This window comes from Mytilus californianus, unplaced genomic scaffold, assembly GCF_021869535.1.
Source record: "Mytilus californianus isolate M0D057914Y unplaced genomic scaffold, xbMytCali1.0.p SCAF_46, whole genome shotgun sequence".
Lineage (NCBI taxonomy): Eukaryota > Metazoa > Mollusca > Bivalvia > Mytilida > Mytilidae > Mytilus > Mytilus californianus.
Genome location: NW_026262697.1, coordinates 671,356 through 792,246, shown reverse-complemented (window position 1 = coordinate 792,246; position 120,891 = coordinate 671,356). Strand labels below are relative to the sequence as shown.

Here is a 120,891-nt window from a genome sequence, read left to right as displayed (position 1 = left end):
TAACTGATAGATCTAGCTCACCATGACAATTATAAAGAATACTAAACTGATAGATCTAGCTCACCATGACAATTGTAAAGAATACTTAACTGATAGATCTAGCTCACCATGACAATTGTAAAGAATACTAAACTGATAGATCTAGCTCACCTCAAATTATTATTGGATAAAAAGAAAAAGTCTTCTATTTTATTCATTGGACAAATTTCTTTGTCTATTTTTATTATTTTTTATAATTTTTCCAGCATTTTTTATTTTGCTTGACCCTGATGCTCCTCAGCCGAGTGAGTAGTCACACAACATCTATGGTTGGAGACCACCATGGCTACAGGCACCAAGGCATCAATTTACATACTGTACAAAAATAGTCCACACAAATAAAACTGACTGAGTGGCCCACCTTATGATTTGACTATCACATGATCACTGTTAAGTATTTTCTGTTTTTTTGTCAACCATTTCAATGCTGACAAGCTACATACTATTTCAAGGGGAGATAATCTCAAATTTCTTTCCTGCTTCATCACAAAATGCCAAAATGACTAGACTGTGGTTTGCAAAAAATTAAACCCTGAGCACAGCTCACAAAATTAACCCCCTATTTTGAACAAAAAAGAACTTGAAGAAAAATATTTGTAAACTTGACAAAAGAACTTTAGAATTTCCTCAAAAAAATATATTAAACAAAATTATTGATAAAAAAATTTGTGTACACCAATACCTGTGCGTCCTACACAGCCTTTATATAAATGCCTATCAGATAACATGAATGAATTAGAAATCATCTCCCCATCTTAGCATCAGAATTATAGAATAGGCTCCACTGTCAAACGAAATATGGTGTTGTTAGAATCCATGGAACAATTCTGTCTGTCAACACTATCCATATGACACAGGTGGTCAATATAGGCCAATGATTCTAACCATGAGTAACGGTGGTCATTGTGAATGATTAGCCTATACTACAAACACCTGTCACTAGAGTTAGTGTTAACAGTCACATTACCATTAGCTCAAAGTATATCATTATATATTCAAGTTACTGTAACCTTAGTTTAGCTCAACATATCATATTCAAACAGATTCATTTCCAAAACATACTGTAAAATTCTTTCTATAAATTATGTTACATTTCTTAAGTATCTGAGGTAAAGGAATTAAAATCAAAGTGAAAACAATTATTTCAAGATACCTAACGGTGTGAAAACAAAGACTTTAGCACAGTTAAAATCTTAGAATAACAAATTTTACATCTCCCAAGTGTTTTTTTTTAGAGTCAGAATAGCAAAATTAAGACCAATGACAAAATTCATTTCTACACAATGAATTAAAATATTTTTTGAAATTCCTAATATTTTTTAAAAAGATTTTCATTCTAAATGAATTTTTTGATCCCGATTTAATATTGGCCAAGATGTATTTTGATATAGTAATGGTTACAGTATGATATAGATAAAGAAGAAAGCTTACATAGTTTGCTGTGTTATAACAAGGAGTCTATTGACTGTAAAAGCATGTTAATACTGAGATAATAATCGGTATTGCAAAATCAAACATTTATCTTTACTTTTTAAACAAAATTGATAACTTGTATAAACTATAATTTGACTACTAAGACAATAAAAACCAATTCATTGCACAAAAACTGTAATAACGTATATACAGAATGCTTTCAACAAACAAAATTTTCTAAAATGTTTCCAAATTAAAATATAGACCTAAGAAAAAATTTATTTAGCAAAAATGACAAAATTATGCAGCACTTGTATTTTTTTCAAAGACTAGTTAAATTTTCTAGGAATTATACAACCATTCATCTGTACTATAGCACTTATAACAGGATTTCATTGTTTCGACCAAAAATATCCACTGGAAAACATTCTGTGGCAAATTATACATTATACTTATGTGTGTTTAAGTAATAGCTTTGATTGCACATTGCATAAAATAATTATAATATAATGAAGAGTACATTTTGTCCATGGTTTTACTACTTAATGTAAGGTCAGAAGATTTAAATTTCCAAATTTCTTAACAAATTTACATGTACGAATTGGAAACTAAAATTTTCTGATTTAGGTTTTTTGTCGTTTATTTCAATAGAAAAAGATGAGACTGGAATCTCATTTTAGATTGTCATTTACGATAAAATACAAATAATGGGAAAAAATTCAACATCTTTAGGTTACTGCTTCTTTTAAAGGACTAGTCTTTCATATGATTAGTAGAGACTTATCATTCAGTAGAGCACATAGACAAACTCAGCAGACATTTCACGGTTGAGCAGAACTTTGGTTGAACATCTATTTTTTTCAACAACCATTTGCATATAAAATGAACCATGAAAATGAAACTTGACATTCATAACGACCATTCAACCATGAAAATGAGAAACATCAATGAATTACCTCTCCTGCAAACTTCATAGCATTATTGTTGTCAATTTTACATATGTAAATGAGAAGGGGAGATAATCCATCAATGTTTGTGAGATCAGAGATGTGGCCACTTCCCTGCTCTCCCATTCATCCATATCACAATAATTTTGACTGCAATGCAGTATTGTCCCTGCAAAGACTGCAGCAGGTTACCATTCAGGGTAACAAGTTACCATAGTAACAAGTCATTACTGCACACAATGTGGCTCATCAGACTCAAATGGCAGTTTAAAACAGATCCACGTTAACAATAGTTTGTTTGGACATCAGCTCATTAATTTAAATCTCGATCTTCCAGATATCGGTACTCAAAGGTGAAACCTTCTTTTTTCCGCTGGGCCCATTTTTCATAGTCAAAGTAGATATATGTGCCCTGAAAAGAAAAAGAATTCAAATTTAAAAATCACAAAGTCAACATTTTTTTATTGAAAATATAAATCTCTTGTCTGAACTTAGCCTTAAACTTGCTACAAAACTTGAATTTCTATAAACTAAGAAATAGTTTACAAGAGCTAGACTGAATGCAGAATGAAACAATCATGTTAACACAGGTGTAAAGAGGAACATTGGCTACTGTTGGAGATATTAATATGCATGACTTGCTTTGTTTTTAATATATGTGTACATTTTTGTGTCCCATAATTCCTTTTGTGCTATAAAGAAATTGAAAGAATTATACAAAATCTTGCCAATTTTAGCTGCAGATTTTAGAAGTGAAAATATTGTTTTATGTTATTCTTTTAATTTGATACTATGTTCCATTTTGTGTAAATGGCTGATAAACTGTTGTTTGGTGAAAGGTCCAAGACAAACTAAGAACAAATAGAACAATGAATCACAGTAGGTACTGAAATATGAGTTGACTGAGATGGGCAAAGAATTTTTACTGCCACAGTATGTTGATTAGGGGCAAGGATTTGGTCTTCAACCTATTCACCCATCAAGGAGTAATTGTAAGTGGTTTGCATCAAAGATCCGTACAATTTTTTGTTGAATTCTGACTGATTATATCAATTTGAGGATTGACGGTTAAACATTTTCTGACAACCTCATCAGCTCTAGTCAACTTTTCACAGTACTTGCTTGTATGGAAAGATGTTAATTATGCAGACAAAAGAAGCAGCAGTCAGTTGCAATTTGATGAGAATTTAAACTATGGGCTATCGCTATTTCAATAGATTGTCTTTTCTCCCTGTTATAGTGTTACTTTACAAGACAACAATATATTGCAACAAGCATTATGAGGGTATTGCATATGTATTACAATATGGCACTAGTGTTTGAGTGTAAGGTGTGGTGAATGTTTTATTCAAAAGGAGTTGTTGCCGATTGGAATTTTCCTAACAAGAATGTGTCCATAGTACACGGATGCCTCACTCGCACTATCATTTTCTATGTTCAGTGGACCGTGAAATTGGGGTCAAAACTCTAATTTGGCATTAAAATTAGAAAGATCATATCATAGGGAACATGTGTACTAAGTTTCAAGTTGATTGGACTTCCAACTTCATCAATAACTACCTTGACCAAAAACTTTAACCTGAAGCGGGCCAGACAGACGAACGAACGGACGCACACACCAAAAAACATAATGCCCCTAATACTATACTAGGTGGGGCATAAAAATCAAATCAATACATTCAGACATTATAGATCAAAAGTGCAGGAAACAGATAATTTTATTTTCAAACATTTTTCTATGTTCAAAGGCCACATCTTCTTCAGTGTATTAGTTGGATAATAATTAGAAATCAAATAGTAAATTCATTGCTTGATCTAAGCAAGAGTACCAAAATTATGTCTTCAATAGTTTTATTTTTCATATATTTAATTGTATGTTACATTCAATTTTTAGACCAGAATAATGAATAAACATTTTACCTGTTCAAAATCTTCAGTGATAGTCTTTGGTTCTTCGTGCCGTTGAAACCACATCATATATTTGGTATGAAATCTCCATGACTGTTTTTTCAAAGCTTTTGCTGCCAGATATTGAGCTTTTGTACCCTACAAATATATACAATAATGTTAAACATTTGAGTCCTTCCTAACACAAAATTTTAAAACATTTTAACAAATCTCTGTAAGCAAAGCTAGTTGTATCAAATTTGGTGTTCATGCAAACATATTCAGAAAATTTCTTTCGAAATCAATGATAATTTGTAAAGCATCCATACTTATCAAAAAATTTTTTTATCGTAAACATTAATCTGAACAAAAAATCATTAACCCTTTCACCGATAGCTGCCCAGACAGAGGCTAATCTGAGACGATGACTTCCCTGGCTACTATTACTCAAGTGGGAGATCTTCATAATAAATGTCAATAAAAACTTGTCTGTAGTTATTTGTGTCTTTATTTCATTCACTAATACCATGTTCACAGTTTTGTTCATGTTTTGATAATTTTTCTTCATAAAATATTCAAATTTTCAAATTTTCGGCATTATCTAGGTGAAATTCTCAAAATTCTACTTTTTTACCCAAAATCGTAATTTTTTAACCCAAAACAGCATAATTTTGAAATATTTAATGAGGCTGTACAAATTCCTTACACTGAACGATGTCCATTCCAAGTGTTTTGTACATAAAACGACATTTTATGTCAAAAAAGTATACTAGTTTGGCTTCAATTCTTCCATATTCTTTCAAAAAAAAGTTCCCTCTTTTTAAATTCTCGTAAATTTCCTCTGATTTTGACACGGTTTTCAACAAACGGAAGCGCCATGTTTACACTTTCATCAGGGTATTCAACAAAGAAAGATAACTTGTGTTTGCACTGTTTTGAGCGGGAAATATAAAAGAGGTATTCCGATCCCGGTAAAACGGGACTCATCGTCAGCTGTCTGAAGCGTGAATCACGGTAAACCGGGACTCATCAGCGAAAGGGTTAAAGTTATATATCGTCTGCCATATTTGTTTTTAGTTTATTGTTGTAGTATTAATCAAGCAGTTAAGTTTTTATGGCTCATTACATTATGGATTTTGCCATTTGAGATGATGAAGTCAGTATAAAAAAATAGAATGCCATTATTCTGTTTATTGGCAATTTTGTCTTAACAATATGTTTTTTGGTTAAAAATATTGATTAAAACGAAACAGTTAGTAAATCTATTTCTATGCGTAAAATATTGTGATAGTTGTTTGGTTGTATGAATGAAGTTGCATGCATTTTTATTGATAAATTGACGCTGATGGACATAAGCGAGAGACATTGCTGCATGGTTACGTGACAACACTGCCTAATATTTCAAGTACTGTAAATTCAGAAATTATTGTGAAGTTTTTTTTAATGCAAATAATCTGACTGGTTAAGTATCACAGTAATAAGAACTCATATTCTGATATCTAATACATGTATCGCAATAATTAATATCTCATTTTTCTCCGTTCTCCAAAAATCGCAATAATAAATGCAAGTAACAGTTTCTAAATTTACAGTATCAGGTCCTGTCCATGATATAGGAAAGTATTAGGTAGTAAAATCAATGGGAAAATGTACTAATTGCCAATAAATTAAAATATTTTCTTCTCTACCTTTTAGAAATTTGCTAGCAGTGTTATATCACTTGTAAGAAAAATAAAACACAAGGACAAAAGTAACTGAACACTCAGAATATAAACAAATGGGAATTTAATATTTGATTAACTGAAGAAACATTAATTTAATAAATTTTAATCCGTCTTTTAGATGGGTTCAGATACAAAAGGCCAATTCAATTCAAAATCTTGTTGTAGAAGTTTTGTTTTTTTTATCAAAAAACATTTTAAAGTATTAAAAGAATTTGGGGTTAATATATCTCCTTTTGAATTTATGAATCTGAAAACAACCCCCCAAAGAAACAGTACTTAAGCATCTTCAACATATATGTTACATGTTTTAAAAAAATAAGTTGAATGTCAACATGAAAACAACCATGATTTGTTCCAAGGGAGATAACCAATATAAACATAAGAATATTGCCAATGAGACAACTATCCACCAGAGAACAAATGACAGAAGTTTTAACTATAAGTCACCAGTCTTCAACAATGAACAAAACCCATACCGCAAAGCAAGCATATTATAAAAGGCCCCAAAATGACAAACATTGTTTAATAGTTGAGATATATGCTGCATATATTTGTGGGTTATAACAGTCATGTATGCATCAAAGCAGACAGCATATTTGTACTCTTAAGACCATATGAAAATTAAGAAAGAAGTATTAAATGTGCACATACAATAATACATGGAATATTTTTCCATTATTGATTAACAACTCCAAAGAAATGTACACAGAAGTAAGTTCTATGAATTTGCTGTCTTTAGATTCTAACATTATAAATGGAACTTTTTAGAAGTTGGTTACTGGTAGTTCACTTTTTTTTTCGTAAAAGTCATGATGGCATTGCTGTAAACCAAACAAATTTTTCAAGACATTCTGATTTATATAGAATATTCATAAATCGTCAAAAAATCATCAAACTAGGATCACCTCTCACATGATACCATCAACAAAGTAAGTTTTATCACCACTGCATTGGCTAAAAAGGGTTAAACTGGAAAACAGTATTTGTGAGAAAACTTTTGTTGACAGTTCAATTTTTCTTTCTGATTTCTTCGGAAAACTTAATGCATCTATCTAAACTTAATTTTTATATTTATTACACCTTGACTCACCTCCATATAATAGAAAATAAAAAATAATGTTTCTGTCGATAATCGTTGAAAGAAGTAGTCCACTGAGTCTGCATGAGGAGGTGGAAGTTGTGGGTAATATGTCGGCGTAGGGAACGGATGACGAGGAAGATAATGTCTGAAAAATAAACAATAAGTCTACATGAAAAGGTTGGAAGTCTCATATACATAAACGTAAAATAGCTAGGTCAAAATTGACAAGGAACCAACAGATAATACTCTGACAAATCAGCTTACACTATCAACAGATAATACTCTGACAAGTCAGCCTACACTATCTTATATTCCTTACCAACAAAGCTGGTCTTTGAATAACCAAAATATTTCTTCACTGGGATCAAACTACAAGGTATTTCAGAACTAATGAAACAGAAAACACAATGTCATGCAAAGTAAAACTCTCTCTTTATTAAACACTGATGACAATTCCATGCTTAGTGGGTACAGGGTCATCAAACAGGAAATAACTTCCTATCAGATCACAGTGGGTACAGGGTCATCAAACAGGAAATAACTTTCTATCAGATCACAGTGGGTACAGGGTATGATATAAAGAATCATCAAACAGGAAATAACTTCCTATCAGATCACAGTGGGTACAGGGTATGATATAAAGAATCACCAAACAGGAAATAACTTCCTATCAGATCACCTCTGAAAAAACAAATTCCTTTATTTTTCTCTATTCTTCGTTTTTTATTAACTACTTGCTTTCACTTTCAACAAGTTATCAATCGACTGTATTATTTCATTCCGTGCTCATAGAATTTTGGGAGAAAATTTATGCATATGACCCAAGTGATTATTATATAAATATTGCCAAGATTTACTTCTTCCTTCAAACTGTCATATGCACATATATTGCAGATTGAGGGCAATTCAGCTTTTATTTGTTACATGAGGTAGAAGCAAGTTCAGCTTTTATTTGTTACATGAGGTAGAAGCAAGTGTAATAAAAGTTAAGTATTTGTGGAGAAAAATGACCAAGGAACAGAATGGTGTAAGACTTGTGTCTGCTTAGTAATGGAGCTTTTGGGATTTCTAAAAGAATCTTGATGCCCAAAGTTTTGGTCTGTTTTCAATATAGAATGCACTCTGATGTCCAACAAAAATCCCCAAAAAGGCTGTCAGATAACCGAGCACTCTCAGAATAGGATGCCTTCATAAATATGTTTTAAGTAAAATATATTGACTTGACTTAACTGAATTTTCCAGAATCAGATGAATGGGGCAGATGATGATACGCAGCCTCTTAACAAAACCTGTTGACTTACCTGATCTTTCAGTCAGACGGATGGGGCAGATGATGATATGCAGCCTCTAACATTGTTACAGTAGAACCTGTTGACTTACCCGATTCTTTTAGTCAGACAGATGGGGCAGATGATGATATGCAGCCTCTAACATTGTTACAGTAAAACCGGTTGACTTACCTAATTCTTTCAGTCAGACGGATGGGGCAGATGATGATATGCAGCATTCAACATTGTTACAGTAGAACCTGTTGACTTAGCTAATTCTTTCAGTCCGATGTATGGGACAGATGATGATATGCAGCCTCTAACATTGTTACAGTAAAACCGGTTGACTTACCTAATTCTTTCAGTCAGACGGATGGGGCAGATGATATGCAGCCTCTAACATTGTTACAGTAGAAACTGTTGACTAACCTGATTCTTTCAGTCAGACGGATGAGGCAGATGATATGCAGCCTCTAACATTGTTACAGTAGAAACTGTTGACTAACCTGATTCTTTCAGTCAGACGGATGGGGCAGATGATATGCAGCCTCTAACATTGTTACAGAAAAACCTGTTGACTTACCTAATTCTTTCAGAGTCAGACGGATGGGGCAGGTGATGATATGCAGCCTCTAACATTGTTAACTGATAAAAATGTTCTCGACTTAATGGTACAGGCCCTAAAGGGGCAACACCTAGGAGAGGATTCAATCGTATTGTGGTTGTCTGTGTCGGCTGGTCAGTCGGTGACGGTGAAGTCGGTGGAGGAACTTGAGGTGCTATTGATGTTATCACTGAATTGTTAAACAGCACTGGAAAATAAAGAATATTTATGATACACATTTTCAAAATAAAAATTAGTAAAAGGTTTTGCCGAACCCTGTGTCTCGCCAGCAATTGCAGTTGTCAGTTTAAAAGTGTAATGTATACTGTAAAAAGTAAGTCAATTTATTAGTAAAATATAGAATTTCTTATTGAAACTTTTTCTTCAAATGTATTTCTTGATTTAGAAGATAAGCTGCTGTCAAAGTTTAATAACAATTAAAGATTCACAAATTGATCATGTTAAGCAGGAGATGACAGGTGACTGTGTATGTATTATAGTATTATGATAAGCAGGAGATGACAGGTGACTGTGTGTATGTATTATAGTATTATGATAAGCAGGAGTTGACAGGTGACTGTGTGTATGTATTATAGTATTATGTTAAGCAGAAGATGACAGGTGACTGTGTGTGTATGTATTATAGTATTATGATAAGCAGGAGATGACAGGTGACTGTGTGTACGTATTATAGTATTATGATAAGCAGGAGTTGACAGGTGACTGTGTGTGTATGTATTATAGTATTATGATAAGCAGGAGTTGACAGATGACTATGTGTATGTATTATAGTATTATGATAAGCAGGAGATGACAGGTGACTGTGTGTATGTATTATAGTATTATGATAAGCAGGAGATGACAGGTGACTGTGTGTATGTGTATTATAGTATTATGTTAAGCAGGAGATGACAGGTGACTGTGTGCATGTATTATAGTATTATGATAAGCAGGAGATGACAGGTGACTGTGTGCATGTATTATAGTATTATGATAAGCAGGAGATGACAGGTGACTGTGTGCACGTATTATAGTATTATGTTAAGCAGGAGTTGACAGGTGACTGTGTGCACGTATTATAGTATTATGTTAAGCAGGAGATGACAGGTGACTGTGTGCATGTATTATAGTATTATGTTAAGCAGGAGATGACAGGTGACTGTGTGCATGTATTATAGTATTATGATAAGCAGAAGATGACAGGTGACTGTGTGTATGTATTATAGTATAATGATAAGCAGGAGATGACAGGTGACTGTGTGTGTGTATAATAGTATTATGTTAAGCAGGAGATGACAGGTGACTGTGTGTATGTATTATAGTATTATGATAAGCAGGAGTTGACAGGTGACTGTGTGTTTGTATTATAGTATTATGTTAAGCAGGAGATGACAGGTGACTGTGTGCATGCATTATAGTATTATGATAAGCAGGAGATGACAGGTGACTGTGTGCATGCATTATAGTATTATGTTAAGCAGGAGATGACAGGTGACTGTGTGTTTGTATTATAGTATTATGTTAAGCAGGAGATGACAGGTGACTGTGTGTATGTATTATAGTATTATGATAAGCAGGAGTTGACAGGTGACTGTGTGTTTGTATTATAGTATTATGATAAGCAGGAGATGACAGGTGACTGTGTGTATGTATTATAGTATTATGATAAGCAGGAGTTGACAGGTGACTGTGTGTTTGTATTATAGTATTATGTTAAGCAGGAGATGACAGGTGACTGTGTGCATGCATTATAGTATTATGATAAGCAGGAGATGACAGGTGACTGTGTGCATGCATTATAGTATTATGATAAGCAGGAGATGACAGGTGACTGTGAGCATGTATTATAGTATTATGTTAAGCAGGAGTTGACAGGTGACTGTGTGCACGTATTATAGTATTATGTTAAGCAGGAGATGACAGGTGACTGTGTGTATGTATTATAGTATTATGATAAGCAGGAGATGACAGGTGACTGTGTGCATGCATTATAGTATTATGATAAGCAGGAGATGACAGGTGACTGTGTGTATGTATTATAGTATTATGATAAGCAGGAGATGACAGGTGACTGTATGTGTATGTATTATGATAAGCAGGAGATGACAGGTGACTGTGTGCATGCATTATAGTATTATGATAAGCAGGAGATGACAGGTGACTGTGTGTATGTATTATAGTATTATGATAAGCAGGAGATGACAGGTGACTGTATGTGTATGTATTATAGTATTATGATAAGCAGGAGATGACAGGTGACTGTATGTGTATGTATTATAGTATTATGATAAGCAGGAGATGACAGGTGACTGTGAGCACGTATTATAGTATTATGTTAAGCAGGAGTTGACAGGTGACTGTGTGCATGTATTATAGTATTATGATAAGCAGGAGATGACAGGTGACTGTGTGTATGTATTATAGTATTATGATAAGCAGGAGATGACAGGTGACTGTGTGCATGCATTATAGTATTATGTTAAGCAGGAGATGACAGGTGACTGTGTGTATGTATTATAGTATTATGATAAGCAGGAGATGACAGGTGACTGTGTGTGTATGTATTATAGTATTATGATAAGCAGGAGATGACAGGTGACTGTGTGTGTATGTATTATAGTATTATGATAAGCAGGAGATGACAGGTGACTGTGTGCACATATTATAGTATTATGATAAGCAGGAGATGACAGGTGACTGAGTCTGTATGTATTATAGTATTATGTTAAGCAGGAGTTGACAGGTGACTGTGTGCATGTTTTATAGTATTATGATAAGCAGGAGATGACAGGTGACTGTGTGCATGTATTATAGTATTATGATAAGCAGGAGATGACAGGTGACTGTGTGTATGTATTATAGTATTATGATAAGCAGGAGATGACAGGTGACTGTGTGTATGTATTATAGTATTATGTTAAGCAGGAGTTGACAGGTGACTGTGAGCATGTATTATAGTATTACGATAAGCAGGAGTTGACAGGTGACTGTGTGTATGTATTATCATATTACGATAAGCAGGAGTTGACAGGTGACTGTGTGTATGTATTATAGTATTACGATAAGCAGGAGTTGACTGGTGACTGTGTGTATGTATTATAGTATTACGATAAGCAGGAGTTGACTGGTGACTGTGTGTATGTATTATAGTATTACGATAAGCAGGAGTTGACAGGTGACTGTGAGCATGTATTATAGTATTACGATAAGCAGGAGTTGACAGGTGACTGTGTGTATGTATTATCATATTACGATAAGCAGGAGTTGACAGGTGACTGTGTGTATGTATTATAGTATTACGATAAGCAGGAGTTGACAGGTGACTGTGTGTATGTATTATAGTATTACGATAAGCAGGAGTTGACAGGTGACTGTGTGTATGTATTATAGTATTACGATAAGCAAGAGTTGACAGGTGACTATGTGTGTATGTTTTATAGTATTATGTTATCATTTCAGTTTCTTTGTTCCTTACTATTAGGATTGGATTAATCAACACTAAATATGATTAAAACCTTTGCAACATAATATCCATTCAAACGATATCTCTAACTTATTCCAAAATTGTGGTAAAATTACTTCCAGTAAAAGACGCTAAAGGAAATTGAATACAAAAATTACAGATCTGATTTTTTCAAAACAGAAAAAATCCAAACTGTTGAAGCATTCATTTTTTGAGAAACTATATGATCAAAGTGCTTGTAAACACTGAAGGTTGAACTAAAAATTATACATTTAATTGTTTTTTTTATAAATAGCAACGGAAGACATTTGGGCAAATTACATATTTTGAATCATTTATTTTCCTTTGTTCATAATTGTGCATTTGTATTGGAACTTATTTTTTTTTATAGCAGATAGATTCAAACACTTTGCAAAACTGAATTTGCATTACAATTGCATTACATGGGCTGGATAAGATCAAAAGAATGTTTACCGCACTGCACTATGATGTTAATACAATTCACAGGTTCAGCAGAGAAGCATCAAATACCGATTTTCAAGTCTTTGTTTGACCTGGCTAGGATTTGAACTCACAACCTCCCATACTCGAGGAAAACAAGCTATCACAAGACCAACGAAGCAGTCAAACCAGTAACATAATGGTTTTGATTGGATTTCATGAAATCTGTACCCCAAAAAAATAACTAGGTTATTGTATCATACAATACTTTTGTTTGTTTATGTTATGATATAAAATTGTAATTCGTAATTATACCCCTTGATTCTGTTGATATAGACACCGTTTCCGTTGACGATGGAGGAGGAATCTGATTTTCTAAACCCGCATTGACTACTGCTTGCTGTGCTATGGACTTTAAAGATGACATGGATTCTGAACTGGACTCTGAACAACTCTGAAAAAAGAGACTTTAGATGAATATAGTTTATATTAAAATTAAAATTATAATTACAGTAATAAATAGTCTGAACTGGACCCTGAACTCTGAAAAAGAAAGGATTTACATGAATATAGTTTACCCTGAAATTAGACTGTGAGCTCTGAAAAAGAAAGCATTTACATAAACAATTTGAATCAATTATCATTTCTGTAAAGAACTATAGATCTCGGTTGAAAACAAAAATTGGTACCATCATGCGAAAATTTAACTGAAAAATTAAGTTCCCAAGAGCAGAAAAATTACAATAAATTCTTTAATCAATTCAATGATAGCAATTGCACAACTTCAATATATGTGAAATCTACCTGTTGTGAAGTTTCAAGGATTTGATTTGAAAACTGTAGGAGGTTTGTTTACACAAACTTGGTACTGTCTTCTGTAAATTTTAATGAAAAAGTCTGGAAAAATGGGAATATATTTGTGAAACAAATTCCGTAACAGCAGGTGCACAACAGGTGAGCAATCTTTTTGTGAAGTTTCAGGATTGGGGTTGGAAACTTTAGGAGTTAATTTTACAAAACTGGTACCAACTTTTCCCTGGCCAAAAATGATAGAATCAATATCAGTCCAATATGGTCAAAAATACACGAGAACAAACAATACTGCAAGTATAAGAGCTTTCTGTCAAACTGTCCCAGAAGAGTTCACAAGGTGTCTTTGTGATTGAAAAGTTAAAAAAAATCATAAAATAATCTATGTTCAATAACTCATGATGGCAAACAATTATACCAAGTTTGGGAACTTTCTGTCAAAAGAAGCCTGAGCAGTTGGGTTAACAAGACGTCGTTCTATTTGGATGGTCCAACAAGTAAAATAGTGAGCTCACTATTAATTCTCAAGCTTTCAAAATTTGTTAAACAGGAAGTTGATGAACAATGAATTTAAAAATACATTACAGTCGATAACAAATCTTAGTCAGCTCTTAATAACGGTCGATAACAAATCTTAGTGAGCTCTTAATTACAGTCGATAACAAATCTTAGTGAGCTCTTAATTACAGTCGATAACAAATCTTAGTGAGCTCTTAATTACAGTCGATAACAAATCTAGTGAGCTCTTAATTACAGTCGATAACAAATCTTAGTGAGCTCTTAATTACAGTCAATAACAAATCTTAGTGAGCTCTTAATTACAGTCGATAACAAATCTTAGTGAGCTCTTAATTAGTCGATAACAAATCTAGTGAGCTCTTAATTACAGTCGATAACACTTATTTAGTCGATAACAAATCTAGTGAGCTCTTAATTACAGTCGATAATACTTATTTAGTCGATAACAAATCTAGTGAGCTCTTAATTACAGTTGATAACAAATCTATTCTTCTGATCAGGGGTATAAAAAATAGTCAAAAGTTTCACAACTATAAAAATGATCCATTAATATAATGGTACAATATGGTCAATTAAATAAGATGGCTAACAGTTCTATCAAGTATGAGAATTTTATGTGTTAATATAGTCCAAAACATGGTCAAAGTCTTTGTTAAGATTGTCATAATATAACTGATGGTATGGTCAAAACAATATGACAACAAAGATAACTACCAGGTATGCAGGATTTCTTTCTAATAGATTCTGAGTATTGTTGTGTTTCCGACCGACAGATCAGGACTATTACTATAACCACTGTGGCGTGAGCAGCAGAGAACAATAAGATGTTTTGGATGGAATCCTTAAAATTTGCCACACAAGTCTTTTTCTTCTGGGCAAAAAGCATTTTTACAAGAAAATAAAGCAATGTGTCTTCTTTGCAAAGAATCCAAATATATCTGTCGGGTTTTATATTCTGAGTCAAAGCTGGGACATTTTTACAAAGGATGAAGCAATGAGTTTTGAATAGGATTCGAACATTTCTGTTCAAATTCTAGGTTAAAAAGTTGGTTAATAAGCATTAAGCACAAGTCCCTTTTCCCCTAAATATTGTCAAATATATTACCAATGACTCTCTTGCTGCTTTATACCACGTTAGCTGTAACAAAGAAAGGTCAAAATATAATGCCATAGTCAGAAACCTACAAGAAATGTGGTTAAAACCACAATAGAGATCAATATATAGTGTGATGGTCAAAACCATAATGCTGACATGTCTTTTGTAACAAAGGTCAAAAGAAATATGTATTGTCAAACATTTATTCTGGCTACATTTCAGCTGTAACACAGATCAAAATTTAGTGCTATTGTCAGGACCATATTGCTGTTATCAGCTATAAAATGGTCAAATATTACTGCTTTTGTACACTGCTAATGTCAAAATATAGTGCTAGTGAGAGATCCCTTTTAAAAGTCAGCTACAGGTTAAAATAAACCATTAAGTATTGTGGGCCCAGACACTTTTAGAATAACATTTTGCTGCTGTATACCAGCTATAGATTGTCAGCTGTAGGGAAGGTCACAATATAGTGTTGTTGTAATTAGCTGTAGGGAAGGTCACAATATAGTGTTGTTGTAATTAGCTGTAGGAAGATAATAATGCTACGGATTTGTCTGATAATTTAAATAGAAACGTGAAGGAGGTACATCTTGCCATTTTGATCTCTTGTCAGATTTTTTCAATCTATTAAGGTTTTAAAGTTATTAAAACATCAAATGCATTAACCATATGGTCTATTCTTAGCCATGTTGATTGATTGGCAAGAACAAAAAACCTGGTCGTTTGAGTGCTAACAGGAGAAGTAGACAACAACATTGAACATAGTGTGGTACCAACACGATAGGCACACATTGCTATAGAAATACATGAAGAAATTCAACAAACATTTCAAGCCAGGTGAGCTTAAAAGGGAGATGGGTTTGGTAATCGTCTTTTTTCCCCTGCATTTTAATACGGTAAACATATATAAACGATGAGATCTTTACTTTATAACCTAATGTATAATATACAATAAATGAGTAACACACACTAAGGCACATCTATAAATATGTCATTTTGTAAAAAAACATATTCATTTATACACATACATTTGTACCTATATATCTTCTTGATGTCCTTATCAAATAAACTAATTAACAGTCATTAGCCAGAATTCATTGTTAATCATCAGTCAGTTTTTTTTTATATTTTATTGTGAATTTTAGCAAATTCATACAAACTGACTGTCTCTACGAGTATAAATGCTTAATAAAATATTAATCCAAATTATAAATTAGCAGTTTTCCTTGAAATTTTAGTAAATACTAATAAATCTAGGACTCTTCCTTTATAAGCTAGATATGAGTAAAAAAAATGTCAACAATTCGATTTGAACCATTCCGGTGTTTTTTCTTTAAACAAAATATCTGATGAAAATTGAAGGTTTATCTGACCTTTTCTGCATTATTCTAAAAGGTCAAACTGAAAATCAGTTTGATAAGCACTCCTATATTTTTAAACCTAGATCAAGGACTTTCAAGTTTTACAGAATTAAGCCATGCTGTATCAGGATGTGAACCTATCCAGTTTTAATTAACCTATTGTTTATTTTACTAGAAAAACTAGATTCTGGCTATTACCAAGCCTTAAATAATACTGCCCTTCCATGTCAACATCATACACTGATACCAAGCCTTACATAATACTGCCCTTCCATGTCAACATCATACACTGATACCAAGCCTTACATAATACTGCCCTTCCATGTCAACATCATACACTGATACCAAGCCTTACATAATACTGCCCTTCCATGTCAACATCATACACTGATACCAAGCCTTACATAATACTGCCCTTCAACATCAACATCATACACTGATACCAAGCCTTACATAATACTGCCCTTCCATGTCAACATCATACACTGATACCAAGCCTTAAATAATACTGCCCTTCCATGTCAACATCATACACTGATACCAAGCCTTACATAATACTGCCCTTCCATGTCAACATCATACACTGATACCAAGCCTTACATAATACTGCCCTTCCATGTCAACATCATACACTGATACCAAGCCTTACATAATACTGCCCTTCCATGTCAACATCATACACTGATACCAAGCCTTAAATAATACTGCCCTTCCATGTCAACATCATACACTGATACCAAGCCTTACATAATACTGCCCTTCCATGTCAACATCATACACTGATACCAAGCCTTAAATAATACTGCCCTTCCATGTCAACATCATACACTGATACCAAGCCTTAAATAATACTGCCCTTCCATGTCAACATCATACACTGATACCAAGCCTTACATAATACTGCCCTTCCATGTCAACATCATACACTGATACCAAGCCTTAAATAATACTGCCCTTCCATGTCAACATCATACACTGATACCAAGCCTTACATAATACTGCCCTTCCATGTCAACATCATACACTGATACCAAGCCTTACATAATACTGCCCTTCCATGTCAACATCATACACTGATACCAAGCCTTACATAATACTGCCCTTCAATGTCAACATCATACACTGATACCAAGCCTTACATAATACTGCCCTTCAACATCAACATCATACACTGATACCAAGCCTTACATAATACTGCCCTTCCATGTCAACATCATACACTGATACCAAGCCTTACATAATACTGCCCTTCAACATCAACATCATACACTGATACCAAGCCTTACATAATACTGCCCTTCCATGTCAACATCATACACTGATACCAAGCCTTACATAATACTGCCCTTCCATGTCAACATCATACACTGATACCAAGCCTTACATAATACTGCCCTTCAATGTCAACATCATACACTGATACCAAGCCTTACATAATACTGCCCTTCAACATCAACATCATACACTTACACTCTGAGGTTTCAATAATGGTCCACCAGCATTTAAAGGTCCATTCATGACCATTTTGACCTCCGGTTTAACACTACTACCATTAGTATTGGAGGTTACAAAAGTACTAGCACTACTTGATCCAATAAATGAAACACTTGGTGAAACAGAAGAAATATTATTGATAAGCAAAGACGGCGACGATGCTCTTGGTATTGTAGAGTTCAATGAGACAGAGTTCGTTAATAAGGATGAGTTTGTCGACAACATTCCTGAATGCTCTAACGAGTTTTGTAAGTTCTTTATTTCTGTAAAAGAAAAGAAAAGTATTTCAGTTAAACAGTTCTTTTTACAAAAACCAAAAATTATGTGAAGAAAATTTCATGATAATCACCTTTGATATAATCATCAGCAATGCTGTATTAATTAAATAATAATGTAATGTCCTGAAAATAGTTAATTGGTAAAAAAAACAGCTATAAGGTTATCAGCTCTATTTTCCAAAAGAGATAATTCTTTTCTTATACACATGAAGATGATAATTTATTCTTTTTAAAACACCTTTGAATAGTATGCCTATAAATATCTATGTACATACTCCTCCATTCTTACGGCTTGATGGGAATAAGGTGACGAAACAAGGTCAAGTTCCTGTGTATTTCTCATTCAAAGTATGACTACATAACATTGTAGATTTTGATCATTAAATAAAGATTTTAATAAATATAAAATGAAATGTTATCATACAAAACTGTATTTAAATAATCTTTCGAAAAAGCCATAAAAAATGAAAGAACCTTAGTGAGCGCGCTCACATACCCCACGTCCCCACATAATTTCCTGTCAATATGCACATCTACATAGTATGTCCTTATTATCTACACAGTTTCATGAAATTCTGTTGTGTGGATTGAGAGGAGTTGCGATGACAAACTGTTGCAGTAGTACATTAAAGTAAATAAGTTCAAAGGGGCGTAACTCCTAGAAAAAGAATTGAATCGTAATTTCCTGTCGATATGCACAACTACATAGTATGTCTTTATTATCTAATAAACTGCTTCGCTGAGCGCAGCTGGATACGCCCGCAGAGGTCCAACCCTGAACAGTTGGGGCAAAAATGGACACAATATTCAAGCTTGATACAGGTCTGAATTTGGATTGTAATTAAATATTTGACATATTACAGGTTTCTGAATGAATGTAGTCAAAAGAACTTGAAATTGTTTATATGAATTGAATTTACATTCAATTAAAGATTTCTTGCTGTTGTGCAATACACTGTGCTGTTGCGCAATACTTAGTAAATCTGTTGTCAGACTATAAACAAATAAAGTTCAATTAATTCTCAATGTCATATTAGAAATTTATGAAAATCAAAAGGGAGCTTACATCAATAGATATAAACAATTCACCAAAGTTTCATGAGAATTGCTGACAGCATTTTTGAGTTATTGTCCGAAAACTGGAAAATCACCCCTTTTTTAATGAATAAAACCCCATAACTCAGAAATGTAAAATGTAAAATCTATAAAATTCTAAAGGGAGCTTACTTAAATTGATATAAACAATTCACCATAGTTTCATAAGAACTGCTGAAAGCATTTTTGAGTTTTTGTCAGAAAACTGGAAAATCCCCCTTTTTTTATGAATAAAACCCTGTAACTCGGAAACGTAAAATCTAAAATTTATAAAAATCAAAAGGGAGCTCATGTCAATAGATATAAACAATTCACCACAATTTCTTGCAAGTTGGTGAAAGCATTCTTGAGTTATTGTCTGAAAACTGGAAAATCCCCCTTTTTTTAATGAATAAAACCCCATAACTCAGAAACGTAAAATTCAAAATTTATAAAAAACGAAAGGGAGCTCACGTCAATAGATATAAACAATTCACCAAAGATTTATGCAAATTGGTTGAAGCGTTTATGAGTTAATGTCCGACATGTTGACGACGGACGGACAGACGGACGGACGGACAGACGGACAACGGTATACCATAATACGTCCCGTAAACGGGCGTATAAAAAGGGTCAGTGAAATTCTATTGTGTGGTTTGAGAGGAGTTGCGATGACAAGAAACAGGACTGACGGAATGACGGACGGACAGACGGACGGACAGACAGACGGACGGGTCAAAAACATTGTACCCTCCGCAACTCGTTGCGTGGGGTATAATAAAAGAAACAGAGTTCCAATGTCCCCCACATTGCACATACTTTATCTATCCATAGCAGGTCAATAACTAAAAAAATAATTTTTGTTCTTTAAAACATTTCATAGAGATCTTCAAGAAATGTATGCTAGAAAGCACTTACAATGTAATTTCCCATTTAATAAATATTACCAAGGGGCATAACTCTTTTAAAAATAGTTGATTGGCACTGATTTTTTAATTCCAAGACATTACGGATATACATCTCTGATATAAGGTTGATAAAAATCACACAAGGATTGTACACGTGAGAGCACTTCATGATGCACGGACGGACAGACACCCAGTGTTTTTATGTCATCTGAAACATGTCGCATGGGGGACACTTAAGAATTCTTATTTCCTATTATCTGTCCTTTAATTACTTATTCCAATATGAAAAGTATTAAAAAACAGCATACCTAATATACCAAAGAAAAACATTTGTTATAGCCTGGTCCTTTTAAATTTTACTTCCCTGCACATAAGCTTACAAAAAATCCCAAAAGCTTCATAATTTAATTAGTAAAAATGTTATAATTTTCATACAAGCCCTTTTGCCCAAAAAAAGCAAAATAAAGTTTTCTCTGATTATATCCATTACCAACAGAACATGCAGACAACCACAAAACACTTAATCTATTTGAAGTCTAAAATCCACGGATAATTAAACCCCTGGCTACACTTAAGGATAATATGGTTTACAAGAATAAAACTAAATTATAAAGATACATTCAGACATGTAGGCATATATCAAATAGAATTATCCTATCACTCATAACACACAGATGAAGCCCTTGCTTGCATACAACGTTATAAAGGGAAATTACTCATGAACGGCAAAAGTGACGCTAACCAAATTCGTACTTGATCTGAGTTTTGTGGTAATAAGTATTGTGTATAAGTTTCATAACATTTGGTTGATGCAAACTTAAGTTAGAGAACGGAAACAAAAAATTCAGCTATTTTTCCATTTGTAAAGGGCATAACTCTAGAAAGGTAAAAGTGACGCCACCAAAATTCAAAACTGGTCCATTTATTGTGGTAATAAGCATTGTGTATAAGATTCATAACATTTTGTTGAGGCAAACTTTAGAGAATGGAAAAGAAAAATTCAGCAATTTTTCCATTTGTAAAGTGGCATAACTCTAGAATGGTAAAAGTGACACCACCAAAATTCAAACCTGATTTGTTTTGTGGTAATAAGCATTGTGTATAAGTTTCATAACATTTGGTTGAGGCAAACTTAAGTTAGTGAACGGAAACTTAAAATTCAGCAATGTTTCCATATGTAAAGGAGCATAACTCTAAAACAGTATATATAAGTGACACCACCAAAATTCAAACTTGATCTGTGTTTTGTGATAATAAGCATTGTGTATAAGTTTCATAACATTTGGTTGAGGCAAACTTAAGTTAAAGAACTGAAACCAATTTCGGGAAGTACATACGGACAAGGGTAAAACTTAATGCCCCCTTCGCTACGGTGGGGGCATAATAAGTGAGAAAGTCACATGACTAACTATACAATTTTTGAAACAGTTACTGAACCATGAAAATGAATTCAAATACAATGGACATATGACAGACTGAATCTTTGTAACATATGGCATCTATTTACAAGGTATGAAAAATACAGCTTTATACAAATAATTTAGCTGCCGCCAGATTAGAATCCATATGTCTCACATTCTGAGATTTTAGTAATTGGATAAAACAAACCATTCACTGATTTTGAAGAATTCTCATATTACAAAATTTCAGAAGTAACTATTCTATTACATGTTTTGAACTTAAGACCAAAACATAATATATATATGTGGTTTCTACTCCAGAACATATTTCATTTTCAATGATGAAAAACTTTGACCGGCTTGTATGAGAACTGCCTTAATGTCAATGTAACTATAACTGACTGGAAAATGTCATTCTTTACCTGCCAAGAAACAAAGTTGTCTGAAGAGGTGGACAGACAATAACAAACATTATATCTATCCACATGTAAAATCTAATGAATACTAATTCAAAATGAAATTTCTTTTCATATAGTCATGATAGTTATTTTGTTGTTACTTTAAAAGAAAAAAGATGCTTGATAACTGACAGAATTCCCATTTAAAAACCATCTTAATTTACTATGCCATTTATGAAAAGCTTGTTAACACCAAATTAACTGTAAAGAAAGTATGAAGGGGAATAAAAGAATGATTGAAAACAAGAAATTCATCTTAAATATTAAATTAACCAAATTACCAGGGAGGTTACAGATTAAGCTCATTTCATTAAAAAATATGCTGGTTCGAAATTATTTCAAGTTATTTAAAGTTATAAAAAATAATGAAAAAAGAAATGATCTACTTAGTATTTTCTATAGTACAACACATTTAACAACTGAGATACATTGCTCTTAGTACCCAATGACCATTTAATAGCAGCATAAGAAAAATGGGTAAGAAATATTGCTGTCTTACCAGATTTATAATTTAGGTCATGAAAAGGCAAAAGCTTGATGACAGCTGAGTTACGCTGCCACACAGAAGAAAGTCGTGGAAAAGAAAGACCTAAAACATACAAGTGTAGTTAAAAGAAAGATTTTATATAAAAACATACAAGGTGGATTTATTTATGTTTTGAAAGAATGAAGACATTCCCAAACAAAAGAATTCAATGAAATTTCTTTGTAAAATTTCTTACAGTTTTTCTTAAGATTTAACAAGAGGCCACTGTCTCCCATTTCTGAGCACAATTACAAAGCCAAACCCTGAGTAATCCATTAATAAATAAATAAATATCCTCATTCAGGAATTCAAGTCACTGAACTGGAAGAATGTAAATGAGTAATGAACTCTTGAAACTCAGGTTGCACTCACACTTTTCTGAACAGTAAATAACAAAGGGCCGTGCTGTTATATACCAGTAAATTGTCATTGATTATTCAATTTAAACATAATTCATAACCACAGGAGGCATACATTTTCTGATGCACCACTTATTCACCCCTACACTGCAAGGGATTTTAAAGTTGAAAGCTGAAACAACTTTTGTACATGTGCACAGGGATGGCTCAGTTGAACTTATATTTATACCATAACTTTAAATGTACGATTTACTTCCTCATACCTGACACACCTTATTCTTGTTGTGAATAATCTAGACATTATACAACTCCTAGGGGTTTAAGTGAGAGAGGAGTGTAGGTATGGACTGAAGTGACTAATTATACAACTCCTAGGGGTTTAAGTGAGAGAGGAGTGTAGGTATGGACTGAAGTGACTAATTATACAACTCCTAGGGGTTTAAGTGAAAGAGGAGGACTAAGTTAAACCAAGTTTGGCTGATTTACCTGTCATACTTGGCTGTATCGTCGTTGAGTTTGTTATTAAAGGTGGTGGAGTAACTTGGCGATGATTGCTGTTTGTACTGTCATTTAGAGAAATCCTGATCAAAATAAAACATATCACTTAATACACACACAAATGCAAACATTTTATGAAACATATAATATACACACACCTACGATACAATACTCAAGTCTTAACAATCAGTTTTGTATTAATTTTTTTAATATATTTGTACTACCAATTTCAGAATTCCTGGTTGAAATGAAACTTTATAGTGATATAAAATATTTACATTTATTGAACCATTTTTTTTCCTTTGCTTCCATTTTCCACTATGTAAATAACACTGACAATGTAATTGTCTTCTTATATTTGATAATATTTTTCATTTGTAAATAACTTTTGACTGTAGAGTCAATAGTTTTCTCTTCTTTCATAACATGCATAATGTGTGTATTCTTGGAACTCTCTGCTAGATCAAATTTTTTATACTATTTACCCTGTAAACAATTTTGAAGGCGTGGTCACTACTTTGTTATTGTTACCATGGTTACTGGATGTATTAGATGATGTGGAGTTTGTTGACGTTGGCGATGATATCAATGGAATTGATTTATTTTTCTGAAAAACAAATATAAAACAAAGTTAATTTGTATCTGAAAGTGCGACAAATGACCATGTGTAAAAAAAAAAAATTCAACCACTTCTTTAGTATCTCCTAACAAACTACATATAAATATAATTCCCATAGAAATCACTGGTGCTGATATAAAGTGAATCATCATGACAAGTTCTCCACTGCTAATGATTTGGTAACAACTCAAATTTACTACTCAGTCATTTATCCATATTGACCTAACAATACAATTATATATATTGTATAATGATACAAATTCAGAAAACTCAATCCAAAGGGAACCTATCCATACTGACCTAACAATACAATTATATATATTGTATAATGATACAAATTCAGAAAACTCAATCCAAAGGGAACCTATCCATACTGACCATTCAATACAATTATATATATTGTATAATGATACAAATTCAGAAAACTGAATCCAAAGGGAACCTATCCATATTGACCTAACAATACAATTATATATATTGTATAATGATACATATTCAGAAAACTCAATCCAAAGGGAACCTATCCATACTGACCATTCAATACAATTATATATATTGTATAATGATACAAATTCAGAAAACTCAATCCAAAGGGAACCTATCCATACTGACCTAACAATACAATTATATATATTGTATAATGATACAAATTCGGAAAACTCAATCCAAAGGGAACCTATCCATACTGACCTAACAATACAATTATATATATTGTATAATGATACAAATTCAGAAAACTCAATCCAAAGGGAACCTATCCATACTGACCATTCAATACAATTATATATATTGTATAATGATACAAATTCAGAAAACTCAATCCAAAGGGAACCTATCCATACTGACCATTCAATACAATTATATATATTGTATAATGATACAAATTCAGAAAACTGAATCCAAAGGGAACCTATTATGATGTTATATATATATACAAACAAGCATAGCCTGGTAGTGGAAAGTAATTAAGTTTTGTTGCAATTAAAAGAAAACTGCAAAATTGGTGAACAATAGCAATGTCAAATTGTCATTTCTCAATTTGCAAGGGAGAAAACTTTGGTAAATATAAACTGATGAATATCAATATTTGGCATGCATAACTACAAAAAAGGTGGAATACAAATACATAAACTTTCTCATCAATCCAATATCAGAATGGAGAATGGGCAATAAGGTCCTTATTACGTCAGAATCATAGAGCAAATTGAAAAGTTACCATACATATTTGAAAAATTTGTCCCGACTTCACTAAGATACAAGGTGTTCAGAAAATTAAAATAAAATCACATTCAACGAGTTAACATGGCAACATGCCATGACAAAATTGGTACATATTGCAAAATTTCTTGATTTTCCTTGATTTACATCAATTTTTAAGTATACCTTTGATTGGAGAAGTATGTGTGCTCCCAAGAAACAACTTTATATTTGGTGAGAATGTCAATAATTAAAATAAAACTTCTCAAATTACTTTGTTGATTCTTGGCTGTGGATAATGTTTCCACAAATGGAAATAACGATGGAAAACTGCAGTTTTCTCTATTTCATGAAAACAGTGCACAAAATGACGTAACTGTGATGACATCAAAAATCTGATGCAATTCATTGATATTTCTTCATTTTATTAATTTCCAAATAATATGTGCAAATTTGAAATAGTTCTTGAAAACTTTATTTTCTTAGTCCAAGACCAGCGACTCTTTTCACAAAAAATCTTACGATTAATATTGATCGTAAGTTATACTGAAATGTGTATGACTTACGAGTATTTTTACTCTTAAGATTTTTTGTGAAAAGAGCCGCAGGTCTTAATGCCCTACTCCTTTGTACATGTTTTTGACTGATTGATGGCTGCTTAACACCCCAGGGTGTACAACATATAACAGCAATAACTCATACATAGTCAGGATAAAATATTAATTCAATATCATATACACTTTTTGACACTGGAACACGCTTATCCAGATTTTGCTAGTTCATAACGTTACAGTCTGCAGATAGACATGTCACATTTTTTAGACTCCAAGTCTTTACTCTTACTCCTAAATGCTGCACTTCTTATTTTGTTGATGGGGAAATAGTATTCTATGAATTATATCCAGTATACTTACTTCCTAACAGAGCAATTAACTAAGTATAAAACGTGTAAGGTAACCTTATGATCTTCTCACCTCATCATTGATTGACTTTTTAATTTTCCTGTCATTTTCTTCATTGTCCTACAAAAAAGGGGGAACTTTGAATTAATATACAAGGATTATTCAAAATTAGTTTTATTTTGATCTAAATCCCTTACAAATAAGAAAATTACATGATATATATGACATACTGATTTCTCATCATAAAGACCTATAGATATGTAAGAAAACTACATTTAAGACATTAAATGAGTTTGTTGAGTAAAAATGGAGTTTATGATTTTCTGGAAATTTAAAAACTTTGTTTAACAAAGTTTTTAAATTTCCAATCTGAGGGTCTTTTAACAAAGAAATTCAAAAGTCCAATTCTTTTATAACTTTTCCCCCTCGCACTTGCATTGTGTAGATGTCGAAGTCCTTAAGAACAGTCTTGTGGATAAGGTCACTGTATACGGATAAGAGATCGGTGAATTGGAGTACGTGAAGACAATAATTCAATAGCAGTACATTTCTGAAGATTTCAATAATATAAAGGATTTGCTTTTACAAGAAAGTCCATATACACCTTTAATAGTAAAACTTAGCTGTCAAAGTATATAAAACATATCCTTTTTTTTTAAATTTGAAGTATCATATGACTTTAACTTGGAACTAAATATTTCCACTCATCTACCAATCAGTATTTTAGCTTGTTAGCTAAAAGAGGTTTCTGTGTGTGTGTGTGTGACTGGGTTTTTTTTAAAGTAATTAATGCAAACACACATTTCAACTAATTAACTGATTATAGATTAATAAGGCAACCTTCTTCTTTGAAAGTTGAAAAATTGGAAGGGCGCTTACCCTGGAATGATTAAACATCGGTAAGGTAGCTAACTATGGAATGAATAAAAATCGGTAAGGGAGCTTACCCTGGAATGATTAAACATTGGTAAGGTAGCTTACTATGGAATGATTAAAGATTAGTAAGGGGTCCTTCTTCCTTGGAATGATTATAGATTGGAAGGGAGCTTATCCTGGAATGATTAAACATCGATATGGTAGCTTACCCTGGAATGATTCAACATTGGTAAGGTAGCTTACCCTGGAATGATTAAATATCGGTAAGGAAGCTTACCCTGGAATGTTAAACATCGGTAAGGTAGCTTACCCTGGAATGATTAAACATCAATATGGTAGCTTACCATGGAATGATTAAACATTGGTAAGGTAGCTTACTATGGAATGATTAAATATCGGTAAGGAAGCTTACCCTGGAATGTTAAACATCGGTAAGGTAGCTTACTATTGAATGATAAAATATTGGTAAGGGAGCTTACTATGGAATAATTAAACATTGGTAAGGGAGCTTACCCTGGAATGATAAACATTGGTAAGGGAGATAACATTAAAGAGTATACATTTGTTTTGGAACATACCATGGAATGATTACAGATTGGAAAAGAAACTTACATTGGAATGATAATGAATTGGTCAGGGAGTTTACTTTTGAATGATGTTGATTGGTTAGAGAGTTTACCTTGGAATGATTCTAGTTTGACCAGTAGGAGGGCTTACCTTGTCATAGTTAGATTTCTAAGAGGGCTTACCTTTGAATGATTAGATTGGTTAGACAGTTGACCTTGGAATAATTTATAGATAGACTAGGACTAGGTGAAGGAAAACTTGAGTTAGTTGATGTTGATTGGTTAGAGAGTTTACCTTGGAATGATTCTAGATTGACCAGTAGGACGGCTTACCTTGTCATATTTAGATTTCTAAGAGAGCTTACCTTTGAATGATTTGATTGGCTAGAGAGTTTACCTTGGAATGATTTATAGATAGACTAGGACTAGGTGAAGGAGAACTTGAGTTTGTTGATGTTGGAGTGCCTGAAATGTTGTCCGAATAATGGTCATCATTTGGTGGCGAGGATGCTAAAACAGCTGCACCTGTAAATAAAAACATTTAACTCAATACATTTGAAAGATAGAAATTATATTTACATTAAATGAAATTCCACATTCTTTTAAAATAAAAAAGAAAGCTGTTAATTTAGTTCCCTACAGTCCAAATGGGACTGCTTCTCTCAAGATTAAGATTTGTTAACTGTTAGATAATTGACAATAATGTTGATACATTGTAAATAGATACTTTCTTTCGAGTGATTTTCTAAACACTTCCTACTCCTACTTACCCAAGTCTTCAAGATCTAACTCATCATATATGAAATCATTTTCTTCAAAATCAGGATCCTGATTACAATCAACATAATACTCAACATCATCTTTGATTTTCTTGATCTATAAATGACAATTTTCATCAAATTTAACATACTCTTTGATTTTCTTGATCTATAAATGACAATTTTCATCAAATTTAACATAATCTTTGATTTTCTTGATCTATAAATGACAATTTTCATCAAATTTAACATAATCTTTGATTTTCTTGATCTATAAATGACAATTTTCATCAAATTTAACATCATTTTGGATTTTCTTGATCAGAAAATGGAAGTTTACAATCAACATCATTGCGAATAGAGCTTTTCTACTATACAAATCCTAGAAAAACCTTCTCTAACCACGTTACTTAATTTCAATATAATAATAAAAGAGCAGGTATGAAATAAAATCTAATTGTCACAAGACATTAAGGATGTTCGCTCCATCAAGGGTAGTGAACATCATTAAACCTAAATCTGTGATGTCAAAACTTATATTGTGTGACCTATATTGTAATGAATGATCAAGATCTAAGAAGTAGACTTATGAATTCCTTGGTTTGGAGAATTTGGCAAACAGAAAATCAATTAATGAACAAGGTTTAACAACAAGAAGCCCTGAATTTTTTTCATTTAAATTAACTGATCAAGTAAATGTTAAATGCAAATAACTTCGTGAAAACTGAAAGTAAACAAACAATCGCAAATGAGAATAAGTACTCAGACATGATCTGATCAAGTCCAGCCCTTTTTAACTGATTTTTATAGTTTGTTCTTATGTTGTGCTCTTACATCACTATCCAAAGCTAGGGGAGGGTTGGGCATCCACAAATATGTTTAACCCTGCTATTATATGTAGGTCCTAAGTTAGTGGCCTGTAACCCAGTAGTCTTTTGTAACTGTATATTATATTTGTTTTTTTTGTTTGTTGTTTCAATCTTTAATCAGGCCGTGATTTTCTCACTTGAATAGTCTTACATATTGTTATGTTGGGGCCTCTACTAGCTTGCTATGCAGTATTGATTTTGCTCATTGTTGAAGGCTGTACGGTGACCTATGGTTGCTAGCATATACATAATTTTGATCTCTGTTGGATAGTTGTCTCATTGGCAATTATACCACATTTTCTTTTCTATATAATATATCAATACCTTCCATACCTGTTCAATAGGTAAAGCATCATTGTCCACCATTCTCATGATGGTTTCCAACTGTTTTATATGAAACAAATGTTTATCTTGTTGAGCTTTTAATTCTTCAAATATGTCTTGTTTCTGAATGAAAACAAGTAATAACAAATAAAAGTATAAGAATAAGGTATTATTAGGCCACTTTTTGGTCCCTTGAATTTGAAAAACAAAATGATTTTAATATAAATCTACCAAATAACATCCTTTGGATTTATTTAAGACATAACATTAGTGTGTCAGACATCAACATTATATTTCTAATTTTGTCTGAAATATTTGCATCAGGGATTCAATCTTCTTGAATTAAGTGCAAAACGGCAAAAACTGTTTATAATATTTAGATATGATTTAAGGCTTTACCCAAAAAGATATTCTGCTGCAAGATGTATTTTTTAGATATGACCCAAGGCTTTACCCAAAAAGATATTCTGCTGCAAGATGTATAAGTCTTTACCCAAAAAGATATTCTGCTGCAAGATGTACCTTTTAGATATGATCCAAGGCTTTACACAAAAAGATATTCTGTTGCAAGATGTACTTTTTAGATATGATCCAAGGCTTTACACAAAAAGATATTCTGCTGCAAGATGTACTTTTTAGATATTATCCAAGTCTTTACACAAAAAGATATTCTGCTGCAAGATGTATTTTTTAGATATGATCCAAGGCTTTACACAAAAAGATATTCTGTTGCAAGATGTATTTTTCAAAGGGGTTAATGTGTATAAAATATCCTTTTGGGTAAACCCTTGGAATATATCTATAAAAAGGTCATATATGTCAATTTCCACCATGACATCATAGTGACAGCACAGGTTACCCTTCTGCACTTAATTGTCCATACTATATTAACCTTGTCATTTATCAATAAATCCAGACATAGCAAATTTTATGCATTATATTTGTGGCTGTATAAAAAATACTCTTGCAGTATGGAGGATACATTGTTGTTTTTAAATGTTTATAAATTCTACAGAAATCTCTAACAGGGGCTGTTGATATTGCAAAATATTTCTTACGACAGTGGATCACAATTTTCCAAGTTAAGTTATTTCTGTCGAGTAGGCAAGCCTCTGTGTCCGCTCTGTTTTATTTATAGGTTAAGAAAAATAACATGGAAATTGTTGAGTTTTCCCCCTATATGATAATGTAAAACACTCCAACATAATCAGATATTTGTAAGTTTGTCTTGTGGTGTTAAGTCTTTACTTTAATACAGGTTATATATCTATTATCAACTGTCTCATTTAAAGGTCAAAATGGGTTTTTTAATTCACAATAATTGAAATTATTAATCTATTAAGATCACCAGTTTTTCTTACATCTTTGTCCATCTTCTTTTTCTTGGTGGTCAACTGTTCTATCCTGCTTTCGAACTGTTCTAACTGTAAATTCAGATTCTCTATTGTTTGCTGTAATACAGATATCATTTGGTAAGCACGGGCTATCACCCATGACAACTATTTGATATTCAAACACACATGGTATATCATCGAAATTTTATTTTGTTTACAGGAGCATTGAATGTACAAGATAAGAAAATTACATACAGATCAAATGTGTATTTTTCAAAGTCTTAAATACTTACGGATAACCAATTTGTTACATCTCCCTTTTCCTTAGAATGAGGGTCCATTTTGGCAGCTGCTCCAAGTCCTTCTTTGGAGTAAGCTTTTGTTTTGGTTTCTCGTTCTACGATTTTAAATCTCTCCATTTGCTGCAAAGATATAACAGAAGTATCAATGAAACTGGAATCTAGTTACACCAAAATACAATCAATGTACTTGTGAGCACTGAAGGGTAAAGATTGCTTTCATTTTGCAATTGGAAGATGTAGATATCAAGTCAGTACCATAGGGTTTAATTGCATTCATGCAATCTTTACCCAAAATGTATTAAACCCTAATTTTTGAAGCATAAATTTTCTAAGGTTACATTTCTTTCACCAATTATTAACAATTATCAGTTAATTAAATTCCACAGTACTTGTTTTCCAAACAGCTAACAACATTAGGCTGTTAATTCAATTTCACAGTACTTGTTGTGCAAAACAGCTTGTAACTTGAGTCAGTTGAATCAGTTTCACAGTACTTGTGCAAATAGTTTTTACATAAGAGAGTAAATTCAATTTCATAGAACTTGCATAGATGCCATTGCCAACCCCTTTTTGGTGCAATTTGAGATGTCCATAACTTGTGAATTTTTCTAGTAAGTGTCAATTCTCATTGAAAGCAGAAGATATTACATCCATGTTTTTTTTTTAAATTCAAATGTTTAAAACTTGACAGTACTATATAATACAATTTAATGCTTCATTTAAACAAATCCATGAATAAGATAGTTTTTACAATTCATATAGTTCCTTACAGTTTCTATCAACTTTCTGTTTTCCACCAAAATTCTTTTATCTTTAATGTCACTACTTGAACACCACGTCTTGATATGGTCCCGCAGACGCTGGTAAATAATAGCACAAACATGTATATATAATGGTTCTGCAGACTATGGTAAATAATAACACAAACATGTATATATAATGGTCCCACAGACCCTGGTAAACAATAACACAGATGTATATAAAACAATATTGACGTACTTCCACAATCTCTTAAAAAATATTTACAAATCAAAGTGCTTGTGAACACCGAAGGGTAAAGATTGCTTACATTTTGCAATTTTGTGTATTTTTATATAAAACATTGAATTATATTTTGCTAGGGAAGTAAAAAATTAAAGTTGGAGTTATCTTCCTTTGTTGATGATTGTCGTTGAACCTATTTTTATAACAAATTCATACCCCATGCATTACTTATGTCATTTTTTTTTATTAAAAAAATGTTTACTTGACAAGTATGGTTATTCAAGTACACATCATATTGTAACTTAAATATCAAAGTTTAATGTATCATCAATAAATTGAATGACATTGGCTTGATAGGATCTAAATAATGATCACTTTACTGCACTATTTTGTTTGAACTATCAAAGATAGTGCTAACCTGGGAAGTATCATAGGGTTTTGAAATGCAATCTTTAACCCAATAAAATTATGTCAACCAGACAAATGAGCAAAACAAAATCTTTTATTGAAGCACCTAAATGGGGAAACATTTACTGGTCTCTTTATAATCTTAATAAAATGCTCCGCTGGGGTGCAGCTTGATACGACCGCAGAGGTCGAAACCCTGAACAGTTGGGGCAAGTATGGACACAACATTCAAGCTTGATACAGCACTGAATTTGAATTGTAATTAAATATTTGACACAGCATAGGTTTCTGACACAGAATGAATGTGGTCTAAGAACTTAAAACTTTTAATTTACCTATTCAAACCATATCATTATTATTTGCTTTTATATATAAATCAGAAATAACCAATTTATACACATGGATTTTTTTAAAGAAAAGAAATAGGAAAAAAAATCCCCCCCAAATTTTAAGGACCCCCTTATGATTCATCACCCCCAAACTCCATACCAGCCTTCCCTTTTTGGTATGATACCTTGCAGTACAATTTCAGAGAGATCCATACAATTGAACACAAGTTATTGTCTGGAAACTAGAAAAATTCTTATTTTTGGCCCCTTATTCCTAAACGTTTTGGTCAGTTACCCCCAAACTCAATTCCAGCTTTCCCTTTGTGATATGGAACCTTGTAGTACAATTTCATAAAGATCCATACACTTACACACAAGTTATTGTCCTGAAACTAGAAAAATGCTTGTTTTTTTGCCCCTTTTTGGCCCCTAATTCCTAAAATTTTGAGGGAATTACCCCCCAAAATCAATCCCAGCCTTCCCTTTGTGGTATGGTACCTTGCAGTACAATTTCAGAGAGATCCATACACCTGAACACAAGTTATTGTCTGGAAACTAGAAAAATGCTTGTTTTTTGCCCCTTTTTAAGCCCCTAATTCCTAAAATTTGGAGGCAATTACCCCCAAAATCAATCACAGCATTTCCTTTGTGATATGGAACCTTGTGGTACAATGTCAGAGAGATCCATACACTAACACACAAGTTATGTTTAGAAGTTACAACTAGAATAAAATGCTTCGCTGGGGCGCAGCTTGATACGACCGCAGAGGTCGAACCCTGAACAGTTGGGGCAAGTATGGACACAAAATTCAAGCTTGATACAGCTATGACTTTGGATTGTCATTAAATATTTGACACAGCATAGGTTTCTGACACAGGATGAATGTGGTGTAAGAACTGGAAAAAATTTAATTTACCTATTATGGTGGAATATCCATAAACTAAATTGTTTGTTAATTTCAATATATCAAAGAATATGTAGAATTCAATGTTTGATGTAATGTAATAAAGTTGAAATTTGGACCGTTTTTGTTCAATGTGGACCAATTTGGTAACATGTATAAATAATCAAAAATCTAAATACATGGGAGCCCATTTAAATACATCATAAAGGTATTAAAATAGAAAGTGACATCATAGTCATGGCTAAAAATAAACAAAAATCCTTAATCAGCAACATTTAAAGTAATATCTAAAAATAAAACTCCTTTGTAACCATAAAAGCCCATTTAAATACATCATAAAGATATTAAAATAGAAAATGACATCATAGTCATGGCTAAACATAGCAAAAAACCCTTAATCAGCATCATTTAACAGCAATATCTAAAAATGGAAATTACATCATAAAGGTATTAAAATAGAAAATGACATCATAGTCATGGTTAAAAATAAACAAAATCCTTAATCAGCATCAGCAACATTTTATAGTAATATCTAAAAATAAAATTCCTTTGTAACCATAAAAGCCCATTTAAATACATCATAACAGATATTAAAATAGAAAATGACATCATAGTCATGGCTAAACATAGCAAAAACCTTAATCAGCATCATTTAACAGTAATATCTAAAAATAAAAATTTCTTTGCAACCATAAAAGTAAAATAGAAAATGACATCATAATCATAGCTAAAAATAAACAAAATTTTTTTTTATTGGCAAATTTTAAATGGAGTTTATTATACTAAAACAATAAATTTGCAACCATAACATGATAAAACCCCATTTAAACACATCATAAAAGTATTAAATAATTCAACTACATCATAAGGCTATAAAAATAGAAAATGACTTCATAGTCAAGGCTAAAGGTAAACAAAAAACCTTCATCAGCAAAATTTTATATTGGCAAATTTCCAATGAAGTTTATTACACTAAAATTGTTGGCAAATTTCCAATGCATTTATTAACAATAAAGTTATTGGCAAATTTCCAATTTACATAATTTAAAAGCAGTGTAGATGAGATATTTAAATGAGTTTGAATTACCAACCTTACACTGCTTTTAAATAATGTTCTTTACTCAATTATTTGTCTATTAAAATGGAAACCCTTGTTTTTTAACCTTTTTTCCCCTTATTCCTTAAACATTAGAGCCATAACCAACCCCCCCTTCTTTGACCCCCGCCCCCCTTATGATTCATCACCCCCACCCCCCTTTCCCCCCAAACCAAGCTCAATAACAGCCTTGCCTTTGTGGTATGGTACCTTGTAATACAATTTTAGAGAGATCCATACACTTGAACACAAGTTATTGTCTAGAAACTAAAAAATGCTAATTTTAAACCCCTTTTTAGGCCCCTTATTACTAAACGTTTTGGGCAATTACCACAACACTCAATTCCAGCTTTCCCTTTGTGAAATGGAACCTTGTAGTAAAATTTCAGAAAGATCCATACACTTACACACAAGTTATTGTCATGAAACTAGAAAAATGCTTGTTTTTTGCCCCCTTTTGGCCCCTTATTCCTAAAATTTTGAGGCAATTAACCCCAAAATCAATCCCAGCATTGACCCTTTGTGATATGGAATCTTGTGGTACAATGTCAAAGAGATCCATATGCTAACACACAAGTTATGTCTGGAAGTTACAAAAATGCTTATTTTCGGCCCCTTTTTGGCCCCTAATTCCTTAACTGTTGGTACCATAACCCCCAAAATCAATCCCCACCTTCCTATTGTGGTATTGAACCTTATGGTAAAATTTCATAGAGATCCATTCACTTAAACTAAAGTTAGAGTGCGAAAACCATTGTGTATTCGGACGACGACGCCGGACGACGACGACGCCGGACGACGACGACGACGACGACGACGATGCCAACGTCATACCAATATACGACCTCAAAATTTTTTTGCGGTCGTATAAAAATGCTTATTTTTTGGCCCCTTATTCCTCAACTTTTTGGGCAATTACCCCAAACTCAATTCCAGCTTTCCCTTTGTGATATGGAACCTTGTAGTACAATTTCATAAAGATCCATACACTTACACACAAGTTATTGTCATGAAACTAGAAAAATGCTTGTTTTTTTGGCCCCTAATTCCTAAAATTTGGAGGCAATTACACCCAAAATCAATCCCAGCATTCCTTTTGTGATATGGAACCTTGTGATACAATGTCAGAGAGATTCATACACTTACACACAAGTTATTGTCATGAAACTAGAAAAATGCTTGTTTTTTGCCCCTTTTTGGCCCCTAATTCCTAAAATTTGGAGGCAATTACCACCAAAATCAATCCCAGCATTCCCTTTGTGATATGGAACCTTGTGGTACAATGTCAGAGAGATCCATACACTTACACACAAGTTATGTCTGGAAGTTACAAAAATGCTTATTTTTGGCCCCTTTTTCCTTAACTGTTGGTACCATAACCCCCAAAATCAATCCCCACCTTCCTTTTGTGGTATTGAACCTTATGGTAAAATTTCATTGAGATCCATTCACTTAAACTTAAGTTAGAGTGCGAAAACTAATGTGTCTTCGGACGACGACGCCGCCGTCATACCAATATACGACCACAAAAATTTTTTTGCGGTTGTATAAAAATAATAAAGTTGTTTTATACCTGAAGTTTTTTAATTTCTCTTTTAAGATCAGCTTCATACTTTTCTTTTTGATTTGCATTGGCAGCACTATGAACCTACAAATAAAATAAACTAACTGGTTATCTATAGGTAGAGATTACAAATGTCATACAATTCTACCAAATAGGAGAAAATCTTAATGGGGGATTTCAAAGCCATATATCTATTTTGTTAGCCACAATATTTCTCAAATGTGCTAGCAATGGCAATTTTGCTTTTTTTTTTATTGAATGATGACACCTAACTTTTCAGTGGCAAATATTACATGCACTTTCAGGACAATATTGTGCTAATTAGATCTGAGTATACCCTGCTTTGTACTATACCAACACACTAACAGATTTAAAATGTGTTTGCTTACAATGTAAAAATAAGCTGGAATACAAAGCATCCTAGGACACATTAATCCCACCAGTTTTTATCCTAACTGGCATGTGCTTAGCAGAGATGCAGGAATATAAAAATCTTACTGAGAAAACTGATCAGATTTTTCCAGGCGAATTCTTGTCTAATAAGAATTGCTGGACCAATACCTTAAATTAATAATATGAGTCTCAGATCTATATTTATATAGGTTAACTAATAAATTTAAACATTAATATATGGAAACATTGTGTATCCATATCTAAAACCATCATTTCAATATAAAAATACCTTTTGCCAAATATCTTCAAATGACTCCACACCTTCTGTTACTTTTTTAAGACATCTATCTATTTCTCCTGAAAACAGAAAAAAAATTATTTTTCACTACACAAATGAAAGTTCCAAATTTAATAGGGATACTATTGGTCATGTTTTTTAAAGATGATTTTGCATACAAAATACAAATTGAAAAGATAATACAATTTACTCTAATTTTCCAAAATAGATAGCACATTCTTTATATAGGTGAATATTTGTATATATATTGCATGTATATATAAAATGAAAGAAAATCAACCTAAATATGTTAAGAGTAGATCTGTTTGAACCTTGCATGTATATATATACATGATATATAGAGATTTAAAAAAAAGAAAGAAAATTAAATGATTTTTTTTTTCAATTTTCAGTGCAAGTTCAAAATAGTTGTATGCATTATCTTACAATAAAAATGCTCTGATTCTTAACTAGGCTTTGGCTATACCCCTTTGGTTTGAAGCTTTTAATTTCTTTAATAAGTTTTGGATTTTCAAATATTTTGGCAAAAAAAAATAAGGTTTTTCTATTTCTAGCTTTAAAATAACACAAAGACCCCCATTTTTTTCTTTTACAATCAACTATGTACTACATATATAGCTACTTCAAGAAAGTTCTATCGAAATTGCAAGCAAAAATCAACTTTAAAATTGTTTCTTTATATATTTGTTTTAGCATGCAAAGTGTCGACAGCTTTTTAACACTAATTTTTATATGATTTCACAAATTGTTTATCATATTCTGTCTTTATTTTAGGGACTTCCATACAGGACTATAAATTAAGGAACACTTAGCCAAAAAAAGGTGAAAATATCTCTTTCCGTTGAAAGTTTTGTAATTTTTTTTTGGAAAAGTATTGCAACATGAAATTAGGTACATGCATATTTCAAAGTGAAATATCTTGAAAAGTAAGTCAAGAAGGTATATTTTTCTTTGCATATTTCAATAGTGCATAACAAAAATTTTCTTTTGAGTAATACTTCAAAATCAATGGGATATCTGTTCTGTATTGTATGCTCTTAAGGAAATTATAATAACTTCACAAAATAATTGTTTTCAGTGTATGTATAATTTGTTTTGATGTGTGCTAAATGTCTGGTGGCAAAAATTGTATGCATACAAAATGTACAGAAACTCTGGACATTCCACACCCATTACCAGGACAGATCGGCTTGTTTATAATTATTTATAGGTTTCATAACAAGTGAGAAATGAATATTGCTGGTTTTCAACTAAGAGATGTTTAAGAGTCCCTCCCAGCTGATTTTGATGAGTCTACAGTTAAGTTTTTCAAATAGTTCTGATCTGAACTGTCTTTTTTGGCTTACTGGACTTCCTAAATTGATGATCTTTTGTAACACTTGATTAGTTAGGTTTCAATACATGTAGTACATATAAATATGCAAACAACCAAATCTTTGTAAAAATAAAGTTCAAAGGGACTACATATAAAATGTTTGAATTCCACCCAAAATAAGGCAACGTTTGGAGAGGGATATGCAAAAAAGTCTGTGCATTAATCATATACGTAGCTCAATAAAGGGGGAGTTTGTGGTGGTTTTCTTCTTTTATAGACTTTCTGTTATTTCATATAGCTCCTATTAACAACAATATCAATATTAGATATCAGGGTTCTTGCTAAGGGTTTTAGTAGGCAAGTCCAGGGGCAAAGTATTGTTAAAATAATCCAAAGCTGCTAGTTATTTGTACAAGACCAATTCATCAACCATCTTTAGTCCAATACTCCACATGTCTCTCCATTTGTAATGAAGAATTAAAAAAGAAGAAACAACTGATTACAGAACATGGAAATCTTGAGTTTTAATGTGGAACTCAGAACATTACTACACAGGAAATTTTGAAGATGCTTTGGTTGTAATGTGATCACTTTTTAGAGGAAAATGAATCAATAGAAAAAAGGAAGTTTAATTGTAAATGACTAAGTGTTAGAGTAGACACAAATATTATTTTCAACTAGTGTTTCCTGCAGCTTTTGAAAAGGGCAGGGTAATTTTTTTCTCAGAGGGCACTCTTAGCGCAATTGGCTACACTTTAAGAGCACCCTTTGTGCAGAAGACTACACTCTTAGGGCAATCTTTACATAGATATAAAGGCACTGTAATAGATAAGGATTTAATGGAATATACCATTGTTTCATATTTATTGGTAAGAAATAAAGATATGTATAATAGGTTGTTAACTTAATTCCTTTTTGTAATAAAATTATCACTTCAAGACTCAGCTAATAGAATCTTGATGATGTTCTTTGTGCAACTGCCTCATTTCAATCAATAACTCCGGTTATAAACTTTAATACTGGATCACTGAGACTGAGTGTCTAAGGATGTGTTGTGAAAGTGGACTTTGAATGACCAAGAGCATATGCAATGCATTGCTTTTTAATGTACAAAAGAAGTGCAAAATACCTTTCGGATCTCGCATGTTTAAACCAATCAAAGCTACCTTGGCTCATAACTGTACAAATAGTTTTAGAATATTCAAAGATTTGTATAGCAAGACTTACTATACATATTCTTCTGCTTTTCATCTTTTTCCATCTGGTTTTTTTTTGGTGTTTTTTTCTTAAACGTTGTTGATTTTTTGCACTATTCAAAACTATATCAGCTAGATTCTTAACTTTTAATTTTATTAATATACATTTGTAACAAAAGTATGAAAGCCGTCGTAAATTCACACCCAATCTGACGTCTCGACAGACCTAATAGTATTAATAGAAAATATAAACAAACGAAATAAAAACGAAATATAAAAAATATTTTAACGAAAGAAATCTTTGTATTACTGAAAAATTATTACACCAGGGTTTTCGATATCACAAACTAATCAAAACATTTACTAAATTTTATCATCGGTACAAGGACATCATCGTAAATATAAATCAACATGCAGACATCTTATACGTTCAGGTATTTCACATCCAATCTTTTATGGTAATATTCGTTACAAAGCACAAAAATGTCGGCATTCACCTAAAAAGCTAACCAAACCTTTAAGACTTATTCAGAAGGGATATAGTTACGATACTGTTGTCAAGTCATTAAGAATGGCATATTTTGGTACTAATATTGATTCACTGATAAGGTCTTTGCATCGGAAATAAACACATTTATTCTAAAACCAGTTGTTGGCATGATATGGGTTATGTTCTTCTCATATATTTTATGATGGTATGATACTAACCCCCTTACGGGAGGGATTGTGCTTGATTTTCATATGATGAAGACATAATCTTTCGATCAGTTTAATTGAGGTCTGGAGCTGGCATTGCTAGTAGTCCTTTGTTAATTTATGTATCATTGTCATTTTCCTTAGTTTCTTTTGTTACCTATTCTGACATCGAACTCAGACTTCTTTCAAACTGTTTTTTACTGTGCGTATTGCTGTGTGTTTCTTTATTCTACATTGGCTAGAGGTATAGGGGAGGGTTGAGATCCCACAAAACATGTTTAACCCTGCCGCATTTTTGCGCCTGTCCCAAGTCAGGAGCCTCTGACCTTTGTTAGTCTTGTATGTTTTTTAATTTTAGTTCATTTATATGTTTTGGAGTTTAGTATGACGTCCATTTTCACTGAACTAGTACATACTTTTATTTAGGGGTCAGCTGAGGCCCACCTCCGGGTGCGGGATTTTTCTCGCTCCATTGAAGACCCATTGGTGCCCTTCGCCTGTTATCTGCTCTTTGGTCGGGTTGTTGTCTCTTTGACATATTCCCCATTATTATTCTCAATTTTAAACATCGATAAATTTTATTATGTTCATCCCATTCATCGTAAAATTATAACTCAAACGATCGCCTGGTTCCCTTTAAAATTGTCTACATTTTAAATTCATAGAGGTACATGTACAAATCGATATTGTCCCCATTAGATTCAGTCATTAATCATATTTTTACTCTGTTTTACATTACAAAATTCAATAAAATGTCGGCCATTAAAATTTTGATTTTCATTCCAAGGGAAACAACTCAAAATGTTAAGATGAAGAAATGGTCTTGCTAAAAGATGAATTGCAGAACCGATATTAAATTACGGCGGGGCGTTCTAAAATACGACGAAAAAGGGGCATGGCGCAAATTTTTTTTCCTAAAAAGGACAGGGCGTCAAGAAAGCATGGCAAGCGCCATACAACACCAAAACATCCTGCAGGAAATACTATCAACGTCCATAATTAATCTACTCCCAACTCGTCCTTGCATTCTGGCAATAAGTATAAAAGTGGCATTAGCTACGAGATATAAAAAAAAAATTAAATTATTATTTTTTTTTGTTCAATCATTAATAAAAGTGAAAAAGTGAAATAATAATTCCCTTTTAGCAGCCAATTTGGTTCAATTTTGTCAAAATAAGTTTGCAAGTGAATAATTCAACCTCATTAAATCTGTATTGATGTGACCTTCAATTTAACCCTTAGCTGGACATGGGTTACGCTTGTATTCAGCTTTTAAAAGAAAAAGCATGTCAACATTGAAATTGAAACAAGGATGAACCATTTGGTTGACTGATTCTATCCACAAAAAATCATTCTTATACAGGTAAAAATGATGATAAACATACTTTTTAACCTACAATATGAAATCAAAAAGACTAGGAAAAATCCAATTGCATGTGGTCACTATCTGTTTATATTTATATTTATCTTTATATTGGGTTATATGACCGTCGGCAGTCTTCAGAGGTAATCTCGATGGTTAATTAGATGGCGTCTAGACAAAAATACACACGAAATGTTGATACATATTATCTAGTCCATGCATTGTTAATTGTTTATTTCAGACTTTTTTGTAATTTGGATATACGTTTAAGTATGTTATAAATCAAATATGAGAATTTGAGTCAAATCAGTGAACATGAATTTGACAGCTAATGCCCCTTTAAATGTAACAATAATTTTTCGCTCATGTTTCGATTTGAACGTAATCATAGCTAGTACCTGTCCTGAACATGCATGGAATATTTATCTTTGGACATTAATCCATCAATCATAACCTAAATTGGATACCTAATTAGTGGTGTTCCTCCTGAATATATTTCTTGGGCACTAACTGTACTATCTTTCTTCCTCTCTGACTCATATCGCGGCCAAGCAAATAAACTGGTCACTTTTGTTTACTAGGGATACAAGATTTGAACAAGGGATGAGATTTCAAAAGTGTAACATGAACCAGATAAGTTTTTAGATTGGGCACTCAACTTTTAGAACAAAGGAAGTTTTTTTTTCTGAATATACAAAAATACATAAATTTTGGGACAATTTTTGATAATACACTCTACAGCAACAAGAATTGGTTTCTGAATGCTACAATTGTCAATGGTTATGTTTTTGATTTTATTCATGGTGTAATCAAGCAAATACGCAGCTCTGATGTATTTACTGGACTTAATTATATCAATTATTGGATACTTTTAAACTGCACTTCTGCTTATTAAATTTCATTTCAAAATGCCACAGAAACATTTTGTTATAACTTTAATCGGGGTGATTATGCATACTATTACTAAAACTTGATGTTTGTCAATCTACAAGCAATTGATGTCAGTTAAAATAGTGTCAATAGTCTAAGTACTAGTTTCCCAGATGTCAATACAAATGTATTGACTTAATATTCAAATACAACCATACAAGTAAGGGGCATGCCCTTGAGACAATTAATTAACTGATGAAACTGCGTACTCTTATACGATGTAAATTAGAAAATAGGGTCACAGACAATAACAAACAAGTACGATAATAACATTCATCATGCATGCTATCAACAATAATCTAACAGATTGAAACATGCTGATAAATATTTTCAACAGGTACCGAATGTCCATTTAAATCTTTTGCAGACATTTTTAGTGAAATGAAAGAATAGAAATATGGTGCTTTCGGGGGAATTTTTAATGACCTAAATAGTTCCGATTTCCTTACCTTGTAGCTTTCGCCTATCAGCCATAGCTATAAATATTGAATCTGAAATGACAGACGCATGCTACGAAATTACTAAGGCACCAAAATACCAAATTTTGGTAACCCTTTTTTGCTTTTATTTCGTCTTTCTATTCTTTCAAAAAATCCAAAATGGCTTCCCGAAGAACCTAACAACATACATCCATAATTTAATTCGTGCGATATAAAAAATAACAAAAAAGTTAGACTTTATTCAAAATAAAGAGTATTTGTATTTGAGTACAGTTTAGCCCTTTTTCACTTTGATTAAACTGAATTTTGGAAATTAATACATTAGAAATATTATATTTGCTTTGTTAAAAAAAAAATAACACTTTACGCCCAAGAATTTGGAACTATTTATGGAAGTTTCGGAAGAGCCTGGTTCCCTTTTATCTACGCATGTGTTGTTTACATCTTATTTCCGGCAATACACAAAAATGTGAACAGACAGAACTGCTAACTGTCACTGAGTCTTCAATTGAAATGAACGTCTCTTTGTTGATGTCTTTTTAAGAAGAGACATTTGGGTAGGTTGCTTTCATTTCTGGGAACGAGGCATGTAAATTCTTTTCAAGGTTGTATAGAAAATCTGAGAAGAGACATGGTGTTTAACGCCACTTTCAACGCTATTGGCTATTTAGTGGTTGGCAGTTTTTACTGGTGGAGGAAGCTGGAGTGTATGGAGAGAACGACAGATCTCACAATGAGGGACAACTCAGACCGACAAATAAGTCAATTGGGATAAGATAAGATAAGAAAAGTTTATTTCGATTCAGCAATTATTATGTATAGACACTACAAGCTTGTTCGAGCTTCTGACCAATATAAAAACATTGAAAGACTGCTCGGACCATCTATAAAGTCAACTTGGATAGTATAATTTAAAGTCAACTTGGATCATCTTTATGACAACTCAAACAAAGTATTAGAAGAGGATTTGAACTATATAAATTATTAAATATTATATATGATGACAATATCATTTGCATGTGAATCCCAAACTTGATGCTTATGTTACCTGACTTGAAATTTATTTCTTTGATTTAGTGTGTGTCTTTAGGTTTTATTCAAATTATATGTTTCTTATGTACATGTAAATGACATACTTGTTACTAATGCTATTTGATTTGAAATTGTTTCTTTGATGAAATAAATAGTATGTATGTATATATTAAAGTTAAAGTTTTATTTTGAAAATTGGAGTATGCTTAGACTACATGTAATAACACAATACTTAAAATAATCGAGGATGTAACATATATCAAGCCATAAAAAATAGAATCTACAAAAACATTGCAAACGTTATTTACTCATAAGCTTTTAAACAACAGAAACAAAAAATCTAGGGAGCAAATTCAATCTTCAACAATAGACGGATGCATGTCAATACAAATTGTCCGGAGTCTAAAAGTTGTGATCTTGATTTGTCTATATATAGACATCTCTTCAAAGACAGTCCGAGTTGTATTTTTCGTCATTTGCATAGTCAAATTGGGCTTCAAAACTTTTTTTTAGAGGGTATGACTTCTCTTCAGGCTTCTACTTTGTCTGGGTTGCCATTATAGACAGTCTGAGTTTGGTCCATGTTGACTTTATAGACGGTCTGAGTTGACTTCATAGACAGTCCCAATTTTCTTCATAGACGATCTTATTTGTCTTTTTTTAGACATTCTGAGTTGTCTCCAGGCTGAGTTGTCTCGGACCTAGATCTCACACCTGCCAACTTTTGAAAATCTCCATTGGAGTTTTAGTGTGCAACAAGGAATTCTTCCTCACTGAGACTAATCAGCACCAGGACAATTCAGTATCAGTGAGAGACAGTTTGGTATCAAGACAAATCAGCACCTCATAAAGCTACTATGTTTATACCGCTGTTAAGCTTTCAGACCTTATTATTTACAACTAATACTGTGGCCACAGTGGCCTGATACTGATTTAGGTTTTCTTAGATTTAATACATGTCTTCTGTTTGGAAATTTTGTGTAATTATATGGGTTAGTCTTGGACATAATATATCATGTATATTGACAGTATACTATTCACAGGGTCAGTATACATAGAAGCAAATGTTTTGTATTTTTTATCTCTCATTTTTGTGCACTCAGACTGTCATTAACATTTACATTATTATAAATATTAAAAAAATTGTCTAATGAAAATTTTTATTATTACTTCACATACGTCTGACATTGTGAAAGTATAGGAAATTCTAAAGTGTTGACAATTTTTTGATGTTCTTGGCTTTTACTCAATATGGCTTCTCAGTGCTTTAAGTTAAGGCTTGTAACTTTTAAAGTTAACATTACTCTTTGACACTGACACCAAAAATCGCTGACGAGACGCAGGGTTCAGTGGAACCTCTTACGAATTTTTTCTAAACGCCTTCATTTATTGAACTGATTTTTAGTATGTGAGTCTTCTATGATGAGTTACAGATTGAGTTTACATCTGGTTCAACTCCACTGATTTTGCCGAAATGGGCTTTGGAATTTGAAAATTTGTGGCTTAAAGCTTTTTTTTGTGAGCATGGCCATTCATGTGGTTTCTACACATCTAGTTTTCTTAACTTTTAATGATACAATGAAAAAATAGAGATAAAAAAAGAGATGTCGATTTGTCTTGGTTCCGAAATGTCTTGATGCCGAAGAGTCTTGTTACCTGCAACAATATTTTTAATGATTGCAATTTTTTGCATTGTTTTTGCATGCATGTTTTTGTACTAGAAATAGTGTAATTTCTAATTTTTTTTTAAATCTGATATACTGACGATCTGATAAGCATTTTTTTCTTTATTTGCATGATTCTTGTACTTATTTTAAAGTGCATAAAAAGACAGTACAAGTTGAAGTTCAATATTTTATTGTCAATTAAAGACGCCCATTATAGGCAGAACAATCAAGTTAAATTTGGTAGAATTGAAAACAATGATTGGGGTAACAAGGTAGAATTGAAAACAATGATTGGGGTAGCAAGGTAGAATTGAAAACAATGATTGGGTAACAATTTAATTTATAAATAAAATGAAAAGAAAAAGAAAATGACACAATAACGTATATTTATATATATATTTTAACATTGAAAAAATACAGTGATCCTTTAAATATAGAAAACTGGATTAAAATATTTTTTTGTTTTCCTGGGGCTTACATAAGCACATAATTTTAAACACAGTTGTAAATAATTAAATTATGAATATATGTATTCATACAACAAGAAAAATGTGTCTTCGTACCTGTAAAATTAATAAATTTACTTAGTTTGTTATATTTGTTTTCTAACAATTTTTAAATTATTATTTAAATTACACACTTGATTTAATGTTACTAGATTACCAGCAAAATGTTTTCTTGTGTAGAAATAACTGACTTATTTTTTTCTATTTATAAATATGGACTAGGAAGACAATTATCTGAATTTCTTTGTCAAAATTTGAGACAATACTTTTAATAATTTGTTAATTTTATAGAGAACACAATATATGAATCAGTCATTTTTGGCCATGGTGAGTCCCAACAGTGAGAAGATAGAATGTTATTGCTATAAAATTTATTATTTCAGTCTTCATGACAAAATAGAGCAAGAAAAGGACATCAAATTTAGATTATTTTTTAACTTATGATATACATGTATGTGCTCAGTTGATACAACATTTTTACAATCTTGATGCATCTCTGGACCAGTTTTGAAAATGATGAGTCCAGACAGTGAGAACCCTGTACAATGCATGTAATGTCTACATAAGTTGCTTTTTATTATGTTTATGTTAGCACTACTGTCTGCAGATCTAATTGTATCAAAGTAAGCACGCTGCATTGAATTGTACAGGTTGGGGATTATCTTCCAAATGGCTTATATAATTATGATATCACCCAAAAGGGATATGATTTTGATGTACAAAAAAAAAATTACCTCAAGGGAAATTATTTCAAAGTGCAAATGATTACATAAATGATGAAAATGACAAGCACTAGCAAATCTCTGGGTCAAGGTCACTGTTACTAAAAAATATTTTTTTTTTAAAAATGCTTGTTTCGGGATGGTATGCTACTATTACTATGAATTGTAACACATTAATAATAATGAACAATTAGCAATAATTGTACCTGTTTATTTGGCCCTCCTAGCATACTTGTATTAACCCTTTGAAATAAAAACGTTTTCTCTCGATAATGTGCAGTTGGGGAGCAGCAGTTGTCAGTGCCAGCTTTTTGCTTGTTAAGTTTTAAATTTATCTTAAAATATTTGTCATGCTGAACATTTTTTTATACTTACAGATTTGACAGTCATGACTTCAAGGAGTCAGAAGTCAGATTTAAATCTTAGCTTGACTGGGTCTCAGATATCCTCAAGTTCAAAATCACGTCATCTACATCGGCCTAGTTCAGTGACTGATGTGAGGCAATCTAAAGGGGTAAGTTGATTAAAGATGAATTTCTCTTACTTTGTTGATCTAAAGCTAGTTCCTAGACAGAATTAGGTTATTTAAAGGGGAAAGTTGACGAGAATCAGACCCTTGACAAGTTGTCATTGACCAGAATCAGATCCATGATAAGCTGTCATTGATGAGAATCAGACCATGGACAAGTTGTCATTGATGAGAATCACCCTTGACAAGTTGTCATTGATGAGAATCACCCTTGACAAGTTGTCATTGACGAGAATCAGACCCTTGACAAAGTATCATTGACAAGAATCAGACCCTTGACAAGCTGTCATTGAAGAGAATCAGTCCCTTGACAAGTTGTCATTGACGAGAATCAGATCCTTGACAAGTTGTCATTGACCAGAATCAGACCCTTGACAAGTTGTCATTGACCAGAATCAGACCCTTGACAAGCTGTCATTGACAAGAATCAGACCCTTGACAAGTTGTCATTGACCAGAATCAGACCCTTGACTAGCTGTCATAGACAAGAATCAGACCCTTGACAAGTTGACATTGACGTGAACCAGACCCTTGACAAGTTGTCATTGACCAGAATCAGACCCTTGACAAGTTGTCGTTGACCAGAATCAGACCCTTGACAAGTTCTCATTGACAAGAATCAGACCCTTGACAAGTTCTCATTGACCAGAATCAGACCCTTGACAAGTTGTCATTGACAAGAATCAGACCCTTGACAAGTTGTCATTGACAAGAATCAGATCCATGACAAGTTGTCATTGACCAAAATCAGACCCTTGACAAGTTGTCATTGACCAGAATCAGACCCTTGACAAGTTGTCATTGACAAGAATCAGACCCTTGACAAGTTGTCATTGACCAGAATCAGACCCATGACAAGTTGTCATTGACAAGAATCAGATCCATGACAAGTTGTCATTGACCAAAATCAGACCCTTGACAAGTTGTCATTGACAAGAATCAGACCCTTGACAAGTTGTCATTGACCAGAATCAGACCCTTGACAAATTGTCATTGACAAGAATCAGACCCTTGACAAGTTGTCATTGACCAGAATCAGACCCATGACAAGTTGTCATTGACAAGAATCAGATCCATGACAAGTTGTCATTGACCAAAATCAGACCCTTGACAAGTTGTCATTGACAAGAATCAGACCCTTGACAAGTTGTCATTGACCAGAATCAGACCCTTGACAAGTTGTCATTGACGTGAATCAGACCCTTGACAAGTTGTCATTGACGTGAATCAGACCCTTGACAAGTTGTCATTGACAAGAATCAGACCCTTGACAAGTTGCCATTGACCAGAGAATCAGACCCTTGACAAGTTGTCATTGACCAGAATCAGACCCTTGACAAGTTCTCATTGACAAGAATCAGACCCTTGACAAGTTCTCATTGACCAGAATCAGACCCTTGACAAGTTGTCATTGACAAGAATCCAACCCTTGACAAGTTGTCATTGACAAGAATCAGACCCTTGACAAGTTGTCATTGACCAGAATCAGTCCCTTGACAAGTTGTCATTGACAAGAATCAGACCCTTGACAAGTTGCCATTGACCAGAGAATCAGACCCTTGACAAGTTGTCATTGACGAGAATCAGACCCTTGACAAGTTGTCATTGACCAGAATCAGACCCTTGACAAGTTGTCATTGACCAGAATCAGACCCTTGACAAGTTGTCATTGACCAGAATCAGACCCTTGACAAGTTGTCATTGACAAGAATCAGACCCTTGACAAGTTGTCATTGATGAGAATCAGACCCTTGACAAGTTGTCATTGACGAGAATCAGACCCTTGACAAGTTGTCATTGATGAGAATCAGACCCATGACAAGTTGTCATTGACCAGAATCAGACCCTTGACAAGTTGTCATTGATGAGAATCAAACCATTGACAAGAATCAGTGTTAACAAAGACCTAAAATCAACATAATATTTTGTTATTGAAGAGAGTGTCAATGACAGACAAGATTCATTCATTGGAATAGCACAGGAACGTATTGTAGGGTATTATAAAAACTCAATCCGTTATCTTGATAGATTGTAGGGTATTATAAAAACTCAATCCGTTATCTTGATAGATTATACTAGGGTATTATAAAAACTCAATCCGTTATCTTGATAGATTGTAGGGTATTATAAAAACTCAATCTCTTATTTTGATAGATAGAACATCAAGCAGAGAAATCAAACCAAAAAAAGGCACTTAATTCAATAGTGGAGCATTTTAGATGATGAGTTTAGATGATGAAAACTAATCTAGAAAATATTGTTTTTATTGCCACAGAGTTGTGATATCTGTTTTATTTAACTGTTGTTTATAAGCATATGCAGTTTATATATCAAATGTACAAGGATAAAAATTAACTTTATTTTGACAGGATGTACAGAAATCACAGTCCAGTACAAAAAAGAGGAATTCTCTACATGGTAAAAATTGAAAATAGTAATAATCATTCAAATATAGACAAATATTAAAATCTACTTAAAAATATAGTGAGACTTTATCAACAAGTTAAAATGCATGTCATGTGCATGCACTAGTAAAACGTTTATGGTCATAAAGCTACACACTTTTTAAAGATTCACATTTTTTTAATAAAAACTAAAATTGATAAATAAATGTTAGGATGCTTACCAGCTCTGAGTTACTGTAAATTGCTGATCCTGATAAATCTCATGGTATTGGTTATTTTGCCAACAGTACCCATCTGTCAGTGGTGATGACATGTCGAGGTATGTTGAACCTGATAATTAGAAGAAAAAAATACCCATTCGTCAGTGGTGATGACGTATCAAGGTTTGTCTAACCTGATGATCAGTTAATAATCATACATCAGAGGTGATATGTCAAGATAAAAATAAGGAGATGAGGTATGATTGCCAATAAGACAACTATCCACCAAAGTTCAAATGAAGTGGATGTAAGCAATTATAGACAACTGTACAGCCTTCAACAATGAGAAAAACCCATACCGTATAGTCGGCTATAAAAGGCCCAGACATAAAAAAAATATGTTGAACCTGATGATTGGTAAATAATCACCCATCCGTCAGTGGTGATGACATGTCAAAGTAAGTTGAATTGTTGAACCTGATGATTGGTAAATAATCACCCATCCGTCAGTGGTGATGACATGACAAAGTAAGTTGATTTGTTGAACCTGATGATTGGTAAATAATCACCCATCCTTCCGTGGTGATGACATGTCAAAGTATGTTGCTTTGTTGAACCTGATGATCAGTAATAATCACTCTGGGTCTAGATATGAGGTCAACATGCCTATGCAGTATGTCAAGCTTTACATCATTCTGGGTCTAGATATGAAGTCAACATGCCTATGCAGTATGTCAAGCTTTACATCATTCTGGGTCTAGATATCAGGTCAACATGCCTATGCAGTATGTCAAGCTTTACATCATTCTGGGTCTAGATATCAGGTCAACATGCCTATGTAATATGTCAAACTTTACATGATTCTGGGTCTAGAAATGTTGTGCATTTTGACTCTTCATTTAACACATCTTTAAATTTGTCTTATATTTCATATTTTATATTTGAACAGGAGTTGATGGTTTGAGTCAAAGAAGTGATGCATCTTCAGCTCGTAAGAAAAATTCAAGGCAACATGGGAGATCTGCAAGGTAAGAAAAATATAATGGGAGATCTGTAAGGTAAGAAAATACAATGGGGGATCAGCAAGGTAAGAAAATACAATGGGAGATCTGCAAGGTAAGAAAATACAATGGGAGATCAGTAAGGTAAGAAAATACAATGGGAGATCTGTAAGGTAAGAAAATACAATTGGAGATGTGCAAGGTAAGAAAATACAATGGGAGATGTGTAAGGTAAGAAAATACAATGGGAGATGTGTAAGGTAAGAAAATATAATGGGAGATCTGTAAGGTAAGAAAGTACAATGGGAGATCTGCAAGGTAAGAAAATACAATGGGAGATCTGCAAGGTAAGAAAATACAATGGGAGATTTGCAAGGTAAGAAAAAACAATGGGAGATCTGTAATGTAAGAAAATACCATAGGAGATCAGTAAGGTAAGAAAATACAATGGGAGATGTGCAAGGTAAGAAAAATACAAAGGGAGATCTGCGAGGTAAGAAAATACAATGGGAGATGTGCAAGGTAAGAAAATACAATGGGAGATGTGCAAGGTAAGAAAATACATTTGGAGATCTGCAAGGTAAGAAAATACAATGGGAGATCTGCAAGGTAAGAAAAAACAATGGGAGATGTGCAAGGTAAGAAAATACAATGGAAGATCTGCGAGGTAAGAAAATACAATGGGAGATCTGTAAGGTAAGAAAATACAATGGGAGATCTGTAAGGTAAGAAAATACAATGGGAGATTTGTAAGGTAAGAAAAATACAATGGGAGATGTGCAAGGTAAGAAAATACAAAGGGAGATCTGCGAGGTAAGAAAATACAATGGAAGATCTGCGAGGTAAGAAAATACAATGGGAGATCTGTAAGGTAAGAAAATACAATGGGAGATCTGTAAGGTAAGAAAATACAATTGGAGATCTGCAAGGTAAGAAAATACAATGGGAGATCTGCGAGGTAAGAAAATAAAATGGGAGATCTGTGAGGTAAGAAATGCAATGGAGATCTGCAAAGTAAGATACTTTCAGACACACTGATAGATACAGGACTACATTGGACATCTACAAGATCAAAAAGGTTCAGGACAACAATGGACATCTACAAGGTCAGAAAAGTTCAGGAAAACATTGAACATCTAAATGGTCAGAAAAGTCAGGACAACATGGACATCTATAAGGTCAGAAAAGTTCAGGACAACATTGGACATCTGTAACATAAGAAAGGGGGCCAAGGCAACTTTGGAAATCTGTAAGGTAAGAGAAGTTAGGGACTTTAAATTTTGGTGACGATAGAACATATTAAAAGCATTTAGCCCACATTATAAGAGAAGGAATAAAAATGGTTCATTTTTTTCAGTGATGACTTCCTAGAACTGTTTGAAAATTCCATGCAACCAAAGATTAAAGCGCCTTCAGCTTCCCAGAAGAAACCAGGACCCAATGCAGTTAAAGTTCTCTGGCAGCCAAGCGTAAGTTTAATAGGAGTAAAAATGAACAAAAAGAGATGCAGGGTATGTGTTAAGGAGAAATCCACCCAAAGACACAAAAAGACCAAAAGAAATCTACAATTCTATTATGGACTGTTACTATGATAATACAAAAATGTACATAAATTTACAGCTCTCTGAATAGATTATAAATGTGGTGCTATAATTTTAGGGAAACAGTGCTATTTCTAATCCAATGGTGCTATTTGAAAATACTGTGGAGAACACTGCAGCTTGAAGTTATAATAAAAAAAAAACTTCAGGATTATCATTCTGCTATAACTTGTTTCAAAGTATTAAATCTCAGTACTATAAGCATTTTCTTTCAATGAAAAATCATTTTTTTACAGCCAAAGAAATTTGGAGCAGGCGACAGTGCAAGAACAAACAGTACAGCAAGATCTAACAGTACAGCAAGAACTAACAGTACAACAAGAACAGAAAATAAAGATTTTGATGATTTTTTACCTTCTTCAGATAGACAGGAAAATTTTTTCCAACCATCAAGTGTTCGAAGCAGCTCTGATTCAGAAGAAGACTGTTTATCATCAAGCTTGAGTAAAATACAAGCACTTAAAGAAAAGCATAAACTTCAACAAGATAAAATGAATGATTTATTCTTAAGTCCACGTGATAGGGTTGTGAAAGATGCTGTGCCTAAAGCTAGTAACTTTAGTGGTATTGCTAACAATATGGTTGTAACTAGTAAACCTCAACAAGTGAAAGCTTCGTTGTCAAATATAGAAAATTCTTATCAAAATATTAAACATAAAACTCCTGTTAATGAGGTGAAAAAACAAGATGTGTCACAACAATTAAAAAAACAAGACACATCACAACAAATAGGACGGAATATTGCAGAGGATTTTATAAAGACTTTAAACAATGCAGCAACAAAAATTCAGCGATGGTATCGTGAGCACAAAGCTCGTCAATTGAGAAATGAGGCAACTGTGAAAGCAGGGGAAGCTGCCCTTAAACGTTTACTGCAACAGAAAAAACAGGATCATGTAGATCATAAAATGTTAGACCTAGATTTTCTAAGTGAGGATGAAAATGAGAAAAAAAGTGCTGAAGACAGGAAAAAATTAAGAGAGGAAAAAGCTAGGCAAGCAAGACAACAAGCTATTCAGGTATTATTCCAAGCTTTAGCCCTTTATATGACACAATTATTAATTCAATGATTTTTTGATAATTTTCAAAATAAGTTTGATCTCTTTTTCTCTCTGATGACAAGTTGAATAACTATAATTATTATAACCTTTAAATATTTTACCTCTTTTGGTCTCTGATATTGAATGTTGTAATCGCAACAGTCAAGCAAGAACATTTTTGATATTTGTAAGATAGTGGTGCCAGAAATATCGCCAGCAGCAATATTTTGTCGTCAAATGAAATAAAAATTACATTTTGTAACATATGAGAAACCCAGCACATTCCCTGCTTTGATTTTGTAATAAAAGATATTCATTGTTCTATTGCTTCAAGGCTGTCCCATTTAAACATACATTGTAACCAAGGACAGAGAAGATGCTTTCAAACTGGAGTCACCACTTATAGAGGCATTTTTTTCATTTCTCTAACATTATCATTGTGCAAAAGGGATTTGGCACTCACCCATAGCTAAGATTTGAAAGTGCATTCACTGTGTCCCATTTCTGCTTTTATGGAACAGCCTTCATTTCTTTCAGAATACATTTTTGAAGAAAAAAAAACTTTTTTCTGTAGAAAAGAATATATTATTTCAAATCTTGTATGAAAAATATTTTATTTACATAAAAAAAGTCCTTCACTCTGCTTTGCAGCTACAATAACTCAGTGAGGAAATCACATAGAATCTCAGTTCGCTGTTTCACATTTGGTGCATTCTGGGTAAAATTTTCAAAAGTGTACACCAACGAATTGTGATTGGTTAAGAATGTATTAAACAATAGAACGTCAGCCAATGACATGAATTTGTTTTAATTTTGGGGTACAAATAATGAAATTACCTACAGTCCTTTAGATTCTGAAACCATGTATTCATCAGGAAGGGTAACCTCCCTTGTATCTACTGTGAAATCACATACAATCACAAGTCCTCAGGAAGGATAACCTCCCTTGTATCTACTGTGAAATCACATACAATCACAAGTCCTCAGGAAGGATAACCTCCCTTGTATCTACTGTGAAATCACATACAATCACAAGTCCTCAGGGAGGATAACCTCCCTTGTATCTACTGTGAAATCACATAGAATCACAAGTCCTCAGGAAGGGTAACCTCCCTTGTATCTACTGTGAAATCACATAGAATCACAAGTCCTCAGGGAGGATAACCTCCCTTGTATCTACTGTGAAATCACATACAATCACAAGTCCTCGGAAAGGATAACCTCCCTTGTATCTACTGTGAAATCACATACAATCACAAGTCCTCGGGAAGGATAACCTCCCTTGTATCTACTGTGAAATCACATACAATCACAAGTCCTCGGGAAGGATAACCTCCCTTGTATCTACTGTGAAATCACATACAATCACAAGTCCTCGGGGAGGGTAACTTCCCTTGTATCTACTGTGAAATCACATACAATCACAAGTCCTCGGGGAGGGTAACCTCCCTTGTATCTACTGTGAAATCACATACAATCACAAGTCCTCTGGGAGGGTAACCTCCCTTGTATCTACTGTGAAATCACATAGAATCACAAGTCCTCGGGGAGGATAACCTCCCTTGTATCTACTGTGAAATCACATAGAATCACAAGTCCTCGGGAAGGATAACCTCCCTTGTATCTACTGTGAAATCACATAGAATCACAAGTCCTCGGGAAGGATAACCTCCCTTGTATCTACTGTGAAATCAAATAGAATCAAGTCCTCAGGAAGGATAACCTCCCTTGTATCTACTGTGAAATCAAATAGAATCACAAGTCCTCAGGAAGGATAACCTCCCTTGTATCTACTGTGAAATCACATACAATCACAAGTCCTCAGGAAGGATAACCTCCCTTGTATCTACTGTGAAATCACATACAATCACAAGTCCTCAGGAAGGATAACCTCCCTTGTATCTACTGTGAAATCAAATAGAATCACAAGTCCTCATGGAGGATAACCTCCCTTGTATCTACTGTGAAATCACATACAATCACAAGTCCTCAGGAAGGATAACCTCCCTTGTATCTACTGTGAAATCACATACAATCACAAGTCCTCAGGAAGGATAACCTCCCTTGTATCTACTGTGAAATCACATACAATCACAAGTCCTCAGGAAGGATAACCTCCCTTGTATCTACTGTGAAATCACATACAATCACAAGTCCTCAGGAAGGATAACCTCCCTTGTATCTACTGTGAAATCACATACAATCACAAGTCCTCAGGAAGGATAACCTCCCTTGTATCTACTGTGAAATCAAATAGAATCACAAGCACTTGTATCTACTGTGATGCTTGAAAAAGTTGATGAACACCAAAGATACACATATTTTATTCATATTCTACAGGAATTACAGAAAAAAAGAGAACTTAAAAGGGAAGAAGTTAAAAGAAAAGCGGAGGAGGAAATAACATATTTACAAGCAAGTGGTAAAATAACCAAAAAACCATTACGTGTAGGAAAAAAGAAATCACCAGTTAGTGGCTCTCCTGTACCAAGTAAATCTAAAGATAGTAACATTGATCGTGATACAAATACTTCTGTTTCTACACTTAAAGATGAGGATGAAGATTTATTAGAGGTATTCATACATTCTGTATAAACACGTTTAAATTGATCGTGATATTAACATTTCTGGATAAGGATGAAGATTTATTAGAGGTATTCATACATTCAGTATAAACACGTTTAAATTGGTCAAGATACAAATACTTCTGTTTCTAAACTTAGAGATGAGGATGAAGATTTAATAGAGGTATTAACACGCATACAAACATACACAAACAACAAACATCAAAGACAAAAAGTACTGATCTGATAGTACCTGCAGTTAATAAAAGCTAGTTTGAAGTCAATAACAACTAATAAAAAAAAATCATGTATTTAAGACAAAATACCAATCAGTACACATCCAATGGATTTAGTGATATGACACCATAAACAGTCTTGGAAAACATGACCTTGTGCAATGGCAGCAATGCCAAAATATAAGTATCAACATGATATAGAAACATAAGGGTTAATAACTCTATAGCAATACACATTGATAACAGAATCAATGTAAGTACCTATAGAATCAATGTAAGTACCTATAAAAACATAATGATCTTGGCAGTAAATTGTGCCTTGCTGTGGTGTATTTTTATCACTCCTTCATATAACTCCTTTTTTGTTTAATTGACTTATCTTGGAAAATGATAAATTGACTTCCTATGGAAAATATTAAACTTATAGAATAACCTTTATGTTTTGATGCATGTTGTAGTCAATATCAAATATAAACCCAGGAGAGTCTAGTAGAGAGAGTGCAAGAAAAGAAAGGAGCGAGGCTGCATCAACTAAAACAACATTAGATGATCTGTTAGATACTCTTAAAAAGTTAGAAGCTGATGAACAATTGGAAACTCCTAAACCAGTCACAAAGAATGCATGGTGTAAGTCTATCTCTAAACTAGTCACAAAGAATGGGTGGTGTAAGTCAATTTCTAAACTAGTCACAAAGAATGCATGGTGTAAGTCTATCTCTAAACTAGTCACAAAGAATGCATGGTGTAAGTCTATCTCTAAACTAGTCACAAAGAATGCATGGTGTAAGTCTATCTCTAAACTAGACACAAAGAATGCATGGTGTAAATCTATCTCTAAACTAGTCACAAAGAAAGCATGTTGTAAGTCTTTTTCTAAACTAGTCACAAAGATTGCATGGTGTAAGTCTATCTCTAAACTAGTCACAAAGAAAGGGTGGTGTAAGTCTATCTCTAAACTAGTCACAAAGAATGGGTGGTGTAAGTCTTTTTCTAAACTAGTCACAAAGAATGAATGGTGTAAGTCTATCTCTAAACTAGTCACAAAGAATGGGTGGTGTACGTCTATCTCTAAACTAGTCACAAAGAATGGGTGGTGTACGTCTATCTCTAAACTAGTCACAAAGAATGCATGGTGTAAGTCTATCTCTAAACTAGTCAAAAAGAATGGGTGGTGTAAGTCTATCTCTAAACTAGTCACAAAGAATGCATGGTGTAAGTCTATCTCTAAACTAGTCAAAAAGAATGGGTGGTGTAAGTCTATCTCTAAACTAGTCACAAAGAATGCATGGTGTAAGTCTATCTCTAAACTAGTCAAAAAGAATGGGTGGTGTAAGTCTATCTCTAAACTAGTCACAAAGAATGCATGGTGTAAGTCTATCTCTAAACTAGTCACAAAGAATGGGTGGTGTAAGTCTATCTCTAAACTAGTCACAAAGAATGGGTGGTGTAAGTCTTTTTCTAAACTAGTCACAAAGAATGCATGGTGTAAGTCTATCTCTAAACTAGTCAAAAAGAATGGGTGGTGTAAGTCTATCTCTAAACTAGTCACAAAGAATGGGTGGTGTAAGTCTTTTTCTAAACTAGTCACAAAGAATGCATGGTGTAAGTCTATCTCTAAACTAGTCACAAAGAATGCATGGTGTAAGTCTATCTCTGAACTAGTCACAAAGCATACATTGTGTAAGTCTAATCCTTAACCAGTCACAAAGATTAGGTGGTGAAAGTTTAACCCTAAACTAGTCGCACAGATTGGGTACTGTAAGTCTAACCCTAAACTAGTCAAAGAAAACATGGTGTAAGTCTAACCGTTAAGTAGTCACAAAGAATACTTGGTTTTAGTATAACCCTAAACTAGTCACAAAGAATGGGTGGTGTAAGTCTAACCCTATACAAGTCACAAAGAATACATGGTGTAAGTCTAACCCTAAACTAGTCACAAAGAATACATGGTGTAAGTCTAACCCTAAACTAGTCACAAAGAATGGGTGGTGTAAGTCTAACCCTAAACTAGTCACAAAGAATGGGTGGTGTAAGTCTATCTCTAAACTAGTCACAAAGAATTGGTGGTGTAAGTCTAACCCTAAACTAGTCACAAGGAATGATTGGTGTAAGTCTAACCCTAAACTAGTCATAAAGAATTGATGGTGTAAGTCTATACTTAAACTAGCCATCAAATACTGTGGATTCATTTATTTTCTTGGGTATTTATTTTCGTGGATGGAGAAAAAAAAGACATTTTGGGGGATACATAAATGTTTCAAAAATGAAAAATAAATGTTTCAATTACGTAAATTCTGGAATCGTTGTTGGAATAACAATAAAACAATAGATAGAAATTCATTGAAAATGTTTTGAACTGTCAAAATCCTTGCTTTGTCACACTAGGTTAAAGTGTTCATTTATAACTTCCATTACAAGCGTGGACAAAGGCAATTAATTATTTCGTTTTGATTTACAATTTTATAATTTCTTGTCTGAATTTTAAAAGGTATTCAAAGCTCTTTGATGTACAACTGATTGAAAGTTAGTCTTTGATGTACAACTGATTGAAAGTTAGTGTCCCTAATCACGACATAATTGAATTCATTAGAAAATACTCTTACGATGTTTGCAGCCCAAGCCATAAAACAATGATACAATGTTCACTCATCGTACGGTTTGTTATATATACTCTGAGGAACATGTAAAAAGGCTATTTTCATGTGGGAAATAATTATTTTGATGAAAGATTTTGCAATAAAAATTTAGTTGTATAATGTATAATATGTACTGATAAATGTCTAAAAGGAATAAACTATATAATTGAATGGGTTACAAGTGTACATCACATTGGGTTTATGTGCCAGTAAATTATTATTTTTATAAAATTTTGTTTCTGTCCAGAATAAAGAAACAAAACATGTTTAAACGACATTTTAACAAAATATTATTTGAAAGTAATTTGTAACCTCCCAGCTCCCTGTATTAAAAATATTGCCTAGTAAACTTTTATTTCAAAATGTTAAAGGCCTTAGAATAAATCTGATGTGTTAATTTCCTTGTCTTCTGTTTTGATATGCTTATTTGTTTCAGTGGAAGACATAGATAAAGATTCAACCAAATCTCATTTAACATCTGAGAAGTTACAGAAATTAAACTCAGTCGGAGATTCTGTTAGTAAGAGTGGATTTTTGACAGACGATAAGTTAAAAAGTATAATGACCTTCTTAGATGAAGTACAGACGTCAGACAGACTCAGTTCTGTAGACCAGGTATATTATTTTGAACACACTATGAAAAACAATGTAATGTGCACACTTATTTGTTATATATACACCTTTTTGGTCATGGTAATTCTAAAAAAAAATAATAAGTTAGTGAAAATCTGCTTAGTGACAACTTGGTTGTCTGCAGAATTTTAAAGAAAGAACTAAATTCCTTTAGCAACTTGAAAAATGTTTTTTGATTAGATAATCTAGATTCACCCTGTTACAGAATCTACACAATCTAATTATATGTTCTCATCTCACAGGACAGTAAACAAACAACAATCAATCATTTAATAGAAAAACAAAGGATATGGGGTCCATCAATCCATGACATAAAATCAGTACATGCACAGCAAAAAACACACAAAAAGCAAAGAACAGCGCTTTATTGCTGTTCTTCATCTCAAAGTCACAGTGAGGCCTTCATCACAGAGCAAAAAAACTCACCTCACTGCAAGTTTAAGACGGCCCCTAGAATTGAAAACAATAGAGGTTGTTGTGTCATGTTTGAAAAATTGAGAAATGTATAAACAGATAATTAAATGCCATACAAGTCTGAGAGCTGTAGGTCCGTTGTTAATTACCTCCCCTTTTCTGGCACATTTCTAATTCATTCTTTGTATTACAAAACTTTGTGAAGAACAACTTTTCTATATTGAAAAATATACCATTATAAATTTATTTGAACAATAGAATTTAATCTAAAAACATGTATATCAAGTTTAGATTTATTCCTACTGTATTCCTGAATCACCATTCAAATTATTCTTTAAAATCTATTTTCTTTCTTCACAGGAACTAGCAAAAGAATCTCATAATTTTGAGTTACCGCCCATGCTAGTACCCTCCGCTGATGAACTTCTACAGTTGGACCATGCAAAGGAAGCTGCAGATGAAGTAACATCTACAGTTCTGTCGCAGAGAATGGAATTAGATGAGAAAAAGAGAAGTGTTTCTATGCTGCAGAAAGCTTTGGTAATTTATAATTGTTATTTAACATTATTTGGTTAGAAGGAAAAAGAAAAGTGTATCTTTGCTACAGAAAGTTTTTTTTGTAATTTTCTGTTAATTATCCAACATTATTTGGTGGAATGGTAGCAAATAAATTGGATTTAAAGAGAAAATAAAAATGAAAACTTTGGTTATTTATTGGCGTTGAATAACATTAGTTTAGTGAGTGACTGGAAATTGAGGCGAAAAAGGGAAGTGCTTTTATGTTATTTGTTTTGTTTCTATTTATAGAATTGTAAAATACATGTCCTTTTATTTATTTCTATAAATAGAACCAGCAAAGGGAGTTAACTGTACGACATGCTAGAGAAGCAGAGAGGGAAATGAACAAAAGATTGGATGTTCAAAAAGATGAGTATGAGGAAGCTATAAAAAGACATTTAGGATTTATAGATCAGGTAACTGCATTGTCAATATCTGATATACGGAGCAATTTCAGTGAAAACAAGTGTGAAATATTGGAGAAAAAAAAGAAAAATACCTCGACCTTGAATAGGTTGAAAATCCCCAGAACAAACAGATAGATAATTTTTCTAAAAGTAATTAATCATTGAACAAGAGATAAAACTTACCTTTTTTCTTTATAAGTTGTTTTCAATGGAAGATACTCTCATCTCAAATGGATGAAATGTCCAGTCTGAGTACAATTATAACATGAATAGTAAATTGCATGGGAAAAAGAACTATCCAAAGGTTACAACCACCAAAATTAACAGGGCAAAATAAACAAAATATAAAGCTTGGTGATTGGATACCTTGATGTGTGTTACGTTATACTTGGGAGACCTTTCTTTGAACACAGATTGAAGTATTGGATTTGTATTTTATAAATTAAGTGAAACATGTATGTGTCCACTATGTTATTCAATCTGTCTATTATTATGTAAGTAAGAAAGAGTTCTAGGTTTGATATTTACTTGCCCAACAGTGATCTCAGTTCATTATAAACCTGTCCAGCATTGGTGTTGCGGCACTCTTTTTCCCTTAAAATCCTTAGTCTATCATTTATTTCCCCAGCATTGGTGTTTGGGCACTCCATTTTCATAAGGGGTCTCAGTTTTCTTTCAAGGTATTTGTGTTTAAGCATTTCTTTTTTCTCCACCAGTAACACTAACTGCTATAAAATTATATGAAAGATGTTCAACTATTGTCAAACTTAAGACATTCCTGTGTGCACACTTGTACAGGAAAATATGTGTTCTCTACATGAGTGAGACTTGTATGAAATCAAATGGAACCACATGAATCTGTCTGTGATTATAAAGATGAAATAAATGTTTCCATTCACACTTGAATGTTGTTTAAAGATGAGACAAAGTCAAATGTTCACACTGGTTAGTGTCTTTTTTAACATAGGTAATTTTAATACGCTTGATTTCAATTGTTATCTTCCGGTCAAAGTGTTTAGTTTTAGGTGACGTTATTTCACGTCATTTGTGCTTTTGTTGGGCATAAAATCTACATCAGTATTTTGAGCAAACGAATGGATATTGTTAGACGTTAGAAATGAGTGTATAGTAAAAAACTTTTCTGGTAACCGAAATTATATGAATCAAAGGTATTGGGTATGTGTTTTAATACGACTGCAAAAAAAATTTTGTGGTCGTATATTGGTATGACGTTGGCGTCGTCGTCGTCGTCCGAAGACACATTAGTTTTCGCACTCTAACTTTAGTTTAAGTGAATGGATGTCAATGAAATTTTACCATAAGGTTCAATACCACAAAAGGAAGGTGGGGATTGATTTTGGGGGTTATGGTACCAACAGTTAAGGAATAAGGGGCCAAAAGGGGCCAAAAATAAGCATTTTTGTAACTTCCAGACATAACTTGTGTGTTAGTGTATGGATCTCTCTGACATTGTACCACAAGGTTCCATATCATAAAGGGAATGCTGGGATTGATTTTGGGGGTAATTGCCTCCAAATTTTAGGAATTAGGGGCCAAAAAGGGCCAAAAAAAAGACTTTTTCTAGTTTCATGACAATAACTTGTGTGTAAGTGTATGGATCTCTCTGACATTGTATCACAAGGTTCCATATCACAAAGGGAATGCTGGGATTGATTTTGGGGGTAATTGCCTCCAAATTTTAGGAATTAGGGGCCAAAAAGGGGCAAAAAACAAGCATTTTTCTAGTTTCATGACAATAACTTGTGTGTAAGTGTATGGATCTTTATGAAATTGTACTGCAAGGTTCCATATCACAAAGGGAAAGCTGGAATTGAGTTTGGGGGTAATTGCCCAAAAAGTTTAGGAATAAGGGGCCAAAAAGGGGCCAAAAATAAGCATTTTTCTAGTTTCCAGACAATAACTTGTGTTCAAGTGTATGGATCTCTCTGAAATTGTACTACAAGGTACCATACCATAAAGGGAAGGCTGGGATTGATTTTGGGGGTAATTGCCTCATAATTTTAGGAATTAGGGGCCAAAAAGGGAAAAAAAACAAGCATTTTTCTAGTTTCCAAACAATAACTTGTGTTCAAGTGTATGGATCTCTCTGAAATTGTACTGCAAGGTACCATACCACAAAGGGAAGGCTGGGATTGAGTTTGGGGGTGATGAATCATAAGGGGGTTCAAAAAATTTGGGGGGGATTGTTTTTTCCTTTTTTTTCTTTAAAATTTTCCATTTTAAATTGGTTATTTCTGATTTATATATAAAAGCAAATAATAATGATATGGTTTGAATAGGTAAATTAAAAAAATTTAAGTTGTTAGACCACTTTCATTCTGTGTCAGAAACCTATGCTGTGTCAAATATTTAATTACAATCCAAATTCAGAGCTGTATCAAGCTTGAATGTTGTGTCCATACTTGCCCCAACTGTTCAGGGTTCGACCTCTGCGGTCGTATCAAGCTGCGCCCCAGCGGAGCATTTTATTTTAACATAGATAAGTTTATTTGGATATATGTTTTATTGGCATCATTTGAAGTATCTTCTATTACAGCTGATTGATGACAAGAAATCTATGTCTGAAAAATGTGAAAAGTTGGTAAAGGAACTGAAGACTATAGACAAGAAATACCAAGATAAAATTAAATCTTTAGACGATAGGTAAATTGTTTCTTTAGACTTGTTTGGAATGAATAAAGTAATCAAGCAAGATTAAATGGGAAAGGGTGTCAACTTCCCATGTGACAGGAGGTGAAATGCATAACATTTACAAGATCTGCAATGTCTGATTAGATAAGTTATTGTACATTTATTTTAACAATAATGCTATAGTTGTCATATACAGTGTGATCGTGATTGGATAACATCATTATACTTCAAGTGTTCAAATTTGAGAATGACTAACTGGTATATTGGTGAACATATGTTTTACATGTCATTATGGGCCTTTTTAAGCTGACTATGCGGTATGGGTTTTGCTCATTGTTGAAGGCCGTACAGTGACCTATGGTTGTTAACTTCTGTCATTTGGTCTTTTGTGGAGAGTTGTCTCATTGGCAATCATACCACATCTTCTTATTTGTATATATGTGAATGTTGATGACTGAATTAATGAATAGTTGGGTCCAATTCAGCTGATAACCCCTAACAGATTAATTTTGATACAGAATCAACCTCTTCAAATTTCTTAAAATATGCACATTTTTTGAGAAAACTGTTTTAAAACTAATCAATTCCTCTATGTAAATAACTTATAGAGTCACAGATTTCATTTTTATAAGACTGCAAAAAATTTTGCGGTCGTATATTGGTATGACGTTGGCGTTGTCGTCGTTGTCGTCAAGCGTCGTTGTTGTCGTCGTCGGAAGACACATTGGTTTTCGCACTTTAACTTTAGTTTAAGTAAATGGATCTCTATGAAATTTTACCATAAGGTTCAATTCCACAAAAGGAAGGTGGGGATTGATTTTGGGGGTTATGGTACCAACAGTTAAGGAATTAGGGGCCAAAAAGGGGCCAAATATAAGCTTTTTTGTAACTTCCAGACATAACTTGTGTGTTAGTGTATGGATCTCTCTGACATTGTACCACAAGGTTCCATATCACAAAGGGAATGCTGGGATTGATTTTGGCGGTAATTGCTTCCAAATTTTAGGAATTAGGGGCCAAAAAGGGGCAAAAAATAAGCATTTTTCTAGTTTCATGACAATAACTTGTGTGTAAGTGTATGGATCTCTCTGACATTGTACCACAAGGTTCCATATCACAAAGGGACTGCTGGGATTGATTTTGGGGGTAATTGCCTCCAACTTTTAGGAATTAGGGGCCAAAAAGGGGCAAAAAACAAGCATTTTTTTTGGTTTCATGACAATAACTTGTATGTAAGTGTATGGATCTTTATGAAATTGTACTACAAGGTTCCATATCACAAAGGGAAAGCTGGAATTGAGTTTGGGGGTAATTGCCCAAAATGTTTAGGAGTAAGGGGCCAAAAATGGGCCAAAAATAAGCATTTTTCTAGTTTCCAGACAATAACTTGTGTTCAAGTGTATGGATCTCTCTGAAATTGTACTGCAAGGTACCATACCACAAAGGGAAGGGTGGGATTAATTTTGGGGGTAATTCCCTCAAAATTTTAGGAATTAGGGGCCATAAAGGGGCAAAAAAACAAGCATTTTTCTAGTTCCAGGACAATAACTTGTGTGTTAGTGTATGGATCTTTATGAAATTGTACTGCAAGGTTCCATATCACAAAGGGAAAGCTGGGTTTGAGTTTGGAGGTAATTGCCCTAAACATTTAGGAATTTGGGGCCAAAAAGGGGCCAAAAAATAAGCATTTTTCTAGTCTCCAGACAATAACTTGTGTTCAAGTGTATGGATCTCTCTGAAATTGTACTGCAAGGTACCATACCACAAAGGGAAGGGTGGGATTAATTTTGGGGGTAATTCCCTCAAAATTTTAGTAATTAGGGGCCATAAAGGGGCAAAAAAACAAGCATTTTTCTAGTTTCAGGACAATAACTTGTGTGTTAGTGTATGGAACTTTATGAAATTGTACTGCAAGGTTCCATATCACAAAGGGAAAGCTGGGTTTGAGTTTGGAGGTAATTGCCCTAAACGTTTAGGAATTTGGGGCCAAAAAGGGGCCAAAAAATAAGCATTTTTCTAGTCTCCAGACAATAACTTGTGTTCAAGTGTATGGATCTCTCTGAAATTGTACTGCAAGGTACCATACCACAAAGGGAAGGCTGGAATTGAGTTTGGGGGTGATGAATCATAAGGGGGTTCAAAAAATTTGGGGGGGGGATTTTTTTATCCTTTTTTTTCTTTAAAATTTTCCATTTTAAATTGGTTATTTTTGATTTATATATAAAAGCAAATAATAATGATATGGTTTGAATTGGTAAATTAAAAATTTTTAAGTTCTAAGACCACATTCATTGTGTGTCAGAAACCTATGCTGTGTCAAATATTTAATTACAATCCAAATTCAGTGCTGTATCAAGCTTGAATGTTGTGTCCATACTTGCCCCAACTGTTCAGGGTTCGACCTCTGCGGTCGTATCAAGCTGCGCCCCAGCGGAGCATTTTATTTGTGTATGGATTATTTAAATTGGAGTTTTTAATGTGAAAATATTCCAAAATGCAAGAAAAGTAACATTGCAGCGATGTATAACTGTGAAACATAATCTGTCTACATTTTTCACTTGAAACATAGTAACAGTGATTCACCTTATCACTATTAATTCCAATCTGGAAAAGTTCTAAAATTATACAATTCTTTCAAACCAGTTGAAGCTATCTGGGGCCCTGTTTAAACAATGTACTGTGCATGAAAATGTTCATAGAGTTATGTTTAAACCATTGTAAACACTTCAAACAAAGCATTTTTAAAGGCAGTGCTTTAATGCCTTTCTAGTTGCCGTGTTAATATTTCTTTCCGCGATATCCAACTTATCTGGGGGGTCATTTAGCTCCAAGTAGATCCGGAAAATGTTGATTCTCTCCTCTTCTTATTGTGGTATAAAATGTTTTTTGTCTCATTTCATTTACATTGGGAAAAAGAGAAACGATCATTGTGTTTTGTTAGTTTTAAAAACTTTTGATATATTTGTATTTTACATTATAAGCAGTCAACCGATTGACAAACTAGAATTATTTGAATTCCGTGTGGAAAGAGGTCGGGTTAATTTCGAGTGTTATCTGCAATCTAGATGTTTATAAATCATTTCAGTCATTGATATAATAATTAAAGGTCGACTGAACATGAATTATATTATAAAATTTAAAGCGCATTTCTGTTTATGCACGCGAACACGTCTAACGTTATTGTTATTTCGCAATTATATAAAGTAGCAAATTATCGTTCCTGAATAGGTGGCGCCGTGGTAGCCGATCCTGTACTTCAACTTCCGGTTTCTGCACTGTGCAACTGTTACAGTTGCATTTTTAATTAACGATGCCAAGTACTTGTTGTTGTGTACCTGGATGTCATTTAAGAGGAGGACATGCATTTCCATATGACTTAAAAAGAAGGAAAAGTTGGAACAACGCCATGGCCCATTCGCAGATTGGACGAGAACACGATGAAATCGTGGAGTCCATCTCAATCAGCTTTTGTTTGCAAGGCACATTTTACTGAAAAAGACTACGTGCAGGAAACTATTCATGGTAAAACTCTATTTTCTTTTTAAAATATATAGTTATATATGTAATCGCCATGCGAATAAACCAAAGTCTGTTTACAACCGCAATTATCGTTTTAGAATAAAAGGGGGTGGTTAATTCAAGACGTCATAATTTTTTGGATTACGATTCAATGTGATCTGTTTGAGATTTTTTGGTGCTTGCTACAATTATAATGATTACTTACAAGAGGTATATCATACTGAGAATTATTTTAGCAGTAATTATGCTTATGTAGTAATGACAGGAATGCATAAGCTATGCCTCATAGACTTTCTTGAAAAATATCAACGACAATGTTAACAGGAACAAAACAATCTGAATGACATGCTCTCATCTATATTATAGTTATTTAGGTACAAACAATGTATGTTTGTTGCATACGTCTCTCATTGTTTGTCCTTTGGATTTACATAACATACATTTTGATGTACATTGAATCAGGCTAACATAGTTTTATCCAGATTGTAATGAATAAATCTAGTTAATATTTTGCCAGGTTACGAGTACAAAGGAATTATAGTTATCTCGTATCATTGTAAACTCGTACCAATGTCAACTCGTACCACTAAACAAAAACTCGTTCCAATGCAAACTCGTACCACTGCTAACTTTTACCACGGTAAATTCATACCATTGTAAACTCGTACCAACTTATTTAAATGCATTCAAATGGTGTTTAATGATGAATATATACTTTAATTTCACTCAATACCTCTTAAGTCTGTAAAATGTATATAATTTGAAATTACAATAACCAATTTGTAGCTAATTTTCCTTGTCTAATTGGATAGAGTAAACCGTGACAGATTGGCTTTGTTGTCTCCCTTGAATAGACTCTTTTTTAAACTTTTACTGACAACTATTTGATTTAATTTTTAATCATTCCAAATCAGTAACATTGAATAGATTTGGGTATTTTTCTATTGTTTCTAAAAGGAATTTTATTTAATGAAAGAATTTATTGATTGTGTTTTAAAGGTTTAAAATTGTTTATGACCAACAGTTAGAAAGTATGAAATTTATTTTTATACAATATTCAGCACATTTCAGCAGAATATGACCATGCTTATATGATTATACAAGTTGATTAGTTAAAGATAAAAAAAAACAAGTTGATTAGTTAATAATCAACCAATAATCACACAATCAAAGGAATTTAATATATTTATTAGCATGGTAATTAAGAAATTACATTCGTATTTTTGTCTAAGTTTTCATTAAAATCTGGTATAAATTTCAAAGATATTTTAATTTTTTGTATAAAGCTTAAAAAAAAATAATCATAAAACATTCGTATTTTTGTCAAAGTTTTCATTAAAATCTAGTATAAAATTCAAGTAATTCAACTTTTTTTATTTAGTTTACCAAAAAAAAAAATCATAAAACTTTCGTATTTTTGAATATATTTTTAATGGTACGAGTTCTGATTGGTACGACTTCCCAGTGGTACGAGTTTACGTTGGTACGAGTTTACAATGGTACGAGTTAACTTGCTTCTGTACAAAGTATGCATTACTAATGGAAGTTCATTTAATTATCAAAAAACTAATGTTTTATAACATTTTTCAGGGCACAAACCCACCATACAGAGACTTAAGTCTACTGCCAATCCCAGCCTATTTTCCTGGACCAAGCAAGAGACTGAATCGTCCGCAAAAAGAAAAATCAGGGCAGTTTCCTGTGAAAACAAAAGAACTAAACTTGATGAATATTGTAGTAGAAATCTAGAGGAAAGTTTTGATTGTAAAGTTGGTTTTCCTGAAGAAGTAATTCATACTGCAGACAGGATTTATGACTGTCCACCACCAACTGCCGAGCTAATGTTGAGCTTCACAGATGGAATTACGCAAACACCATCAATGCCTATATTTTCAGCAGAGAATTTTGAAATGAAGACAAGTGACACAGCCATGCATTTTTATACCGGTTTAGAGTTGTATACTAAATTTTTATTTGTTTTGACCACACTTGGTCCAACAGCACATTGTTTGAGATACATATATTTTCAAATTGATAGGGTGTCATTTGAAAATCAGTTTTTTTATGACTTTGATGAAATTGATGCATTATACAACCAACTTTGAACTGTCTAGATTCTAGATTGAAACTAGTGTTAAGAATATTGTGTAAACATGGATTGTTTTTATGTCTAAACAGTGGCGTGAGGCTAACACTTGGCCATTTAGTGGTTTAGTCAGGTATTTTTCGCCATCCAACTTCAAATTAAAGTTTCCTACAACTTGGATTATTATTGACAGCACAGAATATCCCGTGATAAAACCTAAAGCTCCTAGAGCTCAGGCAACCTTTTCATCATATAAAAACAGAAACACTGAAAATACTTGTATGTTAGACACCTGGTGGTTTAGTCAACTATGTCTCTAATGCATACATGTATGTTGGTTGTACCAGTGACTGTGAAATAGTTGAAAGATGTAGAATAGTTCAATTATGTGATCCAGGTGACAGTGTGATGGCAGACAAAGGTTTAAATGTGCAAGATTTGTTTGCTCACTTTTTTCAAAAAAAGAAACAGAATTAGTTCCAAAACTCTTATACGGGATAGAAAAGTCTCCAATTAACACGTGCACATAGAGCTAATTATTGGACTTGGCAAAACATACCAAATTCTAATAAATCCTATGAATGGAACTGAAACAAAACTTTCATCTGAAATAACATTTAGTTGTTTTATGTTGTGTAATTTTAGAACTTGTATTGTGCCAAAGGATGCATAAATAAAAGTGACGCAATGAAGTTTGTTCTGATATATATATATATAAATATTATTTACAATTACATGCACATGTAAATTGTAATGCATATAAAAATAAGGAGATGTGGTATGATATTCAGTGAGTTTATCGAACCAAAGTGCATAAGAAATGGGTTAAGCAGTTACAGGTGTTACTGTCACCAACAATTAGAAAAACTTGTACCGTGTAAAAAATTTCAGAGATCTTACAACTAAGTTTTGTTGTCTCACCTTGACTTTGGTGAATTGTTTATATCTGTTGATGTAAATATAAAAAAGAAGATGTGGTATGATTGCCGATGAGACAACTCTCCACAAGAGACCAAATGATACAGAAATTAACAGCTATAGGTCACAGTACGGCCTTCAACAATGAGCAAAGCACATACCGCACAGTGAGCTATAAAAGGCCCCGAAATGACAATGTAAAACAATTCAAACAAGAAAACTAACGGCCTAATTTATGTACAAAAAATGAACGAATAACAAATATGCAACACATAAACAAACGACAACCACTGAATTACAGGCTCCTGACTTGGGACAGGCACATACATGTACATACAGAATGTGGCGGGGTTAAACATGTTCGCGGGATCCCAACCCACCCCCTAACCTGGGACAGTGGTGTAACAGTACAATATAAGAGCGAACTATAAAAATCAGTTGAAAGAGGCTTAACTCATCAGATGGATAAATACAAATACAAGTGGACGTGGCCGGGTAGTTGTACATCCAAACAACAAAAAGACACTAAGTACAGATCTGAGAGTACTCGCATTTACTGACAGCTAGTTCAAAGCCACAAACAACTGATAAAAAAATCTTGCATCTAAGACTAAATTATCAATCCGTAAGCTCCCTTTAGAATTTTATAAATTTTACATTTTACATTTCTGAGTTATGGGGTTTTATTCATTAAAAAGGGGGGATTTTCCAGTTTTTGGGCAACAACTCAAAAATGCTTTAAGCAGTTCGCATGAAACTTTGGTGAATTATTTATAGCTATTGATTTTCATAAATTTCAAATATGACATTGAGAAGAAATTGAACTTTATTTGTTTATAGTCTGGCAACAGATTTATTAAGTATTGCGCAACAGCACAGTGTATTGCACAACAGCAAGAAATCTTTAATTGAATATAAATTCAATTCATATAACCGATTTCAAGTTCTTTGACTACATTTATTCAGAAACTACAATATGTCAAATATTTAATTACAATCCAAATTCAGACCTGTATCAAGCTTGAATATTGTGTCCATTTTTGCCCCAACTGTTCAGGGTTGGACCTCTGTGGGTGTATGCAGCTGCGCTCAGCGAATCAGTTTATTACTTAATTAAGAACTCCTTTTTGTCGAGCCTGCGACTTTTGTCGCAGAAAGCTAGACATAGGGATAGTGATCCGGCGGCGGCGTTAGCTAACTTCTTAAAAGCTTTATATTTTAGAAGGTGGAAGGTCTGGATGCTTCATACTTTGTATATGGATGCCTCATGTTACGAAGTTTCCGTCAGTCACATGTCCAATGTCCTTGACCTCATTTTCATGGTTCAGTGACTACTTGAAAAAAAAGTTAAGATTTTTTGTAATGTTGAATTCTCTCTCATTATAAGTAATAGGATAACTATATTTGGTATGTGCATACCTTGCAAGGTCCTCATGCCCGTCAGACAGTTTTCACTTGACCTCAACCTCATTTCATGGATCAGTGAACAAGGTTAAGTTTTGGTGGTCAAGTCCATATCTCAGATACTATAAGCAATAGGTCTAGTATATTCGGTGTATGGAAGGACTGTAAGGTGTACATGTCCAAGTGGCAGGTGTCATCTGATCTTGACCTCATTTTCATGGTTCAGTGGTTATAGTTAAGTTTTTGTGTTTTGGTCTGTTTTTCTTATACTGTATGCAATAGGTCTACTATATTTGGTGTATGGAATGATTGTAAGGTGTACATGTCTAGCTGGCAGGTGTCATCTGACCTTGACCTCATTTTCACGGTTCAGTGGTCAAAGTTAAGTTTTTGAGTTTTGTCTTTTTTTCTAATACTATATGCAATAGTTCAACTATATTTGGTGTATGGAAATATTTTATAATCTATATGTCAGTCACGCAGGTTTTTTTTTACCTTGACCTCATTTTCAAGGTTCATTGCTCAGTTTTAAGTTTTTGTGTTTTGGTCTGTTTTTCTTAAACTATAAGCAATAGGTCAACTATATTTGTTGTATGGAAGAATTGTTAGCTGTACATGCCTGCCTAGCATGGTTCATCTGACCTTGACCTCATTTTCTTGGTTCATTGGTCAATGTTTAGTTTACTTGGTTAATGTTAAGTTTATGTGACAGTTGTAATAAAGCTTTATATTTAGGACTATCAACATAATATCAATGATTAGTAAAGAAGGCGAGACATTTCAGCGTGTGCACTCTTGTTTCATTCATAAATTACTTTATACTTGGAAATATAATTTTGCTTGGAGTTATAGTTTCTAAAAAAAGTATTGTCATTGAAAGAGTTGACATGTTGCAATGTACATTTATTCTACATAGTTCTATGGTACCAAATCAAAAGTTTATATTATAGAAAGAAGTCAAAGGTTTCCCATCATAGTTTAGTTACATACATTTTTTTTGTACCTGAGGTCGTTGAATATAGATCATTATATAAATAAGGAGATGTATTATGATTGCCAATGAAACAACTATCATCCATACATTGTACTTACCAGTAACAAACCACATTTGCAAAGTTGAATAAAATACAGTTGATAACATTTACTAATTACTTAAAAGAAAATGCCAAACTATTTTAAACAGTAGGCCCGAGAACACAGTTATTTCGTAGTGCATTTCTTTTAGACAATAAATTCAAATTAAAAAAATCGCACTTGCTCTATCTCAAAAAGATATTTACAGTGTAGTGTACTACTATTGATACAAATAATATCAAAATTATAGAAACTTCTACCAGCTCTAACTCGAAATATTGACAATTCTGTGTTAAGGGGGGCTAAAATTCAGTTTGACAGCTTCAGACATTCTAATTTTTGACCTTTTTTAACTGGACCAAATCACTACTTAACATAAAGATTCAGCACCCAAATTTTTTTAACATGTAATTTCATCCCCTTACTTAATATTTCATGCATAAAATATCAAGAAATAAATTGGGAAAGTGTATCCAAAAAAAATGCAAGTTATACACTGTTCACATTAGGGACTATATTTGTAGACAACGAAAACCAAAGGACGATAACTGTGTCCTTGGACCTAATAGGATAGAAAGACTTGACCAATTTTAATAAAACTTTGCATGACCTAAGCTTATGCAATTATAAGATAGTTGGCCAAGTTTCATGGCCATAGGATATATATTATAGAAACTAGGGCCATTTTAATATTGAAATTTGGTGGTTTATTTTTGACGTTTAAATCAAATATTTTCAACTGTCAAGATTTTGGCCTAAAAAATTTAAATATTGCAAAAATTTGCTTTTTAGATACTCTTGAATTTAATATAATAAGTATTAAAAGCAACGGAACACTCCTTTGATTTATCAGATTTATTACAGTTATTCAAAAGTCAAATTTATATGAGCCTGTGCCTGAAAATAGAGATTTTCGAATTAAGGGAAGCCTTACATAAACATGCATTTTTTTCAACCAATTTGAAGTTTTTGAAGTTTTTTAACCATACATTATTCTTCCACATATATTAAATGTACTTTAAATGTAAAGAAAAGTTACAAAAAGCATACCACATGAGTATAAAATGGTCTTAGGCCATGTAAGACTGAGAATTATTTAGAGTCGATTTAGGCCGTAGCCCATCTTTACATATAAAAATGCACACAGAGGCTATAAGAAATTGAAATTTGTTACTTTTTGCTCATTTCTATGCTAAGATGTCATGATACAAGAAGTCTAATTGCAAAAGGACTCTTGAATTCAAATTTTTTTTGCAGACAGTATGGTCTGATGACCAGTTTTTCACTTTTCAATGGAAAACTTGCATGTAGTTTTAATCTCATTTGGCATATATTTGAACCACTTACTATCCTAAAGAAGAAAATTATGGTAGCATATGAAATGAATAGGGTGTACTGATCATTGTAAAGTGTTTTTTTTTACAGATTTAGTGAAATATTTGTGATGGACTACAGATTTTATGTACAAAGCTCTTCACATTTCACATACATCAAACAGGCCGTTTAACCAGGGACATAAATACAAATATTCTGCACATTTTTTCTGTGATAATCTTCTTTTCTCTAGATTCCGAGTTCACAAATGGTTAATTAAATTTGATTTAAGCATAGAAACACAAATATCAGGAACATAAAAAGCTGTCAGATAGAAAGTCAGCATGGCTCTTAGGCATAAAATGGAAACTGCTTTAAAATGCTTATTTTAGCCGTATAATGCCAAAATGGGACATTTTAACAGAATTTCTGTCAAACAAAGATGTAAATCCTTTACTTTTATTGAGTTTGACAAATTGAAACCAGCAAACCATTCAGGAAAGTTGCCAAAGTACAGAATCTACATTTACGGAATTCATCTCTTAGGCCCGAGAACACAGTTATTTCGTAGTGCATTTCTTTTAGACAATAAATTCAAATTAAAAAAATCGCACCTGCTCTATCACAAAAAGATTTTTACAGTGTAGTGTACTACTATTGATACAAATAATATCAAAATTATAGAAACTTCTACCAGCTCTAACTCAAAATATTGACAATTCTGTGTTAAGGGGGGTTAAAATTCAGTTTGACAGCTTCAGACATTCTAATTTTTGACCTTTTTTAACTGGACCAAATCACTACTTAACATAAAGATTCAGCACCCAAATTTTTTTAACATGTAATTTCATCCCCTTACTTAATATTTCATGCATAAAATATCAAGAAATAAATTGGGAAAGTGTATCCAAAAAAAATGCAAGTTATACACTGTTCACACTAGGGACTATATTTGTAGCAAAGGACGATAACTGTGTCCTTGGACCAGTATTTGACTAGAAACATAGAAAAAAAAGGTACAAACTGGACATAATGCACTAGTTCATAAACAAGTGAGAACAATCGCCTTCATATAGTGCTCAGAATATGACATTCATAAAACTTGTTCAATATCATTAGAGAACTCTAAATCTTAAATACTGAAAGCCACCTCTGATAAGTACAATGTACTATGCAAGATAATGATATAACTGGACTAAAAATACACACAACCTGTAATTAACTGCCTTTACAGCGCTTTCGCGCTTTGATTTTTACTTTAATTTGTGTTTAAAAAAATGAATTATAACTATACAAATTTCAAAATGTTCACTTTCTACACATTTTCCGCCCTCAGCTCATTACTGATGACCTTTGTTCTTGCTTCACTTGACCCAAACAGGAAGTTGTCTGAATTACTGTTTTTTTCCGGATTGGACTAAATATCAATAAGGTGTATAATAGATGCATCAAAAATGAAGTTGTGACCCTATGATTGTTTAATTCTTTTCTCAGACAAAGTAAGACATGATGTTTTTGTAATGTTTCTTCCTCTTCGTTGTTCTAACTTTATTATGCTTATTATTTGTATGACCTGTCACTTAGTGGTTTGGTGTATAGTCTATGTCTGTTCTATCATTCTGAAATTAAACAGTTGTCTGGACTATTTTTGTCGAGCCTTCAGAATTTTTTCGCAAAAGCGAGATATAGCGACCCTAGATTTTTTTGGTGCATCAACATTTCGGTTTAGTCTGTGGTTAAAGTTTTTTTTAGACATCAATAACTTTGTCAAACCTGCATGGAATTTTATTGAAATTTGGACAGAAGTTTGTTTAAGACAAAAAAAAAAGTATCCAGTAAAATAATTTGAAAATATTTATTTTCATTTTTGTTGAGCCTGCGACTTCTGTCACAAAAAGCTCGACATAGGGATAGTGATCTGGTGGCGGCCGCAGTGTTAACTAACTGCTTAAAAGCTTTATATTTTAGAAGGTGGAAGACCTTGATGCTTCATACTTTGTATATAGATGCCTTATGTTAAGAAGTTTCCATCTATCATTGTCCTTGAGCTCATTACTACTTAAAAAAAAAGTTAAGATATTTTGTTATGTTAATTTCTCTCATATTATGAGTAATGGGATAACTATATTTAGTATGTGCATACCTTGCAAGGTCCTCATGACTGTCAGACAATTTTCAACCGCCTCGGTGGTCTTATGGTAGCGTGTTCGCATCGAGTGCAGGAGGTCGTGGGGGTCGCACCTGGACCGGGTCAAACAAAAGACTTTAAAGTTGGTATTTACTGCCTCACCGCTAAGCACGCAGCATTAAGGAGTAAGAGCAAAGACTGGTCGGCTCAGAGTCAGAATAATGTGTCCGGGTAAGGTGACATGTCTTCCTGCGAACTGTTAATCCGGCTCAGCGTTTCGGTCTAGTACAAAGCAGGGTTAGTATTCATATTACATTAATATGATCTCGTCCTGAATATGCATATCAATTTGCCGCTGGACGTTAAGCAGCCATCCACCATCATCATCTTCATCTGACCTCAACTTCATTTCATGGATCAGTGAACAAGGTTAAGTTTTCGTGGTTAAGTCCATATATCAGATACTATAAGCAATAGGTCTACTATATTTGGTGTAACAAGTCAAATTTTGTCAATATAGTAAGTAGACTGTCACTCTTTATAGGAATGATTGCCCTTAAATGAGGATTTGTTTACCCTCTTTTGTGTTTTGAGCAAAAACTAAAGAAGATAGAGAGAAACTAAACAGACTAAATGATCAGCAATACTAGATCAACAAAACAGAGATTTTTGTTATGAATTCTATTCTCCTCTACAATGTTGGAGAATGTCCTTTGTTGAATATGCACATAGACCAAGGTGAGCGACGTAGGCTCTAAAGAGCCTCTAGTTAAGACAACATTACACTTTTATACTGACAGCAGCAGTCGCAGGCGAGACACAGGGTTCCACAGAACCCCTTACCAATGTTTCTTAATGCCTACAGATCTCTAGCCGTTTAGCGGATGTTTGGTACTATAAATTCATGACAGAATTTAAAATATACAAGCTGTATCAAAGGAATTTATATTATTTGGTTATTTCTGTTTTAATTTCACAATAAAATTTGAAATATTCTAGACATGGTTTAGAAACACAGAAGCTGAAAGACATGCATGAAGCAGCAGAAAAGTTAAGGAGAGAAAGATGGATTGAAGATAAAACTAAAAAGATTAAAGTAAGTGGTAATAACAAAAAATGAGTTAGACATTTCAGAGACAAACTTTGATTTTAGATGAAAGTAAGAATATAATTGAAGTAATGAATTTGGCTATTATGATATTAGGTCTCTTTATGTCACACACATGCTATTCACATGCTTTAGTTCTTATACTTGGCTTATATTTGGCTTTTAGTGTTCCTGATGGAGGTAAATTCAGATAAGTGCTTCAGACTCATACAATTTATAAAGTATTATTTTCAATTTTTTATTATTCAAGTATGAATTATTAATATAAAAAGAAATCAAGATCATGAAAATAAATTAGTAAAACAGAAAAGTTATAGATGTGTGTGTGGGGGGGGGGGGGGGGAGTTTTACAGTATACAGATAAAAATCAATTGAAAACAAATCTAAATCATAACATTTATAAAAATAAAAGTTTACATCAAAAAGATATATCTGTAAGTGAATTATGAAACAAAGCAAAACACATATGAAAAAGGCAAAAAATAACCACATACAAAGCAGATAAGTTAGACCCTTTCACTTCATAAGAATAAGAAATAAAAATGGAACACAATTCTTACTTTCCCCTGTATTATTACTATTGATAAATAACATGTATGAAGAACTCAGTTTTATGCTTTTCAATTTTTAATGTTAAATCAAGACTCTGATAATTAAATCAGACGAGACATGCACACATAATTTATGACTTAAATATACCCCATTATCGATTTGTTTTTTATGAATGAGATACACTGGTTGACCAGAGGTCAATCTGCGTAAACAACATCATCGAAAACAATCAACTCTTACTATGAAGTAATAACATGAGCATTGTGATATAGGAAATTTATGGGAAAGTGCACTTATTTGAAAGTCGTCTATTACAAAGCAATTTTTAAAATTTGATGACTTGGGGAAAGTGTAATTTTATATGTTAAATATTGTAATATGAAAACACAACGTGAAATGAAATGTCAAGATTATCAGTATCAGGTATTAGGGGTCAATGCATTAAGTTATACATTGTGTTTTTAATATCTGTGTCTTTTGAATAAGTAAAAGTTTGAAAACGATTTAATTCTGAAAAAAATAATTTCTTAATGAATTGTGTTTTGTAGGAAATGACAGTTAAGGGATTAGAACCAGAAATTCAGAGATTGATTGCAAAACATAAATCTGAGTTTAAGAAAATCAAACAGATCCATGAAGCTGAGTTACTGGAATCTGATGAGCGAGCAGCACAGAGATATGTTAAAATGACAGAAGAACTTCGGGATCAATTAGCTAAAGAAAAGGAGGCTGCTTGTGCAAGAGAAAGGGAACTTAGTAAACAAAGGTATAAACATTGTGGTTAAACTGTTGTTGTGAAAAATCATAAATAGATTGATTATTTAAGGCAATTCCTTTTACATTTACATATCTTATTAGTTTGTTCAATTCCTTTTACATTTACATATCTTATTAGTTTGGGCTAGATTTACATATCTTATTAGTTTGGGCATTTCTGTTTACATTTACATATCTTATTAGTTTGGGCAAATCTTTTTACATTCATATTTCATTGATCTTAAAATACAAGTGTTATCTCCCTTTAATACAATTTGGTTAAGATAATGAAAAAAATAAATCTCAATTTTTACAACTCTGATTGAAGGACACAACACATACTACATGTATAATAGGTATCAGTTGTAGAATATGAAACATTGTCCAATCATGAAGACCATGATACATTCTATTCCTAGCATTGATTGTTAAGCTACCATTTTGATAAGGGCATTTGATTCATGTATAAAGTGTTGAATTGAAATGTGCCATTTTTTAAAATTTTTTCCAACGGACCAATTCAGATATTTAACTTTGCCCTTGTTGCACTCGCTATATATGTTCTTGTGAATGATATCTGCCAATAACGTGACTTTCCTATTATGTAGCTCTATTTTTAATATTGTTCCATTACTACATATATATCTTTATTTAGGTACGAGAAAGAGTTACAGAATGAAGAGGATGCTTACCAGCAACAGAGGAGGAGGTTACATGCCGAGGTGCAGGAAGAGAAAGAACGAGTATCTCAGCAAGCGACACGACAGAGAACAGAGTTAGATAGACTTCAACGACAGTTGGAAGATAGTCATGCTCATGCTTTAACAGCTATGAAACAAGAATACGAAAAAAGTCGAGAAGAACAAGAGAGACGGCATTCTGTAAGTTATTATATTGTTTAGGTCTGTGGCATGCTATAGCTATAAATTATTGTTTTATCTAAGGTATTCTGTTAGTTATGGTGTTGTTTTTGTGTATACACAGATTTGTAGATTTTAACTGGCAAAAATAATAATTTAGTTTTTTGGTGTCTGTAACCTGTGGCATGCTGTAAGTTATGGTGTTGTATCATTTGTTTATATCTCATGTAACTTGTGTGATGTAAAAAATATTCAAACGACGAAGAGTCAGTTTTATCTGATTTACAATGAAGAAATGAACCAGAAGACTTCAATTGAACAATTGTTTATTTTGCTGAAGCGAGACATAGCGATCGTACTTTCCAGCATTGGTGGAATCAACATTCAAGATAAGTCTGTGGTTAACATTTACATATAGTCTTGGATTAAATTATATAGACATTGATAACTCTATTAAACTTTCATTTAATGTTATAAATCTTGAACATAAGCTTCTTCAAGATCAAGAAATAGCATCAGAAGAGAAAATATCTATTTTACTTATAAATGGAATGAGTTTTTGTAACATTACTCTTTTTCAGCATCAATCACAGGGTTCTGTAGAACCCTTTACAAATTTTTGTCATCTTTATCCACAAGGGGAGGCTTTGTCTGTACAATCACACAGTATGATGCAGACTACAAATATGAAAATCTTTGTGGATATTCTAAATGTATGATGCAGACTACAAATATGAAAATCTTTGTGGATATTCTAAATGTATGATGCAGACTACAAATATGAAAATCTTTGTGGATATTCTAAATGTATGTTGCAGACTACAAATATGAAAATCTTTGTGGATATTCTAAATGTATGATGCAGACTACAAATATGAAAATCTTGGTGGATATTCTAAATGGAAGTGATTTAAATATATTTTTTTTTATTAGGGTGGGGTGGGGGAGAGAGACTTCTTTTTGAAAAATTATGGATCTTTAGTTTGTTCAAAGGGCGAATTTGAGATTTTGTTATTATTTGGCAGTTATAATCCAAAGCAGTCTTTTAAAAACCTTCAACTCTGAAACCATAGGTTAAATAAAAATTTAACTTGGTCATTATAATCTTAAGGATGTCTTGTTTCAAATTTGTACTGATGTCCCCAGAGACTAAAAATAAAACAAAAGAGATGAGATCGATGCTTGTAATTGTCTAAACTTTTGAAAACAACTATGAAATAAGAAAATGTAACATTTAAAAAATACCAAGAAAGTTGACATCTATCTTTTTTCAGTACAGATGGTTTAATCAATAAGATCAAAGACAGAACTGTAAACACACAGAATCTACAAAAATGGTTCATGACTGAAGCCATCAGCTGACTCTTTAAAAAGAGTTATTTCCCTTAAATGAATATTTTTTTTTTTAACAATTCCAACATTTCTGCCTATGATCTTGAAAACTGTTATAGAAAGACAGAAATTGGAAAGTTAAAGATTAATATGCCAATATGACTTAACTCTTAATTGACTTTGTACAAGAGTTATTGCCCTTAAATGGCATTTTTATGTGCTTTTTCTTATATTACATTGAAAACAGTTATACAATCTGACAATTATAGATAGCCAAAAACCAAACGGGGAAAATTATTGCCCCCTCAACGAATATTTTCCAGAGGTCAATTTCCCATAAAGATTATTCAGATTTATTTTAAATTTTATCTTTGTTTTGCACAAATATGCATGTGTTTTCACTACTTCCCTTGGATATTCCTAGAATTACTTTCTAGTCGTGTTATTTACCAAAATGAATATTCCTTTATTACCCTAGCTAGCATCTCCTGCCAGAATGTTATATACTTATCAGGACTGCATGTGTTGCACTAACAACACTTACTGGTAAATGCAACTCAAGTGTTGATAAAATATGATGTTTAATTAATGAATTAATTAACACTTAAAACTTACATACAGTCCTCAGTTTTCAATGTTGTGTTTTGTATACTGTTGTTTGTTTTGGTTGTTTATCGTTTTTATACGCCCCTTTTCGGGACATATTATGGTATATGGTTGTCCGTCCGTCGTCAACATGTCGGACAATAACTCAAAAATACTTTGAGCAGTTTTCATGAAACTTTGGTGACCGGTTTATAACTATTAAAATAAGCTCCCTTTAGTTTTTTTTATAAAATTCTGATATGACATTGAGGAGTTATGGAACTTTATTGGTTTAAAAAGCGACGGGCGTATCATACGCTCATGGCACAGTTCTTATTTTTGCCATTGCTTTATCAGTTTGTTTTTGACATGAGTTTGGAATGTCCCTTTGGTATCTTTCACCTCTCTTTAATTTAAACATTAATTGACATTCGTGCAACCCATTTTTCAATCAGATTCATGGGATATACGATACAAGCTAGGCAAATGTTGAATATGTGTTGAAATTTAATACAGCAAATATTTCATTTAACTGATGATGAAGCTAATAATAAGACATGCATCGATAACCCTGATGTCATCAGATATAAAACAATAAATGACTGGTCCCTTATCTTGTATTTGAAAAATTGACATATCTTATTACATTGTTTACTTTGTCATTATGTAAGTTTTACAGTATTTTTAAAATGATTTTTAAATGTCTTTTATCTATTTTAGTTGAGTTTTATTTGGTTAACTTTTTACGTGTTTCCTTCCAACATATTTGTCAACTTGCATAAAAGCTTTCTATGCATGTTATTGTTATAACTATTGGTACTGGATTTGATACCATATACATTTTCTAAGTTATTAATGGATTGTATTCAGTAAATAAATAGAATCTGAATATATTGTCTTGTATGCAACAGAAGTGGCAGAATGTGAGACATAAGGGTTACCATCCGGCGGCAACAGAGGTGACGTAAACTCTTTGTATAAAGTAGCGATTTCAACGAGTACCAGAGTATTGCTCAGTAGTACTGAGTATCTAATACCCAAATGATACTTTACTAATTGGTTTGTTGTTGCCTTCATTAAGTAAAATTCATTTTTATTGAGAGCACCTGTTAAATAGCAATGTTTGATTGATCAAAATTAAAATATGTTTTGAACTTGATTTAGCTTAACTTTCATTTAAAGTTCCTCCAAAAGAGGTGGGCTATGCACCAGAGAAGCTTTCCTATGCTTACGACTTTTGCTTAACTTTCATTTAAAGTTCCTCCAAAAGAGGTGGGCTAAGCATCAGAGAAGCTTTCCTATGCTTACACTTTTGGTTAACTTTCATTTAAAGTTCCTCCAAAAGTGGTGGGCTAAGCATTAGAGAAGCTTTCCTATGCTTACACTTTTGGTTAACTTTCATTTAAAGTTCCTCCAAAAGAGGTGGTCTAAGCACCAGAGTAGCTTTCCTATGCTTACACTTTTGGTTAACTTTCATTTAAAGTTCCTCCAAAAGAGATGGGCTATGCACCAGAGAAGCTTTCCTATGCTTACATTTTTGGTTAACTTTCATTTAAAGTTCCTCCAAAAGAGGTAGGCTATGCACCAGAGAAGCTTTCCTATGCTTACACTTTTGGTAACTTTCATTTAAAGTTCCTCCAAAAGAGGCGGGCTAAGCACCAGAGAAGTTTTCCTATGCTTTCCACCACATCTGTAATGTCAGAGCAAATATTTTGGTCTGCAGGACTTAGTTACGTAATAAAGTTGAAAAACAGACTCTGCCCAGATAAAGATATCAAAGATAATGTTTCTAAATTAGAACAAATTTGTTACACCCTTTGGTGATCATCAGAGAAAGATTAAACTAATCGTCACCCCTTTGTTATATTAAATGGGTTTTAATTATAATGATTACCAAATATTTGTTTGATCTGCTTTGACTTTGATATCTTTTTTCAATAAGTGTTAATAAAATTATTGGTTAGATTATTGTTTACATAATAAGTATATGTAGTAAATGAGATATATACCTTGTATGCAGATGCCTTATGTTACAAAGTTTCTGTCTGTGATATGTCCATTGACCTTGACCTCATTTTCATGATTCAGCAACTGCTTGAAAAAAAAATGGTAGCTTTTTTGTCATGTGAAATACTCACTTATTATGAGTTAAAGGATACCTATATTTTGTATCCTTGTAAAGTCTAAATGTCAGTCACACAGGATAACCTGACCTTGACCTCATTTCATGGATCAGTGATCAAGATTAAGTTTTTGGAGTCAAGTCGGTATCTAACTAGAAAAACCATATGTGGTGTATGTAATCAGTGTTATGTTCTTTTCAGATACTTTTAGCAATAGATCAGCTGAACTGTAGATTTATCTTCATGGATCAAGAAAAATTATATCTTTGTTGATATTTGATTCCATGATTTTGCCGAATTCTCCATACAAGTCTATAGAAAATAAGAATTCCGTTGAAAACTTTAAATCCTGGTTTACCTATACCCACGAAATGTTGTATGAAATGATTGTACGGTGTACATGTCTGTCTGGCAGGTTTCATCTGACCTTGACCTTTCTTCATGGTTCATTGGACAATGTTAAGTTATTGTATTTTGGGCCATTTCTCAAATAATATAAGTAATAGGACCACTATATCTGGTGTATGGAATAATGGTAATTTGTATATGTCTGTCTGGCAGGTTTCATCTGACCTTGACTTCATTTCCATTGTTCATTGGTCAATATTAATCCCAAGGGTGACTGGGGAAATATGGCCACTCTTGGTCTTCTTCTGGCAGCAAAACCCTTGCCAAAATGGTATGTCTGTTTGATTGTGTGGGATGTATAAATTCTCAGCTAAGTCCTGTCAGAATGGGGACATTACATCCAATGCTTTCTGAAGAGAGAGAGTGCCATGCTCTCTACAGGTTAAGAACCTTTGTAACAACTCCTTGGGGTGGGTCTTATATAGTATAGTAGTTAGTCAGTTTGTACCAGTGACCATTCATATGTCAATATGGAGTATCTATGAAAATAGAGAAAATTAATTTGCTTGAGTTAACCAAGAGCTCTGTCCAAAAAATAAAAGACTAACATTTAAGGTGACCATTGTGGTCATTATCTTTATATGTATTATGACTAGCTTGTCAATCTGACTGATGTACAGCAATATAGTCAATCTCTGGTGAAAACTCTAATCAGATTAGACTGATGTACAGCAATATAGTCAATATCTGGTGAAAACTCTAATCAGATTAGTCTGATGTACAGCAATACAGTCAATCTCTGGTGAAAACTCTAATCAGATTAGTCTGATGTACAGCAATATAGTCAATCTCTGGTGAAAACTCTAATCAGATTCGACTGATGTACAGCAATATAGTCAATCTCTGGTGAAAACTCTAATCAGATTAGTCTGATGTACAGCAATATAGTCAATCTCTGGTGAAAACTCTAATCAGATTAGTCTGATGTACAGCAATATAGTCAATCTCTGGTGAAAACTCTAATCAGATTAGACTGATGTACAGCAATATAGTCAATCTCTGGTGAAAACTCTAATCAGATTAGTCTGATGTACAGCAATATAGTCAATCTCTGGTGAAAACTCTAATCAGATTAGTCTGATGTACAGCAATATAGTCAATATCTGGTGAAAACTCTAATCAGATTAGTCTGATGTACAGTGTCAATCTCTGGTGAAAACTCTAATCAGATTAATCAATTAATCAAACTATTCATATCAAACCAATCAAAAATCAATATATACCTATGTTTATACCTGTGTTTTAGGATGAAATGAGAGACATAAAAGAAAAGTTAAAACTAGAAAAAGAATCTTGGGAGCAAAATTTTTTGAAGAAGCAAGAAACATGGGTTGTGCAAAAAGAACGAGAATTGAAAGAGCAGGTGAAAAAAGAACGAGACAAGGAAATAGAAATGGTAATCACACAACTGGAAGATGATGCCACGTCTACTCGAGAAGATATAGAGCGAGCATCAGAACATAAAACTAGGTACTAAATGTTAAAAAATGTTGATGAAATAAATGATGCAGCACATTGAATTAAGTATGTTATTGTACAGATTAAAAGCAAAATTTTAACAGTGTGCTGTCATTTGATTGGCCACAATAAGTGCATAATCAATATTTTTTGGCTGAGCAAATTTTGCATTTTAAATTTGGATTTTTTTGTGTTTATTTATTATTGCAATTGTGGAACAATTTACCAAAATATGAGATTCATTATTGTTTTCTCAAGAAATACCACACGCAAATAATACTTTCAAGTTTTCAAGTGAGAATTTTTTATTTTTTTTAAACCAATTTAGTCTAACACAATTTTCACTAATAAAAACATCATAATCAGTTTAGAATTTACAGTTATTAGTATTTAATTTGCATGAATTTCAATGATAGTTATCTTCAAATTAATGAGACTTATGAAATTTATATAAAATAAATTAATTTTTTTAGGAGACTGAGAGAAAAATATGAGGCAGAAATGAAAGATTTAGAGAGATCTGAACGACAGGCATTAGAAAAATATAACGAAATGAAGGTAAAAATTGATGGGATATGCATGGCAAATATTATGAAATGAAGGTAAAAATTGATAGGAAAGGCATGTCAAATATAACAAAATGCAGGTAAAAATTGATAGAAAAGGCACTGCAAATATAACAAAATGAAAGTAAAAATTGATAGGAAAGGCATAGCAAATATAACGGTAAAAAATGATAGGAAATGCATGGTAAATATAACAAATGAAGGTAAAAGTTGAAAGGAAAGGTATGGCAAATATAGCAAAATGAAGGCAAAATTGATAGGAAAGACATGGCAAATATAACAAAATGAAGGCAAAATTAATAGGAAAGACATGGCAAATATAACAAAATGAAGGTAAAATTGATAGGAAAGACATGGCAAATGTAACAAAAAAAAGGTAACTGTTGACAGGAAAGGCATGGTAAAAATTATATGCAACCACATGTAATTTGTTTATATTTGTTGTTATGGTTGTCATGGAGAACAAAGTTTTTGGAAATATTGAGGAATATCATTAATCTTTGCAACATAATATTCAAAAGATTGGTCCTCTATGTCCTATTCTTAAGTTGTATTTTATTTGATTTTGTTTCAATTAATTAACATTTATAAGTATAATTCTTATGTGATGTTTAAAAGCTTATCAGTAAAAATGGAAATTAAAAAAAAATATCTTTAATTGTAAAATTTTCTTTTCCTGAAATTTAGTTTTATTTATTTGTAAATATTATTTGATATAAATCAAAATTATATAAAACTTTTTAAAAAATATAATTTAAGAACACTTTATTCTAATGAATTTTTTTTTTATAAAACAAACAAGAGTTAATTATTTTTTTGTAGTCCATCTTTGTATGTTATTAATATATTCTATTTGAAGTGAGTTTATTTTGATTAGATAATGGATATAAGTAAATATTTATATCCATGTAAAATTATAAATCAATCAAATAAATCTATCTGTTGGTAGATTTATATTTAACACTTTTAACTATTTGAATAAAAGTTTCAATAAATGGAGGAAATCAAATCTGACATTAAATCCTTATTTATCATATCAGTTAAATGGTACATATATATTGAATTACTGGGAATGTCTTTGAGACAATATTGTGATAAGTTCTGTCTAATAATGGGTGGGAAGTTAATACGTTATACAAATAAACATTTTAATTGATGGCCTTTATCATTATGAACAACACAGAGTTCAAAGTTTCAGTCAGGCACAATGATAGTCAGGGAAAGATTCATAACTGTTATTTATATGTCTTAGATTAGAAACCTGATGTAAGAACAGATTTATTTGATTTTATGCGTACCAAAATTTTGTACAAGTTTTGTTGAAAATCACTAATACTCTGTATTGATATGAAATACATGGAATGATAAGGCTGTAGATTTGATTTGCTTGTTCAAATCTTCTTAGTTTCATAAAATGCTTCTTCAATAATAGGGGTTATCAGGAGGCAAGTTTTTATTGACATTTCATGAGTATATCTCCTTAATATGCCACCCAACTCATATATTTAGCAGACAAGTAAAACATTTTGAGTTTTGATATTTACACTTTTCTGGATTATAATAAGACAATATTAGAATATCCTAACTAATTGAAACCAGTGCTGCTATCTTTCAAGTTGTTCATCTTAAAAATTGTGAACAATTAATGCATACATATTTTTGTTTAGGGGCCAGCTGAAGCACGCCTCCGGATGCGGGATTTTCTCGCTGTTTTGAAGACCCATTGGTGGCCTTCGGCTGTTTTCTGCTGTTTGGTTGGGTTGTTGTCTCTTTGACACATTCCCCATTTCCATTCTCAATTTTATAGGATAGTTTTCCAAACTGTAAGATTCTAGGCTGTCTAGTAAACTAGACAGAGGATCCAAATCTTACAGTGATATGATATTAGATCTAGATTTCGTTAATCTCTTACCAGATAAAAATAGAAAAACCAATAAATAATTGGCAGAACTGAAAAAAATATGTTTGGTTTAATGATTTCCATACATATATCATGATGTTTGGTTTAATGGTCTCCATACATATATCATGATGTTTGGTTTAATGGTCTCCATACATATATCATGATGTTTAGATTTAATGGTCTCCATACATATATCATGATGTTTGCAGCAACAAAAACATTTTTGTTATCTATTTTTTAGGCAAGACTTACAGAAGTTGATGGTGAAAATGAGTGTTACAAGGTTCAACTGAAACAGAAAGATCAAGAAATTGCCAGTCTTAAAAAGGTTAGTCAAATGAGAAAAGTTTGGGAAAAAAGTGTCATATTTTTCTGAGGAAGCATTTTTGCATTGAAATAGGATGTATGTGACAATGAAAATGTCAAAATCATCTTGGGCATGATGAAAATAGTTATTAAGCATTTATTTAAATGAAATAGTACATGGAAGCCATACATTTTATAAATCATTATAATGAAATTCATCCATGGACATTAAAGTTGACTTTGTGTGAACTAGAAGTAGCTTATCATCTTCTATATTCATAGAAAGTTGCAATAAATCATGTAAAAATCAAAATCAGAGTAAAGTAGCATATCTTGTGACATCAGAGTTGACCTTGTTTAACACAGTGTGTCATTTTTGTCTCACATATTTACTAAGAAAATGTCATTTTCATCTTATCTTTCTCATTTATTAGGTCATTTAAACCTGATTTTAAGAAGGACCTTACATTGTTCCCTAAACAATTTGGTTTAATTGTTACTGAAATGATTAGAATCAGGTCTTTACAAATAAATATGGTTATTCTTTATAGTTAACAGATAAAATGCACCAGGAACGAGACCGTGTTTCTGATATCATCAGGCAGGAGTTTGCAGATCGTTTAGTGACAACAGACGAGGAAAACAAACGACTGAAGAATGGAATGTCAGAGATGAAGGCAAGACACAGAATAGAGCTGGATAGACAAAAAGAACATATAGAGGAAATAAGAAAACAGAAAGATGAAGAGATGGAGGAGGTTCATAAGAGGTGTGTACCTAGTTATCTCCCTTTTAAGTTGCTGTGTATATAGTTACTTCCCCTGTTGACTGGTTTGTACCTAGTTATCTCCCATTGTATGTAATAACTTGTCCTGTAGACAGGTTTTTACCAAAACATCTCCCTTTTAAAATGTCTTTTAACATCTCCATTTTTGACTGTTTCACTTACAAAGATTGTCCCCCATTTGACAATATTTGATTAAACTTCAATTTACAAAACAGATAGATGTCTTATTCACATTTTCAACTAAGGTATTCATTATTTATATGGAGGTTGTCCTTGATGAGAACTTGTCACCCAACTATTGTTTTCTGACATTGACCTCTTTTTCATGCTCCTTTCTTCGGGATTATGTCTGCTTCAGTGTAACCGTATAGGATACATCATTTGGTATTTTATTTTTTTATGGTGTCTTTATTCATGACACAACAAGAATGTGTCCATAGTACATGGATGCCCCACTGGCACTATCATTTTCTATGTTCAGTGGACCGTGAAATTGGGGTCAAAACTCTAATTTGGCATTAAAATTAGAAAGATCATATCATAGGGAACATGTGTACTAAGTTTCAAGTTGATTGGACTTCAACTTCATCAAAAACTACCTTGACCAAAAACTTTAACCTGAAGCGGAACAGACAAACAGATGGACGGACAAATGGATGCACAGACCAGAAAACATAATGCCCCTCCTACTATTGTAGGTGGGGCATAAAGACTCTACATGTATTTGAAAAGTAAAGAATCTATATTTTATTCACTGTTCTTAATCTCGAAGTCACTGATACGCCATCAGAAAAAGACCTCATACCTAATTGGAATTTGAAGATACCCCCAAAGAATTAGTTTGAATGTGATTCTTTGCTAGATTTTCAAAATAAAGTTATTCAAATAACATTTTCAAATTTGATTAAAAACATGAAAAATACCATTTTTGTTTTTTTGTAAAGTTTATGTGAGATTCATGTGAATCTCAATTTACGTGAAATTCATGAGAAAATTTTCACATAAGTTTCAGGTATAAGCTTGTTTGAGGTGAATATCATGTGAGCAATATTTGCTTCGTTTTACATCAATTTGTGACAGCAAAACCCATGTTTAGCTTAGGCCAAGCTTCTATTACAATACAGTTATCTCTTAAATATTCAACAAAGATAATCTAAAAAAATTTATTTGACCTCAGATTCCCAAATGGACAAATAATACCAAGAGAATATCATACACAAATTTTTATTACTTATTCATTTTACACTCAGAAATGTCACATAATTAATTTAGATAATTCCTTGTTATGTTAAATTTTTTGGTACAATCATACTTATATTTGTATCAAGTTGATTGACATTTCTGAAGAAAATGTTGAACTATTGAACTTTTCCATCACTCCCATATTTGTATTTATTTGAAGTCCTGTAAATGATTAACAAAATATATGTGAGCGCTGGTTATTGATTTGTATTAAAACTTCTGTTATTTTTTTAGAACTTGTTTTATTTACTGATTCATCATTTAATCTTACATTCCTTTCAAACGTGTTTTAAAGAGCTACAAGCAGATTAACAAGTAAACATTGTTGAAATTGTCTGACCTCATGATAATCTGTCAGTTTATACCAAAAAAAAGAGGTTTAATTAGTCTGTAGATGATTAAATTTTTTTTTTTAAGTAAATCTGATATGTGTCAGATAAAAATAATTATTTCCTATCAAGTAAACATGAAGCTCGCCTCTGGGTGTGGGATTTTCTCGCTGTGTTGAAGACCCATTGGTGGCCTTGGGCTGTTTTCTGCTCTTTGGTCGGGTTTTTGTCTCTTTGACACCTTCCCCAATTCTATTCTCAATTTTATGATATCTGTCAGATAAATTAATTGTTTTCTCTCATCGAAATCTGATATGTGTCAGATAAAAGTAATAATTTTCTGATATCTGCTCTCGGGTAAATCTGATATCATTCTGCTGAAACTGATTTTTTATCTGAGGTAAATCTGATATCTTTCTGCTGAAACTGATTCTTTTTTTTTCTGGTAAAAGTGATATCTGTCAGATAAAAGTAATAGTTTTCTCACATGTAAATCTGATATCTGCTCGCAGGTAAATCCCATATCTGTCAGACAAAAGAAATTCTTTTCTCTCAGGAAAATCTGATATCTGTTAAATAAACATAATTGTTCTCTCTCGAGAAAATCTGATATAAGAATAATGACATACTAATTGTTTGGAATTTCTTCAAATTACCGTATCGATGTGCTGTTTGGTGTTAAGGGAACATAAATAAGCAAAGCTTAATTATTATTTTCGTTGCAGAGTAAAAGATACAATTGTAAAGAAAGAAAAAAACTTTTAACACAAAATATTTTTCAACCATTTCTTATTCAATTTCTTCATTTACATTATAGAGTAAAAGATGCCATTTTAAAGAAAGAAGAAATTGTAACACAGATCAAGCAGCAGTATCAAGCAGCACAGAAACGAGCAGATCATTTAGAGGGACTGTTACAACAACAGAGGAAACAGCTTCTAGGCAAATGATAAAAACATATTAAGATGGGTCCCATTTCAATGGTGGAAGAAAGGATAATTAAATGCTTTTGTTAGACTTAGATCACCAGGACATGTTGAGTTGTACAGACCATTAAAGTAAAATGACAACAGTGATTCTGTCTCCAATAAATACTGCAAAGATTGTGTCTTTGATCAGGTGAATGGAGAAATTTGTAGAAAGTCCAGGGTACTATCTGTTAATGTTATAATAACTCATCAAAATGCTTGCTTTTAATCTTGTTAATATATCAATTTATCCACTTAATAATCTGGATTGCTGCATAAGTATGTCAGCAGTTTTCAGAACTCATAGATCTGAGCCTCTCTGAAATTAATCTCCACTGTGGAGGAACTCGTGTATATATATATATATATATATATACTAACATCACTGAAGAGACATTAATTGTCGAAATCCGGATATGGTGTACTAATTTTGCACCTTTTGTTCATGGTATATCATCTTTTCCGCAAGTTTATTGTTTTCTGTTTGGTATTAAATTAATAATTAAGATCCATTATGTTACATCTTGTGATCCGTTTATTTGGCAATCGCCAATGGCAGTCAGTAGGGTTTAAGAACATCCGTTGTTCGACCTGCTGGTCAAATGCGTTTTGTTAAAATATACTTTTTCACTTTTTTGGTCTTTTGGAAATTGTTGTTTGTGCTGTATTTATACCCCTCTACCAAGAATTTTTTTTTGCATGCACACGTTTAAAAAATATATAAACAAGTCTAAATTGAAAACAATGTTCAAATCTATGATTGCGTTGGATAAAAACAGCAATTTTTATATGTGTGCATGCAAAACAAAATTCTTGGTAGAGGGGTCTAAATACAGCACAAACAACATTTTCCAAAAGACCAAAAAAGTGAAAAAGTATATTTTAACAAAACGCATTTGACAAGCAGGTCGAAGTATATATATATATATGTATATGCCCACATATCAGTAGGTTTGTCTGTAGGTTGTATTCAGATCAGTAGGTATGTCTGTAATGTTCAGGATCCCAAGATAGTTTACATTTCAGGGACTTAATCTTTAAGGGTGAGAAACATTTCTATGTTATGTTCATGGCTAAAAATACCTAAGATTGCTTACAGGTTTGGAGTTCTATTTTTTGTTGAAATTTTTATCTTGTCTGAAACTTAATCACTTCTGAGAAGAATCATTTCTGTATGTGTGTCCACATTTGTCTGTATTTACATGTGGTGGTTGTGTTTAGATTATTAGAATGGTAATATTGTTTTACTGTCATATACTTTATCAACACTGGGGGAAAGATCTGTATCTGTCTACTCTTGTCAGTTGTTGGATCTCTAGTTTGTGCATTTAAAACCATTAGGTCTGAGATTGTTTACTTTGTGCCTTTGAAACAGTTAGATCTGAGATTGGTACTTTCTGTTACTTTTCTAGAAAAAAGATAACATTTCTGTGTGTCCACACTGTAAGAAGGCATATCTATAGGTTGGAGTCAGAACCATCTGATCCAGGATGATTTACTTCTATAGAAATAATTGTTAACAATGATAACTTTCGTGTGTGTCTACACTTGTAAGTAGGTATGTCTTTAGTTTGTATTTAGAACCATTTGACTTGTTAGATCCAGATAGTTTACTTCTCTAGAAAATAATTCCTAATACAGACAACATTTCTGTGTGTCCATACTTTTCAGTAGATTTGTATATAAATTGTATTCAAGACCATTTTACTTCTTGATCGGTTACAATGAAAACATTTGTATCACCACTTGTCTATAACATTTGTCTATAACATTTGTATCACCACTTGTCTATAAGTTTAATATCTGTTGTTGTTTAATGAATAAACTACTCTATTTATGATATGAAAGTTTTATAATGGATATAAAAGTTGTTCTAGGTATATAAGAAGTTGTTGTGATGTCCCCACCGTAGGCGACAGGGGCATTAAGTGTTACCCTTGACCTTTCGTCTTTCTGTCTTTCCGTCCTTCCTTTTTTCCGTCCGTCTGTCAGTCATATTTTCGTTTGTTTGAAGCTTGAGCGGGGCATTCGTTTCCTCAGACTCATTCTTCTTTTATTTAACATTTTTCTTCAGTAGAATTTCATAGTTTTTTATTTGAATAATTTCTTTTAACAGCATTTATAATATTATCATAAAATCTTTCTTTTTTCTAATGTCAAGGGAGATTACATGTGGTATGCTGTTGACTAATTTATTTTCTTGGGTACCAACTTCCAGTGATTAATTCATAATTACTTGATATTGCGGTTTTAAATCATTCAACATAAAAAGTCCTTTATGAAATTTGTAATTTGTCCAATGCTGAAATGTACCTATTTCAGCTTTAATTCACTGGTTGCTTCATAATACTCATTGATAATCAACAAGATTTAAATCACTAATTGAAGTCAAATTCATTTTATGTCAAACAAAAATCAATTTACTCTTAGATATAAATATTAATTACCATTTATCAGATCATCATTATGTAATACTGTCAAATCAAAACCAATTACTACTATTTAATAGTTGGGTTTTCATCATTGAGAAATAAAATTTCCATAAATTTATTGGGACACATTTAATTAGACTGTTATGTAAGTAGTGATGTTGATAATTTTTCAAGATTTCAAATTTTCTGGTATGAGGCAACATTTAAATTGAAATTCTGTTTCTATCAGTTTTAATATTGTTTTTGTTTAAAGGTCCATGTTCGGGGGGGAAATATACACCTTTTTCAAAATGTACAAGTCGGAAAAAGTATGCCTTTGTAGAAAAATGAGCCTGCTAGCAAAATGTCCAAAAAATAAATGTTTCCTTCAACTGAAACAATACTAGTGAGAAATGTATGTTTTGTACAGAAATAGGATTATAACGAATTTCTTTTGAACAGATGTATTTTTATATTACTGTATTCTTTATTTTATCATTATATTTATCTACACCTTCATTGTGCTGCTTAATGTTGTTATTGAGCTTACTAGACCAATCAAAAAATGCTTGCTTTTCTTTTATCTAGTCCAACTCATTATTTTGCAATTAGGTTATTTTATAGTTACATTATATGAAGTATAAGAATAATGATATATTAAATGATGTCTAAAAATAAGTCTAGTAAAATATATATGTACTAATATAAATGATTGCTCTAAAGTAAACCTCACATTGACTGAAGATTGTGCCCATATAAGATTTACTTTTCTGTGTCCGTTCAGGTGTGATTTTGTGTTTTATTTTAGCCCAACACTTTCTCCTCTTGTGTATGATAAACGAAAACAATTTTAAAAATGCTCATTTGTTTAATCAAATAATTGTACTTGAAGTGCTAGCAGATGTAATGATTTTGTATATATTTGTAGATTTTTTTTATTTATTTATGATATTCATTGTTAGATATTAAAGAAAATATTTTTTACTGTGCTTAGTATTTTTAAGTTTGATGGAATCACCTTAGAAAATATTAGAAATAAGAGTTTACTGTAAAAGCGGAAATGTTTTAGGGTTTTTGTCGAGCCTGCGACTTTTGTCGCAGAAAGCTCGACATAGGGATAGTGATCCGGTGGCAGCGGCGGGGTTAGCTAACTTCTTAAAAGCTTTATATTTTAGAAGGTGGAAGACCTGGATGCTTCATACTTTGTATATAGATGCCTCATGTTATGAAGTTTCCGTCAGTCACATGTCCAATGTCCTTGACCTCATTTTCATGGTTCAGTGACTACTTGAAAAAAAAGTTCAGATTTTTTGGAATGTTAAATTCTCTCTTATTATAAGTAATAGGATAACTATATTTGGTATGTGCGTACCTTGCAAGGTCCTCATGCCCGTCAGATAGTTTTCACTTGACCTCGACCTCATTTCATGGATCAGTGAACAAGGTTAAGTTTTCGTGGTCAAGTCCATATCTGAGATACTATAAGCAATAGGTCTACTATATTTGGTGTATGTAATGATAGTAAGGGGTACATGTCCAACTGGCAGGTGTCATCTGATCTTGACCTCATTTTCATGGTTCAGTGGTCATAGTTTAGTTTTTGTGTTTTGGTCTGTTTTTCTTATACTGTATGCAATAGGTCAACTGTATTTGGTGTATGGAAATATTGTACGATGTTCATGTCAGTCTGGCAAGTTTTATTTGACCTTGACCTCATTTTCACGGTTCATTGCTCAATGTTAAGTTTTTGTGTTTTGGTTTGTTTTTCTAGTACTGTATGCAGTAGGTCAACTATATTTGGTGTATGGAAATATTTTACTATGTACATGTCAGTCTGGCATGTTTTATTTGACCTTGACCTCATTTCCATGGTTCATTGCTAAATGTTAAGTTTTTGTGTTTTGGTCTGTTTTCCTAATACTGTATGCAGTAGGTCAACTATATTTGGTGTATGGAAATATTTAATGATGTACATGTCAGTCTGGCAGGTTTTATTTGACCTTGACCTCATTTTCATGGTTCATTGCTTATGTTATGTTTTTGTGTTTTGGTCTGTTTTTCTTACACTTTAAGCAATAGGTCAACTATATTTGGTGTATGGAATGATTGTAAGGTGCACATGTCTAGCTGGCAGGTGTCATTAGACCTTGACCTCATTTTCATGGTTCAGTGGTCAAAGTTAAGATTTTGAGTTTTGGTCTTTTTTTCTAATACTATATGCAATAGGTCAACTATATTTGGTGTATGGAAATATTATGATCTTTATGTCAGTCGCACAGTTTTTATTTGACCTTGACATCATTTTCACAGTTCATTGCTCAGTGTTAAGTTTTTGTGTGTTGGTCTGTTTTTCTTAAACTATAAGCAATAGGTCAACTATATTTGTTGTATGGAAGAATTGTTAGCTGTACATGCCTGCCTTGCATGGTTTATCTGACCTTGACCTCATTTTCATGGTTCATTGGTCAATGTTTAGTTTACTTGGTTAATGTTAAGTTTATGTGGCAGTTGTAATAAAGCTTTATATTTAGAACTATCAACAAAATATCAATGATTAGTAAAGAAGGCGAGACATTTCAGCGTGTGCACTCTTGTACATTTATTCCGTAGAGAGATATTATCCACTACCGGTATGTCCAATCTCTAACATAAAGATTTTTTCTCCTGGAAACCACAAAATTAATCCACATATCTTGTTTTTTAGATATAGAACAACTAATTTGGGCCCAGCTACGAAGAATGTACAAGAAAGTAGTACATATTTTAAACAAAATAGTTCCTATGCATAGCTGTTACTTCATCAAAAAGTAAAACATTTGGGTAGTTTTGATATTAAATGAAAGCTTAAGGACTTGTGATCACTGTAGAACCCTTGTTGAAAGTTTCTCTTAAATAACAAAATTAATGTATGAAATATTGCCCTGTTGCTCAGATCAGAAGTATATAAAAATAAGAAGATGTGGTATGATTGCCAATGAGACAACTCTCCACAAGTGACCAATTGACACAGAATTTAAAAACTATAGGTCACCAAATTGCCTTCAACAATGTGCAAAGCCCATACCTCATAGTTAGCTATAAAAGGCCCCAAAACGACAAATGTAAAACAATTCAAATGAGAAAACTAACGCCCTAATTTATGTACAAAAAAACAAATATGTATTTTTATGCCCCCGCCGTAGCGGAGGGGCCATTAAGTTTACCCTTGTCCGTCTGTACGTTCGTACGTACGTCCCATAGTTGGTTTCTGTTCTGTAACTTTAATTTGCCTCAAACAAATGTTATGAAACTTATACATAATGCTTATTACCACAAAACACAGATCAAGTTTGAATTTTGGTGGCATCACTTTAACCATTCTAGAGTTATGCTCCTTTACAAATGGAAAAATTGCTGAATTTTTCCTTTCCGTTCTCTAACTTAAGTTTGCCTCAACCAAATGTTATGAAACTTATACACAATGCATATTACCACAAAATACAGATCAAGTTTGAATTTTGGTGGTGTCACTTTAACCGTTCTAGAGTTATGCCCTTTACAAATGGAAAAATTGCTGAATTTTTCGTTTTCGTTCTCTAACTAAAGTTTGCCTCAACTAAATTTTATGAAACTTATACACAATACTTATTGATACAAAACTCAGATCAAGTACAAATTTTGGTAGCGTCACTTTTACTGTTCTTGAATTGCTTTAAATGCTTGAAATTGCATAATTTAACATCGAAAGCTATGAGCTATGACTTAGTGGTTTTATTCCTTCTACAGTATATTCATTAAATATCAACCCTTCACAAATAAACGAAAAGATATGATTTAAATTCAGCATGTGACCAACTGTAATCACATGTTAATTCCATATAATTCAAAGCAGAACCAATCATAGCACACATCAAGATAAATGTTAGATAACTTGACAGTAAACAATTAATGAAAAAGAAAAACTGGTAATACTGTCCACTGCATGGCAATTTAGAGTAATACACTGACCAAAAGAAAGAACATGATGTAGTGCCAATAAAAGTAATCTCAAAATTAAGCCATAGCTGTACAAAACATGTGCATACACCTCAGCCACAGGGAAAGTGTATTGCATTCAAACAGGAAAGAGACAAACTCTGGTATTTATAATGAGGGAAAAAAAGGATAGCATGCAGTAAAATTGGTACTGTTAATATTTTTTATTCATGACACAAAATCCCTGCATGATTTTCACATACCAAACTCATTGAAACGGTGTTCTATTGCAGTTTTTAAAGGCAGTGCTTTAATGCCTTTCTAGTTGCCGGGTTAATCCTTCCTTCCGCGATATCCAACTTATCTACGTGGGGGGTCATTAGACTATAAGTAGATCCGGAAATGTTGAATTCTCTCCTCTTCTTATTGCGATATAAAATGTTTTTTGTTTCATTTCATTTACATTGGGAAATAGAGAAACGATCATTGTGTTTTGTTAGTTTTAAAAACTTTAGATATATTAGTATTTTGCATTATAAGCAGTCAACCGATTGACAAACTAGAATTATTTGAATTCCGTGTGGAAAGAGCTCGGGTTAATTTCGAGTGTTATCTGCAATCTAGATGTTTATAAATCATTTCAGTCGTTGATATAATAATTAAAGGTCGACTGAACATGAATTATATTATACAATTTAAAGCGCATTTCTGTTTATGCACGCGAATCCGTCTAACGTTATTTTCGCAGTTATATAAAGTAGCAAATTATCGTTCCTGAATAGGTGGCGCCGTGGTAGCGGATCCTGTTCCTCTTCTTCCGGTTTCTGCACTCTGCAACTATTTCAGTTATATTTTTAATTAACGATGCCAATTACTTGTTGTTGTGTACCTGGATGTCATTTAAGAGGAGGACATGCATTTCCAAATGACTTAAAAAGAAGGAAAAGTTGGATCAACGCCATGGCCCATACGCAGATTGGACGAGAACACGATGATATCGTGGAGTCCATCTCAATCTGACAGCTGTTGTTTGCAAGGCACGTTTTACTGAAAAAGACTACGTGCAGGAAACTATTCATGGTAAAACTCTATTTTCTTTGTGAAATATATAGTTATATATGTAATCTCCATGCGAATAAACCAAAGTCTGTTTACAACCGCAATTATCGTTTTAGAATAAAAGGAGGTGGGTAATTCAAGACGTCATAATTTTTTGGATTACGATTCAATGTGATCTGTTTGAGATTTTTTGGTGATTACTACAATTATAATGATTTCTTACAAGAGGTATATCATACTGAGAATTATTTTAGCAGTAATTATGCTAATGTAGTAATGACAGGAATGCATAAGCTATGCCTCATAGACTTTCTTGAAAAATATAAATGACAATGTTAACAGGAACAAAACAGTGACATGCTCTCATCTATATTATAGTTATTTAGGTACAAACAATGTACGTTTGTTGCATAAGTCTCTCATTGTTTGTCCTTTGGATTTACATAACATACATTGAATCAGGCAAACATAGTTTTATCCAGATTGTAATGAATAAATCTAGTTAATATTTCGCCAGGTAGTACAAAGTATACATTGCTAATGGAAGTTCATTTAATTATAAAAAATCTAATGTTTTATAACCTTTTTCAGGGCGCAAACCCACCATACAGAGACTTAAGTCTACTGCAATTCCCAGCCTATTTTCCTGGACCAAGCAAGAGACTGAATCGTCCGCAAAAAGAAAAATCAGGGCAGTTTCCTGTGAAAACAAAAGAACTAAACTTGATGAATATTGTAGTAGAAATCTAGAGGAAAGTTTTGATTGTAAAGTTGGTTTTCCTGAAGAAGTCATTCATACTGCAGAAAGGATTTATGACTGTCCACCACCAACTGCCGAGCTAATGTTGAGCTTCACAGATGGAATTACGCAAACACCATCAATGCCTATGTTTTCAGCAGAGAATTTTGAAATGAAGACACGTGACACAGCCATGCATTTTTATACCGGTTTAGAGTTGTATACTAAATTTTTATTTGTTTTGACCACACTTGGTCCAGCAGCACATTGTTTGAGATACATATATTTTCAAATTGATAGGGTGTCAGTTGAAAATCAGTTTTTTTATGACTTTGATGAAATTGAGGCATCATACAACCAACTTTGAACTGTCTAGATTCTAGATTGAATCTAGTGTTAAGAATATTGTGTATACATGGATTATTTTTATGTCTAAACAGTGGTGTGAGGCTAACACTTGGCCATCTAGTGGTTTAGTCAGGTATTTTTCACCATCCAACTTCAAATTAAAGTTTCCTACGACTTGGATTATTATTGACAGCACAGAATATCCCTTCATAAAACCTAAAGCTCCTAGAGCTCAGGCAACCTTTTCATCAAATAAAAACAGAAACACTGAAAATTCTTGAATGTTCGACACCTGGTGGTTTAGTCAACTATGTCTCTATGTCACATAGAGCGAATTATTGGACTTGGCAAAACATACAAAATTCTAATAAATCCTATGAATGAAACTGAAACAAAACTTTCATCTGATGTATGTTGTGTAATTTTAGAACTTGTATTGTGCCAAAGGATGCATAAATAAAAGTGACGCAATGAATTTTGTTCTGATATATATATATTTACAATTACATGCACATGTAAATTGTAATGCATATAAAAATAAGGAGATGTGGTATGATATTCAGTGAGTTTATCAAACTAAAGTGCATAAGAAATGGGTTTAAGCAGTTACAGGTGTTACTGTCACCGTACAATCTCCAACAATGAGAAAAACTCGTACCCTGTAAAAAATTTCAGAGATCTTACAACTAAGTTTTGTTGTCTCACCTTGACTTTGGTGAATTTTTTATATCTGTTGATGTAAATATAAAAAAGAAGATGTGGTATGATTGCCAATGAGACAACTCTCCACACATGCACAAGAGACCAAATGACACAGAAATTAACAGCTATAGGTCACAGTACGGCCTTCAACAATGAGCAAAGCCTATCATACCGCACAGTCAGCTATAAAAGGCCCAGAAATGAAAATGTAAAACAATTCAAACAAGAAAACTAACGGCCTATTTTATGTAAAAAAATTAACAAATATAACAAATATGCAACACATAAACAAACGACAACCACTGAATTACACTTTTATAGGCTCCTGACTTGGGACAGGCACATACATGTACATACAGAATGTGGCGGGCTGAAACATGTTAGCGGGATCCCAACCCTCCCCCTAACCTGGGACAGTGGTGTAACAGTACAATATAAGAAAGAACTATAAAAATCAGTTGAAAGAGGCTAAACTCATCAGATGGATAAATACAAATACAAGTGGAGGTGGTCGGGTAGTTGTACATCCAAACAACAAAAAGACACTAAATACAAATCTGAGAGTACTCGCAGTTACTGACAGCTAGTTCAAAGCCACTAACAACTGATAAAAAAATCTTGCATCTAAGACTAAATTATCAATCCGTAAGCTCCCTTTAGAATTTTATAAATTTTAGATTTTACATTTCTGAGTTATGGGGTTTTATTCATTAAAAAAGGGGGGATTTTCCAGTTTTTGGACAACAACTCAAAAATGCTTTAAGCAGTTCACATGAAACTTTGGTGAATTATTTATAGCTATTGATGTAATCTCCCTATTGATTTTCATAAATTTCAAATATGACATTGAGAAGAAATTGAACTTTATTTGTTTATAGTCTGGCAACAGATTTATTAAGTATTGCACAACAGCACAGTGTATTGCACAACAGCAAGAAATCTTTAATTGAATATAAATTCAATTCATATAACCGATTTCAAGTTCATTGACTACATTTATTCAGAAACTATAATATGTCAAATATTTAATTACAATCCAAATTCAGACCTGTATCAAGCTTGAATATTGTGTCCATTTTTGCCCCAGCTGTTCAGGGTAGTACCTCTGCGGGTGTATCCAGCTGCGCTCAGCGAATCAGTTTATTTCTTAATTAAGAACTCCTTTTTATACGACCGCAAAAAAATTTTGTGGTCGTATATTGGTATGACGTTGGCGTCGGCGTCGACATCCGAAGACACATTAGTTTTCGCACTCTAACTTTAGTTTAAGTGAATGGATCTCAATGAAATTTTAAAATAAGGTTCAATACCACAAAAGGAAAGTGGGGATTGATTTTGGGGGTTATGGTACCAACAGTTAAGGAATTAGGGGCCAAAAATAAGCATTTTTGTAACTTCCAGACATAACTTGTGTGTAAGTGTATGGATCTCACAAGGTTCCATATCACAAAGGGAATGCTGGGATTGATTTTTGGGGGTAATTGCCTCCAAATTTTAGGAATTAGGGGCCAATAGGGGCAAAAAACAAGCATTTTTCTAGTTTCATGACAATAACTTGTGTGCAAGTCTATGGATCTCTCTGACATTGTATCACAAGGTTCCATATCACAAAGGGAATGCTGGGATTGAATTTGGGGGTAATTGCCTCCAAATTTTAGGAATTAGGGGCCAAAAAGGGGCAAAAAACAAGCATTTTTCTAGTTTCATGGCAATAACTTGTGTGTAAGTGTATGGATCTTTATGAAATTGTACTACAAGGTTCCATATCACAAAGGGAAAGCTGGAATAGAGTTTGGGGGTAATTGCCCAAAAAGTTTAGGAATAAGGGGCCAAAAATAAGCATTTTTCTAGTTTCCAGACAATAACTTGTGTGTAAGTCTATGGATCTCTCTGACATTGTATCACATGGTTCCATATCACAAAGGGAATGCTGGGATTGATTTTGGGGGTAATTGCCTCCAAATTTTAGGAATTAGGGGCCAAAAAGGGGCAAAAAACAAGCATTTTTCTAGTTTCATGGCAATAACTTGTGTGTAAGTGTATGGATCTTTATGAAATTGTACTACAAGGTTCCATATCACAAAGGGAAAGCTGGGTTTGAGTTTGGGGGTAATTGCCCTAAACGTTTAGGAATTTGGGACCAAAAAGGGGCCAAAAAACAAGCATTTTTCTAGTTTCCAGACAATAACATGTGTTCAAGTGTATGGATCTCTCTGAAATTGTACTGCAAGGTACCATACCACAAAGGGAAGGCTGGGATTGAGTTTTGGGGTGATGAATCATAAGGGGGTTCAAAAAATTTGGGGGGGGGATTCTTTTTCCTTTTTTTTCTTTAAAATTTTCCATTTTAAATTGGTTATTTCTGATTTATATATAAAAGCAAATAATAATGATATGGTTTGAATAGGTAAATTTAATTTTTTTTTAAGTATCTTAGACCACTTTCATTCTGTGTCAGAAACCTATGCTGTGTCAAATATTTAATTACAATCCAAATTCAGTGCTGAATCAAGCTTGAATGTTGTGTTCATACTTGCCCCAACTGTTCAGGGTTCGACCTCTGCGGTCGTATCAAGCTGCGCCCCAGCGGAGCATTTTATTTCATTCATAAATTACTTTATGCTTGGAAATATAATTTTGCTTGGAGTTGAAAGAGTTGACATGTTGCAATGTACATTTACTCTACATAGTTCTATGGTACCAAATCAAAAGTTTATATAAAGAAAGAAGTCAAAGGTTTCCCATCATAGTTTAGTTACATACATTTTTTTTGTACCTGAGGTCGTTGAATATAGATCATTATATAAATAAGGAGATGTGTTATGATTGCAAATGAAAAAACTAAGGATTTTCTTATCCAAGGAATAGATTTCCTTAGCCGTATTTGGCACAACTTTTTGGAATTTTGGGTCCTCAATGCTCTTCAACTTTGTACTTGTTTGGCTTTGTTACTATTTTGATCTGAACGTCACTGATGAGTCTTATGTAGACGAAACACACGTCTGGCGTATTAAATTATAATCCTGGTACCTTTGATAACTAATTTGACTATAAACATAGATAAAAAAGGTACAAACTGGACATAATGCACTAGTTCATAAACAAGTGAGAACAATCGCCTTCATATAGTGCTCAGAATATGACATTCATAAAACTTATTCAATATCATTAGAGAACTCTAAATCTTAAATACTGAAAGCCACCTCTGATAAGTACACTGTACTATGCAAGATAATGATATAACTGGACTTAAAATACACACAACCTGTAATTAACTGCCTTTACAGCGCTTTCGTGCTTTGATTCATCTCAAGTCATAGTGAGGCATTCAACAAATAGCTAAATTGCAACCTTCTTCTCAAGTCACAGTGAGATATTCAAGACATAGCAAAACTTGCAACATTCATTTTAGTACACTTACATCTTATGAAATAGAGCAAGCAAAACCCATTTGGGTCAACTCAGTGAAATGTAATTTTGAAATTATGTATATATCTTTTCTTATCTTGAAGAAATTTTGTTTCTTCTAAATACCAGTATTGTATTATTTTACATTCTATGGTCAAAGTTTCTGTTAGACACATAGAAATTCTATGTATTTCCAACATCTAACATCAAACACATGATGCACAAAAACCCACAGATTTTTAAAACATTTAGTTTGTCAAAAGTCATTAAAAAACACTATATAAATAACACATAGCTGAGAGGGTGATAGAGCAGATTGTTACCCCGAGAAAATATTGTCAACTGAGGCGAAGCCAAGGTTGACAATGTCTTTTCGAGGGGTAACAATCTGCTCTATCACCCTCTCAGATTTGTGTTATTTAATTTATTATACTGAATGTTCTCTTATTATTGTCGATTAAATTTCAAATTCAAAGTAATAAACTATGACGTCTTGTACATAACAACCATCCGTATTTAATTAAGCGCACACTTGATCAAGCATCTCTGTGAAGGGTAATAGAGTATTTGCCATAGGATAGAGTCGTATTTAATAAAGCACAAAGTTGATCAAGCATCTCCGTGAAGGGTAATAGAGTATTTGCCATAGGATAGAGTCGTATTTAATAAAGCGCACACTTGATCAAGCGTCTCCATGAAGGGTAATAGAGTAAATTAATACCCTCGTATTAGCCAATCAAAATATGGCATTTTGACATGAAGTATAATAAATTTAATTAATCAGAAGACATTATTTGTATAATACCAAATAAAAAAAATGTTTGCAGTTACTGCATGCAATTTCAAAGTATTTATCCCTCAAATATTAAATGATACTGTCCTACATTCTTGTATTGTTTACAAGTTGTCTTCTGTAATTCCCATAACAGATTTGTATTGTTAACAAGTTGTATTCTGTAATGCCCATAACATATTTGTAATGTTTATAAGTTGTCATCTGCAATGCCCATAACAGATTTGAATTGTTTACAAGTTGTCTTCTGTAATGCCCATAACGCATTTGTATTGTTTATAAGTTGTCATCTGCAATGCCCATAACAGATTTGTATTGTTTACAAGTTGTCTTCTGCAATGCCCATAACAGATTTGTATTGTTTACAAGTTGTCATCTGCAATGCCCATAACAGATTTGAATTGTTTACAAGTTGTCTTCTGCAATGCCCATAACAGATTTGTATTGTTTACAAGTTGTCTTCAGTAATGGCCATAACAGATTTGTATTGTTTACAAGTTGTCTTCAGTAATGCCCATAACAGATTTGTATTGTTTACAAGTTGTCTTCTGCAATGACCATTACAGATTTGAATTGTTTACAAGTTGACGTCTGCAATGCCTATAACAGATTTGTAGTGTTTACAAATTGTCATCTGCAATGCCCATAACAGATTTGTAGTGTTTACAAGTTGTCATCTGCAATGCTCATAACATATTTGTATTGTTTACAAGTTGACGTCTGCAATGCCCATAACACATTTTTTATTGTTTACAAGTTGTCATCTGCAATGCTCGTAACATATTAGTATTTTACAAGTTGTCATCTGCAATGCTCGTAACATATTAATGTTTTACAAGTTGTCTTCTGCAATGCTCGTAACATATTAGTATTTTACAAGTTGTCATCTGCAATGCTCGTAACATATTAGTATTTTACAAGTTGTCATCTGCAATGCTCGTAACCTATTAGTATTTTACAAGTTGACGTCTGCAATGCTCGTAACATATTAGTATTTTACAAGTTGTCGTCAGCAATGCCCATAACAGATTTGAATTGTTTACAAGTTGTCATCTGCAATACCCATAACAGATTTGTATTGATTACAAGTTGTCTTCTGCAATGTCCATAACAGATTTGAATTGTTTACAAGTTATCTTCTGTAATGTCCAAAACAGATTTGTATTGTTTACAAGTTGTCTTCTGTAATGCCCATAACAGATTTGTATTGTTTGCAAGTTGTCGTCTGCAATGCCCATACAAGATTTGTTTTGTTTACAATTTGACGTCTGTAATGCCCATAACACATTTGTATTGTTTACAAGTTGTCATCTGCAATGCCTATAACACATTTGTATTGTTTACAAGTTGTCATCTGCAATGCCCATAACATATTTGTATTGTTTACAAGTTGACGTCTGCAATGCTCGTAACATATTTGTATTGTTTACAAGTTGTCGTCTGCAATGCCCATACAAGATTTTTTATTGTTTACAATTTGACGTCTGCAATGCCCATAACACATTTTTTATTGTTTACAAGTTGTCTTCTGCAATGCCCATAACATATTTTTATTGTTTACAAGTTGAAGTCTGCAATGCCCATAACACATTTTTTATTGTTTACAAGTTGTCATCTGCAATGCCCATAACATATTTGTATTGTTTACAAGTTGACGTCTGCAATGCCCATAACACATTTTTTATTGTTTACAAGTTGTCATCTGCAATGCTTATAACATATTAGTATTGTTTCAAGTTGTCATCTGCAATGCTCATAACATATTTGTATTGTTTACAAGTTGTCATCTGCAATGCCCATAACATATTTGTATTGTTTACAAGTTGTCATCTGCAATGCTCATTACAAATTTGTTTTGTTTACAAGTTGTCATCTGCAATGCTCATAGCATATTAGTATTGTTTTATTTGCTCTCATCTCGATTATGTTCCTATGTGTTGACCAGTGAGCTTATAGCAATTTATCAATCGGAAATGTTGTTTTTGACAATTTGCACACCTTATGTACATGAATGAATTGGACTTCGAAGATGATTTCAAATCTTGGACCATCATAACTTCCTTGAGGGTGTATCTTGGTAAATAAATTAAAATCCATGTAAAACAATGTTTGCCTGGCCTATTAGTTAAGCTACATTTGGTATTGTTAACATTTGCATCAAAGCTGTAATCCCAGTTTTCATATGCCTACCTTGCAACATGAGTGACTACATCAGCATGAAGTAAAAAAAAATAGCAAAACTACGTTTTCTGCAGCTCATGCATCACTCTTGGATCAGCTGGAGTTGACTAACGTGATTTAGACCTCGCCATTGTACACTCTGTACATACATCTTGCACAGTAAAATGATGAACATGTTTTACTTTATGATTTCTTAAACTTGATGTTTGGTTAGAATTAGGAGACTGTTTTATGTCCAGCGACACATAATTCAAATATCTTCATGGGGAAACCTGGATGTAATATTTTGTTGATAGACTGAGAAAGGCTGACCTCTTGCAAGAAAAGATGAGCACCTCTTATGTACTATTGCTCGTCATTGGGCTCGGAGAGAGGCTGACCTCTATAGCAAGGAAAGATAAGCAACTTCTATATGATTTCGCTCATTCATACTATGTAAGTGACCTCTAGCCAGACAAGATAAATTACATCCTATGTGATATCGCTCGTTAATACTCTAAGAGAGGCTGACCTCTAGCAAGGAAAGATAAGGATATCGCTCATTCATAATATGAGAGAACTGACCTCTAGCTAAACAAGATATGCACAAACGTAGTATCACTCGTTAATGGACTCTTAGATAGGCTGATCTCTATCAAATCTTGCTTATTAAAGGTTAATTGATTGAATGGTGTTAAGTAATCCCTTTTGGCACTTGTACGCTATTTTTCGGCGATCAGTTTTTATTGGCGGTGGAAGCCAGAGTGGCTGGAGAGACCCAACGACCTTCGGTAGGAAAGCTGACAGACCTAGTCAATTGAGATTGGAGCCGAACTCACAACCTCAGTGTTCTGGCTGATTTCCAGTTGAATTAAACAAAAGAATGGAACTCTTTATAAGAGAAGGTAAAAATGGCCAAGTTGGTATATTTGAATTGTATACATCTGTTTCTATGGGCTTTAAAAGTGTTATGTAGGTAGGTGCACAAATTAGGATTTTGTGCATCTTATATACGTGTTTTTGCTTAAATTATAGTATGGAGCTTCGAGATATTTGTTAACTTAACAGTCGATTGTGGTATGTGTAAATACATGTGGGTCCCTTTTGAGCATAAGCATAAATTCCGCCAATACAAATTCCACAGAAAGATAAAAGATTGATCTTTTCAAAGCATTAATTAGAACATTCGCCATCAGTTTTCTCATTAATTGATTGATTGCTGTCAGCTTTCCGCCACATTAACATAAACGTGGTAAACATAATCACTTGTTTTCATATAGTAATACAGCAAGCGTCGTTGCCTATGATCCGGACTGTGTTGTCCTAAAATTCTTCTGACCAATCTGTCCTGTGTACGATATTGTAACATCGACCCGTAATATTCTTTGTATTCTACGAAAAGCCGCAAAACAATTAAGGATAGCAGCAGGTGACATATCTGTTGACACAAGGGATATAATTAACAATGTTCATTATAAGGTACAAATAAACAACAGGTTCAACAACTCCCTGTAGTCCGCGAAACAAACTAGCAATAAATAACTGGTCAATAAAATTAAATTGTTCTAATGTAATTCCATCACCTTCATCAATACACCAATATCTATGAAACGTACACATTATTGGCTTAATGTTATACCGTGAAGCAATCTACTAACTGGAAATGTTATGTTTGTGACTTTATAATATTTTGTTGAAATAGTGAAAAATGAAGTTACAGATTCTGCTACTCATTCTTTTAGCAGTAGCAGGTAGGTAGATAATTTACAAAATTGTCATTGCTTCAAATAACTAACATTATTCATTTAAATTATAACCTTAAAAAAATATATGCAAGATTCCACGGGGAAGCATCAATTATATAATGTCATATAATTTTTTTTTTTCATTTTAGATTTGGATGAGCGAGTAAATTTGAATATTTTTATAGTATTTAACAATTTTATTTATTTTTGAATGCGACGACTTTGTTTTTAATCAACAAGTAAGGTGTCCCTGATAGAATTTTATTATCCTTTGCCAAAATGTAGATTTTACCATGCTTTTTTGTTTTTAAATATAATAAAATGTAAGGGTCACTGTGCTATTTTGCAAGCTATAAGTCGTGCAAAACTGCCCAATTTTGCATAGATTATTCATAAAAAAAAACCACTTGAAGAAATCTCTGAAATAGCATTTTGAAATAAAATATGAGAAGATATGTTTCATAAAATGCTTTAAGAAAATATAAAGAAAAAATGGTGTCACCGAAATTGTTTTCTTGCTACAATTAAAAAATGGCATTCCTTTATGAAAAATAAATAAAAGAGTTAATACACAGTTATGATCCCCTTATATGGCCAGAAAGTTCAGAAATTGGATCGAACAAAAAAAAAAATTGGGTATTTGTTAAAACAGTCTGAATAATGCAATAATTCATTTATTTTTTCTTTATCAAAAAGTAAAATAACAAAAATACCGAACTCAAAAATTCAAAACGGAAAGTCCCTTGTCAAAGGCAAAATCAAAAGCTCAAACACATCAAACGAATGGAAAATAACTGTCATATTCCTGACTTGGTACAGGCATATCCTTATGAAGAAAATGGTGGATTAAACCTGGTTGTATAGCTAGCTAAACTTCTCACTTGTATGACAGTCGCATATAATTCCATTATATTGACACCAAACAAACAGACATAATAGGGAAAATGATGTCAAAAAATAGGGTTGCAGCTGTCAACATTGTGTTTTAACCTTAATCACTATAAAAACAAACAAATATGTCAACAAAGAAAATCAAAATGGCATATAGACAAAGCTCATAAGCAAAAATGAATGACAAGAATACAAAAAATGACCATAGCACAATAACACAATGTCGGGATGTATAAGTACCGAGCCACGTCAAAAGGATTTTACCAAAAATTGACTAAACAGTAAAGGTTAATAATTTACAAAGAGAAATAAAAGAACACTATAACACGTAATTAACCGATTGTGTACTGCTAATTTGCCATCAAAGATGGCAATATACAGTTAATCTACCTTAAAAATGAAAATGAAAATTTCATTGATAAAAAATGAATCCCTCTACGTAAAAAAATGAAAAAAAAATATTTGTCTGACTTATCCGAACAGACAGTGGTAAAATCCTTTTGACGTGGCTCGGTACTTATACATCCCGACATTGTGTTATTGTGCTATGGTCATTTTTTGTATTCTTGTCATTCATTTTTGCTTATGAGCTTTGTCTATATGAAAAGGTACTATTTTAGGCTCAGTATTTGCCGTTTTTAAAATCACTCCTATTCGAAATATCGAGAACGAATTTCACCCAGCAAGACATTTATACTGGAAGTGTATTAACGATCATATGGTTGCTGGTAAGTATACCTATGGTCGACCGACATCTGTCCTCTATCAATTCTGCTTTAATATTTGGCCTTTGGTGATACTTTTTGTCGAGCCTGTGACTTCTGTCGCAGAAAGCGAGACATAGGAATGGATCCGGCGGCGGCGGCGTCGACGGCGGTGTTAACCAACTTCTTAAAAGCTTAATATTTCAGAAGGTAGAAGACTTGGATGCTTCATACTTTGTATATAGATGTCTTATGTTATTAAGTTTCCGTCTGTCATATGTCCATTGTCCTTAACCTCATTTTCATGGTTCAGTGACTACTTGAAAAAAAAGTAAAGATTTTTTGTAATCTTATTTTCTCTCTTATTATGAGTAATAGGGTAACTATATTTGGTATGTGCGTACCTTGCATGGTTCTCATGCCTGTCAGACAGTTTTCACTTGACCTCGACTTATTTCATAGATCAGTGAACAAGGTTGAGTTTTCGTGGTCAAGTCCATATCTCAGATTCTGTAAGCAATAAGTCTACTATATTTGGTGTATGGAATGATTGCAAGGTGTACATGTCCAACTGGCATGTGTCATCTGATCTTGACCTCATTTTCATGGTTCAGTTGTTAAATATGGCAGGCCGTTCTCGTCAAAACTATGTTTAAACCATTTTTCGAAAAATTTACACACTGAGAATTAAAAAAAAAACACACTGAGATTAAAAAACCTAAAAACACACACTGAGAATTAAAAATTACACACTGAGATTTCATAAAAAACGCACTGAGATTACAAAAAATGAAAAACACACACTGAGAATTGACAATTACACACTGAGAATTGAAAATTACACAATGAGATTTCAAAAAGACACACTGAGATGAAATAAACTGAAAAACACACACTGGGAATTTGAAGTTACACACTGAGAATTTAAAATTACACACTGAGATTTGTGCGCACTTTTTATGCACACATATCTAATTAGCATACTTAATCTGAATCTATTACAAGCTTAAAACAACTAGAGGACAGAACTCGTTAGTCCTTCAATATGGCGCTAAATGTTTAATAAAAAGCATTAAAAATACAACGTATAGAAAAAACTACTTTATTAAAGACCAATAGAACAAGAAAAATACCCACTTACTCTCATTACAAAATATAACCAAATGGTGAAAAACTATAGCAGTGAATTTTTTTCCCAAGTGCCTATTATAGCATATAAACGTAACAAAAATATAAAAGATTACCTTGTGAAATCAGGGTAACAGTTGAACGACTTTTGAAAAGGGAACATGCTTAAGCAGTTTAAAGCAAAAAATCTCGATATACTGTGAGTAATAATCTGAATTATAGGCAACAAACTTATGAATATGAGTTAGCAAAAAAAGTTGTTAAGTCTTGAAATTTATTACGAATGTTTCATTATAATGACAAGAGTTCGGGAGACCAAGATATTAATCTGTTGAATTATTCATCTCATGAATATTCACTATTAATTTGCATATTAATCTCAGTGTGTACTTTTGAAACCTCATTGTGTAATTAACAATTCTCAGTGTGTGTTTTTCAATTTATTTCATCTCGGTGTGTCTTTTTAAAATCTCAGTGTGTAATTTTGAATTCTCAGTGTGTGTTTTTCATTTTTTAAAATCCCAGTGTGTAATTTCGATTTCTCCGTGTGTTATTTTAGGTTCTTAAATCTCAGTGTGATTTTTTTAATTCTCAGTGTGTAATTTTTTCGAAAAAAATGGTTTAGACATAGTTTTGACGAGAACGGCTTGCCATAGTTAAAGTTAAGTTTTGTGTTTTGGTCTGTTATTCTAATACTGTATGCAATAGGTCAACTATATTTGGTGTATGGAAATATTTTACAATGTACATGTCAATCTGGCAGGTTTTATTTGACCTTGACTTTATTTTTACAGTTTATTGCTCAATGTTAAGTTTTTGTGTTTTGGTCTGTTTTTCTTAAACTGTAAGCAATAGGTCAACTATATTTGGTGTATGGAATGATTGTAAGGTGTACATGTATATCTGGCTTGGTTTATCTGACCATGACCTCATTTTCTTAGATCATGTTACGTTTATGTGATACTTGTAGTAAACTTTATATTTAGGACTATCAGCATAAAGTCAATGGTCAGTAAAGCAGGCGAGACATTTCAGCGTGTGCACTCTTGTTACCTGTATAAGAATGATTTTTTTTGTAGATCGAATCAGTCAACCAAATGATTCATTCTTGCTTCACTTTTAATTTTGACATTCTTTTCCTTTAAATAGTTGAAAACATGCGTAACCCATCTTCAGCTAAGGCGTTAAAATGAAGGTCACATGAATACGGATTTAATGAGGTCGAATTATTCACTTGCAAGTGAATAATTCATCAGCGATGTTTCTTAGCTTATTTTGACAAAATTGAATCAAATTGGCTGCTAAAAGCGAATTATTATTTCACTATTTCATTTTCATTAATGATTGAACTTTTTTATATCTCGTAGCTAATGCCCCTTTAAATGGGAATATCTGAACCACTGTTATATAAAAGAAGTAATATAGTAATTTATGTTTTCACGCACAAATTCTGAATGAAGTGACCCGGTGAACTTATTTAAACTCTATTCGGTAACCAAGCTTTCGTTGATTTGTTTCATTGGAAAAATCCGTATGGTGCGGATTTAAATGAATAAAATAATCGGCTACCCTGAAGTGTTTTAATTGTAATCTATTGATCACCTAGGTTTCATCAATTTATTTTTCATAAAAAAAAAAACATTTCATCAATATTGGATTATGGTTGGGGAAACTGCCATTTTGAATTGTTTCACATTTTTTCATGACGGGGTCTTTTAAAGCTTATTTTACACTGTAAGTTTTGCTCATTTGTAAAAGGTCATACGATGACCTATAGTTATTTACATTCCCGTCCGTTTTGTGTATTGTTGTCTCATTAGCAATCATACCTGCACATCTCCATAGTTTTATATTTTAAAGCCGCCTAAATGATCAAACTGAGTAAGACTATTGACAGCAAAACTCATTCTGAAATGCTAATTAGTAACATTTCTTTATGTAATTTAATTTATTAAGACTGGCATTTTCCAAGTGAAAACGATAGCGTTGACTTTTCCACATTTTAGCTCACCTTGCCTGAATGGTGAGACAACTCTGTGACTGTTTCCAGTTATCATGAGATCGACCTAATTAAAACGTTATGATCCGAAGAATGAAATTTGAAACTATTCCTTGTTCCAATCCTTGCAGTCAAAATGTAGACAACAGTGTCACTATACCACAGTATAACTACACTTATACTGGACTGTCTCGGTTTTCTTGTGTTCTCGTCTCGAGTGCAAATGGTCGAGGGTTCGATCCCCGGTCAGATTAAACCAAAGTCTTGTAAACTGGTATTTGCGGCTTTTCTGCTAAGCACGCGACATTTAGGAACAACAGCAAAAACTGGTTGATTCTGAGTCAGAACAATGTGTCTGGGAAGGGTCACATGTCTTCCAGCGGACTTGTGAAAAGGCGCGTTCTGGTCCTGAATATGCATTTAAGCAGCCATCCATCAACATCTTAACTTCTCTTTATTGAAACCGTCTATTTAAAAATATGAATTGAAGAAAATGAGTGTTAAATATCAATGAGACAGCAACCAAACTACACAAATATAGAAAGGAGATAAAAGGGGGGGGGGGGGGGGACAAAGGACATGTGTATATACATTAAACTGTAAGTACAACTTGATCATGACAATTCAAATCGGATGAAAGTAGAAATCGGCTATAAATCAAGAAACTTTTACGGTGCGTAAAACCATTACAATCACCATGGTAATTGCATAATTATAGTTGTAGTTAAAGTTAAGATGTATGACATCGAATGGAGTTAATGCCGTTCTCGAAGAAATATTTTTGAGAACCTTGATTGACTATAGGAAGTAACTAACAATATATTGGTCTGTGTATTTCAGAACATCACATTCTGAATAAATTGAAATCTCTCAATAATTTGCATCAAAGACGACTAAAGTAACGAAATGAATTGCATTCAATTTCCTGTAAATGTAAATGTGAATTTAATTAGTATATTTCAATTGAGTCATTATTCAGTTTAGCTCTAATGCACTTGTGGATATTGATAGGTCTTTCCATTCTCACGGTAATGTTTTCCCCCTAAGGTCCAAATAGTTGAACAATCTTTTTGAGATATCCTTTGATATTCCCTTTTTTTGGCCTGTAACTGACATTTGCACAGTCATATTGGTAGTTTTTAGCTCTGAGCTGTTAGACCTTTGTGTGAGGCTGCATGAGTACTTAACATACCATCCCCTTTGAACAACGATGTAACAGCGCAACAAAGCTGCAAACTGTAAAAATCTGTCGGAAATGCATCGACGCATCAAATGGACATTGGGTAGTGTACGTCAGAGAAAAAACGACCAAATGACAAAAATAACAAAAAGGCATTTAGAGACCAAAAATACAGTGATGAACATAAGACAAGTATCTATACTCAATAATTTAAATTTTTGTTGTTGTTTTCTGTTTCAGATAAATTCACTACGATATAACTGTTTTCTCGGACCAATGTTTGTTATATGTCTGTCTTGTTTTACTAACGTCATTCTGTAGGGCTGTTCAATATAGTTTTTTATAAGAATTCTTCGACTGTTTTATAAGTTGTTTATATATTCCGTTATTGTAATTCTTATTCAATGTTATGACTATCGGTCTCATTTAATTTTCCCATTATCCTTAATTATAGTTCGTTCTTATGTTGTACCGTAACACCACTGTCCCAGGTTAGGGGGAGGGTTGGGGTCCCGCTAACATGTTTAACCCCGCCACATTCTGTATGTATGTGCCTGTCCCAAGTCAGGAGCCTGTAATTCAGTGGTTGTCGTTTGTTGATGTGTAACATATTTGTTTTTCGTTCATTTTTTTGTACATAAATTAGGCCGTTAGTTTTCTCGTTTGAATTGTTTTACATTTGTCATAGCTGACTATGCAGTATGGGCTTTGCTCATTGTTGAAGGCCGTACGGTGACCTATAGTTGTTAATTTCTGTGTCATTTGGTCTCTTGTGAAGAGCTGTCTCATTGGCAATCATACTACATCTTCTTTTTTATATTAGACAAGTATCTGTACTCAATAATTTAGGCTCTAACCCGTTCCTGGTCTGTAAAAGTTGTCAAATTTAACAAAAAGTATCAAATAAGAAATGATATAAAACAACCAATAATGAGGTTCTTGACTTGGTACAGGCACTTGAATATATGGCAGGGTCAAACTAGTTTTACCTCAGCTGGCTCAAGGTGCCACGTGAGCTTTTCCTATTACTTGGCGTTTGTTGTCCGTCGTCGTTGTCGTCATTAATAACTTTTAGAAAAATCCTCTTCTCTGAAACTTCCGAGCCGAATTTAACCAAATCTGGCCACAATCATCATAATATTAAAAAAATGTGTCCGATGGCCCCGCCTGCCAACCAACATGGTCGGCATAGCTAAAAATACAACATAAGGATAAAATGCAAGTTTTTCTATTATCTTTAAAATAACCGCTATAAATAGAGGAATCTGTCAGAGGCAGAAATGTTTAGAATGATGAGATCTACCTGTTGTTTATTAACATCAAAACTGTCAGAAGACATCTTATAGGAGTTATTTTTCCCAAATGACGAAGAATTTTACCAGTTTTTTCCATGTTTGCTTATTATCTTGAAAATTACAATAGATTGAGAGAAGCTTTAAAAATAAAAAATGATCAGCAAGACGAAGTCTACAAATAAATCAACATGTCGAAATCGTCAGACGACCCCTTATTGAAGTTATTGCCATTAATGACAATTTATACCATATTTTTTGCGTTTTTGTCCGATATCTGAAAAAAAATATAATAGATAGTAAGAAACTTAGATAAGCAAATATGATCAGCAAGACAAGATCTCCAAATAAGTTTCTTTACCGAAAGCGTCAGTTCACTCCTTATTGGAGTTATTGCTCTTTGATGACGATTTTTTTTCTCATTCAAGTGTTCTGTTTCTTATCTTGAAAGCTATTATTGATAGACAGCCACTTTAAATAATAAAAAATGATCAGCAAGAAATAAGTCAATTTTTTCCGAAATCAGTCGACTCCTTATTAAAGTTATTGCTCATTAATGGCGATTTTTGACAATATTTTACTTTTTTGCCTCTTGTCTTGATAACTATAAAAGATAGATAGACACTTTAAATAGCCAACATTATGGCCAAGATAAGATCTACAAGTAAGTAAAATTATGCAGAAATCGTTAGTAGTTATTAAACGCTTTGTAGGAGTGAATGCCCTTAAATTGCATTTTTTTTTTACCATGTTTGGGTTTTGGACTAAAATTTAAAAAAGATAGAGAGAAACTGTTAACAGAACAAATAATCAGCAATACAAGATCTGTCAACGTATATTTGTTCCGCCTAACAGAAGTTCCCCTGGAAACTTTGTTATAAACAATGCCATAATATCTGTTCCAGTTGGAACAAATATTCTATACCATTTATTCCGTTAGGAACAAATATTACAGAATATTTCTTCCATTTGGAACTCATATTATGAAGGAACTTATATTTCGTGACAGATCAACAAAAAAGAGATTTTTGTCAAGAATTCTATTCTAGTCCACAATGTTGTATAGTGTCCTTGTTGAAGATGCGCATAGATGCCTGTAACAAATAATGGAATATGGCAGTTGTTTTTCACTTGTTCCGTTGATTGATAGCGTATGATTTTGTCAGTTTTTATGGACTTCCCCTTTTTATACGCCCGTCAAAATTTTGACGTGACGTATTATGGTATACAAATGTCGTCTGTCCGTCTGTCCGTCTGTCCGTCTGTCTGTCCGGCGTAAACATGTCGCACCGTAACTTGAGAACGACTTATCCAAATTTCGTGAAACTTAACATAGTTGTTTCTTATGATGATCAAACGATCTGTATACTTTTTGGTGAAAATAAGATTAAAACTTTTTGAGTTACGGGACTTAGTAACTATAACAGGTGTGTGTGTGTTTTTCACATGTCGCGCCGTATCTCAAAAACAATTTATGATTATTGCTTAAAACTTTACACACTTCTTAGTTATATTAATCTTAAGAACTGTATACTTTTTAGTGATGATTCAAAATTTTATTTTTGAGTTATTGAGTATTTTGTAAAAAAGGGGGAGGGTTTTTTCACATGTCGCGCCGTATCTCAAAAACGATTTATGATTATTGCTTAAAATTTTACACACTTTTTAGTTATATTAATCTAAAGATCTGTATACTTTTTGGTTTTTATTCAAAATTTTATTTTAGAGATATTGATTTTTGTTTTTTAAAAGGGGGGGGGGGGGGGGTTCACATGTCGCGCCGTATCTCAAAAACGATTTATGATTATTGCTTAAAATTTTACAAACTTCTTAGTTATGTTAAACTTAAGATCTGTATACTTTTCGGTTTTGATTCAAAATTTTATTTTAGAGATATTGAGTTTTTTGTACAAAAAAGGGGGTTTTCGCATGTCGCGCCGTATGTCAGAAACTATTTATGATTATTGCATAGAAATTCACACACAAGACGACGGGCGTATCATGCGCTCATGGCGCAGCTGTTTATTGAATTTACCTTGGAGTTCAGTACTTTTGTTATACTTTTTCATAGACCTACAGGTGAGCGATACGGGCTCTTTAGATCGTCTAGTTATTTTTATTATTTTATGCGCGTTCCCTTAACATAAAGAAATAAATTTTCAGCCAATTTTGTGTCAAAAAGGTCCTCTAATTCCGAATTCTTAGGGCCCCATCAAATCCTAGATCAGCGCCTTGCAAGTATTCTTAGATTGGTATTTTGTATCTTTTGTCTATAGATATGTTAGTTGTAATTGTTATATAAGTGCCAATGTGATAAGTCAAGCCATTTCAAACTGATTTTTACAGTTTGCTCTTATGTTGTGCTGTTACACCACTGTTCCAAGTTAGGAGAGGGTTGAGCGCTTACAAACATGTTTAACCCCGCCACATTCTGCATGTAACTGTCCTATATTAAGTCATGAGCCTGTAGGTCAGTTGTTGTCGTTGGTTGCTGTCTGTACTATTTGTATTGCTTGTACTGTTTTGTCTTAAAATCCGTTGGCTTTTTCGTTTGAAATGTTTCATATTTTGTCGCGGCCTTTTAAAGCTGACTATACGGTATGAGTTTTGCTCATTATCGAAAGCCTAACAGTCAACCTATATAGTTGTTTTCAACCAAGTCATTTGGATTCTGGTGGGTGGTTATCTCTTTTGTAATCACACCACTTTTCGTTATTTTTATATTTAAAAATTAAGGCATTTGTTGAGGGATGTCCTTTGATGTAAAAAAATATTACATCATGTTAAAGTTGTATAGTAACAATTAGGTAACTTACTTTACATTTTTCATCAATAAAACGTGAATTTCAGAAGCAATACGATGTCATTGCATAAGATCTACATCTACATCGTGCGACGATCCATCAGTACACTGATGACTATACGTCGGCGCATCACAAACAGAAACTTATTAAAAGATAACAATTTTACGAGTGCAATAATCAAAAGTAATTTTGTGCAAATTATTTAGAAAATAAACACATTTACATATATTTACATATTTACAAACAGGGTAGATGTCTAAATATACTGACTTTGGATCAGTATTCTAAACTGATCCAAAGAGTTAATTAACGCTGATGATGTTTTGTGGAAGTGTATTCCACAGTACAACTGTGAATGGGGAAAAGCTGTACTTAAATTAATCTGTTCTGGTGCTGAATGTTTGATATTGTAGTGGATTGGTGAATCTGGTGTTTTTTACTGGCTGTGGTGAAAGGTAAAGGTGTGGATCTACGGCTATAAGTTTGTGTGTGATTTTGTACATCATTGTATGCGATTAATGTTTCTGCGAGTTTCAAGTGACTTCCATTTAAGATGGTCAGTTATGAAAGTGACACTACTTGTGTTATGGTAACTGTTGATGACATAGCGTGTTACCCTTCTTTGTACTTTTTCAATGTTATTTTTGTTTTGTTTTGGGGTGTTAGGAGAGCAAACTGAAGAGCAGTATTCTAGGTTTGATCGTACCATAGTTTTGTAAGCCAAACTTTTTGTTTCTTCCTGATTTATTTTTAAGTTTCTTTTAAAAAATCCCAAGATCTTATTTGCTTTAGCAGTGTCACCGTAGCTATTTATCAAAAGAGTACAGCTATATACTAGTACTATACTATATGTTGTGTGTACTATATTTACTTTCATTTACGCATTCATTCATACATTCATTCATTCATTCATTCATTAATTAATTAATTAATTAATTAATTAATTCATTCATTCATTCATTCATTCATTCATTCATTCATTCATTCATTGACGGACAGTTAGAAAAAGACTTAGGCTATGTTCTACTCTGCACGAATTTATAATGCATGCAACCCCGCCACTTTTTCTAGTACTATATATACAGTGTACTCGTACTAATGCGAGTTTCACACTTTAGCACGCACGAGCTACATTTGGGACATATAACTTTTCCCCTATAAATGATTTGCAACTTTATTATCGTCACTATAATCAACGCCCTATTATTTAGAACCAAGTGGCCATTTACCCTGTGACAGCAGTGATGTTGTTAATATGGGTATCCCATGACATGTTATTCATATGGGATAAGGTAATACCCAATATATTTTGCTGTGCTGACGGATTCTAAAATATGTCTCATCACTCATATAGAACAGTGTATCAAGGAATGATGGTAAAGATATTGCCCTTTTTAGGCGATTAAGAGCTGGACATATAGCCTATAAAACAGACGTTGACTAGTAAATTCTATAAAACAGACGTTGACCAGTAAATCCTATAAAACAGACGTTGAGTAGTAAATTCAACAGAGACTACCAAACATATTCAATTATTCTACTTCACGTTAAAATGCCATAATTTGATTGGCTAATACAGTGGCGGATCCAGAGGGGGGGGGCTTAGAGGGCGTACGCCCCCCCCCTTTTGCTTGAACTTTTTTTTTTTTTTTTTTTGTAAAATGATTAATCAGACTAGACTTCGTGAACTTTGCCATTTCCCGGTCGTGTATTTAATTTTTATGCGACAA

The 120,891-nt window shown here is 32.9% G+C and overlaps 3 protein-coding genes and 1 long non-coding RNA gene across 6 annotated transcripts; 3 read left to right on the top strand and 1 right to left on the bottom strand.

The window, feature by feature from the left end:
* Positions 1 to 484: 484 nt before the first annotated feature.
* Positions 485 to 43,495, bottom strand: LOC127700001 (CCR4-NOT transcription complex subunit 3-like). 2 transcript variants are annotated; one of them, XM_052203429.1, is made up of 19 exons: positions 43,325 to 43,495; positions 37,367 to 37,434; positions 36,694 to 36,768; positions 32,169 to 32,258; positions 31,390 to 31,518; positions 31,124 to 31,213; positions 29,772 to 29,885; positions 28,582 to 28,687; positions 28,209 to 28,336; positions 26,442 to 26,489; positions 24,137 to 24,258; positions 23,640 to 23,734; positions 18,127 to 18,413; positions 15,302 to 15,334; positions 13,183 to 13,321; positions 8,943 to 9,171; positions 7,101 to 7,236; positions 4,320 to 4,445; positions 485 to 2,811 (listed from the first exon to the last, which is right to left on the bottom strand). In XM_052203429.1, exons 1-19 carry the CDS (start codon positions 43,347 to 43,349, stop codon positions 2,713 to 2,715), a joined length of 2,139 nt encoding a protein of 712 aa, XP_052059389.1. In that variant the 5' UTR covers positions 43,350 to 43,495; the 3' UTR covers positions 485 to 2,712. The 2 variants fall into 2 exon arrangements, with proteins under 2 accessions (XP_052059389.1, XP_052059390.1); XM_052203430.1 differs by lacking the exon at positions 15,302 to 15,334.
* Positions 43,496 to 43,736: 241 nt separating this feature from the next.
* Positions 43,737 to 91,875, top strand: LOC127699999 (centrosomal protein of 131 kDa-like). 2 transcript variants are annotated; one of them, XM_052203426.1, is made up of 20 exons: positions 43,737 to 43,872; positions 47,620 to 47,756; positions 50,141 to 50,189; positions 51,326 to 51,404; positions 52,735 to 52,846; positions 53,215 to 53,997; positions 56,359 to 56,592; positions 57,277 to 57,445; positions 59,891 to 60,069; positions 60,862 to 61,041; positions 61,350 to 61,475; positions 64,024 to 64,130; positions 77,561 to 77,657; positions 78,770 to 78,987; positions 79,633 to 79,858; positions 85,532 to 85,755; positions 86,217 to 86,301; positions 88,454 to 88,540; positions 89,070 to 89,287; positions 91,694 to 91,875. In XM_052203426.1, exons 2-20 carry the CDS (start codon positions 47,631 to 47,633, stop codon positions 91,824 to 91,826), a joined length of 3,432 nt encoding a protein of 1,143 aa, XP_052059386.1. In that variant the 5' UTR covers positions 43,737 to 43,872; positions 47,620 to 47,630; the 3' UTR covers positions 91,827 to 91,875. The 2 variants fall into 2 exon arrangements, with proteins under 2 accessions (XP_052059386.1, XP_052059387.1); XM_052203427.1 differs by lacking the exons at positions 43,737 to 43,872; positions 47,620 to 47,756; positions 50,141 to 50,189; positions 51,326 to 51,404 and adding an exon at positions 51,757 to 51,986.
* LOC127700000 (uncharacterized) lies at positions 67,306 to 70,415 on the top strand. Its single transcript, XM_052203428.1, has 2 exons — positions 67,306 to 67,640; positions 69,228 to 70,415. The coding sequence occupies exons 1-2, from the start codon at positions 67,556 to 67,558 to the stop codon at positions 69,740 to 69,742; spliced, it is 600 nt and encodes a 199-aa protein (XP_052059388.1). The 5' UTR covers positions 67,306 to 67,555; the 3' UTR covers positions 69,743 to 70,415.
* A 7,070-nt stretch (positions 91,876 to 98,945) lies between the features above and the next one.
* LOC127699998 (uncharacterized) lies at positions 98,946 to 100,529 on the top strand. Its single transcript, XR_007981341.1, has 2 exons — positions 98,946 to 99,289; positions 99,860 to 100,529. It is a non-coding gene; the product is annotated as an uncharacterized LOC127699998 (long non-coding RNA).
* The last annotated feature ends 20,362 nt before the right edge of the window (positions 100,530 to 120,891 follow it).

Bases quoted from the DNA above. Each gene is read 5' to 3' on its own strand.
- LOC127700001 (XM_052203429.1), bottom strand. From the start codon at position 43,349: ATGGCTGATAGGCGAAAGCTACAAG. The intron at 28,337-28,581 runs GTAAGTAGGAGT...TTTTATTTACAG, and splicing joins GTTAGATCTTGAAGACTTGG to GTGCAGCTGTTTTAGCATCC. The intron at 18,414-23,639 runs GTAAATCAGCCA...TTTCTTTTACAG, and splicing joins GATACAGCCAAGTATGACAG to AAATAAAGAACTTACAAAAC.
- LOC127699999 (XM_052203426.1), top strand. From the start codon at position 47,631: ATGACTTCAAGGAGTCAGAAGTCAGATTTAAATCTTAGCTTGACTGGG. The intron at 57,446-59,890 runs GTAAGTCTATCT...TATTTGTTTCAG, and splicing joins AGTCACAAAGAATGCATGGT to TGGAAGACATAGATAAAGAT. The intron at 86,302-88,453 runs GTAAAAATTGAT...TCTATTTTTTAG, and splicing joins AAAAATATAACGAAATGAAG to GCAAGACTTACAGAAGTTGA.
- LOC127700000 (XM_052203428.1), top strand. From the start codon at position 67,556: ATGAAATCGTGGAGTCCATCTCAATCAGCTTTTGTTTGCAAGGCACAT. The intron at 67,641-69,227 runs GTAAAACTCTAT...AACATTTTTCAG, and splicing joins CGTGCAGGAAACTATTCATG to GGCACAAACCCACCATACAG.